This window comes from Colossoma macropomum, unplaced genomic scaffold, assembly GCF_904425465.1.
Source record: "Colossoma macropomum unplaced genomic scaffold, Colossoma_macropomum, whole genome shotgun sequence".
Lineage (NCBI taxonomy): Eukaryota > Metazoa > Chordata > Actinopteri > Characiformes > Serrasalmidae > Colossoma > Colossoma macropomum.
The window spans coordinates 12,960,607-13,083,774 of record NW_023494805.1 but is presented as its reverse complement, the minus strand read 5'-3'; the positions used below and the strand labels follow the sequence as shown (position 1 = coordinate 13,083,774).

General features: G+C 37.9%; 5 protein-coding genes and 1 non-coding gene across 6 annotated transcripts in view; 5 read left to right on the top strand and 1 right to left on the bottom strand.

Moving 5' to 3' along the window:
• Window positions 1-1,722: 1,722 nt before the first annotated feature.
• il13ra1 (interleukin 13 receptor, alpha 1) lies at window positions 1,723-11,112 on the top strand. Its single transcript, XM_036597427.1, has 10 exons — window positions 1,723-1,978; window positions 3,518-3,651; window positions 4,586-4,757; window positions 7,287-7,380; window positions 7,543-7,721; window positions 7,840-7,964; window positions 8,150-8,291; window positions 8,513-8,612; window positions 8,796-8,874; window positions 9,120-11,112. The coding sequence occupies exons 1-10, from the start codon at window positions 1,903-1,905 to the stop codon at window positions 9,216-9,218; spliced, it is 1,200 nt and encodes a 399-aa protein (XP_036453320.1). The 5' UTR covers window positions 1,723-1,902; the 3' UTR covers window positions 9,219-11,112.
• A 1,948-nt stretch (window positions 11,113-13,060) lies between these two features.
• On the top strand, window positions 13,061-13,134 carry trnar-ucu. Its single transcript has one exon. It is a non-coding gene; the product is annotated as a tRNA-Arg (tRNA).
• A 1,471-nt stretch (window positions 13,135-14,605) lies between these two features.
• On the top strand, window positions 14,606-65,822 carry kirrel1a (kirre like nephrin family adhesion molecule 1a). Its single transcript, XM_036596505.1, has 15 exons — window positions 14,606-14,891; window positions 39,307-39,456; window positions 42,465-42,614; window positions 44,039-44,196; window positions 45,044-45,194; window positions 46,645-46,750; window positions 48,300-48,448; window positions 49,604-49,731; window positions 50,137-50,263; window positions 51,786-51,886; window positions 54,386-54,602; window positions 57,434-57,541; window positions 57,840-57,967; window positions 60,841-60,915; window positions 61,854-65,822. Exons 1-15 carry the CDS (start codon window positions 14,843-14,845, stop codon window positions 62,469-62,471), a joined length of 2,415 nt encoding a protein of 804 aa, XP_036452398.1. The 5' UTR covers window positions 14,606-14,842; the 3' UTR covers window positions 62,472-65,822.
• A 4,193-nt stretch (window positions 65,823-70,015) lies between these two features.
• ndufs2 (NADH:ubiquinone oxidoreductase core subunit S2) lies at window positions 70,016-78,733 on the bottom strand. Its single transcript, XM_036597377.1, has 14 exons — window positions 78,568-78,733; window positions 77,677-77,780; window positions 77,303-77,493; window positions 76,874-76,994; window positions 76,553-76,665; window positions 74,497-74,571; window positions 74,306-74,383; window positions 74,007-74,092; window positions 73,627-73,746; window positions 73,310-73,439; window positions 72,050-72,145; window positions 71,696-71,779; window positions 70,742-70,799; window positions 70,016-70,181 (listed from the first exon to the last, which is right to left on the bottom strand). Exons 1-14 carry the CDS (start codon window positions 78,669-78,671, stop codon window positions 70,144-70,146), a joined length of 1,398 nt encoding a protein of 465 aa, XP_036453270.1. The 5' UTR covers window positions 78,672-78,733; the 3' UTR covers window positions 70,016-70,143.
• Window positions 78,734-87,097: 8,364 nt separating this feature from the next.
• Window positions 87,098-101,244, top strand: fcer1g (Fc fragment of IgE, high affinity I, receptor for; gamma polypeptide). The gene is made up of 5 exons (XM_036597469.1): window positions 87,098-87,264; window positions 91,935-92,026; window positions 92,399-92,437; window positions 95,895-95,921; window positions 99,452-101,244. Exons 1-5 carry the CDS (start codon window positions 87,201-87,203, stop codon window positions 99,512-99,514), a joined length of 285 nt encoding a protein of 94 aa, XP_036453362.1. The 5' UTR covers window positions 87,098-87,200; the 3' UTR covers window positions 99,515-101,244.
• Window positions 101,245-116,098: 14,854 nt separating this feature from the next.
• hacd4 (3-hydroxyacyl-CoA dehydratase 4) overlaps window positions 116,099-123,168 on the top strand; it is a 7,752-nt gene continuing 682 nt past the window's right edge. The window contains exons 1-5 of the mRNA XM_036596105.1: window positions 116,099-117,135; window positions 118,999-119,105; window positions 119,907-120,034; window positions 120,138-120,247; window positions 120,469-120,575. Of these exons, the coding sequence (XP_036451998.1) occupies window positions 117,092-117,135; window positions 118,999-119,105; window positions 119,907-120,034; window positions 120,138-120,247; window positions 120,469-120,575 (496 nt within the window). The 5' untranslated portion in view covers window positions 116,099-117,091. The remainder of the gene's footprint in view (window positions 117,136-118,998; window positions 119,106-119,906; window positions 120,035-120,137; window positions 120,248-120,468; window positions 120,576-123,168) is intronic.

Below are 123,168 nucleotides of genomic sequence, written 5' to 3'. Positions count from 1 at the left end.
TAATTTAGACAGTTGGAAATGTTACAGATGAGTTTTGTATGACCGCACAAGCAAAATAAAATGCCATGCAATAATGTAAAACATGAAAATGGATGAAAATCACAAGAAATTGCCACTGCTACTCTAGCTTCATATCACTCAACTCCTGTAATGCACTAGTTTTACAAGAAATAGCTGTTTTTAAGGATAAAGTGATAATACCATAAAAAATGTCTGTTAATTTCCAGCCAATTTCCTCAAATCGTTTTACAGTAAAGAGCTATTTTTTTGTGTATAACAAAATAATGCTGTCAAAAACTGGCTGTTAATTTACAGCAATTTTTTACAGTGTAGTACAGTATTTAAACACAAGTTTGAACACTCTTGGTCAGGTTACATGTTTTGTTGATTTTCTAAGTGAAAATAAGTTTTCATCCCCTACAGGGAACACACTTAAATATGGCCTTTTCTGCAATGCGTTGTGCACATTTTCTGCTTATTTGCTGAGTTTAACATACTGTAAAAAATATGACATAAAATATGAATTGTGCCATACCTTTTGCAAAGGACACATTTTATGTTCTTTTTTTCCTTTAGTGTGATAAATTCAACAAATAAACAGTGTATATTAAAATGTGCAGAAGTGTGTTCTCTGTAGAGGATGTGTTACCCGTTTTTCACTTAAAAAATCAACAAAACTTGTCATTTGACCAGGGGTGGCCAAACTTTTACATAGTGTGTGTCTAAGTATGATATAAGGCTGTGTGTGACATTTCTACGGAGCCCTGCTGGTGACATCCCATATAAATAAAAATAATCTGTGGCCATGATGGGATCGTGGGAACGAGATCCGAATGCGTGACCACGACTTAATAAGTTGTGGGAACGAGATCATGCCTTACTAAGTCGTGGCCACGCATTAGGGTCTAGCTCCCATGCCTTACTAAGTTGTGGCCATGACTTAATTATCTTGTTCCCATGCCTTACTAAGTCGTGGCCACGCATTTTTTTTTATTTATACTGGATGTCACCATCGGGGCTCCGCACATTTCCAAGGTTGTGATCTGAAAATGGCACCTTCAGTATAAATCAGCCTATACATGCGGCGTGTGTGAGATTTAGCCCTCTCTTAGTCTTCTTGCAAAATTCCTCCAGTCTGCAGAATTCCTAGAAAAGCAGATTTCAAATTACTGATGAAAAAGCTTATGGAGGCCTGTCATGCGAGGCGTGAGCCTTCGTGTGATTTGTCCTGAAATGCCTTTTCAGTGGTATAACTTCATTTTCGGTGGAAACGGATCATGACTGAACATTGTGGGCGGTCACTGGAGTAGACTCCAGATACACAGGAACGGCCAAGCGAACTATCTTTAGTTTAATGGAGAAGTTGTAGAAGAACATTTTTCACACGTGTTGTGGGTAAACAGCATACTTCACTGGCACGCGGAGCTCAGCCAGTATTCTTAGCTACATAGTTAAAGCTGGCAGGCAGATCCCTAATTTGATCAAATAATGTCACTTCCAGAAAAAACAAACGAGGCTTTCCAGCCTTTTGAACTACTTTTTAACTTAAGCTTTAACTTAAGCTTCGGCTTATACCGAGCACTAAAAGATCCTGTGAGTGAAGGTTTCCTGGAAGCCAGCGCATTCTCAGGCAGACAAGTCGTAGTTCCCCTCCCTCCCTTCTGTGGAACAAACCAGCAGCTGTGTATCAGACTACTTTCAGTTCTCAGCGACTCCCTGAAATGTGTGGATCTCTCCGCTTCTGACCGTGTTTAATAGCATTTTTGGGCTGGTTTCGACACGGTTTCTGTTGACTTCGCCTACTGTCGGTACTAAAACACCCTGTAGAGGCAAAACTTTGGATTTTCCCAGGAAGAAAGAACTTTTCTCGAGGATTTGAGGAGTTTTAACCAGAACTCTACGATGTTTTGCGGTTATCGGGGCATTTCTTTAATAACGTGCTTCTCTCTCATGTTCTTCGGAGTTGACGCCGTGTCAGGTAACATTTCATTTCACTTTATTTAACTGTTTTATACTGGTCTTAGTGTCGTTACGGACTCACTGCAGTAGGTTTTAACCGAACGGGTTAAAGGACACGATGCCGTGTTTTTGTTCCCATCCGTTTTTCTGATAAAGTCCCGCCTCCAGCGCGCGGACGGTCTCCGCTTCGCACTCATACACAGAACGCTTTTAGCAGCGGGGCTTTGTCAGAATACGAGTGGGGAAAAGCCCAGCGCGTGCTGGAGATCAGTTCTCTGGTTCCTGAAAATCTCTGACGTCAGTGCTTTGCCTTTTGATAAGTTTACATGGAAGCTGCCCCCGTATCTCCAAACCGGGAGTTTTACAGCATGTGGTGTAACTTACTGTCCCCTGTCTGTATATGATATGTTTTGTGTGGTTTTTAAACGTTAGACTTCCCAAAACGCATTTGTTTAGTTTTGCATTGCGCGTGGGGCTGTGCGCTCACAGGCAGCCTGACTGGACCAAAGATACTTCGTCGGCAGAAGTAAGCTGGCTGATAAAACCTCACAGTAACGGCCCTTATGTTGCCCAGCCACGAAAGAGGAAAGGAAGCTGCTTGTTCCAGCTAAGACAAGATTGTAGGCGCTTCGTATCAGATGTCTGAAACTTCCAGCTCAGTCCTACACTGTTAGAAATAAAGGTTCTGTACAGGTACATTTTTCGTTCATCAAGGTATAAACAACGTAAATTTACCCTCAAAGGTACAACGGTGGTTTTAAAGTCCAGTTGTGTACCTTAAATAAGTTTAGTCCAGTGGAAAAGTACATATTTGTACATTTTCATAACCAAATGTTTTAAACCAGAACAATAAGTCAGTACAATTTATAATTCAAATATAATTTCAATGGATTATGTTCCCTGACTAGGTACTGAGATGTACCCTTGATGGTACCACCCTAGTGATAAGAGGGGAACTGCCCCAGTGACAGTTTCACCTTTTTACCTTTTTTTTTTCTAAGAGTGTAGGTGTGTATGAAAACTAGCATTATCATACATTTTGATTCTAAAATGGTGGTAACAGGTTGTAACCCTGTTTCATCCATTTAAATGGGTCATTACAGCTTTTTAAAGAATTTATTCCCAAACATGGGTGTAGCAAAACTCAATACTTGTTGAAACAACAGGTTACAACAGTGGTGAAATGCAATCAGTGATCGGCCACCAAGACCAACAAAGACCAATAAAATTATCAAAACTTTAGAAAAGATATTGAGGCTTTTCGGCATTCCAAAACTCTTTACTTTAACAGTGTACTTCATTATTTTTAGGACTGTTTTAATGTCTATTATTATTATTATTATTATTATTATTATTATTATTATTATTAATGATTTTGTTCAACATTATTTATAACACTTGTCATTGTTTAATTAAATACACTCAATAAGGGCTACTATCAAAGAAAAGTATACTCTGATAACAAACTCTGTGTGCAGTTACTGAAGCACTTATCATACGTTTCTTCCTTCTATTGACGTTTTATGACTAATTGTTGTTTTTTCCTCCCGTTTTGAAGATGAACTGCCTCAACCAGGAAACCTGAGTCTGTCATGGAGCCCTGACTATTCGTCAGTGTGTGCACGGTGGAGTGAGCCAGCTGGTTTGGAAACAGATTGTAAAGTGAGCTACGAGATTCATTTTTATTCAAAGGTGAGACCTCAGTGTCTGCTTTTGAAATGGAGCCCACATTCACACAATAACATTATAGTCAATGTTTAAGGTAGTTATGATTTGTTGAATTAGTTAGCAAACCCTTTAAATGCATTAAAGATAATATGAAAAACAAGCCTACAAAAGAATCAACAGATGATTACTATTGTAGCTCATTTTAAAGACAGTCTATTGGAAAATCAAATTTTGACACCAAACATGACTTAGTTGATGAGCTATATTTCAGGAAACTGTGTTATACACACACACTTTCTAAGCCGCTTATCATCCTGGGTCATGGGGGTGCTGGAGCCTATCCCAGCGGTCATTGGGCAGACGGCAAGAAACACTTTGGGTTGGTCGGCAGTCCATCACAGGGTAGACACACACCTAGAGCCAATTTAGCATCTTCAGTTCACCTGGCTGCATGTTTTTGGGCTGTGGGAGGAAACCCACACAGACACAGCGAGAACATGCAAAGTCCACACAGATAGGAATCAAACCCAGGCCCTTCTTGCTGTGAGGCAACAGTGCTACTCACTGTGCCACAGTTCCATTCTATACATAGTTGAGAGTGGCCTTTACACATACAAGAAATATCAGAACTATATTATGATTAATTTGATCTTTTTTAGGGAAATGGAATTGTGTTTTCCATTGACATCAGCTGTTTTTCTTTTCGCAAAAACGTGTTATATCCAAATTTGTTGTATATGGATATATAGCATTTTGGAATGAAACTCTTCTTATGTAAAATATACAGTGGGATGATGTTGTTTCTTTATCTGCTGAAATAACCAGCACCTGTAAGCCATTTTTGTTGTGTTGAGTTTTTGGTTGCTAGTTAAAAACATGCGCATTGCAGATTGTACATTGGACTTTTGTTGCTTTGCATTGTCTCATATACTCAAATGTTTTCTAACTCTCCAAACAGAAATGTCCGCCCAGTGCAGAAGAGCCACGGAAATGGAGAGTAGAGAAGTTGACTCACACATGGAAAACTGAAGAGGATGAGATGTGTGTCAGCATAACAACAAACCCTAAGTGGAACTGTGGAAACAAGACTTCAAGTAAATCATTACTTCAAGGCCTCTCCCGACCTCCAGGTAATTAATATGAACAATATATGCTCAGAAGCCACTTCATGTTTGGTACACTTGCTCTTTAATGCAGTGTAGTCCCACAAACAGTGAGCCATTTAAGAGAGGTTAAAGGAAAAAGAATTACAGCTCCACTAACTACAGCTGCCTCAAGTTTGAGTCTTTGTATATTAAATTTTTGTCCGTGGAGCATTCGTTTGCTGGAAGCAGATGTGTTCTGGGGGATGCTAGCTTTTAGTTTGCTAGATAAGCTACTCCTAGCATCTAGTGCTCACTAGATTTGAATGCTATCTTAGGTAGCAGGTCAACACCTCCACACACTGCATTTGACAGCTTTATGGTTGGGCGATGTCTACCTAACTGGCATATGACACTCATCCTCCCCTACTCGCCCTATTCTTTCCTCACTTTTCCTCTGTATCCACCTTCTTTTTCACATGACCACAGTGTTTCCCGATTATGGCTTTGGTTGGGGAACAGAAGTGTTGTTCATTACCGTTTTTAGCAAAGTCAAAGAAAGTTTGTGAAATGTTTCTGGGGCAGTGTGCCATTTACTGCTGTCAGTACAGCCGAGTGAAGATGAAATTACGGCAAGAATAGCAATGCTACAAGCATACTGAAGAAGCTCAGAGCTCAGTAGACAGGAGACTGTGGCGTCATGAAGACTCAATAAAAAAGTCACTGTTTGCTTCTAAGACTCGCTACAACTTTTTTACATGTTATGTTCTCTTTATAACTGGCTATATTCTGCCCTCACTAGCAGACTGGTCAGGTAGCAGAAAGGTAGCTGGCTAACAGGCTAACACTACAATAATAATAGACTAGGGTGACCCGACCAGATGAATTAATTTAAGGGGAGATTTGCTTAGCACCTATACAGGCTTGAATATGACAGCTCTATTATACCATTTCTCATTTCTCATACCATTCTCCCTTCAAATTATTAATTTTGAATAAAGCGCATAGCCACATGCCGTGACTGGGTCAGTGGGCCATGGTTCTCTTTTTACTGCCAAAATATTTAATATGAATATGAATTAACCACTAAATCATCTGTGGTAAATCCCTGCCTCATCCTTGCCTATGCCGCAAGACTTATTGACTTCTAAGACCGTTTTTTCCTGGCAACTTCATTTCTAAAGCGCGTCTAGTGACAAATCTTGTGAGCAGAAATGCAAGAAGTGTGAATCTTTTATTGGTCTTTTGTAATTTATTTCCATGTATGTTGAATAACATCAACATCAGTCTCAGTCAGCAGCTTCTCTGGCAGCAGTGTCTTTCTCTCTCTCCTCGCATGTACGCGGGCAGGAGTGAGTTATTATGATTATGTGGAACAGCAGCAATGATGTGGGGTGGTGCTTAAATCTATTGAACCGTTGTAGTCTAATCATTTATTGAGTGTTCCATAGTTTACCATAGCTTCACTCAACATGGTAGGCTAATGTATGATTTTCTAACACGGTTTACAAATTTACTTAGCATCCAGTTTTATCATTCGGCCTTCACCATAGTTTATTACAGTACAACAGTTACCATGGTCAAAATACATGAGACTGGAACTGTCCCCACTAGTTCATAGATAAAAATATTGGTTATTTTAATAATGTATTAAGTGCTGAACTGGAAATGTCCCCGGTTTTAATTTCAGAAATCTGGTCACCTTATAATAGACAGACTTTAAGGTTAAGGTTACTTGAAATCGGAGACATACAAAGAAAAGAATGTTACTTAGTTACCTGTTATGAGCTAAAAATGTCCGTATTTAAACCAGAACTTGCATAAAAATATAAAATAGTGCTGAGCTAACCCTGCTAGCTTGACACTAATATAGCATGGTGAAAATACAAGGAGCATTATTGAAGCGGTGGTTTTAAAAACACCCCTGGAAGGCTGGTGTCCAGCACAGTTTGGTGATTGACCTGCCCAACTCATCTGTTAATTGCCAGGTTTAGTAGGTATGTTCGAGTAGGGAAACTACAAAACTGTGCTGGACATATTAGTTACATTATTATTACTATTTTTACTATTATGATTTATGTATTCTAGCTAAATGCTAGCTGCACTGTCCAAACCTCATGAACATTAAGTTAGCTATGTTAGCAACTTGCTGTGTAGCTAAAGGTTTCCTGTTACTACATCATAATGCTCTCATTAGCATTTGTTATTAGGCTATATTCTAAGATGATAGGTTCAAGTTCATTTGAGACTATAAAAGTAAGCTTCACAAATCATTTTTTATGGAAGTACAGAAAAGGGCTATAAATAGAATTTAGTCTGTTCAAGAGGCAAAATGCTGTCTTAGCTGGTATTACATAGGTGTACCTATGGAGTTATTTTACATATTTATTAGTAATTATTATTATTATTATTTTACTTATTTATTTAGTTTCTTATTTGATCTGCTACTGACTAGTTATTCACATTCCACAATTAATTGTTTCAATTCTTCCCAAAAACCATACCATTCCTGCCTCCACTTGTACACCACAAATCACACAAAACTGTATTTAACTCAGAATCTTTTTTTTTTTTCAGGTTTAGTGAAGAACTTCACTTGTCTTTATTACTCTCATATGAAGATGAACTGCACCTGGATCAGCAACACCACTGATCTCCAGCTCTTCTACAGGTAAGAGCTGATGACCAGACATGGCACTTTTTTAACTCTCTTCATCTTTCCTTTACATAGTTCTTTTGCTTATCCCACACATTTTTTATCATATTGCCAGTTGAAGCCAACTTTACAATGTCACACGCCCATTGGAGCTTAATCTTACCGTGTCTCTCTTAGGCCTCACAGTGAAAGCAGTCTAAAGCCGTGTGTCTCCTATATTGGTAAAGGACACATGAGGACAGGCTGCCACCTATACGGCAAAGAATTTGTGAATGATACATTCGTCTTTCTTGTCAACGGAACTCATGGAGGTTTCCCTGTACAGAGCAACTTCAATAGAGAAATAAGGAATTTTGGTAGGCTCTCTCTCTCTTTCTCTCTCTCTCTCTCTCTCTCTCTCTCTCTCTCTCTCTAGCCTTTGGAAGTTTGTAATGAAAACTAAACCTAGTCGTCTGTGTTCTCTCTCTCTTGCAGTGAAAGTACCACCCCCTAAACTTAGTATAAGCCTGGTTGGAAAGGATCTCCATGTTCGGGCAAGTCCACCTGATTTTAAATCATCATGTTGGAAGTACCAGTTTAACTTCAAAAAATGCAATGAGGTGAGATTACTCCGTCCATCCTTATTTATATTGTATTCTGTTTACAAAAATACAGTGGCTTGCAAAAAAATACTTTGGCTTGAGAAATGTAAAAAAAAAAGAACAAAACAAAATGAGAAACTGATGGTAGAATTCCAATTTCACTGTGTATTAGCACAAATATATGCCTGTGTGTTTGTGAATAGGATGAAAAATCAATTACTGGAAATCAACAGTGGGAATTTAGTTTGGAATATAATGAAGCCTGCCATTACACAGTACGAGTGCAGGCCATATACCAATACTGCGGAGAAGGAGGGAGTGACTGGAGCGCACCTGTGCACTATGGTACTGTACCTCCTTTTGGACTTCATTACATTGTTGGTTATTGCTAAAAATGTTTTAATTAAACTATAGCTATACTGATTTATTCAACAAGTCCAAAGTCTTTTAAACTCCAAAGTCTTATTTTTAACTAATACGTTATTTACAAATTAGCGACATGGTTCATTAATTTTGATTATTTATTAATTGCTTAATAATTTGTGCTCTGTTCACTTTTTCTGCAGGTGAGAATAGAGATCCAGTTGGGCCATTAAAGATGACTTCGATAGTCACCCCTATAATAGTGGCCTGCTGTCTCATTGTGGCTCTAGTGTTATGTCGAAGGTGAAGTTCAATATTCATATTTCATATGTATTTTTGGCTTGACTATTTGAGTCTTGAGTTTCTTAGTCAAAATGTGTGTTTACAAAACAAGAATACAGTATATATTTGATGAGAATTGTTTTTTTTTTCATAGACATGATTGTATATCAGTGCTTAAAATGACAAGCATATCTTTCTTCACAGACACAAGGATTACCTTTTTCCCAAGATTCCTGAACCATCGCTGTTAGTCAAGGATATGCTTAACAATAGTAAAGATAAGGTAATTTGTCATCACTACATTTTTTTATCACAGTCATTTCACTAGCAATGCACTGAGTGAGGTTTTCAAGTGCCTTATATTGTACAAGTACCAAAAAATCTACACAAGATTTTGATTCCATTTTTAAATTCCTGTGTACAATTTGTAAACTGCCTCTTACGCTACCTCATCACTTAGACTGAGCTTGGCTTTGGGTTGAGGGTGATGCCCTGGAATTGTAACCTTTGTCTTTTTCTGCACCATAGGGTCTAAATGTTGGAAAACTTTACATACCTTATGAAGATGTAGTGGAGAAGAAGATCAGCCTGGAGCCAGAGAGTACATTCCTGCATCCTGAACCATAAAAAAACCCACATTTGTGCACTATAAATACCATCATAGTTTCAGTGCACATGTCAGACTTCAGTCCCAGCAGTCCACAGCATTGCAGACTGTAGGATTCTGCCTTATGAAACACACTTGATTCAACTCATCAGTGACGAGGCTTTTACATTGAATTCAGAGCATTAGAAGAGGGAAAATGCTAATCACAGCAGAGCTGTGACTTGGAAGGAACCTGTGACCTTCAGATACCTCACTTTCGCCTGGTGTTGTGTGTGTGTGTCTGTTTTTCCTTTTCTGTTCACTTGCTTTATATGAAGGTCTACAGCTTAGTATGGCACAGATAATGTGGTGGGACTGCACAGATCCAAATCTATCACAAATGTATTTGATATAGTCACATAGATCTACTATCATCTTCCAATTCTCAGAGCTGAGCATGTAAGGACAGCAGAAGAATGTTTCATATCTGAAAACAGGGACAGTTCTGAGTGGCTGTCTGTAATTTCTTATAGTATTTCATATTAGCACAACAGAGAAATGGAACATATTCCTGCCATTTCTGCCATTGCTAAGTAGAGTAGTACTGTTCTACTGTGATACTACATGGTTAGCAGCTGGACTCTGTAGTTAATGAATACTTTATTTTTAATGTCTTTAAAGACCAGCAAAGTTTTATTACACACATCTGTAGCCTGTAAATAGTTCAGCCAGTTTGCATTAGACTCCCTGTAGTTACTGAAAAATAAGCCTTAGTATGCAATAAGCCTGGGATTTTAAGGGGTGAACTTATCAGTACATCGTCTCACTCATTTTGTGTAAGTTTACACTTTCGACTGGCCCTTTAAAGGGCCCATGTCTTATATTTATTTTTTTTTTATGAGGTCCACTTATGATGTTTGTATAGGTTAATGTACCAAAATGGTCATAATTCCTTATTTACATGACTAATTTTCTGTCTCTTTAACTGTTAGAATTAAACAGGCTGTTTGTTGTTGTACCCTTGAACTTATATATGTAAATAACCTCTGTTCTGAAGGCTGCCCTGTATTGTGCCTCACTTTAAAAGCAGTCTCCTTAAAACTTCAGTGTGAATTTTTCCGGGGCTTAGCTGCAGTTGGCTGAGTTTGTAGATGTATGTAAATGTGTTTGTTTTTGTAAAAAAAAGGAAAATCTGTTTTTCCACGATATGGGCCTTTTAAGAACGATTGGAGTTAGAATTCACATTCTTCATTTTAATGTGTTCTTGTACTCTTTGGTTGCTGTCTGTTTTTTGAAGACATGGGTGGTCCAAAATCTTCCCTTTTTAACTTGTGGGCCAAGAAAGCATAGATTATCATGGTTATTAGAACTGAACAGAGGAGAAGCAATATAGTGTGTTATACATAAACATATAGTATGAATATAATCAGGAGGAACACCACTGCATGTTAACCTCTCAGTGGTGATGGTGCTAGAAAGTTCTTCTGCCAGCAGTTTCTTGCTCTCCTCGTTCAATGAAGCTACCACACTATTGCATTTACAAAACATCCACACTATCGCTGATTATATTTGTATTTGTATTTTTGCAACAAACAGCACAACGCAGCTTTAAAAATGTGAGATGAGCATTATATCTCACAAAAAAACAAAACAAGTGAGTTTTGTTCTTGATGCTTGTCCACAGAAGTGCCTTGGCTGATTACTGTGGTCCCCTCAGCCCTTGAGAGTTTGCAGGAACACAGTTGAATTGTTATTTTTTCCCTTGTAAAGAAGCCTCCCTAGTAACAATTTTTGCTGAATAGACAGACTCGAAACAGCCAATACAGCTGTTTAAACAGCACAAAAGAGTGAGGGTCAGTTAAGAATTAGTCAAATGTGTTTTTGTTATTCCGTCCATCGAATGGTTCCTCTAAATAAATGCATGTATGTACATAATTATTGAGTTTTTTTGCATTATTAATAATAAAAGGTAATAAAAATACTGACTATTATTATTACAAACATGTTTTGTCTTGTAAGTGAAAAAGGTTAACATTCTCTACAGGGAACACACCTCTGCACATGTTTATGCACAGTTACTGTTTATTTGCTGAATTTAACATATTGGGAAAAAATAATAAAACAATGTGGCCTGTGTTATAGTTATGACACATTTTATATTTTATGTTTTTATTTTTCCAATTCATTACACTCAAATCAAAAATAAAAGGAAATATAGAAATACATTTGTTCTCTGTAGAGAATGTGTTAATTTATTGTCATTCTGACAGGGGGTTGACTACTATATATAGTGTTGCACTGGTCTGAGTGGATCAGACACAGCAGTGCTGCTGGAGTTTTTAAACACCTCAGTGTTACAGCTGGACCGAGAATAGTCCACCCACCAAAACTATCCAGCCAACTGTGTCTTGTGGGCAGCGTCCTGTGACCACTGATGAAGGACTAGATGATGACCAACACAAACTGTGCAGCCACAGATGAGCTATCGTCTCTGACTTTACAAGGTGGACCAAAAACACAGGTGCGTCTAATAGAGTGGACAGTGAGTGGACACAATGTTTAAAAACTCCAGCAGCACTGCTGTGTCTGATCCACTCATACCAGCACAACACACACTAACACACCACCACCACATCAGTGTTACTGCAGTGCTGAGAATGATCCACCACCCAAATAATATCTGTGGTGGCCCTGACCATTGAAGAACAGGGCAAAAGGGGGGTAATAAAGTATACAGAGAAACAGATGGACTACAGTCTGTAACTGTAGAATTACACCTAGTAGTGCACCTATATAGGTGGCGCTGATAAAAGTGAGTGTAGAAACAAAGAGGTGGTTTTAATATTACGGCTGATCAGTGTACATGGATCATTATTCTGAATTGGTTCATAGTCAGAGTTCAAAACACATTTTGGACTTTTTACTGACTTGGACTTTAGACTACAATCATTTTGCTTTTAATGACTCTGTACCTCAATTATGTTTATTTTATTAAAACAACTAATTGAACATTCCATTTTGCCACTACCAAAACAGTCATAACACTATTAACACTTTACGAAACATTTCTGTAGTGACTGTTTCAGTAATGACCATTTTAGCCAATGTTGAGCAAAACTCAAACACAGCTAGGAACAGTTGTACACAGATAAAATCATTATATTTTTCATTAAATTACAAAAAACGTTTGCTTAATTGCAGAAAATATGTGTCTAAAATGCAGGGATGTGGCTACAATAAGGCTCTGCCTATGGACTAAAACTCCTTGCGTTTCAATAGTTTCAAAGTTTTTAGGTTTAAAAGTTAAATTTATAGTAAATCTAAATCTTTCAGTTTCACTCAGAAAGACATCTCCCAGTAGAGCGTACCCTATAAACAATGATCTTGTATTTATTTATCTTAGTATTATCTCTATTAATACCTTGGGCTTAAATAGATCAGTGCACAACCCTTGTAAATATCTAAGGTTTGATTACTTCATATTCAAACAGTACTAATAATACTATTATAGTCTAGTCTATTGTTATTTATTGTTTGCTGCAAGAGAACATATCTGTTGGTGCATGACGTAATTCTAAATATGTTTATCGAGGAACTGAATAACAGGAGGAAAAGAGCACACAGGCCAACAACTCATCATCAGCAGCGGCTGATTTGTTTCCAGCTGTGCGGCTCTCAGAGCAGCACTCACAGGAAGCTGAAGTAAAGCAGGCGCATTTGCTCTCCGCCATGATGGTTGCGGCGGTGGACACGCTCAGAGCGCCCTCTGCTGGCCGAAACACAAACAGCGCCTCCAGTGTGGTGCTGATGCTGCAGGATGCTGGTGGAGGACACGGAGCGCTGTGTGGCTCTAAAGCCGCGCTGCTCGCGTCCTATTGGCTCAGTCTCTGTGGCGCAATGGAATAGCGCGCTGGACTTCTAATCCAGAGGCTCCGGGTTCGAGTCCCGGCAGAGATGCATCGCCACGGACAGCGCCTTCTACAAAGGCTTTGTTTTGGTCATCATCACGACCGAAACTGACCTCCATTTCAGATTAGCGGCTGTGTGTAGGATGCTGCGATGTGTACGGAGAAAGAACGAGAACAAAAAAGGTGACGTTTGTCCTCGTGTTGAGTGAGAACAGTTAGCTGAGGTGAAACATCCTGAAGAAAAAGGGAACGGTCAGTCTGTTAATGGGCGTCTGAACACTCCATCTACCTTTATCTGAGTAGCCATTACATAAAACAGTTCAATACTACTACTAATCCTAATAATTTAAATACACACAACCTCAAAATAATGTCACTGTTACATTCAACATCTTAAACAGGGATGAAAAAGTATAGAAATTATACTTGTGAAAGTGGGTACTTTGTCAAAATCTTGCTCAGTTTGAGGTGATATGTAAGTATAGTGGTAAGTATGGAGCCTAAAATAAGTCAAGAAAATCTACATTTAAAGACACTCAAGTATATAAAAGTACAAAGTGAGGAACCAATCAAAAAACAAAAAAAACAAAACAAAAAAAAAAACAATAGACCACTTTAGATGTTCTGTTTATCTTGTGTTTGACTTACATTCAACTACATATGTATCAAGTTAACCTTAATTTCCCCAAAACTTAACCCTGACCCTAACCTCAATCTAAAACCTAATCCTCAACCTGCTCCTAAACCTTATACTGGTACTAATCCTAATCCCAAACCTAATATTGTTCAGAATCAACTCAGTTTCACCAGACAGTTAATAATCTGATCATCTATAGCTCTGTGGTGGTCCTGACCATTGAACAGCAGAGTAAAAGGGGGCTAACAAAGTATGCAGAGAAACAGATGGCCTACAGTCTGTAATTGTAGATCTACAAAGTGCTCCTATATGGTAAGTGGAACTGATAAAATGGACAATGAGTGTAGAAACAAGGAGGTGGTTTTAACATTATTGCTGATCCGGTGTGTTTTTTGCTGATGGTTCTGCACTTCAGTTCCGCCAGAGGGCGCAGCTCACCCGCTTAACTGCAGGGACAGTTCAGAAACTGTTCAGCTGTAAGGAATGACATTAACACACAGTGTCCCTTTTAATGTTTTGGAGCACAAAGTGAAGCCCTGGCACACTTTACGGACCTGTGATGATAAGTGTATCGTTGCTTGCACTAGACTCTCCGGTGTGTTTTCCGTCGTGTCACTACAGTGATGAACCGCTGACTGCAGCTGGACGGAGAGAAGCGCAGAGGAGCGTTGATTTCCGTTTTTTATCTGCTAAAGGCTAGTTTTCTTCACGCCTGCTGTTTTTTCTGAGGAGTTGCAAAGCAAAGCGGGAGAAAAGGAGAGCGGGAGGGGGAGACTGGAGGTAAAAGAAACGACGGGGAGGGGGAGGGGGAGGAGGGGGGAGTCAAACGCTGACGCCAGAGAGAGAGAGAGAGAGAGAGAGAGAGAGAGAGAGAGAGAGAGAGAGAGAGCGCTGCGAGGAATGTGCTGCTAATGAGAAAACGGAGCGTCGCTGAACGAGCGGCACAGACAGAAGGGGAAGAAGAAGAAGGAGGAAAAAAAGGAACAGAATGCTGTAAAGCAGGGAAGAAGAGAGAGGGAGAGGTGGAGAGAAAAGAGGCACACGCATGGAAAGGATTATAGTGAAGCGTGCGGGGGTTTTCGACGCTACCCATGCGGAGATTTGAGCTAACGGCTGAACCATGCAGGGCTCGCTGCTTCTCCTGAGTTTGGCGCTGAGTTTTCCCGCAGGTAAGAATGAGAAGGAGCCGTTTGAGTTCAGCGCCGTGGTGGATTTATATATATATATTTGTATTTCGCTTTTGGTCAAAGAGGTAAAAGTTGGTTCGAGTATTTGGGGGAGTCGAAAGCTTCGCTTAATGAGAGAGAGAGAGAGAGAGAGACAGACTGCTCTGCTCGCCGTTATGTGGTGTTCGTATCTCCTGTGTGCTCAGTGATGAAGGAGCCGCATGACCTCCAGTGTAGGTGTGCAGAGCGTTTGGTGTGTATGTGTGTGTGTGTGTGTATGTATGTGTGTATGTGGATCAGATGCGCGGCGGAGGCCACTCGGCCGGTGCGGAACAGTGGTGCGCTTTTTCCTCGAACGTCCCTTCATCACGAGCATACCAATTGAGCGTGAGGGTTTAGGGGGTGAAACGGGGTGTGGGGGGTGCGCACACACACATACATGCATACACGCACATGCACATCGCTCCTTCATTGACGTGCATGCAGCAACTGCGCTGCTGGTAAACGAGCCCAAACTCTCGCGCAGATGAAGCCTGTAAATCAGCACTTTTCTAACAGTGCAGATAGAATCAGGTCCAGCTCAGTGAGCGAGTGTGTGTGTGTGAGAGAGAGTGTGTGTTTTCTCATGACAGTCCTTCAGCAGTGTGGAGAACGAGTTGCTAGGCGACATTACGGACCGAACAGCGCGACAGCGCGAGCTGCTGCGAAAAGAGAGAGAGAGAGAGAGACCTGTTAGAACACAGCGAGCTCGCGCCTCTGCGGACACCGTTGCTGACCATTGTCTGCTGTCGCGTGCAGAGAGAGTGAGAGACGGAGAGAAAAGAGGGCGGAAGAGAGAGGTATATGGAGAGAAAAGAGAGAGGTATATGGAGAGAAACAGAGACTAAGAGAGAGGGAGCAGGAGGTATATGGAGAAAAAGAGATAGAGAGAATGAGGGAGGAAGAGAGGTATATAGAGAGAAAGAGGTATGGAGAGGAAAAAGGGAGAGAAAGAGGGAGGACAAGGGAGGTATGTGGAGAGAGATAGAGTAAAAAAGAGGGAGGAGTAGAGAAGTAGAAGGAGAGATGAAGCGGAAGGGAGGGAGGAAGAGAGAGGTATATGCAGAAAAAGAGAGATGGAGAGAAAGACAGGGAGGAAGATAGGTATATGGAGAGAAAGAGAGGTTTTGAGAAAAAGATGGAAAGAAAGAAAGGGCTAGAGAGAGAGAGATGGAAAGAAAGAGATATGGAGAGAAAGAAAGGGATGGAGAGAAAAAGGGACCACTGGAGAGAGACATGATAGACAGAGATGAAGATAGATTGAGAGAGAAAAGTGGGAGAAATGGAGAAGCAGAGAATGAGACAGACATGGAGGAGAAGGAGGGAGAGAGAGAGAGAAAGAGAGAGAGTGTGTGGGTGAGCGCCAGAGCAGGTACAGACCACTCCATCATAGGTGAGGGGCGTGCTCTGCTTTGTCCCAGCTAAGGTATTACAGATGATGTAATCCATTCTTGCGGAGTAAAATCTGTTCAATTTCTTAAAGCTGTGAGCGCAGACCGAGCTCACCACAGACCAGTCAATATGGCTTCTTCACTGTTCATTCAGAAAGGGTCAGTAGCACTGTCTTGGTCCAAGTAGCACACAGAGATGCTCAAAGATGTCCATCGTTCATTCCCTGAGATTTCACTTCACAACAGTAGACATGTACAATGGCTGAACAGATACAGCACACAGTCTGAGGTCATTATCAAGGTGTTCCATGGCTGTGAGAAAAAAGACCTGAACAAATTCACATAAGATTACCTCAGCATTCCAGAGTTTACCTTCATATTGCCTTTTTTATTATTTGTCATGTATTAGTATTAAAATATGAATGACCTGAAAGAACATGCTTCTTGTAGTTCTAAAGTAAATCAAAAGTTGTACATATTTATGAATAGTAATTATATGCTTGTCATGTTTTAATCATCTTACAAGTCTTTATATTGCAACAGTTTATGTTCCTGGAATCCTGCTTTCTCCTGTCGTATGACGCAGTCACCAATTCAGCTTACCATGATTAGTGTTCTGCTGTCAGTGCACTGAGGCAGTTGCTAACATATTGTAACATGTACTATGCACTGCAGTAGATCAGAGATTACTGGTCCTCTGTCCATGTGTCAGTTAGTGGGTGTGAGTTTGGTTTTCGTACATTATGACGAGCTTACAAATTTCAAACAAAGATTTTATTTTGTTTGAAAAATATACCAGTGTAGTATGTTCAAAAAATATTTTGGCATGTTAGTTTTGGGATGTGTACTCTCTAGCACTTGGTTCATTTTGCTTGGACGCTTGTTGGAGTGGGCAGGGCAAGGAACCACTCTGGGTGTTGTGTATATGTGTGTCTGTGTATAAGTGTGTGTGGACACACAAGAGAGAGAGACATGAGCTGGGTAGAGAGCGAGCTGTTAGAGAAAGTCTTCGCTTATGTATGGCGTGGCTGTGACTGACAACAGCTGGAAAATAAACCACAACATGTATGAAAGTAGTGTCTTTTCAGTAGCAGTGAGCACTAAAGCTGGTGTCAGAAGTGGGATACTTTATTTCATGTAGTTTAACTATACCGAGTTGTTCATGATAATAAATCTTGTTCTTTCTTAGTCAGTTGGAATTATTTATTAAGCACATTACCATCTGTCCTAACATTTCCTTGGAAAAGTCTTTGGCTGTCATGATATAAACAGCTCTCAACTAATATACTGTCAAAATGATATTGTCAGCTGATTTTTACCCCTTATTCTAGTCTGTCAGTATCAGCATTTACTCCACTGATTTGGCCAAAATTTCAAGAGATGCTTTAACTTCTGCTTTTTTTATTTGTCTATATAGTCACATTTATACTGGTTTCAGCAATACAGCAAAACACTAGATATCCCATCAGTCTGAGTGAATGTAACATCATTTCAAGCATAAAAATAGAGAACTAAAGAAAAATGCTGTATATGTAAATAAATAAGGGGGTCAGTACTTTAACTGTTCTTTAATTAACTCAACAAAGACAAGCCATACAAAAAGAGGAATCTACTTCTATGGCACTACTTGTTATGCCTGCTACCTGGTGTTTAATGAGTGAGCTAGCTAACAGTCCGTCAACAGGACTAGCTGACAAGAAAAGGCAAATGTGATGATAAAGCAGGCCCTGCTGAAAGACTAGCCAACATCAGCAAACGTAAAAAATCCTGGTTGTTTTTCCTTAAGACAGCCACCACAAATAACTACCACAGATCAGCTACCTATAAAATTGACTCTTGCCAGAGTAAATCTGGCAATCTATTTTTCCACATGGCAAGTGAATTAGCCTAAGCTTCATGGCTAGCTGGTTAGTATCATTTGAAGCAAAGCAGGACGAGCATGTTTCAGTGTGAGGTGTCCCATGGCTAGTCTTTCTTTACCTAGCATAAATTTAGCTTGCTTGATGGCTATGATTGATTCTGAAGCTGACCAGTAGGCCTAACATTTGTACGAATATTTACAGTGACAGTGAGATGGTCTATTTAAAGTTTAGACATTGAGTTAGTGGGGCAGACAGATTAGTATGCAGACGCAGACAAGGAGAGAGAGGCAGTGAAGATTTCTTGGAATTTCTGTCATGATTCTGAACCTGCAAATGTTAGACTAGTGTCTAAGGCACAGTCATTTTACAGCCTCAGACTTGTCTTGGTGTGGTGAGCAAAGGGCTTTTTTAATCATTAATTGAAGTTGTCTTTAGTAGCCTACAATCTATTAGTTGTTAGTTTTATCTGAATTGTAATTTAAGCGTTTTTAGTGGTCTGTCACAGGTATGTACAGAGCTTTTTTAGACATAATAACTGAACATAACGTCTTATGTGTTTATGTTGCTAATGTTAGCAGTGAGTTCTTTCAGCTACCAGTTAAGGCTACTGTAACTTATCTGTTTTCTAGTTATGCTAAAGCTTCAGGCTTGAGATTCTCAAGGATGCTGTTTGTACAGGGGTGGAATATCTGGTCATGGCAATCTAACTGAATTTGTGTAACTGGATCATTGTCACTGAATTTTAATTTAATAACAAATAACTTTTTGACCAGATTCTGCAAGCATGACAAGCATATTTTATAGGCATTGACATGCATAAACAGAGTGAATGCACTTAAACAGACTGTGCAAATGTTTAGATCTTCTGTGTTCCAGAAAATATATCTATTGATTAAATCAATTATGTGCATTACTACAGGAGAATTCTGGTCTTTGAACTGTCCAGTGGTGGGTGATATATGAACACATCATCTGATTCCATCATCTGACATGTATTTCTTAGATGATAAACACGTGCCATACCCTGACTTTCTGTATGAAGTCTTTGTTAAGCGCATGCGCAAGTTTAGTCCTCTACATACGCGTAATTCTCATGATGCTTTTCACTTATCAGTCACACTTGTATTTTTTAGTTGTTTGGTGGCTGGTTTGGTGGTTGTTTCAAACTGAAGCAAACCCATGACTTTCGAGGAGTTAATGACCAAATAAGCCAGTTGTAAAAGAATTTCATTGTTAGTCTTTTTTGCGCATTTTTCTTCGAAAACAACTGAAACAGCAAAGTTACCTCTTTTTTCAATTTGATCTTTTTTCACTTACCGTTGTGCTTAACTTGCAGTGACTTGACTTGCAGTGCAGTTATAGAGGACATGTACTATTAGCAGTTAAAATGGATTGTGAATGGTAATAATTTTTGCTATTTTTTTATCACACAAATGGATCATTTTCCTTATTCACAAAAAATAGATGCAGTTAAAGCCATGAAGGTGTGTTAATGTAGTGGGAGATCCAAATTCTAGCATGCACAATGTTTCTGGATGTCCAGGAGTAATCAGTCCCAACCTCTTCCACCCCCCCCCCAACCCAAAAATGTATCATTACATCACGTTTGATTCATTGAAACAGACATTTTCAGTTCAGTAAACTGAATCAGACTTCCCATCACTATAACATGTTCTTTGTAAGTTAACCTTTTTAATCAGCTTACTAATTTTGAGTCTGTATTTTTGTGTTCTCATTTCTCAGACGTCCAGTTTGATTGTTCCTTGTTTGCACCAACTCAGCTACATTCAGAACATATTGAAGGAATTGTTTTGCAGTTTCATGCAGAACTTCCCTCACTCACAAACAAACAAGATGCAGATATTTTTCAGACCTGCAATCACAGAATTTGAACCTGGAGACTTTACAGTGAAGCTGAAGTCAACCTTACTTCAGTATAATTTGGCTGTAGGGAAGTAGCAATGAAAAGCACTGACACATTGCCTGATAATTTATCCCTACATTTAGACAGTACCATTAATGCACACAAACATATAGTTCATATGACCATCATGAGCAAATGAAAGTGTTATTCATATCATTATATCAAGACAGTGTGCATGTGTAGTAGAAAAAATAGGTAACATGAGATTTGCATTGAGATTGGCGGTGCATGTTGTGGTGACCATCAGAACATACAGGCACTTAACAGCTTTGCACTGGAATATAATTGTCTATAGCAAAAAGGGGCTCAATCTATAACCAAATACCAAAATTAAAGTAATATTTTTACACTTGTGCATTTTCATATCCTCATGCTAATGTTACTTATTATATTATGATTATACTGACAAAACGCATAAATCAGCAATCATTGGTCATCTGTGATCTTCCCCAGTCTGTCATTGGTAATGTTATTGTTTCCAGAAATCCCATTTGAGTTCTAAACTCTAAACTCAAAGCTCTGAAACTTTGCTGTCTCAACAACTCTGTTGATAAACATGGAAGTATTGAATGACTAACTCCCCTCATTCCTTCCTTCTACATTCCCTGTGAAGATGAACACATATTTCCAGATGTACAGCAGTTGCTCAACCATAATCTTTACTCAAATCCCAAAAAATATTTACATCAAGATAATATATGTATTATAACCTGATCACAGAATGTGTTCCTTTCTTTGTTCCACTAGTGCCTGAAGTAGTTTCATGCCACATCAAAGTTGCATTAGGTACATTTAAAAATAAAAGTGCCAAAAAGGGTTCTTTGGATTGATGCCGTAGAACAGTGTTCCTCAGCTTCAGCCCTATGAACTCTCTTTGCTCTACATAGTTTCATATACTCCCTTCCCCAGCATATCAGATCCAGCCTATGAGGAGATTCATAATTAGTTGATGAGCTGGATCAGGTATGTTGGGGCAGGAAATGGATAGAACTATGCAGAGCAGGGAGCCCGCAGGACTGGATTTGGGAAACATTGTCAATTTGTTTCCATAAAGAACCTTTTAATGAATGGTTCCAGGGGTCATTCTCTATTGCCCGGTGCCTCTGGCTACAAAGACTGTGGCCCAAGTGACTTAGCGTTTTTTCACTTTTAACCCCTTAAAATCCCAGGCTTAGGACATACTAAGACTTCTTATTCAGTGACTACAGGGACTTCAATACAAACTGGTTGAGCTATTGTTAGGTCATAGAGGTGTATAATAAAACTTGCCTGCCGGTGGGCCGTGGCCTTTTAGAGGGTTAACAAAAGACCAGGCTAGTTGAATTTTCACACATTCATAGATATCCACCATCAATAACGAATTAACTACTTTTCAGCCTCCTGTGTGAGATCTGATGCTTTTTAGGTCAGATACAGAACTAACTCCAGTTTTTTTCTTGGAAATCTCCCCTTAACATGACGGCATGGGACAAATTCCTTTTTGAACTCTGAGCATGCTGCGATGGCTTTGTTGTAAGAATGTGGCTGTAGTGCCAGTGGCATAGTTGACAATAGTCAAAAAGTTGGATAATGATGATGACTACAAAAATAAAAAACAAATGATAAAGTTTAGAAGACAGAATTTTTATGCTGGAGTATGATTTTTAGAAGTATGAATGTTCAGTCGAGCATAATGAACAAAATGGAGTGGACATGGGGGCCTCGTAGCAAAAGCAACACCTGACTAGTTGTTGGTACTGGAACGTACTTGTTTGTCGTAAGTACAATGAATATATAATGAATATATTTTTATAATTCATAATTTTGGCCACAGTGTTTACTGACTCTGTGGCTCGAGTAGCCAGTGCAAGTTTTATATTTGTCTACCCCTGGAAGGTTCTTTAAAAAAAGTTTAGGGATGGGAGAGAGTGTGAACCTGTTTAAAGTTTAAAGAACCTCTGCATAAAATAAAGGTTTTATAATAAAATGGAAGTTTTGTTCAGGGAAGCGTACATTAAAGTCAAGAGCCTTTAAGGAACCTTTATTTGTAAGAGTGTGCGTAGAACTTCTCCTAGTCATGCACAGACTGTGTTTGTGTGGAGGTATGGTTCCAAGAAAAGGGGGCCCTGGGGACAGGTGGGTGAAGTCGAGGGGCAGATTTGACAAAGATGAGTTTTTGTCAGGGAGTAGTGGGGGATGGGAATGAAAAGAGAGAATGTGGGAGCAAGAGACAGAGAGACAGAGGGGGTGAGAGAGAGAGAGAGACAGAGAGAGAGAGAGAGGAGGGGAGTGGTTTCGGCCATAGGGAAAGAAAGGCATTATTACTCATGCCTGACTGCTCTCATAGGGGGATGGTTTGCACCCTCACTCTTTCTCCCTCTCCCTCTTTTGCAATGAATGTCAGGGGGAGAGAAAAGTTCAAAAGCTAGGCGTCACTGAAAATCTTTGAACCCCTTCCCCCCTTTCAGTCACTTTTTTTTTTTCGGGTGGAGAAATCGTTTTGAACATGCCTGGCCCACTTCAGACGAACGGCCCTTCGTTCACTGTCCATCTTTTCCTCCCTCTCGGCCACGTTTCGTCCCCTTTTCCTCCTGCTTCTCCTACTCATCCCCCTCTGTTTCTGAAAAGGAGTTTGCTGTGGAGGCCTCTTGTTCTGGCTCTCTGTCTGCTTTTCATTCTTTCGCTTGCTCAGTCCTCTCATTTTTCCCTTCTCCCTCTTTCCATCCCCCTCAGTTCTTTTCCCCCTTCCCTCTCTCTCTAATAAGTTCCAGATGTGTTTCTTGCATTCCTTTAGTCAGAGCTGAGGGGGGAGGGGTCATGGAAGGAGAGAGAGAGAGAGACAGAAGACTGGAGGACGAGGGGCAAGAGAGGGAGAGAGAAAGAGAAAGAGAGAGAGAGAGAGATGGAGGACATGAATTAAAAGGGAGCACATGATGAAGAGGCACTCTGTACTGTAGACACTTTCTCGAGACTCTCATCTGTCTTGTATATGTGTGTGTGTGTGTGTGTCTGCATATATACACGCATATTATGGGTGAATTTTTTTTGGACGCCCTTCCCCGCTGGTTCCCCCTCTGCCCCTGCCGCAATGGAATGTGGCTGATGATGATGATGTCATTTCTCGCTCTCTGAAGTTTTCGAATCGGGGAGGGCTGATAGCCGGAGCCGTCCAATCAGCTAGCCTGCGGGGAAAAAAACATTACACAGTTCTGGAGCCAACTAGGCAGCCTACAATAAAGGCATTGTAACTGTTCGCCCAATGAGGCCATGGAGAGCCCAAATATCATGCACTTCGATGGCTCAACCAATCAAGCGCTAACAGAATAAACATTGCGCATTTTACAGTATTTGGCACGGTGTAGTGTCTCAGCCATACACTGTAAAAATGCTACGTTGTCTGGCTGTACCAGACATTAATGACTCTTGGCTAGTTACTCATGGTCAAACATCTTATTAGTCACCCCTGTTACTCACTTATCGATGCAGATGGTTGTTTAAGGTGAATTCCACAGATGTGTGTATAGGGTTTGCCTTCCATGAACTCGTCTTTTGGTACGTTAGACAAATAAACAAGAAGAAGGCTGAGTTTGCTCAAGTGAGTTATATTTAGTATGATGGATGGATTGCACACAATGGAATTCCTGGCCCCTTGATATTTATTTGGAGAACCTAATATTTAGTGTGTCCAGTGGACGTCTGTGAGCTATTAGCTAATACTTCATGTCTCGGGCCATTTGAAGTGGACATTCGACTTCAAGCAGTTGCATAGCTTTCTAGTGCTGACCCTTGAGGTTGCCATGGCCACTGTGTGTATTATTGTGTCAATGTTCCTGCAGTGGCCATGGCAACAATAGCCGCAACATTGATTCACGTGAATAAAAGGACGTTAAAAATCAGCCAAGAGAGAGACAGAGAGAGAGAGAGAGAGAGAGAGAGAGAGAGAGAGAGAGGGAGAGGAGAGAGAGAGGGAGAGAGAGAGAGAGAGAGGGAGAGAGAGAGAGGGAGCTGGCAAGGAAAAAAGAGAGAGAGCTAGAGAGAGAGAGCGAAAAACGGGGGAAGAGGGGAAATTGCTGAGAAATAATTTTCTTTCCCTCCCATTTCAAATAGATCTGTTTCTATAGCAACGGCAGGGCTGCACAGATAGAGGGACAAAGAAAGAGAAGGAGGGGATGAGGAAAGAGGGATAGAGGGAGTAGAGAGGAGGATGGAGGGAGAGAGGACAGAGACAAGAGCGTGTGTAATGGTGAGAGAGACAGGGAAAAGGGTTATGAGACAAATAAGTACAGAACGGTGAAGTGACATGGGGAAAGAGCTTTCTTTCGCTCTCTCTCTTTCTCAGGAATGGGAGGGAGGGAAAAGAGAGAGAAAGAGGAGAAATGATAGCCAAAACTGCAGACAAAAGGAGATAAGTTGAGGGAAACTGGTGTGGAGAGAGAGAGAGAGAGAGACATGAAAAAAGAATCATAAGTGCTCCTCTTTCTAGCAACCAGTTGCAGTGAGAGATGAACGTGAGTAAAGCACTTTTCTGAACGGGACAGGATCTGTTAGTGAATCTGTTCTTTATCTATCTGACCATGTCAGCAGTTAGCGTGGTCAGAGATTCATATCTCAACAGTAGTAAATGTATTAGCGCTGTCACAGTTACTCGGTTTAACTCTGTAAACTTGTTTATTTGAAAAAATTGGATTAAAATTTACCCTTACTGTGAATCAGCAGTGATGAGTTAAAATAATGCTAACCTTAGCTTTTATAGCTATTAGTTATTTTTAATTGAAGCACTTCACATTATATGAGCATCTAAAAGTAGGCTATCGTGCTCAAAGGGATACACGGCGTACAAGAAACAAGTACAAAATACGCAGCTGAGTCATATTTCACGACAGATTTGTTACAGGATTGGTTGAGATTCATTTTTTCCCCTCCAGTACCTGTTGCAGTATTTTCTGCTGACATCATCCTGAACTCCTGGTTTCCCTCTTTACTATGCGAGATTTGTTATTGTTTAGTTTGGGACCTGTTAAAAACTGTGATTACTTGAACAGTCATCACAATAATCAGTAGATTACTTGATTACCAATAGTAATCAAGTCAACAGTCGCAGGACTAGTTTTACGATAACAGAAAAGAATTTGTTTGACTTCCTCTTCATTCTTATCAGCTTGCTTTTTATTTATAGGCTATGGCTGTTATGATTATTCGATTATAGTTGATTGCTCAATTATAGTTGATTACTCAATTTGAAAAATAATCAGTTAAGATGTACATTCTCAGTGAATAAGCTAACATAATAAGAGTTATTAGCTTACAGTTTAAATAATAAACAAGGTCTCACCAGAACGTTATGAAGCTGTGTTTGGCCGGCTAATGATTCTTCACAAGGGGGCGCTATCAGCGCTTGCTTTTGTGAGCATCACTGAAAGAGGGGAAACCCACACCAGTAGGATCTCATGAATGCACGTATGTTTGTGGTTACATATTGCATGTATGTGATGCAAATTGTGTGTATATAAAGTGTAAGTGTGTACAAAGTAAAGGGGTTTGTTTAACTAGGTCTAGGCTAAACAGGCTGCCAGAGAGGTAACAGGTTATCAGGCTACTTCAAGAATATTCAGCATGTTTCATTACAAAGAGAGCAGAATTAGTTCTGTTTACTTTGCTTTAGTGCACTACAGTATGTGGAACACTGAATAATCATTGTTATTATGATCATAGTTTCTGATAGTGTTTTAGAAACGTGGCACCACTCGTTCTTTTTTGTCCATTCCAACTTCTCAGATGTCAGTAAACATAGATCTTGTGTATCATGAAAATTTCTTGAAGTATCGTGATATGTTTTGGTCATATCGCCCGCCCCTAGTTACAAGCTTCAAAAGTTTCAAATGTCCATGTTTAAGCAGAGCTGGCTTAAATAGTATTAAACGTTGTGAGGAAAGTGAACAGCAGTAGTTAGGCCTTTACAAAGATCCCAAAACAGACCTGGAGGAAAAAAAGGAAATGACAGACAGAAAGGTGCAAAGAGCAAGCGAAGGTGTTGAGGAAGCATAATTAGCATATTTTTTTTCCTGAACAACAGCAAAAGGAGAGGAGTGTGCACACACACACGCACACACACACACACACACTCTCTCTCACTTTCACACAGCAAACAAGCAAAAAAACTTTTTGGGTAGTTTTTCGCATACGTCAGCTGTTGCTATGGTGACGGAACACGGCGAGCAGTGCGAAGTGGCAGGATTGGCTAGTGAAGAGCAGGAGAGAGAAGGATGAGGGGAAGAAGGACGGGTAGAGGAAGTACAGCAGAGAGATAAATAAATGAGGGGGCAATAATTATTGACAAAATAATTATAACTGAGTGATGCGGCATTGATTATGACATTCAGTCATAAACGATAAAGTGTTGAAAACGGAAAAAAGATGACAAGCTGTAAATGTTACACGCTCGACACACTAGTCAAAGAAAATCATTAAGGAGATACAACTTCAGACCAGCATTCTTATAGATATTAGTATCAAGCCTTCATGTGAGTAGATGCAAATTTCTCCAGGCTATAGCGTGTAGCATCTTGACCGAAGCAGGTGACGTATTCCTTGACCAGACACACTCCTTTGTTGTCTGACTGTGGCTAGTGCATGAAGTCACACAGCTGTCTAGTCTTGAGCATTAGCCAGAGAGGGCAGCTGAAGAATTAGCACACTCCTTCATTAGTCATTGTAACAACAGGGCTACGTTAGTCATTTGCATTCATTTACATTAGTGTCTGTGTTTTTTTTCTTTCCTCCGCTGAAGTGCATTTCTTTAGACCTTGAAACCTTTTGTTAAGAACACTGCTTTTGCATTATTCCACTGCAGATGCAAGAACAACAACTTTCTCAAGGTTAGAACAGTTATAAATCAAGGATAGACATTATACAAGTGTTGCATGATTGGTTGGTGAGTTTTTCATGCCACTGAATAAAAATCTACATGGGAACTTGTTTTATTTTGGCTACTCAAGTCTGCGAGTCAGATTGCAGCTGATTCTCCCAATCAAGCTGCAGTTCTGCTGATAAGTCGTGTCTTAAGATATAAAACAAAGCGCTGTAGCCTTTTCCGAGGAAGTGGGCGGCGCCTAGCCAATTTTATCTCCTCCTCTGGGAGGGGGCTATTTCTGGATGACATCATCCTTTTTGCTCTCTGTGGCATTCCGATACATATTCATAGTCTGGCACATCAGCAGTGCGGGAGAGAGAGGTCTGAAAAACTGCTCAACTGGTACTTTACACAGAATCGAGTGAAACAGGACCAAAACACCATAACTAATCATATCACACAATGCACAGTTCGGATTCAGGCTGGTTTATTTAATAAAAAGCAAAAATGTACAATGCAATTGCTCTAAAAGTGAATGCACTGTTATTTTCCTCATTTATTATGAATTACTAATCCTGTAAAACAAAATATTTAAATAGTAGCCAAGGCTCCATCATGGGATGGCATAACAGTATCGATGGGTATCTGTATTGGGCTGATATCAGCAGGAAATACTTGATGTGATATCGCAAGGAAAAAGAATGGTATCAGATCCAACCATGTAACAAATCTTTTCTGAACTATCTGTCATGCTGTGTTATGTGACGTTGTTAGCTGTGTAGTTCTAGTAGTTCTAGTACTAGTTGTGGACTAGTAGAGCTTTTGAATGGTTGAAGCATGATAGCCCACTTTTAGATGATCACCTCAAAGGGCAATTCCACAAATTTTTCAAGATTTCTGCATAAATTAATGGTTGGTATATAAACAAAGTCATTCACTCTGGTTTGATGTGAAATGCTCTGTTTTGGAGAAACTTGCTGAGTCAGAATTGTTCACACTGGTGGTGATAGGAACTAGACATCTGAAGAGTTTATTGCCTTTTACATGGTTATGAATGCACTGCCTGATTCCTGATATGTTATTTTTTGTGATAGTCTTGCTTTTAGCCAAAAACATATTTTTCCAGTTTATTTGAAGAGGAACATGCAGGAGGCTGTAAAGCAAAATAGCCCCTAAAGAAAACTTTCTGGTTTTGCGTTTACCTGTATTTTACTATCATTAACATTACATATACTCACATTACGTCAACTCAGGAGACATGTGTAGGTTCATTGGTGGGTTTGGATAGTAAATAACTTGACCTGAAAAATCTGTGAAATTCCCTTCTAGGTGCTTTAATTACAAACAGCTCCTATTTAGAGCTGGGCGATATGGCCAAAATGTTATCACGATAAACAAATTTTATATTGTTCGATATCGATACATATCGCGATAAATGTCAAATCATTATTTCTTTCAAGTTCGAAGGCTGATTTTTGTTCCTGGGTGGTTAATTGCTGTTTTACTAGTCCACATATGGTCGGAACACAACAAACACTCACCAAACAGTGGAACGTTTCACAAATCTGTCATGGGAGAGTGGGAGAGAGTGTCTGCTGAGCTGTTTTTACCAGCTGGAAAAGCATGGCTATTTTGTAATAGTCATAATTTAAGAAAGAAAACAGATTATTTTTAGCTGGTGACGAGCGCTCGGCTACCCCGCTACAAATGACATCACAGTATTCAGACACCAGCCAGCGACGACTGGATATTCAATTGTAGTAGTTTAAGGGGTGAACCGCAAAATATCAACACCAGACAGAGTCCTCCTTTTAGGTATGTTTAAACTGAAAGCGGTGCTTTTGGGTCGTGTTTGATCTACAGTATCATTAATTCGCCGTGTCGTGCAGTGACGAAGCGCTGCTTTAAGTCAGTTTTTAACTGTTTTTAGCCAGTTGCTAAAAACAGCTAGCCTGGACAGATAGCGCTCTGCCAGCTTTCCAATGCCTCACAGGTTCCTCAGTTTACTTTTGTTTACATCAGGGCTGTAACTGCATGAACACACTTCTTTCTTTCACTTTCGTTGCTTGGGAATGCACTCATACTTAAATGTGACTGTCCGAGCGCTGTTACAGCGCTGTAGTTGTGAGGATAGTGATTTAACGCTGCTAAAGCTGGTTAGGATGTACAGAAACAGGTGAGTTCTCTGTAGGACAGTATAGTTACTCCACTGACCTCGTCACTCACACTCGGTCACAGGAGAACAGATCGCCGGTCGCTCCACTCAGACAGGGAATGTATAACTCCGCGTTTCAGCCGTTGCTAAAGACTCATCTTACTCGTGGCCCCCTCCCTCTCTAATCATGTAGAAAAACTCGGAAGTGCGCCCTCTCCTGGCGACAGCACAGTAGTGTCGCTTTCCTTGCAGCCACCAGGGCTTTCGCTAAAACGTGGAGGTGTGAGAGTGGTGTATTATATCGAACATTTATCGAACATGTCGTATCGCTCTATCGAGGAAAAGTTATATCGCGATAGTTATCGTTATCGTTTTATCGCCCAGCCCTACTCCTATTAAAGCTTATTTGTTTTTAAAAAAGAAAGATCAGTTTCGACTGATACTCAAAGTTTCAGTATTGGTATTGGAAAAGAAAAAGTGGCATCATGCCATCTCTACATGCTGCTCTAACCAACCATAGTTTGCCTCAAAAGTAACATAATACATTAATTTGCCCTCAGGTGAATGCACTGATATTTTCCTTGTGTACTGAGAGTTATACACCCTATAAAAGAGAACTATTGTGATAACAGTAGCCTAAACTACAGTCATGCGCAAACGTGTGTGGACCCCTGAACAGATGACACTTCTGTTCATTTTAAAGCACAATTACTTTTTATTTGCTGAATTTAACGCATTAAACAGAAAGTAGAACAGTATGCTTTAAAATTTGTCTACAAAGAGAGCTCCTTCAAATTGTGAGTTATGTGGTGACTGTGTAGAGTGGTGTTGAGGAAAGACGGGAACAGGCGTCAGTCAGCTATCCAAACAGGACATTTTTACTAGCTAATCAGAAGTAAACTGAGCGCAGTGTTCTTGGAATAATTCATCATGTGTAATTATAGTTAGCCTATATATCGAGTCAGTGGATGCTTTGAAACGCTGCTTGCTTGTCATCTCAGTCTGTGTGGTTCAGTTTATTTGGATTTTCTCCATAAATCAGCCTGGACCTGCTTCTCTTTGCGAGGTCTAGAACAGGAAAACACTGAGGCTGTTCTGATCGGTTCCAGACGCTGATAGGAATGCGTTAGTTGAAATTCTCTTTGATACTCTGGCTAATTAGAAACTGTCATATGCCTGAGGAACTGAATTTATAACACCCAGCATATTTGAGGTCAGATGACTTAGACAGTTTCAGATTGGATGTATGTAGCTTCTGATAGCAGCTGCATGGTCAGGTTAGATCTGGGTAACCAGGTCTCGATATACTTTACCCAGCCATTAAAGCAGTTAGAGATCTTCAGTCCTTGTACATAAGAGAACAAAGGACTGTCCTCACCGCATGCAATTTGTCTTTTATCGTTGTCTCATGTTTGTGGGAGGGGTTGCAAAATAGACAAATTAGTTTGCTTAATCTTTATGGCTTTATTGGGCTTCTTTAAAGTATATCTCAGAATTCTGCAATTTGCAGATCAGCTCTTCACAAATCACCAGATATTTAATAGTGTGTTATGAACATCCTGACCAACCTCAGATGTAGCATATGAGTGTTCTAGGGGAGTTTTAACGATTAGCTTGTTGCTAACATAACATTGGAAATCCCTTGAGACATTAATGGTAAATTAGCATTTTTGTAGCATTGGTAACCAGTTCAAGGGCTACTTATAAAGTGAATTACAAGGTAAATATTTGCCTATATAGGCTTAAAGCAGCACTATGTAATATTTTGTTTAAAATTTAAAGAAGTAGCTTTACTCAAAGCCTGAAATAATCATTTAAATGTCAGAGGTGCCAGGACAGATTTGGTGGGAGTTTTTTCAGACCACGTCATATGTCTTTACGTATTAACATCACACACACAGCCTCAAAAAGAAGGTCTGGCTCAATGTTAAGGTTTCAAATATTGAAGATATGATGACAAAAGTAGATAATTCACTCACATCCTTGGAAAACATGTTCTTCACCAAGGTTTTACCCCTTGTGGGGATCCGAAGCACAGCCGACAGTGTTCTTCTGCATGTTGCGTGCAATTACATATTTTCTCCAGAGAAGTCTCCAAATCTCCTAATCCTACACAATGTTGCTTTAACAGGCTATGAATATTTTTTCATTTGTTGAAGTTCAAAATGTTAGGAGTACTACCAGGTTGATCTAATCTGTGAGGCTGTAATATTAGTTTATCTAATCTACAAGATGTAGTGTTTTGCATGTTGTGTTTGTTCCCTTCAAGGAGTTCAAGCGGATATTGCAGGTTGTTTACTGCGGTGTACAGCCAAAATGTGAGACACTGCACAGGCGTCTTTGCCTGCTGTACTGGCAGCAGCCATTACTGTGAATAAAGAGATTCAATAAACCTACATCATTATGCTGTGACACTGAGAAGCACCGACACTGACACAGGGTGTCTGTGATTAGATTACATACTTGGTCTAATAAAACAGAAATAAAACAATGATCATAGTCACGTTAGTTAATAATACAATTTTTGTTTCAACATATTTTTTGTCATCAATAAGTTAATATTGTCAATTAGCGTCTTGTTATCTAAGACGTTTAAGGCATTTACACAAGCAATTTTGTTGATGAGATTAGCACTGCACCCGATAAAAATTGAAAACAGTTGTGGTCAAAATAATGTAAGCTGATTTTTAATGTTATCAAAAAAAGGATTCACTAGTGCAGTTTTATTACAAAGTAGGTAAACTTAAATATCATACTGTGATATTTCAATATTGTCCAGCCCTATTTATACAACAGTCACAATAACCAGCAATGTAATCACAATTTGATATTTTGTCCATCTTGTGCAACTGGATTGCATAGTTATGATTAACCTCATTCTTGTTTTATGAAGCTGCGTGGAATAGAACAGATTGTCATGAGACTGGATGGATTGTCTGAAATTTCTTAAAACAGGATATAGATAGAAGACTCAAAGCAGGCCTCACAAGCAACCTCAAAATGAGTTTTATGGTGATGTTTTACACTTTTCAAATTAATTTTCTCCCCTGAGTAGACATAGACTAGGCATGCGTATTGCTTAGGATCAACTGTATCATATCATGTATTGTGAGCAACTATGTTGCTAACTTTAGCAGTTTGAGTAATCCATTCTCTCTACTCTAGTGATGATGTTAAGACAGTAACTATGCAGCTGCATTAAGATATTCAGCTTCGTTCAGAAATCCACCCGAAGCAGTTGTAGCTTTTCAAAAGTTCCTTCCACTTTCAAGATATGTCATCAGAAGGGAGTTTTCCTGGTTTTAAACCAGACATTCTCACACTGGAGACTTTTACAACACCACTGCAGGATGTGAGTCTGTATGTTTACAGTCAAAAATGATAGTTACATTTCTCATTTTGGCCACAGTGCCCCCCTCCCTTAGGAAAGAAAAATCAAAAACAAGATGTTCTCGCTGTGGTGTCTCCTAGACAACAATGAGATCTGAAGGAAAGATAAAGGAGACTTTGGCTTATTTCTCCTGGTGTTCAGATGTTTCTCCTGAGAAAAAGACCTCAGCAATCTCAGATTGGTTTTCTCTTGAGTTTTAGTAGAGATCTCAATAAAGTCACACATTGTGTTCAGGTTTGCTAATATAATAGCACTCATCTTCGTCTGCAGCTCTCATCTCTCCTGTATCTCCACATCCTTTTTCTGTAATGCTGTTTCTAATATTTCTGTTTCTTCAAAGGAGTTTTAGGGGAATCACCATTAGGTCTTATTGAGCAATAACATTTTCCTCTGGGGCTTTAAGAGTGTTTATCATGTTTTATCATTAATTAAAGTGAGAGAAGAGCTTGTTGACACCTGATGTTCCTGATGTGACTTCTGGTTTTTGGAACATTTCTAATCAAGAGAAATGGGGCAGCAAACAAAATGCAGAAACTGCGCATACGCTTTAATGTAATTCACAGTAGTGTGTGACAACACTGTGCTGTATGGCTGTCAGGCCCAAGGTTTACAACTCTGGTTCACACCAGTGATTTTGGTGAACTGGATTAGACGTGGAGGGCAGCCTCAGTGATCACTGATGAGAGGTTGTTTTCTCAGATTGGTCAAGAGATGTGTGCTTCACGCTGGTGTGGTGTGTAAGTGTGGTCGGAGTGGCGTGTGTGAGTGCTGTTGGGGGTGTGTGTGTGTGTTGCGACCGTGGCTTTGTGCGGTCAGGGCACTGGCAGTGTGGAGCGGACTACTGCTGGTACCCAGGGATCAGTGACTCAAGAAAATCAGGACACTCTAAATTTGTCACTGCAGCATAACCCACATAATGAACACTATACAAGCCCTCTCTCTCTCTCTCTCTCTCTCTCTCTCTCTCTCCCTCTCTCTCTCTCTCCCTCTCTCTCTCTCTCTTTCTCTCTCTCTCTCTCTCTCTCTCTCTCTCTCTCTCTCTCTCACACTGTCTGTCTTCACCCATTTTTCTCTTGCTCTAGCTTCATGACTTGCTTTTACCTCTTTCTTGTTCATTTTTGAAAATATAATGCCCAGTGTATCTTTTTAGGGGCCCGTAAAACAAAATATATTTTTCTCATTTTGTGTAATCAAACAAATAAAATTTGCAACTATGTGAACAAGTGAATTTGATGTTTTAACAGGCCTGTAAAATATAGTGAATTTGCTCATTTTTTTAAGTAGATATTTATCTTACACTGTGCTGCTTTGGAACACAAGTGCAAACATGAAATCCATCTGAAATTGGCCATTTTTGAATAATGAAACATGATTTAAGTGTATTTCCGCGTACTGCTAAATTTTTGCACAACACCAGCGCAGTCACCTAAAACAGCAAGCCTACAGCCCTGTATTATTTCCAGCCAAATGCCTTTTTTCCTTCCCCACAGGTAACTGAATACCCTTATAGTTAACTCTTACAGATGTTTGAATATCAAAATTAGTCAGAATGCACATCAGTAATTCACAGATGACTTCAGTGCAACATGGCAAAACATGGCTAATTCACCCTGCCATTAATTATTGATATGCCAATTGATTTACTTCATTACAGTTCTCATCTCACTGTCACTGTAACCTGGCCTAGCTTAAGTTACAGTAGATTTGATTAATTTCTTTGGTTTGTATGACTGTTGTACACATTATTATGACAGTGCTGGTGACATAGTTAAAATATAACACCACAGTACTTGAAAGCATTTCCATTATATGTGGTATGTATCACATTTACTTTATCTGTTGTTTTATGTTTAGTTTAGTTTAGAACAGACAAAAAGCACCATCAAAACAATAGTGCCACACAAACCAGACTATGAGTTCAGTATTTTTTGTTCAACAGACAAAAGTACTGTATAAAAGAAGGAAAAACTAAGATAATGAAATCATGGGCTGATTTTCAATCAGCTACTTATTATTTGGGATGCACAATAGGAATCAGATGATTATTATTTTATAACATAAATAACACTAGTCAGGAAATTGTACTTGCACTGTATTTGAGTTGTGCTACTGCACCTATACCATAACCTTGTGACTGCTGCTAAATAGCCAGTAGTCACAAGATTATGGTATAGGTGCGGTAGCACAACTCTAGTTTCGATGTAGCACTTTCTTACTATACACTGGTTTGCTGATGTTTACAGGCTCTCTGTAATTGGTCTAAAATGTGTCTTTATGATACATGCAGTTGTTCAGTGTTCTGTACATCCTGACAATACCATTTATATGGTCAGAAAATAATATGGTGATGTAATTTATCACGATAAACATCATCATATTGCCCACCTTAGAACTGAAACTTTTTTGGTTTTAGAAGTGGTAAAGAGCAAATGTTCATTTTGAAATGTTTATGTTTACTGAACACTGTATTGCTCTGAAAATTGTATGGAACATTAAGTTAAAAAAAACTTTGGTTGTTTAAACGTGCACCATTTGAGATTCTTCAGCTAATGATGGAAGTTGTACTGTTTTTTATGGCATTCCAGGCATTTCAAAAGTATACACCACAAAGGCTAAGCAACCATCTGGGTTCTTCCAATGCTAACAAAACCGTAGGTTTTCATCTGTGACGACAGTGATAAATTAGCTGTGGTGCCTCATTCTTGAACGGATTTTATAAATTCATATATGCACATTTCCCATGAAGTGAGTTGGTGTATCTGAGCAGGATTTCATGACAAAAGATTTATGGTATCATTAGTACGGCACACATGAGGTAGAGATCCAGCAGCTCTGTTATTATACAGTTGTATACAGAAGTTTAGGTGCCCCTAGTGAAATGCATGAGTTTCATTGATTTTGTAAATGAAAATAAGTGAACACATCCTCTATAGGGAACACACTTCTGCACATTTTAATGCACAATTACTATTTATTTGCTGAATTTAACATATTGAGGATAAAGTGTGGCTTGTTATGGCACATTTTATATTTTTGTATTTTTTTCCAAGATGTTAAACTCAGCAAATAAAAAATTGTGCACTAAATTGCCATATTTAAGTGTGTTCACTGTGGAGGATGTGGTAATTTAATTTCACCTACAAAATCAGCAAAACATGTCATTTGACCAGGGGCGTTCCACCTCTTGCATACTGCTTTGACTCCAATTTTGACTTCCAGTTGATACTTCTTCCTCATGCTCCACAATTTTATTCTCTTGCCAGAACAAGTTTTTGTCTGCCATGTTAGTATTTGCTGGGAACGCTGTGTTGTGGTCATTAGCGTGTTTTTTTCCACTTATTTGGTTTCATTGTCTTTCATTCAAAGTGATTATAAATGTACCATCAGAAAGGATAGCATGAGAGAGAGAAAGAGATACAGAGAGAGAGAGAGAGAGAGAGAGAGAGAGAATGAGAGAGCCACATTAGGTCACTGGGGGATGAGTGGGCATATGCCGGTTGTTAAGAAAGTGAGAGAGACGGAGACCTACAGAGGAATGCTGGAGGGATGAGAAAAAAAGAGAGGGAGAGGAAGAGAGAGAGAGCGAGGGAGAGAGGGCTGGAGGGCTGCTATTTAATGTGATAAATGGGTTGTGACAGTGCGTCTCCAAACCCCCTCCAACCAGGGAGCAAGACACGGAAATAGAAAGCAGGATTGGGTTTAGGAAAATAATAAGGAAAAAAAGAAGAAGAATGCGAGCGATGCCACAGAAGCGCACGATAAGATGGACGGCACGGCTTTATTCTTTTTAACGTGGCCTCAGCGACAGTGCCTCTGTTTTCTAAGATAACAGATAACAGCAGGGAATCCTCTAGGTCATTTCATTGAAAGAAAGCGAGAGAGAAAGGAAGAAAGAAAGAAAGAGAAAGGAGTAAGAAAGAAAAGGAGAGGAAGAAAAAAGTAAGACAAAGAGGATGAGGAGTCAGGACAGCAGCGAGTCTGAAAAAGAGAGAAGCTTTGAGTGCAGAAGGGAAAAAATGCGAGGGGAAAATCTGAGTTGCCTTTACTTAATTTACAACATTCTTGATTTGAGTCCAATTAATGATACACAACACAGGCTTTGAAAGCTCGCATTGTGAGCTGATGCTCGGACTTCAGCCTGAAGTTTTATAGGGTGTCCAATGTCTTGTTGCTCGTTAGAAAGAGGGCGTAACCTAGGCGGATATCGTGTTTTGCGGGGTGAAGAAATGTGTCTGGAATTCGGTATCGAGGGACAAATTCCTCATACCAGCCCTTGAAAGAGCCATACTCAGTTTCATTCGCTCTTCACTGCTTGCGGTTATGCTTCAGTTATGGCACTTCAGTAATCTGTCATAGTTTATACTTCAGAAGTAATTGTTTATTGGTGCCCACAGATGACCTTTTGCAACCCAAGTAGCACTGCAAGCAGCGTTAGACTAGAGAATTCGGCCCTCACTGTAAAAATGGGTCAATTCAAAAAAGTTAGCAACCTGGTTGCCTTACAAATTGGAGTTCACTGAATTTCCAATAGTAACCCAACAGAACAATAATCTGTTTTACATTCTGTTAACTTTATTTGAAGTTCAATGAACTCAAATTTGCCCACTGATGGACCAGCAACCTGTCCAGGGTGTTTCTTGCCTTCCACCTAATGGCCGCTGGGTTACTAGCCAGGTTACTAACTAAGTTAATACACTGACACATTCATTAGCCTTGCCCACATCAAGTGTAGATGTGTTTTACAAGAAAGTATCATTATTATGTGGTGAATTTGAACTGTGCCTTCAGCGTACGATGGTGGTATGAGGGAGGGGAGAGAACTTTTGGACAGTGGTAGGACTGACATAGAACTGAGGAACAAGCAGGAGATGGTGTGGTAGTGAAGACTGCAAAAAACTTTGTCAAGGGAAACAAAGCAGACATGGCAATTTTTAGGGCGTTGGATTGGAAGGAGGAGGTTTCAGGCATGGTCCTTCCAAATTTTGGTTATTTCCAGTTCCATCATGTCAGTTCTGACTCCTGGCAACCATGTGGATAGTATTTCTCCAGAATATCCCATCTCCTGTTTGGATCTTCAGGTCTCTTAATGGCTTGTTCATGACTCCCCTGATTGTCTTCGTCCATCTTGTTGCAGGCTGTCCTCTTCCTCTTTTACCTCCAGCTTTCCAGGCATACTTGTCTTTTTGTTTTTCCCAATGAATTTTTGTCTTTTCCATCCAAAATAAGAGAGCTTCAGTTTGGATATCTGGGCTTTGAGTGCGAGGTGATGCTTAATTTGGTCAACGATCCAGTTGTTTTCTTTGCCCTCCGAGGTCTTCTCCAGCAGCAAAGTTCAAAGGCATCAGTTTTTTTCTGTCCTGCTTTTTTGTCCAGCTTTCACACCCATAATGACCAACAGAAAAAAAACACAGCCTGGACAATTCTGATCTGTTGGTAGAGACACATTATTTTTAAGCTACTTCATCCTTGTTCTGCTGAGTGCTGATCTGCATTGTGTTTCTCAACTGCTGGAACCTTTGTTGTTAATAATTGATCCAAGTAGGCACAGGCTGTCCACATCTTCAACATCAGTGGTAAAGTTAGTGGTCTTCCCTGATGTCGTAACCTTTGTTTTCTTCATATTGACCTCAAGTCCCATTTTTTTATATATATATATATATATATATACATATATATATATATGGATTTTCACCCAATTATCTCCCCAGTTTAGCAGTTTAGTCGTCGCCAGTCACCCGCTAGTTAGGACTCCCCTAATCACACGATACTATCAACGGCACAGGCTTCCTCCGAGACCTGTGAAGCACCACTGCATCTTTTCGAATTGCCGCTCACACAACGTCATTGGACAGCTGAACGCTAACAGACGCCTGCGCTGACTAGGGGAGAAGGAGGGGCCATCCTACCCACCCAGAGAGAGCGAGGCCAATTGTGCTCTCTCGGACTCCCGGCTACGGATGGCTGTAGCATCACCAGGGATCTGCGATCTCCTGATGATAGGGCCAACGCTTAGACGGTTGCACCACTCGGGAGCCCCCACTATGTTCTTTAACCCCTTAAGTGTCTAAGTTTTATTATATGCTTCTATAACGTAAAAATATCCCAGCCAGTTTGCATTGAATTTCCTCTAGTTACTGAATAATAAGCCATAGTAGGTAATAAACCTGGGATTTTTAGGGGTCAGCTTTTCTTTATAAGGACTTCCAGATTTCCTGATTAAATGTATACAAATTTTTCCTGACCTCAAATGTTGTTGATCATTTAAGGCATGTTTGGTGTCTCTACTTTGCTTCTTTAGTGTACAGTGCTTGTATCTTGCTTAAGTCTTGATTGATTTATGCAAACATTTTGAAATTGATAGAATTGTGTTTTAGGTTATGAGATTGTAGTTAACTACAGTGAACATTCTTATGTTTAATATTTCTATTACATCCATGTCTCCTCAAGATGTTTCTTACAGTGATTACTACAGTTACAGTATACACACCATTATCCAACACTGCTGTGCCCTAAAGTGTCAAAAATGGCATGAACTGTATCTCCATGGCATACGTCCAGATCAGCTTCCTTCCTTCACAGAACACACACACACACACACAAACAGCCACACACCCTTGGAGTCCTTGGAGTGAACACAGCATGAATGTTGATGAGATGTTAATGTAATGCTGGGTGTTGGATTATTCACATACTTAAAAATGTATGTTGTACTTTAAGTGTCTACATTTTAAGAATGCATACTGAAGTGTGTGTGTGTGTGTGTGTGTGTGTGTGTGTGTGTGTGTGTAATGTTAATAGGACATTAACGTTAAGGCTTTCTGTTGCAGTGTGGATGGCCCGGTTCTCTCAGGAGCCAGCAGACCAGTCAGTGGTTCTGGGCCAGAGAGTGGTCCTGTCCTGTGTGGTCTTCAACTACTCGGGCATTGTGCAGTGGACCAAGGATGGACTGGCCTTAGGCATTGGGGAAGACCTCCGGGGTTAGTCATAAAAGTACCTCTATCTCTGTCTCTCTCTCTCTCTCTCTCTCTCTCTCTCTCTCTCTCTCTCTTTTCTGTTGTCTTGCTTGGTGAATGCCATAAGGCAGGTCAGTGTACTTTTTTAATAATAGCTGTAACAATGTACAGGAATAGTGTACTTTCTCTCTTTTCTTCTCTGTCTCTCTCTCTCTCTCTCTCTCTCTCTCTCTCTCTCTCTCTCTTTTCTCTGTCTTTGTCTCTCTCTCTTTCTGTCTTTTTTTCCCTGTCTGTGTGTGTGTCTCTCTCTCTGTCTCTCTATTCTCTCTGTTTCTGTATGGGTTTCTCTCTAAATATATTCTTTCTCTCTCCCTTGCTTTCTCTCTCCTCTTTTTCTCTGTTTTTCTCTCTTTCTATTCTCTCTCGTCCTCTCTTTGTCTCTCTCTTCACTCTCTCTTACTCTCTCTTTTCCTTTCTCTCTCTTTCTTTCCCTCTCTCTTCTTCTCTACTATTATTCTCTGTCTTCCTTTCACTTGCTCTGTCTCTCTCTCTCTTTTCTCTTTTCCTCTCTATTCTGTCTTTGTCTTTCTTTCTGTCTCTCTTTCCTTCTTTCTTTCCCTTTCTCTCTCTCTATTTCTCTCCGTCTTTCCCACTTTATCTTTCTTTTTCCTCTTACTTTCTCTGTATTTCTCTCTTGCTTTCTCTCTCTTTCACTTGTCTTTTTCTTCTCTCTATTCTATCTCTTTCTTTACTTTCTCTCTCTCTTTCTGTTTTTCTCTCTCCTCTTACTCTCTCTGAATTTCTCACTCCGGCTCTCTCTCACACACACACACTTCTCTCTCTCTCTTCCTTTCCTTTCTCTCTCTGGCTCTTTCTCTCTCTCTCTCTCTCTCTCTCTCTCTCTCTCTCTCTCTCTCTCTCTCTCTCTCCCCCCCCTCTCTGGTTGTAATGTTGCATTGTTGTTGTAATGCTTCATTGCTCTGTCCCATGGCTTTTAAACAGAATCATGTGAATGAGCACCAGTGCGCACACACACACAAACACACACACACACACACACAGACACACACACACACACACACACACACACACACTCATCATGCTTCAGATAAAAATACACACAGTAAACATGGTGGATACAACACGCACACACAATAAACATAGCACGCAAACACTGCAAACGTACACAAATGCCCACAGATACACTAAACCAGCTAACTCATGCAGTTTCCAGAGAAAAAAGATAGAGAAGAAGACAGTGAGGGAGAAGGAGAGAGAGAATGATGTAATCCACAGCAGTATTTCTGTCATTTCTCTTGCAGCAGCAACTAGAAATGCCCATGTCATAACGCTGCTAGATTTTATACTGCCTCAGAGAACTCACTCTTCTGCCACCTAGTGGAGAGCAGAAACACACGGCTGGGTGTGTGCATGTGTGCAGTTCCGGGTGTCAGTCAGTGTGTGTGGCTTGTTATCTGATCAGAATGAGTCTGTCTTTAAATGACATCCTCCTTCAGTCCACAAATGTGCATTTAAGGTGCTCAAAACTAAACTGAGAATGAATCCCTGACCTCTGTGGATTAAAAGATTGATTATTATGTAGGACTGGGCAACGTGACATTATCATTATCATGTACATTATGTCACAATACTCTGTTCTGAATATCTGGTGGGTGGGTACTTGTAGAACAACTGTTTTTTAGACCAATAGAGAGCCTGTAAATAACAAGTGTATAGTAGGTCTGAGCGATATTAGGCATGGGCGATATCTAAAAATAATTGACATGATATTTTCTAGTTACGAAGTTGTGATTATTGATTATATTGCACATATAAACATTAACTGTTTTAATGAAAATCTTTAATAAAAGCACATATAAAATCATATTTTGAAAACTATTTTATATAATTAGCGTTACAGCAAACTTGTGCATTCACGAGTTCAGAAGAACTTACTTTCAGGTTAAAGCTATCTGCTCTACAGTCAAAGCCTGTCACTTTAGCTCAGTTTATTACTGCAGTGAGTTACATTGAAGCAAGCTAAAGTTCGAAGCATGTCAGCATTTATTTTCAGTTCCATGTACTCTTCTTTCTCTCTCTCTCTCTCTCTCTCTCTCTCTCTCTCTCTCTCTCTCTTAAACAGAAAATTATGGACTATTTGAGAACTGAAAACCTTTTGGTAGTAAAACATTTCACCTTTTGTTTTGAAAGTTGTTACTGTAAGCGTGCATTTGTGAGCTCTTACTAGTGGGTTCAAGGCTGTTTCTTCTTTTTAAATGATGCACACAAAGGTGACTTGTGTGCTGATATCACCCTCTGTTGGAGAAACTACAGACTGCCAAACATGCTTGAGTTAGCTTAACTCAGCTTGAGTGTGTTACACTGCCATGTCCTTGTCCTTTACATGGTTAAAAAAAGTGGGCTTTCCATCAAATAGGGAAGGCTTTTAAGCTATAGACGCCTGTGGGAAACAACAAAGTATTACATTTTTCAAACACATGTCAACCACTGGGACATTAAACTGTATGAAAATGCTGAGAGTTTTCCTGAGACTGTATACCTTACAGTAGGGGACACCCCAGCAGAGACAGTGGTAAACTGGCTGTACGATAGCATTACTTACACCATTGCTAATTGTTGCTGTGTAATAAATTGTTTTAACAGTAAAATGTAATAAAACATTATGTATACATATTATAAAAAATTATTTAGCACATTGTTTTATATTAAATTAGTCTTCTAAATTAGTCTATATATCCGTTATCTTTCCAAACGCACCTTTAAACCATCATCAGGTTAGTTGTCTGTTATTGCTGATATCCATCATCAAGCCGCATAGTGTAAATGGCAAAGTAACAAGTTACTGAATGAATTAGACAATTATGCCATTATACTTCTTATTCATGTCTCTGTGGTTATGATATTTGTTGAATATGTTATAACTTATATATTCACTGTCTGAAAAATACAGGTGTATATTGTAAATGGTGTGGTCAATAGGAGGTTTGAGCTGTGTTTGTCTTGTGTTTTAGCCTGGCCGCGATACCGTGTGTTACGGCTGGTCGACGTTGGGCAGTACAACTTGGAGATCTCCTCTGCTGAACTGTCAGATGACTCTCTGTATGAGTGTCAGGCTACAGAGGCTGCTCTTCGCTCACGCAGAGCCAAACTCACTGTCCTTAGTAAGTGTGCTTGTGCATATATGGTCTGCATGGGTTGTAGTGCTGAATAAACACCTCCTTGTTTTTGCCAATCCAAGAAGTCATATGATGTAGTTGATCAATCAAGTCATGTTTGGTGTTTCACGTTTACTTCTTTAGGTTTGTACAGCAGCTATGAGGCTAATGTAGCTAAGATGTAATGGAAATATATCCCCATCAATTACCAGTATGTAAATTACAGCCTAAATCATCACACACTAACCACAAATCAGCTTAAGTTTGAAGTAGTCTCAATTAGACTTGGGTATGTGGTTTCTGACACTGTATGACACACTGTTATCTATTAAATTGGGCACAGGAAAAAACAGGGCTCCCCAGTAGGGATGTGCATGGTTAGCCATTTGAGCCTTTAGGGGTTCTCGAATATCAAAATTAGTATACATCCCTACTCCCCAGTGGTGCCCTTTTGTTGGGCCGGGGGTCTTGAACATAGACTTGTGGTTTTTGTCTGACAACAACCGCAGCGAAAGACTGAAATAGTAAATGTGGATGGTACCCGGTCAGTGATCACTGGAGACACATTAGAGAAATATGGAAATGCCAGGTGTGAACGACTACACGTCTCGCTGTCCACTTATGATCAGATCACTCAAGACGTTAATTCCAAGTGTGAACAGAGCCTTGTCCCTGCAACATTTAGGGTAATGCTAGTCAGTGTGGCCGTCTGTAAACTGACATGACAGAATTGGCAGGTGGTGTTCTTCTCCAGTGGCATTGTGTTCAAGTGACTTAGAGGAGCCTTCACCTTCCCAGCTTGGTAGCATTGTGGGAGAGACCTAGCTAGCATGTGGGAATTGGGCATTACCAAATTTATGAATGAAAAAAAGTACGGCTGTTATAAATTGTTTTAGTTATGCAGCATACTTTTGCCCACTTTTGTAGAATGGTATACAGAAAAAAAACATAATGTTCTCCATTTTTATTGTTTTTAGCCGGCTGCTTTTCACATTGACTCAAAATTTTATGATGAATGGACCCAATACATATGGTTCAGAATGACCTTTTACATTAAGGTATACTTAAAGTGTGTTTTTTCCTTCTCCTGCCAAGTTACTATTTTGTAGATACAAGTTTTTCTTCTGACAGTGACGATAATCAAGTCTATTCATGACTACTTAACAGCTCAGCATGTTGCATCTGTGATAATTTAGGCATGCAGTTTATAAATATACCATAAATACATTCAGGACTGTCTTTGTGGTAAGGGGAAAATTGTGTAAATTCAATTTTTCACCAGAGTATTGTGTTAACACAGATTAGCACAAACGTTTTTTGCTGGTATTTTTAATGTGTCATCTGCACTGTTTCTTCTCTGTACTGAGCAGGCGGTGCAACACGTGTAGAATGTGTGTTCTCTGACTGTTCTCTGTGTATGTTTTGTGTAGTTCCTCCTGATGAGCCGGTGATTGAGGGCTCCCCGGAGCTCCTCCTCACGGCAGGGGTTCCCCACAACCTCAGCTGCGTGTCCCGCGGAGCCAAGCCCCCTGCTGCTATAGAATGGCAAAAAGACGGGCTGCCCATAGAGGGAGCATTCAGCACAACGGTAAGAGACTCACACTGACACAAACACGTACACTCTTTAACCCATTTTTCTTGTCATATGTGTTCTTAATTAGTTCAGACCTGCTAAAACATCTGCTATAAAATATTCAGATCCACCGTTAATGTTATAAAAATGAACATCTCTTTACTAAAAGTGAAAACATTCTTAACCCTTAACGTAACAAAATGGTCTTTTCTGCCATTTTATTTGCTCTCTTCCATTAATAATGCAATTTCTGAAGACTGTTGTTGTGCTTAGTTGATATGTAAAGAATATGATCTTGCATGGCTGATAATTCTGAGATCTTTTTGAGCAAGCAATCACATGAATAGGATTGTGACACATCAGTAACATTTTGCTATTACTCTGATTGAACAAATCAATAATAAGGCCTTATATGGAGTCCACATGCTGACATGGTGCAACTAGCAAGAAAGGAAGCATTGTGCATATTTTACACAGTGATAGTAAACACAGTAGCACACAGAATGCTCCGGTTCTACACACTGAAAAATACGCTAAAATGATTTTACTTTTGCTGTCAGGGATGTGCACCGGGCTCACTGGGTCTTGTGGTTAATTTGCCAGCTACAACTCAGAAGGTTTGCTTTTCAGAATTGCTGTTGGTCCATTCATGATGAAGTACTCATGCAAAGTAAAGGACAGCTGGCATTTTCAAATAGTATAAAAAACAAAACATTTACAAGGTCTTCTTAAGACAGTGATGAAACAGGCTTTGCTTATTCCAAATCACATAAAAAAGTATCTTTCTTACTCTGTTGAAACCTCAGCTCATTCACAGAACACAGATATACTGCTGAATGAGCCACGCGTTCTCTCTGTTCAGGAAGTGCTCCCGGACAGGAAGCGTGTGACCACGAGGAGCTTCCTGCCCGTACTCCCAGTGGACACAGACACAGGGAAAAACTTCACTTGCGTGGCCACCAACCCAGCTGTGCCCATGGGCAAACGCACCACCATCACACTCAACGTTCACCGTGAGTCTGTCCCTTCACAATCACCACACTGCTGTTCAGAGGTCTGGAATCACCGTTAGAACCAATACAGAACCAGTGTCGTTCAGATATATGAAACAATTGTAATATGGCACTACTGCTCTACACTGTCATAGGTTTCAAATAAACAGGAAGCTATGAAAATCAATCGATTTTACATAGATCAAGCATGTGCACAGCCCCTGCCCTTGCACTTTCTTTGCCCTTGAGCTCTTGTCCCCCAAAATGTCCGTGCATGGGCCGGTCTAGTACATAAGTGTTAAACTTGGTTCCTTCTGGGCTGCAAAAGAGTCTGAATTCAGTTAACAAAGACTTTTCTAATTAGCTGATAAGCTGATTCAGGTGTGTTTACTGAGGCAGAATGCTGAACTCTGAAGCTGTGGCCTATATGGAACCCAGTTTCACACCCCTGGTCCAGAATATAACAGTGCTATATAACAGTGAATATAACGGTAACTGACCATTTGCAACATAATGATTGACATGCCTCTAAGCCGATCACAGTCATCTCTAAGCATTACTTCCTCCACCAAGTAGAGGAAAAGCTCCACAGAGCTCCTCAGAGCAAACCTGCAGTGAGAACGGCGATGGCAGTAAGTGTGCCTGCATTATTAGGTGATTAGGTGAAGAGATTTACATAACATTTCCCTACATCCATTGTTCATTTAAACTGGCCTGCATTCATTTCATCAAGTTTCAAACAAATCCTTCAGTGAGCATCCTGGGGAACCAGTTTATTTTTTAATAATATTATTTTTCACATGTTCCTGTTTGTGCTTTGAGGTTTTCCTTCGAGCTTTTCTGTCTGTTAGTACAAGTGCTACGAATGCTACCAGCATCCTTAGCTGAAAGTTTGATGGGCATAGCAACAGTAACAAATGCAGGAGGGACTTGTCAGAATTCTGCAAGCAGTCAATTAAGAAAGCTTTATAACACAGAGAATAAAATTATAATGAAATGAATATCAGAATGCCTCATATCTGAAAAAGATAATCGTGTAACTTCTTGTTCTCATAAAAAACTTATTTTTCTAGTGTTTAGATTATAGTACTTGAATCTACACTGTACAAGCTATTATTGAATAAAATAACAATTATTATATATGAAAAGTGAGTACAAACTTTCAAACAGTGATGTACATTTAGGACTCTCACACTAAGAAGCTCTGTATTGTAATATCGCTGCCAGATGCACCAAGCATGACCACTATCCATCCATCAGTGTGGGTGGTCTCTTACAGTAGTAGAAGTTGTACATGGTTATGCACTTAGAGAGAGCTGCACCCCTCCAGTTCAAATGAAGTTCCTCATACTTCAAATGTTCACTCACAACTTCAGATCTTTTTTTGGCATTGTTGTCATTAAGAATGCAGAAGGTGACACCGTACTGGATTTGTAATGTACATTAATTATTATGATCCCTATCTGAACAGACCCTCCTGTGGTGGTGTTATCCATTGAACCACGCTCTGTGCTGGAAGGAGAGAGAGTGACCTTCACCTGCCAAGCCACTGCCAACCCACCGATTATGGGCTATAAGTGTGTTTTTCTGTACTTTGTTAAGGTTTTTTTTTTACAAGAAATGTTGCTGCTGAAAGAAACTTTGTTTCTTCAAATCAACATTTTTAAAAGTTTTTTAATTTAATGTAGTTCAGACCTATTACACTCTGTGTTTACCGTGTCAAACATATACAGTGTTTTACATGTTAGAGACATAAATAGCGAATGGAGGGCACTACTGAATCCCCTGCATCAGCAGCAGACACTCCTGAGGAATATGTTTCCCACAGCCCTCTGATGCTTTTGTTAATTTGTCTTTAGGATGCATGACAGTATTTAGTAAGAATTGACAGTAGGATTTTATGTCTTCTTCAGGAAACAGCATTTATTTTTATTGAATATAATGAATTTTTGCTTAAAAACTAAAATAAAAAAAAACAGAATCATACCGTCAGAAACCATAATGCACTGTGACCTTAAATAGTATTTTAACAGCATATAAGACACAGATTTTTGTTCTATTAACTTACACTGAAAAAAAGAAAATTGAACTTTACGTTGAGGTAACAAAGGCTGTGCTCTTCAAGTAACGCTTGACTATACATGTACAAGCTATCAGTTACTCTTGCAACTTTTAAAAACAATAAAATAAAACTTGTACATGCTTACACCTGAAATGTCTTGCAAAAAAGGTTAAATTGAGTGTCGTACAACATGTCCACAGACAAATGTTCATTTTAGTGTGGAGAGGGAGCACCAGTATGGCCACCAAGTATCCATAAAAGTAGATGTGCTCGGCTTTATAGATCTCTAAAATGCAAATCTGTGGTTGTTAGAACTCCTAAGAACCAATTACACAGCTAATGCAAGCAGGGCTGAAAGATTAGTTGTGTTTACATCAAAATCACAATTTCAGTGAGTGGAATTTTCAATCACAAAAGCTGCGGTTTTAATTATAGCCTGCATTATCAATATAACAACGTTGTAAGTGGGAACATTACACTCAGTAACACAGAACTGCCTGTAGATGAGTTAAACCAGTGATTCCCAACCTGGTCCTTAGGGCCCTCCAGACAGTCATTTTCACATTTTTCCTTCATTCTTCCTTTCTCTGGGTATATAAATTAGGATGGAGTGAAAATGTGGACCATCTGGGGGGCCCTGAGGATTGGGATGGGATTTTTGGCCAAAGCGACAGGCCTGTGGTTGCTTGCATAATACGTCTTAAGTAATTGTTTTAGGTTAAATGCTTAAGGGATCAATTTAAATCTGTACATTTAAATTTAAATTTTGCAACTATCAAAAACTAAAGTGAACTGAAACTTGTTTTACAGTCATGGATTCTTTTTTCACTTTCAACTTTTTTTTCTCGGCTCACTTAAGTTAAAGAGAGCAGTTAAGGCCAAAATTCACTACACAGCTGTTTTATACAACATTTTTTTTTGCAGTATATAAATGTGGCTATTTCTCTCTGAACATTAAATTCTTGTATGATGTGTAATAAAACTGTATGTACTTCATGCCTCATTATCCTTCTTATAGATTCCAGTGGTTGCCTTTATTAACTCACAAATTTTCTCTCTGTTAGATGGGCTAAGGGCGGTGTGGTCATCCAGGGTGCGAGAGAGAGTGTGTTTATCACTAAGGCTGACCACTCTTTCTTCACGGAGCCAGTCTCCTGCCAAGTGTTCAATGCCGTGGGGAGCACTAACGTCAGCATACTCGTGGATGTTCACTGTAAGGAGCAGCTTACTAAATCTAACCTTGTCTGCACAAACACTCTTAACATATTTGTAGTCATGTTAGACCTGTAAATATTCCACATATTCACCTCTCTGTTTTAACTGCCTTCATTAAATTGAATGGATGGGATACTGTTGAGTAAATGTAATTAGTATAGCTGCACAGCCAGATATAATTTTGAAGTTTACAGCTATTACTGTCGTTCTGCATTACTGTTTAAATGCACATTGATATGCAAAGGTTTGGGCACCCTGAGTTTCTAAGTGAAAATGAACTCAGCACATCCTCTACAGATTTACTCTACAACTGTCTACAATTTATTTGTATAAAAAAAGAACTATATTAGAGAAAAAAAGAACATAAAATGTGGCCTGTGCAAAAGTTATGGCACGTTTACTATTTTATATATATATATATATATTTTACTATTTATTTACATAATTGCATAATTAATGAATTACTGAATTATATAGCGAATAACTTATATAAATGATTAACGCTCTGATTCACAGTGTGTTTTGACAGTTTCGAGTCAAGGTTTTTAAGGATGCATGATATCAGAATGACTGGTATCAGCAGTTATTTGTTTATAAAAAAATAATATCAGACAGATGTTTAAGAGTCGACTGCTGTTTCAAACCAATATTTGGCAATGCTGGGCTGCTGTACTAAATATGGGACTAGTCACAATTTCTATATTTTTGAAAAAGGTAAATGTATCAGCATCGACAGATACGTAGATGAAAAAAATCTACATATATATTACTATATCTGTCCATCACTACTTTTTTTTTTGTGAAGTCAAACTTTTATAAACACGCTAAAAATGTAAAGGGTGGTTTTCCTTTCTGCAAGACAAGACTGTATGCATCAATAACATTTTGTCAATTTAAATAAAATGTAATGAAATATCTCTGCATCTACTTACAAACACAAATCTGCAATATACACTTGCAACAAAATTTCAAAAAGAATTTCTTGTTTCGAAAAGCTATGAGTAAGAAGTAACTAATGTTATGCTTTTGTTATCACTCAAGATAACTGACTTCTAAGGGTTAAACATCTGTTTAGTGTTCAGTTTATGAGAAGTGTTTACCCATTTATGATTCTGTACTGTACATTCTCTTTCTTTTCTTTCTTTCTTCGTAGTTGGTCCTATCCTGGTGGTTGAGCCGAAGCCAGTGACCGTGGACATTGACTCCGACGTCACTTTGAACTGCAAGTGGGCCGGGAATCCCCCTCTCACCCTCACTTGGACTAAAAAGGGCTCCAGCATGGTGAGCAATCCAAAATTCTCTGAAACATTCTTTGGTTTTCCACTCTGTCTTTCTTTCATCTGCCTTTTCTTTTATTCTATCACTTTTGCAAAGACTTTCTCTGAATTTCATTTCTCTTTCATTTCTAATTCTCCCACTACCTGTCTGCCTTGAACGCTCTCTCTGTTGATGACTCTGTGTCTTCCATCCATCTGACATAAATTGTGCCTCCCTGCCGTAGTGCAAAATAGAACGTACGCACTCCCACTCTTTCTCTCTGTGCTGTATGCCCTTGGTTTATTTGTTCAGTTACTTTGTCAAACGCTGCATGGTGTTGAGGTTGGGAAGGTACTACATCATAGTTGCTTTTTCCCTGATGGAATATATTTTACTTACAGTTTACCCCCTCCCTGTGTCTCGCTCTAGGTCCTGAGTAATAATAACCAGCTGTATTTGAAGTCGGTGAGCCAGGCCGATGCTGGCCAATACGTGTGTAAAGCCATAGTGCCCAGGATCGGTGTGGGAGAAACAGAGGTCACTCTCACTGTCAACGGTCAGTGTTACAGCCAAAAATCCTTTAAATGTAGATATTGTTTCCTATAGTCTTATGCAAAAGTTGTAACACCTTTGGTCAAATTACATGTTTTGTTGATTTTGTAAGTGAAAATAAGTAAACACATCCTTTACAGAGAACACACATAAGTAAGGCATTTTTTAGTGCACAATTTCTTTTTATTTTTAATATGATCAGATAATGATTAGATAAGTAAATAAGATTAACATATTGAAATAAAAAACATAAAATATAAAATGTGCCATAACTTTTGCACAGAGCACATTTTCTGTTTTGTTTTTTGTTTAATATGTTAAAGCTAATATGTTTAGCAAATAAACAGTAATTGTGCATTAAAATGTGCTGATTTTCTCTGAAAAAAAATTGCACTTATTTTTGCTTAGAAAATCAAAACAGTCTAATTATGAATATTATTCCATTTGCGGTTATTAATTGGTGTAGCTTGTGACTGTGCTATGCAGTTATGCAGGTAACCCTTTGCTTTATTTTTTCCCATTTATTTACTTGTTTATTTATTATTATTCATATTCTTATTCTTGTTTTAATTATAATTATTATTTCAGTCATTTTAATTAACTTTAGTTTCCTTTTTTGATCTTATCTTCCTTTCGTTTTATTTATCCTCTTGATTTTATTAACTTTTACATTTTAGTTACACTTTAATATTGTTTTATATTTTCTACTGTTTTTTATTACTAATATTTGATATGTTCTTACACACTATGAATCCCTTTTTCCTGTATCAACTCGGCAACATTGTAAATGAGGGTCACCCTCAATGTTCTCTGAAGTTAAATAAAGGTTGATTGATTGATTATAACTGAAGACAGTAGAGAGGGGCATTGCTGTTAAAATGTAAATATCTTAACTCATTTTAGTTTTTGTTTATTTAGTTTGGAATTAAAACAAATTGTACATTATCTTAAGTTTTGTAACATTTTTATTATCTTTACAAGTTATTGTATCAAAGAACCACTGAGAGTATGGAGACACAAGCAGTTGATACGGCATTTCAGCATCTAAGCTTTAAATGAAAATGTTCCAAACAAAAAACGACACATTTGTACAGTGTAAGTTATTTGAGTTATCATTGTGTACGTCAACAGGTGGTGTGCTAAATTACACACACCTAAAATACCAAATAAATCACTAAATCTACTGAGCAGGTACAGATCTCAGATCTCGTATTAATTTAGCCGCATGCTGTAAATATGTTAAAGCTTCAAAGTCTTCATTCTTTTTATTCATAACAGCAATAAATATTTTCTCATTTGGCTTTTTGAATATTACTTGTTTAAAAATGCAGATATTTAAAATAGCAAAAATGGTTTAAAACTGTAATATGGTACAGTATAAAATAATAACAGTAATGCAGTAATATGACAGTAAAATGTTATCATTAATTATACTACTTAGCATTATTCATGCATACAAGTGAAGTACTGTAATGTCTGACCCTTCAGCTGTGTATTTACGGAGGTTACATACTGTGTTTGTGCAGGTCCCCCCATCATCTCCAGTGAGCCAGTGCAGTATGCAGTCAGAGGAGAGAGAGGGGAGGTGAAATGTTACATCGCCAGCACTCCTCCACCAGACAAGATCGTAAGTCTGCGCATGAATGACAGGGAGAGACTTCATTTTGATGGTCTACTGTAGATGCTTTGTAGATGAAGATTTTCACCTAATCTATAAAAAATAATTCCACAGATTTTTCAAAATTTCTTCTTAACCTTCACTTAAGATGCAAACAGTCATTCAGAGTGGTTTGATGTGAAATGGTGCATTGTAGAGAGACTTGCCAACTCAGACACCAACTCAGATTTCTTCACCGTGAATGTGTTTTAAGAGATATGTATTAGACTAAAATCTTCTCTTAAAACTTTTGTACAACAGTGCGTTTTCACATTAGTCCCAAATATTTGAGTCTGCATGTGGGACAGATTCTGGGCTCATTTGTGGGTGGGTCTTATTATTGCTGGTTTACTTTCCCACATGACAATTGCATCAGAACTGTGGATTGATTGTGCAATTCCATACGTCACACGCACAGCAAAACACACCAGATTTGCTGTAGGTCACCTGACCACTGATTTTTGAAGGACCAGAGATGGGTTCTCTGGACCTCTCCTGGGCTCGAAAACAGCTTTCACGCTTGACCAAACGTACCAAACTCACAGAGCAAGCGGTCCTGGGTCCAGAAACTCTACTGTTAAAATGCCCTCTGGTATCAGGCAGCATATTCATAACCATTTCAAACAATAACTTTCTCTGAGGGAGCTTTTACAGGCAACTAAAACTCAGACGTCTGGTTCCTATCACCACCACTGTGAACAATTCTGACTTCTGATTTTTATTATGATGTACAAACGTTTAATAAGGAAATCACTTGGCATTTCTTTCTAGACTTTAATTGACTTAAACTCTGCCTGTAGCCTCGTTTGGGTGTTTTGTTGAAGATTACAAAAATAAAATTTTGTTAAAAATCAAAGATTGGATTACAATTCACTTTTGTCCATTTACTTGTATAAAACAGGACTGTCATTTAACCCATTAAAATCCCAGGCTTAGTACATACTAAGGCTCCTTATTCAGTAACTACAGGGAGTGGTTGAGCTATTCTTAGGTTAAAGAAGTGTGTAATAAAGCTTTGGGTCTGCTGTTGGGCTGTGGCCATTTAAAGGGTTAATGACATATTAAAACCTTATAGAAAATTTTTTGAAGTACAGATAACCATGAAATAAGTGCACTGAAATTTAATATGCACATTTCTGTATGGTGAGTTTGCATGAGGAGAGAGCTGAGAAGGCTGCTTCCAGTTTTAGAAGCAAAAAGTTCCAGAAGTCCACCTGAATCACATTAAAAATGTGTGAAATGAGTGAAACCTGCCTTCAGCCAGCAAACGAAACCTGCTCTCTCCACGGCTGAAGTTAACTGAAATGCCCTAGCTCAGCGCTATCTACATTTAGCCCTCCCTTCAGTCCGCGAATGACCGTAATGTGGAATGACTAGCAGCAGAGGCCCTAATGCAGCCTCAGAAGGTGATTTATGAAATATGAAATATGGCCCCCGTGTACTCCCCGTTAGCGCAGTAAATGGAGGCTTATCGTGAACATGCGGAGTTATGCATTTTTAAATATGCTCATAGTTCAGTATGAATAATACAGCGGTTTTTGGTGGAGTTTTAAAAGGGGAAAGTGTGATGCTTTCTCACCATTTTCACCCCCTTGTTGCAAAATAGAAAGGGCATTTATCTAGTTACTGGTGTGAAGTAAGTGTGTGTTTGGCAGGGGTGGGAGGTTAGGGGAGGCAGGTACCAGCTGAGAGGCAGAGCTTTATGTATCACTATGTAAGCACTAGAATGAGCTTTACGGCATATTATTAATACAGTAATATTAATTTTAGGAGAAATTTGTTTTTGTTTTTAAAACACTTATTAAGTTGTTATCAGTCTTGTGACAAAATGAAGTTCAGAGTATAATAAGTAAGCAAAATAAACATGTTCAGTGCAGCGATCTTGATGCATCACAAATAATTTATAGGGTTCAGATTGAAACTTGATGTCAGGACTGTCACAACAGATCAGTATGTTCTTCAGATAACGGTGGCAGTGTGGTTGGGTTGTAAACATATCACAGTGCATCGAACTGAAGATGGTGATACAGCTGCATTGATTTTGAAATGCAAAAGAAGGTCGCCCAAAGTACAAAATGCAGGGCTGCCAATCATTGTGACATGGTTTTGTTAATTTTTCGTGGGAGTTTTTGTTTTCTTCGACTAAATTGACTTCAGTTAAATGTTCTTGTCTCATATTTTCAGTGTTACATCCTTTTTTATCTGTCTTTACCAAGGGTGCCAGTAATAATGGAGCTGACCACATAAAAGGCTTGTTTAATATCTATATGTCTAAATACTATAATGTGAATATTTGTATATTAAATAATCTAATGGAATTGTGGTGCAATTTGAGATTTCTGGATCCCTTCTTAAAGAATCATAATCAGACTGGGGTGTTGTGAGGATTTACATTCCTGCAGTACAGTGTTTTATTATTGATCCATTCTGCTAAATCTGTATGTGTGTGTGTGTGTGTGTGTGTGTTAGGTATGGGCGTGGAAGGAGAACGTGTGGGAGAAGGAGAAAGGAACTCTACCAGAGCGCTACACAGTGGAGCAGAGTAAGCCTTCATCTGATGGAGGAGCGGTGCTGTCCACACTGACCATCAACAATGTCATGGAGTCTGACTTTCAGTCCACTTACAACTGTACGGCATGGAATGCTTTTGGCCCAGGAACCATGATCATCACTCTGGAGGAGACTGGTAAGAATAAGTGCACAGAAACACAAACACAGACGCTTATTTGTTTTGGTCAGACAAATATGGGGTGTGTGTATAAATATATTCCCAAAAAGCACTGTGCAGAAGTCAGAGACCACCCCTTGTTTATTTAATTTTTATTCAAATCAGCCTTAAATACAACTTATTCATTTTTCAGTGTCAGACAGAAAATATATGTTTAGCCTCAACAGCTAAAAATATTTGTAATGTTTCAGTATTTCGTGTGTCCACACTTTGCCTTTATTACAGCTTCTGTTCTTCTCAGGAGACTTGCTTAAAGGTTTTCAAAGAAATCTGCAGGGAGATTTTTTCACATCTTAGAACTGGTTGCATTTTCTGCTTTTCACAATCAAAGTATTTCGAATTACAAATTTAGACCTCAGTCCATAAAACCCCACTCCACATCTTTTTGTTTGTCTAGGTCTTTTCTCAGTAAGAGCTTCTTGACAGCTACACATCCTTTCAGACTCATAGTGCTGAGTTGTCTTCTCACAGTGGAAGGATGGACAGAAACACCTGTGGATTTTTTCAGATCTAAAGCAAGATTGGAGCTTGATTTTCTCCTTTCTTTCAAAGAAATCCTGAAATTGTTCTTCAGATTGATGAAGAAGATGTTTTTTTAACCTTTTTGAAAAAGGTTCTATACAGCACCAAAAGGGCTTCTTCTATTGTTACAAGCTTGACATTGTAACAATAGGCAAACCCTTCTTGTGCTGTGTAGAACCCTTTTCAGAAAGGTCTATAGATCCATATACAGGGCCAATCAATCGAAGAATCATTTCACCATGGTGAAATGGTTCTAAATAGAACAGATCCCTTGAAGAACCATCTTGAGTGTACTAATATGTAGTAATGATATGTTCTTTCACTGTTATATTACTGTTGTCAGAAGAAAACCTCATATCTCCAAAATGGTAACTTTACAGGAGAAGGAAAAAACCTACTTTACTTTTAATGTAAATCAATGGAACCAGACTTTTTTCCAAGTAATTTTGGGTCATTTCTTTTGGTCCATTTCTTCCGACAGCAGCGATATGTAAGCATCTATATGTAATAGGGGTGCTGGGAAAAAAATCGATTCTTAGATGCATCGCGATGCAGACGTGGACGATTTTGAATCGATTCATTCAACGTCAAAAATCGATTTTCTAAATATTCAATTTATACCGTAATGTTGACGGAACACAAAAGGCGGAACTTGGAAGTTCGGAAGTGCAGCGCCCGGACAGTCTGTGACGGCACATAACACAAACACAACTGGATGAGCGAGAAATCCGACCGGCTCCCTCTGCATTAAAGCCAGATTAGATCAGGAGTCACAACCCAAATGATAAGAAGAGACATTTTGTCCCTTCAACAAAATTCAAACCACCTTGGGAGCCACAACATTTAATGTCCAGTATGTCTCAGTATGTGATAATGTCCTAGTATAGACTAAACAATATAAACAAAAACGCAGACTTACTCTGCTCTGCTTTAAGCTTTAGCTATAGCTGCTTGTCTTCCATCTCTGCCAGAAAACATTTCCTCAGAAGTAAATCAGTTTCTTGTAAAATGTCTTTCAGCTTTCAGCTGTTTTACGAGGCTGAAGTTGCTTCTCATTCGCCAGCTTCTTGCTGAACTTTCCCGTTCCACCTTAAATTCTGACTGAGGCGCCAAAGCTAAATGCGGCACCCTTTAAGGTGGAACGGGAAAATTAGAAAGAGAAGCGACTTCATCTTCGCAACTTCTTAGTGTTTCACAGTCTCTTGTTGCAGATTTAACGTATCAGGAAACCAACTGCGCTGCTTATAAATGCGAATAAGTCCATTCATCTCCAAACGTTCGTCTGTCTTTCTCTTTTCCTTTTTCGTTTGCTACTAGCCAGGCAAAACCTCGTAGCTAGGTGACCTGCATGCCAATTCTCAGTCGTTGAGAAATCAGGGCTTTCGCGCTATGTTGCACACGTCCCGTCTTGAAGATATTTTACTGACACAGCGACCCTCCCCCCACAAGACCAAAACCGAAGTTATAAAATCACTAAAGAAAACGGGTAGAATAGCTGTAACATGTGCTGCGTGGTCATCCATTACCACTGAATCTTATTTCACCGTAACTGCGCATTTTATCACAGATGAGTAGCAGGAGCTTCTCCAAACAAGAGCAGTGAATGAGAGCCTTCTAGTTCACTTGCCACATCACTTCCATTTGATTTATTAATAAAAGATATTGGACATAAATGCATTATGGATCATTACAAATACTTAGCTTTCGCAGCCCTCTGAATCGTAATCGAATCGAATCGTGAGGTGCCTAGAGATTCCCACCCCTAATATGTAATAAGAATTTTCTTAATATAACCCTAAACCTGACCCTCATGTTAACCTCAGTAACCAGTATGAAATGGCTTTGCCCTCATTTGACTTTTTGTACAACAACTGAACAATTTGTTAATCCTGACATTGTGGGACATAAAGACATGGCATATTGACATGGTTTCCAAGGCCTTTGCTAAAAGTGCGCTGAGCCATATGGTCCAGATGAAGAGTTTTGATCAGTGGTGACTGTTCTCAGTGACTGTTCTCAGTAAATGTTCTCAGTGACTGTTCTCAGTAAATGTTCTCAGTGACTGTTCTCAGTAAATGTTCTCGGTGAATGTTTTTCAGTCAGAGGCAAAACGGTAAAATTACAGAAAGGACATATTAATATCACTTTTAGGAGACTTGTTTACTTGTTTGTTTATAATCAGTTCCTATAAATTAGCAGTATGTTTCAGAGCATACAGCTGCTGGACATTTTGCTGATGTTTTGACCTGATCCTTTCTCATACACAGAAATAGTCCCAGTTGGTATCATTGCTGGTGGCACTGTAGGCTGTTCCATTCTGCTATTGCTCTGCCTGTTGGCATTAGTGCTTTTCCTGTATCGTCAACGGAAAGGAAGTAAGTACCCACACGTACACGCTGAAATATTTACTACAGCTTTTACTGGCTTAATAAAATTAATATTCACTCTGCTGTCAGTTAAAGCATGTACTAAAGGGAAGAATTTTAGTGTAAACAGTGGCATAAATTCCACATCAGCCAGCACATTTTACATGTTATGACAACTTGGCACATAACCAAAGTGATGTGAACCCTCATCACAAATCATAATATTGATTTTGCACAAAAAGCTTATGAGCAGTGTTAAAAAATGATAGGAATAATAAATGCGTTTGTGTTTCTTCATTGTTACCAGGTCGTCGTGGGGTCACACTCGGTAAGCCAGACATCAAGGTGGAGACAATAAATAAAGAGACCCACAGCCTAGAGGAAGACACTGGCAGCGTCTCCACGGCAACCCGCATGGTCAAGGCCATGTACTCTGTGAGTATAACACAGTGTAGAGCCACAGTGGAAAGACGGTTTGAGAGGGATAGGAATTTAGTTACAACTCCAAAAACTCATCGTGTTAGGTAAAAGAATTAGTAGCAATATTCTAACTAGATACTGTAACAGGGTGGAAACGGTTTGGGTTTCTTAGTAATCTGTCAGCTGTGGTTTATAACATTAAAGTTGAAGTAGTAGAGTAGTACACTGGTCATTTTGCACCTATGCAACATTTCATGTTAGATAACGTAACAAGCAAAACTATGGCTGGCTGGAATAATGCTTGCCCAAGTGATCTAATCGCTCAAGCATTAGTTTTGGTTGGTATTTTCTTCTCTATTTAGAAGCTTTGTCTGTTTTTAAACTACATAAATTGTTGCCTAAAATACAATGAAATTCCATAAAATAAAATTCCATTAGCAAATACCTTTAGAAGAACTGTTATTGTTAATATGTGGAAAATGGTAGAAGAAAAATTATACTTGGTTTTATCCATGCGAACCACTGGTACATCCTAGTATTTACATAACCTTTTACCTTTTAATACAGTTTTAAAATATAATTACAATATTGTATTAACGAAAATACATAAAATACATAAAAATGTTTTAATGTCAGAAATATTCTTTAAATATACTAGCAGTAAAGGTATGCAATATTTACAATAAAATAATGATTAAAAATAAAAAGCTATCCACATGATGCTCATTGTGTGTCACTGTCATACAGGACTTTGCACTTAGCACTGGAGTTGAGGATCCTGCTATAGCGCACTTAGACTTTTTCTGCTCCAGTTTTACAGTGAATCATGAAGTAAATATTTCCACTTTAAACATAACTCACAATATTATGCCGAACTGCTTGTTAAAAAAACAAGCTTTTATGTAAATTTAAGTTCAGTATGCTTCATGACTTTTACTTCATACACACAACATTTGTGACTGTAAACATGCAGAGACTGATCATTTTTTCCCTTCTCTAATCTGAGTGGGATGTAAGTTTTCACCTTTTTTAGGGATAAAAAGTCTCTGTCTGCTCCTCTTTCTGCTGTGCTTTGGCTGCTATGATTGTTTACAGCTCCGCTCAGAGGAAGGACTGTATCAAGTGTTCAGACCCACACAGTGTAGTGGGAGTTGTGAAAGCTGAGCTGATCTGTGTCTCTGGAGAAACTGCAGCTTGTCCACAATAATATTACCATGTGTTTTTAATATCAGGGTATACCAAATTACTGAATACCTGCACATGTCTACCTCGGAGTTCACCGCTTTCCACATGACCATTAACCCCCTCAAATTCTCAGGCTTCTTACATACTAAGGCTTACTATTCAGTAACTACAGGGACTACAAGGCAAACTGACTGAGCTATTCTTAGGTTATAGAAGTGTGTATTAAAACTATGGGCTCTGACCATTTAAGGAGTTAAAGCTAAAAGAGTAAAGATGCCTCAGAAAGAAATCACATGTGGGAGGACTAAAATTATCACACAGCTTTAACAGGAAATACTTCTAAAAAGGAAATTTTGTGCAGACATTGAAAAAGAAAGTAAAACAAATCCCATAGGAGTAACAAACACACAAATTAGGGTTAATTACAGAAGTAAACATTATCGAGTGATTTTGAGTGTTCAGATATTCATTCGGAAACACCAGCGAGTACTGTAAAATGCTTTTCGGGGCAGACCTAAATAATATCCCATATTCTTGCTCTAATAGGTCTTTAGATAATGTGCAGATCTCCACTATGATTTTTTATAATGTTGCATAAGCTAGAGAAGCTAGAGGAGTCCACATAGAGAATCTAGAGGACAGAGGGCAACCTTGTGTGGATACTAGAAGACATTTACAGAACAAAAAGGAATACAACTGTCAGAGTCCCTTGTGCAGCCTGTGTAATTTGTGTATGGGTCAGCTATGCTAATAATAGGCTAAGATGCTGGCATGCAGTCTCCAATGCAGCATTTGTTTTTCAGATTTAAATTGTTCCTCGGTTGATTTCAGGAGCACATTTTTGTTGCAGTGCTGTTACTGGAGAAAGAAAAGATTTATTAGGCCCTAGTTTAAGCCACTTTAGGGTTCTTTGGTTTTTCCTTGACCTTTATGGGGTGACGTAGAATCCTTTCATAGCAGTTCTGCAAAAAACATCTCAGAACTGTAGTCCAGTGGGAACCTGAGTGTCGCACCATATTTCATCACACGAGTGCAGTGGCAGAGTACCTCAGAAAGCCAAGGATATTTCAACCCGCGGGAATTATTATTAATTCTTACATCTTTAATGTACCATGAAGGGATTAGAGTTGTTGACTTTCTAGTTATGGAGATCTTAGCTCTTACCACAGCTTCAAAAACAAGCAAAAAAAGCTTTGCATATTAAAAATAACTGTATGCAGACGCCCTCCGGACACAATCCTTAAAGAGTGCTACAATCCTATGCTTGTAATTCATAAGTTCAAATGTACACTAAATGTGTCTTGCTAGAATGTTGTTTGTAACAATGATTACAATGATTTTTTAACACTAACTACAGATGCCATAAACCCTCTGTTTCTAATGCTGCTCATGAACTTCAGCCATTGAACACAGCTTTTCTTAACCATTTAACAGAACATCCTCAACCCCTCCTGATCACTAAGCTGCAGTCAAAATGTAGTTTTACTCCCTGTATTTCATTTACAATACTCCATGTGAAGCTGAATTTAATCCTCTCTTCTTTCTCAACCTCCCTCTCCTCCTTTTTTTATCTTCGTCCTTCTCTTTCTCTTAACCTATTGGTTTTCCTCCCCTTTGCGTTGCTTCTCTCCCCCCCCTTGGTTGGTTTCTTGTCGTTTATGGTTTAGTTTTTGCCCTCTGTGACCCTCTCTCCCTCCTCCCAGCCCTTTAAAGATGACGATCTCAAGCAGGAGCTGCGCAGTGACACTCTGGACACACGCCAGGACTATGAGCTCAAGGTGAGTGACATCATTCATATATACACCCACACACATACACATGTACACACACAGGCAAAGAGTCAGTGCTGTTTGTCCGATGGCACTGCATCTGTGAGAACATACATATTACATAGGTCATTTTTGGGACATATTCAATTTATAATACATAGTAATGATTCTGCATTTACATAATTAATTACATACGCTACTACATATAATACTGCTCACAAGTTTGGAATTGCTGTTCCAAAGTTTGGAATCAGTGTTTTCAATAACATAGAAACAATCTGAATGCTGATAAGTGTATAAAATTATTTTTAAATATCAGTCCAGTACAACTTCACATATTTTAGATAATAAGCAGGACACTGTAGGAAGCTGTAAATAAAAATGAAGAAACATTAAATGCGTCCAGAATAATGAAGAGAGATGGAGAAGATTCTAAAATGAGTAAGAAAGCTTTGTAGCATTGAGAATTCAAGTTTAATAAAACTCAATACATTGTGTTTCAAATCTAAAGGCAGATATTATTTTTATTCACTTCTTCACAGAATTCTTGAAATATTAAATAAAACATCTAAAACTCCCTTATGGTGAATAGTCTGTAATATTCGCATCCACATTGTATGAACTGTTAATACAGTCAGTGATTTCTCTTCAGTAGTTACATTAGTGAATTACATTTGTTTGATGTACATTCAGTATTAACAGGTTAGAGTTGAGTATATATTAAGTATTTATTATTTGTTTGCTGACAAAAAAATCACAAAAATGTGCATTTCTTTACACAAGTAGACAAGCCAATAGTTTTTTTTTTTTATTAAATTCAAATCATAATAAAATATCCACCCAAGCACAAATGTGGTATTGATTGAAACAACAGGATTTCTCTGCTTCATTGAGCTGCAGTTGCTGTTATTTTTTTGCACATGTATGTTTTTTCTCGCTTTGTACAGGACCCAACAAACGGCTATTACAATGTGCGAGCCTCCACCCACGATGAAGGCCGCCCTGCCTCGCGTTCCATGCACTATTCTGAGTATCGTTCCTCCAACCAGCCAGGCGGCGCTGCAGCGGTCAGTGCTAGCTCGGGCGCTCCCGGAGCCACGGCAGGTCCCGGAACTCCCAGCAGTTTGGCGCCCGGGTCACGAGCCGGCTGCTACGACCCTCGACCTCCGTCCAGACTCTCGCACAACAGCTACGCCCAGTTCAACACCTTCAGCCGGCCTGGCCAGTCACAGCAGCCTCCGCCCAGCTCCGGCCCGCAGACGGGCGATTTCCCGCCTGACTGCAGCCTGCTGGACTCCACCCCTCAGCTGGCATACGACAACTACAGCTACCACTCACACTACTCTACATATCGCATGGGCTTTGCTCCCCCCAGCCTGGCTCCTTTAGAAGGTGGTCCGGCGTACGAAATGTACAGTGTGGGGCCGAGTGTAGGAGCCGGAGGCACTACTGGAACGCCAGAGACTGGACTGGGAAAGTACGGCAGTTCCACTCGTTTTTCCTACACCTCCCAGCATTCCGATTACTCCCACCGACACACACAGAGGATGCAGACACACGTGTGAGCAACAAGCGCCAGTGTACTCATCACTTCTGTCTACATACATTTAGCAACATGCACATACACTTAAATAGGAGGAGGTTCTGATAGAAGGGAAGAAAGATGGACAAAAAGAACCAGTTCAGAAAGAACAGAGGCCAAGAGATGAGAGAGTAGGTGGAGATGACAAGAGGGGGAATTCTCTTTCTGTCTTTTCTTTGCTTGTTTCTCAGCTCAAGAAGCTGACAGCGAAAGTCACAATCAGGATGAAAACAGCGTAGCACCAGTGAAAGATCTAAAAATCTTCATGATGCTGAGAATAGCTCAGTCTGTGAATTAGCAGGGCCGCAGAATGGATCTTGAGCAATGAAGGAAGCCTCTGTGTTTGTCAGTGAGACAAAATACTTAGCTGGGGTGGTCATGGAAGACTTTTTGTATGGCTTTTTGGTGAATGGCTTCTTCAACTTGTCTCCGCACCTTTACCGCGCTAACCTGAAAGAAGAAATGGTCGGAAAGCAATATGGCAGAGGTTGCACCTGGTGCAGTGGTAATTCCTAAAGCATTCTAGTGGGCGTTGATATGTTTCCTTCATAAAGGGGGGTTCCACTGATTTGTCTGCGTAATTCTGTCATTTAGTTGTACACAAAGTCATTCCGAGTGGTTTGATATGAAATGGTACATAGTAGAGAAACTTAGCAGCTCAGGTTTCTTTACAGTGGTGGTGATGGGAACCAGAGCGTAGAGTCTATTTTAGAGCCATTTTATTTACCATCCAAAACAACCTAGCTTTCTGTAATGTAGGCATTCAGACGTCTGGTTCCTATCATGAAGGTTGTGAAAAATCCTCTGTAAGGTTTTAGGAACAGTACGTTTCACAGCAAACCACACTGAATGACTTTGTTTACATGTTAATAATTGAATTCTGGAGATTTTCTTGGAAAAAATGGTGGAATTCCTCTTTAAATTCTTCACATCCAGCACTGAGCAAAGGCTGCCAAATTAGCAAACAAAGAGCACAACTCTATCACAATAGACTTGGTTACCAAAGCATGTTATTATTTGGAAACCTGGTGATGAATTTTTCATACTCTTAACTGCTTTACCTGTTAAATAATATCTAACCAGCTGTCCAGCTTGCTAAGCTACCTCATTCAGTAGGCTATTAGCCTTATCGTTCAGCGGCTAATGTAGACACAATCAATATGCGGTACAGTTACCTTGTATTATTGTATAGCTCAGTTGTCTCTGGCAGGATGGTGTATAATTCCTATTAATCAAGTTACAGTCTGGATGGACTAATTAGAGCACTTTTTTCCATTTCTAACAAAAAATAGCAACTTAGCATCCAGCGGTTAAGGAGACCAGTTCAGGAAGCCATCAGACATGGCCACTGACAGCCATTTTTCTCTCTTTTTTTATTGCTATGGAGCATACCATTGGGTCAGAACCTCAGTTGGTGGAGTATACACTATAACGGGATGGGGGGACATCATAGTAGACCATATATATTTTTTCATAGTGTTTTTACATGGTGATTGGTTAATCTTAGAGCACATACAGTATATTTGCATATATATATATGTCTGAATTCCCCACTCTTTTTCCATGGTGCTTTTGTAGTGGGGTCATTGTTTGCACTGCATTCCAGTATTCTGTCATAGATTACTCTTATAATCTACCTGTAATCTCTCATTTGCACACGTAGGCTAGAGTGTTTTGAATATTCCCAAAATACAGAATTATTTTTCCTCATATTTCTGTAAGGAATTGTGGACCAAAGGTTCATCGTTAGAGTATCAGTCTTTATTTGGGTGATATTCACCTCAACAAACAAGGAAATATGCAGATTTGTTTGTTTTTGTTGACTCTGGACTCAATAATGATGAGAATGGCGAAAAGGTCTCTTGAAGGGTAGAGGATTGCAAAGGTCTTAAACCTTATGATCCAGCCTTAGGTACACATACTGATCTGAGATCAGGCTGCTATGCCATCACGTTAGTACACACGAGATCATAAAGAACAAAGGCGAACTGAGATTCAGTCAGTTGCTGGTTCCTGGGCTCATGGCCCAGAGAACGGAATGTTCATATTCACACATATATATATATATATGTGTATATATATATATATATATATATATATATATATATATATATATATATATATATATATATCATGATATGAAGTTTATCAATATCTAATAGATTGGAGACTCTTCTGCACACGTTTTCACAAAGACACACCTGCTATATGTGCCAACACAGACATCTACGTTGGTGGAAGCATTTGTGACCAATAAGAAAATAAACAGAAAATTGGATACGAAATGCTTCTGACAGACGTTGAAGGAAACGATTATGATGATGATGATGGTGGTGGTGAAGATGAAGACAATCCATCTCAAATGGTTCTCCATCAAGGAGCAATGAGGTACTGTCTACCGCTAGTTTTTCGTCTTTGTCTGAGTTTCAATACCTTTGAAGTGAAGGAGTCTTGTAAATACTTTCCCATGTGTAACTCCTATTTCAAGTATTATTTTACATCATCCAATGTGATGCACTCTTTAAATGCAGTATTGTTACATTTCAATGGCGCGAGGGAAAAAATTGGCAGAAGGACTGTGTGTTGGCAACTGAATTTTATGACCCGAGGATAATGAACTGCGTTCAACTTGGCTGAAGTCCAGCCTGGTGCCAAAGAGCATTGAGAAGAACAAGATGCTCATCATTATCAGAAAACACCTTTATACCTGCCTGAGCTGCCAATCAGTTGGTCTTAATGGTACATTCGGTTACTTTGAGTGATTGACAGAAGGAGACACGTCCAGGAGACGTGACCTTACCTACTGGACGGGACATGCACTTCCGCCCAACACCCTCCTTGAAGGACAGAAGCTCCATCAAGAGGAAAAGAGGGAAATATGAAGGTGTATGTTGGTTAAAAAACAGAGTGGCCTTAGGAAAAACATGACTTTTATAATCCCTCACTTTATAAGCCAGTTTGAGGCCAGAGGTGTACAATGACAGTTTCAATGATGGTATGAGAAGTGTGTATGCGTGTGTGTGCGCGAGTGCGTGCGTGTCTCTCTTTGTGTATGAATATCTTTATGTAATCATTTACTTCCCTCAAGTTCCTGCTCCAATACTTTTATTCTCCTGGTAGGACTGTATCCTGTATAATTGTGTCTTAGAAAACAAGCGTTGACCTTACTGTACTGTTCTTCGTAGCTGAAAACGTTCCACAGATGTACAACAGAAGTTATTGAAAAATTTTCATTTTTTTATTTCATTTTCATTTTTTTCAATATTTTTAAAAAAATGTTATGTAATTATTTTTTCACAGTATATCAGAAATAAAAGCACTGTTTTTATAAGAATGGATGCTGTGGGAGTAATTTTAAATGCCAGTTTTGGCTTCATCTTCATAACTGTTATTGGGTCATAAAATATTGTGTGCACCAGTATAGACTTCTTTCCTGGCTGTGGTTTGTCAGATCTAGCCATTTTCAGTTCCTGTTTTCTAAGGCTTTTTGCTTTCAGTCTTGCTTAACGCATGTTCATTGGGGTTTGGGTTGGGTGACTGACTTGAACAGGCAAGCAGTTTATACTTTTTGCCACTGAAGAACTCCATAGTTGCCCTCCTGCTACTAGGTGGAGCCCGCCCACTACGTTTTGAGGCATTTGGTTGCATTTAAGCAGTTCTAATGCCTCTGTTCATCTCAAGTGAGTCATTTCCTCCAGCAGCCATACATGCTCACGCCACCATGTCTCACATATAGATATGCTCTGTTTACCAGTTTGTTTATCCACGGTGCATCTTTAATGAATCTGAAAAAAGCTAATGAATTCATATAAAGGTAGAGAGTTTACGATCATTGTTTACTTTGGTGGACTTAATTGTAACACCATGTTAAGTCTAACACTACCATGTGGAGACTAAACTTAAGCCTGGGTAGCTCTTGCTGTGAGTTGCTTATACGAGTTGTTGTCTACGGCCACCAAGAGGACGACTGAATTAATATAGGTGTGAAATCTGTAACTTATATGCACAATTCAGTAATCACTTACATTTATGATGAAAAAAAGTTACTTTTATGGTATAAAAGCAGTTTTCAGGGTGAATCTGGAGATAGATCTGTCCGATAGCTGTCAGAATTCATATAACATGTTGCTCTTTGAATACTAGACGATGACCAGAAGCATGTTATATTTAAACCTGTTTAAGCATATTTAAAAAATCTGTTAGTTTACCCCACATTAGGTTGTCCCCCACTCTCCCCTATGTTTTAGCAGACTGTAACTTGGCATTTCTGCCCTGGAAGGTTACTCTGTGGTTTACATCTTGTGGTGAGTCCTCTGAGCTCATGCTATTGTAATCTCTTTATGGTAGCCTATGATACATCCATTCCTGTAGCCTGAGGAATTTTCTTAATCTGTTCCATCTGTTTTCATAACTAAACACATTCTTCATCATTCAGTGCTGTGGTCTTTCACGTCATTTAAGTGGTTGCTGTGCTCTCCACTGGATTCTTTCTTCTTAACAAAGGACCTAATAATTCTGACATACCTAATATTTCGGTTGTGCCTCTAATTACTTTATTTTTCCATCATTATAGCCTGGGGTTGACTTTTATTTGTTCATCTTGTAGATGGACAACAGCAGATACTCCAGATCCAAACATCACATCTAGAATTGACTCTAGCCCTTCTGTTACCTCTCTTGTGTATGAACTACTGGCGCAGAGACACACAGCTGGCCATGAAATGACTGAGCAGCCAATTGTATAAAAAGGAGCTGTGATGCCTATATGGTTCACCCAGTACAGATATAAATAGCTTCAGGCTAAAGCTGACTCTCTGCATTTTCACCTCATAGTCAGTAATCACAATCGGTTTAATTTACATCCAGTATGCCAAAACAACAAAAACTCAGCATTCAGTCACTTATGGGCTGCACTATTGAATTTGGTTCCAGTGAAAGATACACTGTATTTTACAATGACCCCAATCATAATGTAATACTATATGCGACTGTCAGTATGTTCAAACAGTCAAGACTATCAAACACATTGCAAGATAAATGATAAACTTCCAATTTCTAGGATTTGAAGTCATAAGTGATAAGTATCTTGGTGGGGGTAAAAATGGGACTGATTTTGATTTAAACTAAAAAGGAGACGCATGCAAATTATGTCAAAAATAGGCAATATATATGGGAAGAATTTACTCAATGACAAATTACAATCAATTATATCAAATACTGGATATGTATTCAGTCACTTTGAATAATCTGAAACGAAAGGAGTTCATTAATAAAATAATAAAATAAGAAAAATTGAAGAATAAATAGTGATTGGTATGAATGGAAAATATTCTCACTTCAGGAATCAGTTAATGAATACATATGTCTTGTTAGATGGGAAATATTACCAGGACCTGACTTGTAACTCACTCACTCACAGTTAGCAGGTTGTAGATTCTTCACAAGGGGGTGCTATTGGCACTCAAATAGCTTTTGGTGCTTTGCATCAATGACACTTTGTCTTTGTTTTATTGAGCTGAGGAATATTGAGTTATTTCAAGAATGTACAGGCAGGGTTTTAGCTAATCATGCCAAGAAAATGTAAATAATAAAGTAATTTTCCTTAGAAATCTACACCACTTCAATAGCACTAAATAATAGTAATAATATTGTGAAAATAACATTTGTTTTTTGAGTGTGGAAAAGAAGAAATTACTGCAGGCAAATAGGAATAAAATATGATAGAACTGGTCAGCATGAAGTATTAGTATAGTGTCATTAGTGCAGCCTTCAATTATAGCATATCAGATTAAAGAAACACCATAAAGAACTGTAAGAATGCAGCATTAGAGTTCTAGTATATCTTTAAATAGAAACATAGAACATCACCTTAAATACTGGATTTCGTATTAATGGAAATGAGAAATGACGAGAGGAGATGACTGAGGAAGATGTCATTTTAGGGGTCTCAAATATGAAACAATTCTTATATTTATTGTGTATCTTTTATACACAATTACTAAATAAAATATAACTTGTGCTACTTTAATACAGTATGATTTTGATTATGTGTATTTGATGCAAATTGTGACAATAATGTGCAAAGCTACATTGTTTGACTTAGTAAGTCACAGAAGCTTCCATTCGTGAATATCTGACAGACGGTAAACGGTCCCTCAGATGGTCAGGGTGGCCAGTTTTGTTTGCGCAAATGCTGCTTTCTAGTGGTAAAGACATAACATTGCATCTATATTCCTGCCCTTAAAATTACTAAAGCAGTATTTCCCCCCCACCACATATGATTCATCCTACATATATTTGCCTGTGCAGGCACAGACACACACACAAACCAAATCTACTGCACTTCCTTAGTCAGCAGCAGTTCAACTGAGACAGCAGTACTGAGAGCAGTAGTATATTAAACACTTCCAGCTGTACTTGATTTGGCCTGCACACGTGTCAGACCACCCAGGAGGTCACAGGAAGTGACTCAGGCAGTGTGTTGGAGAAAAAGGTGTTTTGCCAGGACAGTTGGAGGTGGAAGACTTAGTGAGAGACAGAGTAGCTATATTTACACGTGTTAATATTCCACTCTTCTGATACAGTGCTATTGGGAGCAGAATTAGGGCACATCACTCAACAAAATGATAATTGTTCTATTATATTAGTTTTGTGATTTAAAAAAGACTGCAGGATTCAATACACTTAACCCCAGTGACTCATCAGGTTTTTCAATCCACTAAACAGCAACATGTGAATCTAGTTATTGGCCTCAGAACCTATGGCACCAGAACTTACTCGGAGTAAGGTTCATAGACAGGATGTTTTGGTTGAACTACAGAATAACTAGCATAAAACTACTTGATTAACTGATTAACACAGCAGCCCCAAAAACTATTTGGAAATTTGGGCCATACTTCACAGGGACACACTCAGTGTCGCTGATGCAAGAAGGACCAAAAGCTACTAGAGTGCTAATGGTGCCCCCTTGTGTAGAATTTGCAGTTTGCTAAATGTGATGTGCGTCCAGCTCCATGAAGTGCTACACGACTAAAAACATTAAGTTCATTGCGTTGGGAAACAAAATATTCAACCAAGTGGCCTTCATTAAACGGACCATTCCAAGCCTGTAATTTTCTCTTGGGCAAAGTATTCTTTTAAGAGGTGGCTGGAGCATTTCAGACTTTGGCATTTCTATCTCTGTACCTTACAGTACTCTTACTGCAGTCTGGTTTTGCAGACTGTAAAAGCAGAGGCTCTGTGAATGTGGCTATTTTTCATGTCAAACTAGCAACAAACAAGCCAGAGGCTTAAGAAACTATAAATAAAACCTACTAACTTAATGACAAACCATAAGCAATTATAATTATCCTTCAAATAAGCATGAATTCTACAAATTGTGACTCAGTAAGTAAAGAAAATCCCTCCTAAATTATTCAGGCATTTATATAATTAAAATCAGGGGCTAATTAATGTACTATTACATTATGACCCTATATTTCACAGCTTTATGATGAAAATCATAAGAAAAAAAAACAATACTGAGCATCACAGACTTAAAATATTTATTGAGTTTAATAAGCGTTTGTACATGAAGAGGCTTGATTGAATGATCACCAGAGTGAATCCAAAGGACAGAACTAAACAGGTGTACACAAATCGGCCATTACAGTTCTTTAACGGTCCACCTCACCAAACACAATGTCCTGAGTGCCTGCAAGGAGAGCAGACATTCTGATGTAAGACAACGTTTAATTATATAAGTTTTTTAAAACAGAATTAGCAGTAGTTTCTAATGTTTATATTGTGTGGATGATAAATGTTAGTCTGGGTTCTAGCCAGATAGCCTGCCAAGTCCTAGTCAGAGCCTTCAACATGACTCTGCTCCCGACCCAACAGTCTAAAACTATTCCCTTCAAACTGTTAGTGCGCAACACAAAAATGACAAGGATTACAGTGGTGGGTGCTGACTGGATACCCTCTCTTAGGGATTAAGCTGTCTGAATATATTTGAATCATTAGTCACTTAGTACCCTCACTGCACAAACAAACCTTATGCAACACAAGCTTAGTGTTGAAATGCCTATGAATCTAAATAATATTAAATATAAGAATTACATTTAAAATATTAAATATAGTAATACTACTACTACTACTACTAAAAATAATAATAATAATAATAATTACAACAACAACAACAACAACAACAACAACTATAATATTAATAATACTACTACTAATATAAATATTAATAGCAATAATAACATCTCTTACCAATAATGGCCACAACATCAGCAAGCATGTGTCCTTGAGACATTTTATCCAAACCAGCCTATGAGAAAACACAATGCATTATATGAAAATGCATATACAGAAATACAGTTTATATTTTTTAGCCTATACTAGGACATCAGCACATACTGAGACATACTGGACATCAAATGTTGTGGCTTCCAAGGTGGTTTGACTTTTGTTGAAAGGACAAAATGGCTCTTCTTAACATTTGGGTTGTGACTCCTGACCTAACCTAGCTTTTAATACAGAGGGTGCCGGTCGGATTTCTCACTCATCCACTTGTATTTTTGTTATGTGCTGCCACAGACTGTCCGGGCGCTGCACTTCCGTACTTCCAGGTCCCACCTTTTGTGTTCCATCAACATTACGTTATAAATTAAATATTTAGAAAATTCCGAATCGTCCACGTCGTGATGCATCTAAGAATCGATTTTTCCCCCGCACCCCTATTGCAAGTAGTAAAATGATATATAAAAAAAAATATATAAAAAAAAAATGTAAGGTTTCTTAAAAGGCATGTAAAGCTAAATTCCAAAGCGCCTCTAGAATAAGGATGGAACCAGCTATTTTTTGATTTATTAAGCAAGCATTAAAGAATTTAATTAAATCAGTTAATTTAAAAAAAAAAAAGCATGTACGTTGAAGACCATACAGATTGCTGCTGCATAGGACCTTGCTTGTATGTATGTTTCACTGTTGATCTGATACTCAAACTGTTTAAATGTGTCTGTGCTGACCAGTGCAGGAAAGCGAAGGGAACAAAGAGCATCTTTAATCAATATTTCTCATTTTTATCACCACTCAAATTATTTGTTAAGTGTTGCATTTTGACACTTCATTGTATAGTTCTTTTATCTTCTGCTTTTTTGGGCAATATTTTAGAAAATTCCACTTTTGGCCAAACATTCAGTTTCAATAACAGTGTCTTCTTACCAAATGAGCAAAGCCAGGGGCTTTGATCTTGCAGCGGTAGGGCCGGCTGGAACCATCAGAGACGAGGTACACTCCAAACTCACCCTGTGGAAAGAAAATCGTAATTTGGTGACACCAATTACATTAAAAACATGAATTTAGGGACAAATAGAACTAAGAATGTGAGGACATCAGATGGGTCAATAACAATATACCTCCATAAAAAAAAGGCAAAAATGAACTGTGTGTGAGCCCAGTATACGGGCCCTTAAGGTGTAAAAAGGGAGCCTTTGTAATTTTTCTCCCACCTAAGATGCAGTACATTTTTAAGCTTTGAAGATAAAACTTTTTTTTTTCTTGAGTATGTGAACTCACCTTTGGTGCTTCAACAGCTGTGTATGTGGATCCTGGGGGTACCTGGTAACCCTCTGTGTACAGTTTGAAATGATGGATCAGCGACTCCATTGACATCTACAGAAATACAACAAGGACGAAAACTATTTAATGTCAACGTCAGACATTTACAAAACACTGTAGTTGTGCATGTACACTGGCTTAAAAAAAAAAAAATCTCCAAATAGACCGTGAAAGTTGCTAAAAGAAAGTGTCTTATCTTGCTATATTCTGTCATTTTCCGAATGTTCTCAAGGTGTCTACAGGCATCATCTACTTTTATATAAGACATTTTAATGCCACTTCAAATGTAATTTAAGACCAGATTTGCTGTGATAACATTCCAAAAGTACAAACACTGTTCACAGAAACATCCACATCGACAGGTCTCCATGTATGCTAGATAAACACCAGGTAACATTACAATAGCGCTTCTGCATTATTCAGTTTGTGACATGACACCAAATTGCCCACAATGAGCAAATTCATATTTAAGACAATGAAATTAGTAATGCATACTGGATCGTTATTGGCACCAATACTTATATTGGACAGATCAGGTATTGGCCAGACGTAATCCACTAAAGAAACGGGTTTTAGACAAAGTCACATAACAGAAGAGTTGCATTCTTGATAACATGATACACATCAAACTCTCCCTATGTTTCCAATAACAGGACTGAACACTCTACAAAAATCTTATACTTATGAATGATCACATTACAGGCAAACTTGTTTGTTTAAGGAGATGAAACGTGAAGGCACTATCAAAAGCTCCTCTTGAGGTGTGACATATCGCAACAGAGTAAAAGCTTTGTGCAGGCTTTTCTGATTCTGTTGTCAGCTTAATTCAGCAAATATCTAATTCAGACTTTTACATCTTAATGACTTTTATGGCGTTTGAGATAAGGTGATAGTTAAGATGTCTACATTGATCAAGAAAACTCTGTAGGCACATAATCTACAAGAATATGGTTGAATATGAAATACTTGTCCAGTGTGCCATTTCAGTGACAGATATATTAAGTTTTGGAATGAACTCTAAATTATATGAAGTGCACAGATTTTAAGATGAAGAGGAAAAAAATAATCAATACTTTGTATTGGCCAGTATCCTGGTACTGGAACTGGCAGGAAAAAAGTTGGACTGGTGCTTCCCTAAAAACAATACTTAAAATTTTAGACACATTTAACAAAGAATGCACACACACACACACACACACACACACACACACACACTACCTTCATCTCAGATCTCTTGGGTGGTGCGACTTTAGCATCATCCACCTTGATCTCTCCTTCAGGCATCTTGTTGAGACACTGGTGCATGATTCTTAAAGACTGCCTCATCTCCTCCACTCGGCACAGGTACCTGTGAGTGGCAAATATGATCATCTAGATAGTCTGATTATCCTGAGTTACACTGTTAAATTTGTATATTTGAGAGGAACATAGCTATTTGTGACCCGTTTTCAAATGTAAAGCTCAAGCAGAAATTTCAAACATTATGGCTTTTGAAAGCTTCTTTATTCCTTTTTTCATGTGTCAAAAGGGCTCACCTGTCATAGCAGTCACCGTTGCTTCCGACAGGTACATCAAACTCCACCTCATCATATTTATCATAAGGCTGAGATTTCCTCAGATCCCACTTAATACCAGAACCCCTCAGCATCACCCCACTAAAAGAAAAAAAGAGAAACAGTGTTTTTTTCCTTTTCTTCTTCAGTATTATTTTCATTACTGAGAATTATATTAATTGCTTTGGTAATAGTTGTTAATTACATTTCATGCCAATAAAGCCATTTGAATATGAATTTGAGAGACAGAGAGAGCAAGAGAGCGATGTTTACATCTATTATAATGAAATCACAAAAGCATGACTAGATAAACAAAACTATAATAGCAGAAAACCCCCACCCCCCACCAGTGTGTACAGTACCTGAAGCCATAGTTGAGTGCATCTTCTGCTCCAATAACCCCAATATCAACAGTTCTGTTCCTCCAGATGCGATTGTTGGTCAGCATCTACAAACATATAATTTATATAATTAGCAAGCTCTGCTAAAACCTTAAAAATCTACAGTGTTCATGGTTAGACAGCCCTACAAAAAGAGAACCCAAAGGAGTCAGAAAAACATTTCAGATGAAAATGTCAGCCTACTAGTGATTTTGCACAATTCATCACTTTCACAGCAACTGTCTGTAGAGCACATCAGTATTTAATACAAGTACTCATACCTCCTCCACCTCATCGATGCGTATGGAGAAGTTCTTGCACCACTCGTAAATATCATCCATAAGACCCAGGGGCATGTCCTACAACAAACACATGAAACAGTTAGGCTGGCTTTATATTATGTAGATTCAGTTTGGTGTTAGCCTGAAAACGTAATTCCCAATGCAAGACCTCCTAATTCCAGAGTGCTGACCTGATGAACTCCTCCTGGTCTGACATAAGCTGCGTGCATTCTGGCCCCGGACACGCGCTCATAGAACTCAAACATCTGCAAGAAAGATGTAAACAAACAGGAATGCACAGACGTTAGGACTGTATCCAAATCTCTCTCAAGATATCTCTGCATTCTTCATATTCCCATTAACAGGCCCAGATCACGGAAAACTGAATTTCCCTTGATTTTTATTTTACATAAAGGAGCTTGAAGTAAACAATACTAAGGTTTTAAAATGCATCACTCCTCAGTCCATATATGGAAACTAAGCTGCAAAAAACTAATTTACATATACCCATTTATCTAAACCTAGCACAGTTTAGCCCCACCCAGTCAGCCTACAGAAGTTCAGTCCTGCCCATTCATATTGAAGTAATAAGCAGTGTTTCTGCTCTTAGTGCTTGAATACAGGGCTGCCGATCAGAACAGATCTCATTTACATACATTAGTCCTAAAGGCATAGTAACAAAAAGAGCCTGTTTAATTCAAAAGGCTAAAGAGACTGAAAAATTATGTGTAAAAATGTGTTATGACCATTTTGGTTATATAAAATTACACAAATGTAAGTAGTCCTAAAAGGGGTAGGAATACAAGACAAATGTAGAATATAGCCCCTTTAACATTTAGGTCACTATATTTCAGTGCAGCGTTTCAAGTGATGGATTGAATTCTTTACCTGAGTCAAGGCTGACCTAAAATGATTTTATTGTTACACTATAGCACAGCGCTACTACATTATGATTTAAGTGATTTAGCAACAAGATTTGCGACCTAAACCAATACGAATATGTAACATCTGTAGCTTTTAGAAGTCTGACAGAAATAATTCCAGAGTTTAAAACCCACTGCATTCAAATCTCCTTAAGTAGAAGTGGTCCTGTTCCAACTGACCTCACATTAATATAATAACAAAACCTGATAACAGACAACACCACCTCCGTTTAGTGTCTGAAAAACAAGGTGTATGACATGCTGTCATATGCAAAAGTTTGGGCACCCCTGGTCAAATGACATGCTTTGTGGATTTTGTGAGTGAAATAAGTTACATATCATCTATAAAGAACACACTTCTGCACATTTTATGCACACTTACGATTAATTTGTTGAATTTAAAACTTTAAAAAAAACAAAAAAAAAAAACAATGTGGCCTGTGCAAAAGTTAAAAGTACATTTTATATTTTCCACCAATATGTCAAACTTAAAATAGAATGTGCTACAAATTGCAGAAAAAAAGCCAAATTTACATCTGTTCTCTGTAGAGAATGTATTAACTTATTTTCACTTTGAAAATAAACAAAATTTCATCTGACCGAGTGTTAAACTTTTGCATACCACTGCAAATATTTTATCTACAGTACAGAACTACAGTAAGTTACAACATTTCAGTGTCTTTTTTGCTGTCAATGCTTGTTGTGTGCCACGCTGTTGTTGTTATTGATAGAAAATGCTGTGATAATTTGGTATAATTTTAAAATAAAGTGGAATCACCTGCCATATTAATGTTTTTTTTTTATTTTTAATACAATAATACTTCATTCTTAGAATTAGAAATGAAAATTATTTACCAAAAAGTATTTTTAAAAATTGTTTAAAAAATTAAATACTACAATGTAATTATCTATTTACATTTTGATGTCAAGTTATCTGCCTTATCTCCACTTCAATTTAATTCTCAATGTTGCACAATTTTTTCAGTCATTTTACAGTCTTCTACAGCTTCGTGCCTCATCCTACCATTTCTTCATTTACAGCTTTTTAGTTTTTCACTGCAAATATTTGAAATCTGTTTTGCACAGGGTAAGATTATCAGAATCTTATACACTTGTCAAAAAAAAAATTGTTTTTATTTTATTGAACAAATCAATTCTAAACCTTTGTTTGGAATGGTTTGTTTTTGATTGATAGTGTAAATAAATGTTATTGAATTCACTTAATAAAACTACTCCAGCTAGAACAGTGCTTAGGTCTGTGCTTGCTTGCTCTTAGTGACCAAGAAATTCATCATTCATTTCCATATTCTCCACTTCTACTCACCTTCTCTCTTTCCTCAAACATCCAGAAGAAGGGGGTCATGGCTCCAATGTCCAGTGCGTGCGTGGTGATGCCCATGATGTGGTTCATAATACGGGTCAACTCTCCATACAGCACTGTGGGCATAGATAAACAGAATAAACAAGACAGAGATAAACAGCTGGTCCAGTTGTGGATTCTTTAATACAGAACAAAGAAATTAGTAACCTAAATTAAATATGAACACATGCTCCAAAAAAGGTCAACTGACTTTAAATAGAGCATCTCAGGATCAGATGAATTAATGTGTTAAGCAGATTAAGAGTGGCATTAGTTGCCTCTGACCTCTGATCCACTGGGCGCGGGGTGGAGCCTGGATGTTCAGCAGCTTTTCCACTGCCAGGGAGTAGGCCTGTTCATTACACATCATGGACACATAGTCCAGCCTGTCGAAGTACGGGAGGGCCTGCAGTCACAGAAAAACAGAGTAGTGGAGCAAGACGCTATCTTTCTCTCCATTATTTAAACATTAGAAAATCTGGACAGTCTAATCCTGAGCGCTATAACTTCATAAGGAAAAAAATCTAGTTATCTCAAATAATCACGAAAAAACTGTAAGAGATACAGTGTTTTTATCTTATTAGATACACTCCCCCAGTCCATCTATGGAAAGTGATCACCAGCGGACCACTCTTAGGGATGAACAGTTCTCAGAAGAACAAACTAATCACATTTTGGGGGGAAAAAGCCAAACAGGTGCTCTGGCAGGTGTACCTGTAGGTAGGTCTTGTACTCTATGAGCTTCTCAGTACCGCGGTGAAGCAGACCAACATGAGGGTCACACTTCCTCACAGACTCTCCACTCAGCTCCATCACCAGGCGAAGCACGCCGTGGGCAGCAGGGTGCTGTGGGCCAAAGTTTATGGTGAGGTTGGACACCTCCTTCTCCACCGGGGGGTCTTTGTCTGTGGAGAGATACAGAAGCTTTTGTTACTTTTGTTATTAAAGCTATAGCTGGCAAAACTTTGTTGAATCTCATGTCAAATTGAAGCTCCATTATTTGTGAATACAATGAATGAAAATCAGAAGCAAACATGACGAGCAAAAGAGTGAAGGAGGAAAAAGCCCAAAGGCCAATAGATACAAACCATTCCATGGTGGTGGGTTCCATTTGTCAGTGATGGCACTGGGGTACATCACTGCCCCACCATACTGCTCTGCCCACTCCACATCTGGCTGCCATTGCTTCTGCCTGCAGGGAAGACAAGTTAATTTAGTCAGTGTATCTGGAATGGCATTAGGAATTTATACACAGTATAAATGAACTGCCTTTTCATTTATTTTTACTGCTGTGTTATTTCATCAACTGGCCCGTGTGGCCAGATTCTCACTCACAAGAACACCACAAGGTTTTTAACCAAGTCTGCACAGACATATTCCTAGTATTTGTTATGCCCACATACCGACTGCTTATAGTACAAATGAGGACAAAGTAATGCTGAGTTTTAGCCTTAATTAACCAACAAAGCTCAAGTGCGGTTACAATCACTTCAGCCAGCGAAGACAAACTTTTATTTCAGATGTCAGGGTCGGGGTGAGGCAATGCTTTATAACCTATTGTTTTTATTTTCCACTCCAGTCCTCTGCAGCTATATCGTCAAACTGCACTGACGCCAAGTAACCTATATGCCGTACCGGGATTACCGACTCACAGATTTAATCAGATTAATCAATTATTCTTACGTTACAGAGAGACTGAATTAGCTAGCCGGCTTGCTAACATACGAGCTAACCGGACTGCACCATGACACTAAAATGACTAAGCTACATATGAGGACCTACAACGTTTCTACCAACACCAAAACCACTATATGTTTCCTCCAAACATCGCAGAGGTGACATTAAGCCTGACCAGCGGTGTGGCGATAAAGCTGCTGTCCTGGAGTTTTGATCTCATTACACAAACGTTCACCTCCAGATAAACAGCCTGAACGAGTGAAGCTGCTTATTTCAGACTCGAACTGCGCTATGAGATTTACCTCTTTTGAAGCAAAGCACACCCAGGAGTCAAAACACTGCTGTTTAAAATCGCTGCTGAAGGACGTCCGAGTTTGGAGAGCGACCTCAGCATAGTCGCCGCCATGTTTGCTGGCCGGGCTGAGTGGCACGGTGTGTTTTTCTTTCTGCAGTTTAATCTCGACCTGCTGCTACTGCCACCAAGCGGAGCGGGAGATGCGCTTCTGCCTCTCACCACCAGGGGTCAGCAGAGACAGGGGGGAAATCACATACATTTAAACCAACAATCAAACCAACCAGACTACTGACCCATTCATGATGGGGAGAAAATGGCACAGAATGAGTTCTGAATATATTAAAGTATTGAAATTGTGTAGTTAGGTGCAGCAATATAAACTTTCTTTACTTGAAGTTACCTTTTTTTTTACATTGCTAATAAATGTATCTCGTCATATTCATTATATCATACCATTTAAAAGACATAAAGTGTACTGACTTTTGCCTGCCTCTAAATTTTTGTATTAATGATGTCGTTACATACCAGTGGATGGGAAAAAATAGTATTAACCAATAACATTGTTTTACCTCTGCTTCTCAATACGAGCACTCAGTTAGCTCAGAGGCCCTGCCTCATACCATGTTTCATTTGGAAATACGTCACAGTGCAGAAGAAAAATATGTCGTGATGTCTGATTTATATTGACTTTGAAATAATGAGAAGTGATGGATGAACATAACAGTACTCACCTGATTTCTTTTTATCTTACTTTGTGACAAAGTGATAAAAACGCACCGTGTCATATTAGTATTAGTTAATTATTGGACTACTAAAAATTTCCTGGCTACACTTTGATAATGTAAATGCTGACAGTCTATCTTTTGAGATTTGGTTTATTAGGTCTATTTCTTCAGGTTGAAAGTGTCCTATTCCGTCTTACTTCTGATCTATTAGATGTTTTATTTTAATCGCTCTGTGGCATGTAAGTTTTGGTAACACATTTCTTCATCTTATATCTGGTACAAGATAAGATAATTTTACATGAGGAGCTTCTAACTGTAAGACTGGTCTGTGCAGAAGTGAATGGTAAAAAAAAGAAAAAAGAAGAACATATCAATTTCCTTAGAAGTTGAGCGGATGTGGAGATATTAAGTGGGACCCCACAAAGACCAATCACAGACATGAAGATATGAAATATGTGTTCAGATATGAATTTGAAAGAGAAATAGAAAAGTACTGGACATTTGCTTTTTATTTGAGTTTTTTTGTGTGTGTGTGTTTTACACACATATCTATTCTATTTGGCTAAGTCTATGAGAATATGCATTTACATTTACAGCATTTAGCAGACGCTCTTATCCAGAGCGACTTACAAAAAGTGCTTTGTCTATCTAGAGAAAGTATCTTTGCTGGTTACCAATAGGTTAGAGAGAAAGCCAGTCCTGAGCTCAGATACTGCTAGAAACAAAAAGTCCCTATTGATACACAGAGAAAAAGGAGTTAAACACAGTGCAGTGCAATACATTTCAATAAGTGCAGTACAGTACATTACAATGAATACTTAACTCAGCGCTCATTTAAGTGCTGTATAAAGAGATGTGTCTTCAGTCAGACACTGATGTTGGACGAGACTCACAATCGACATTCCAATTCATCCCAAAGGTGTTCAGTCAGGTTGAGGTCAGAGCTCTGTGCCACTGGAGTTCCTCCACACCAAACTAAACAAACCATGTCTTCTTAGAGCTCACTTTGTACACAGGGGCACAGACATGCTGGAACAGTTGGAAGCATAAGCATAACTGTGTAAAATGTCTTTGTATGTTGTATCATTAACATTACTTTTCAGTGGAACTAAAGGGCCGAGCACAAACCCTGAAATACAGCACAGACGATTATTCCTCCTCCACCAAATTTTACTGTTGGAATCATGCATTGCAGTAGATAGTGTTCTAATCCGGTTTTGTCTATCAGACTGCCAGACAGTGAAGTGTGATTCATCACTCCAGAGAACATGTTTCTACACTCCAGGAGCGGTGATCTTAGGCTTTTGTGCAGCTGCTCGGCCATGAAAGCCCATTTCATGAAGCTCCTGACGCACAGTTATTGTGCCGATGTTGCTTCCAGGGGCAGTTTGGAACTCTGTAGTGAGCAGTGCAACAGAGGATAGGTGATTTTTTATTTTTTTTGCACTGTGTGCTTTAGCTCTCGGTGGCCCCACTCTGTGAGTTTGTGTCGTCTGCCGTTTTATAGCTGAGCTGTTTTTGCTCCTGAATGCTTCCAGTTCACAATAAACCACTTACAGTTGACTGGGGTAGATCTAGCAGAATTCCCACAACATTTTTTTTTAAATTAAATATAAAAACAGATTAGATGTGACACAAAAGTCCACTAGTACAGTACAGTACAGTCATAAACAACATTTTTTTAAATATTACTAAAAATAAACAGTGACTTTCAAAAACTGTTTTAGTAAATAATTTAGCATAGATACAGTCATCAATTAAAACACAATATTATTAATAAAAATCAACAAAGTAACTTTTCAACACTCTTCAGGTTGTAGTAGGTACCTAGAAGGATGAATGACTTACTACAGATGATACATTGAACATTAGTCATATAGCATGGATGCAGTAACACATTTAAAATTTCAAATTATTCCTGAAAAATCATAAAACTAACACTGAAAATTGTCAAGGCTTGTTCTACTTGGTCTTAAAACAAAAGTTTATTTGAAGCCACCATCTCCAGGATATTGACCACTGGCTCTTGCTTGTAGCAAACAAACTGCCCATTTTAATACTCTACACTTACAACAGTATATTGCAAACTCTGATTAATGTGTGCATAATGCACTGAAGATATGTACTGAAGATATGAAGATATTTTTTTTTCCATATTATTTGTTTTTAGATGTCTTGAAGAAAATGAAAAACTGAAATAAGCCGATAACATATTCACAGAATGCAAGGAGATGCTGCAAGAGAATGTGTTTCACACTGCTAAGAAACTGAAACTTCAGTGAAAGTTCACCAGGATAATGATCCCAAGCATTGAGAAGCAACATACAAATGGAAAACAACAACAACAACAAAAAAAGATAAATGTCAGTTGCCCAGTCAGGTCCTGACCCTAAACCCATGGAGAATCTGTGGCACTATTTCAAAAGTCTGTAGGCGTCATCAAATCGCCTCATTAATATCAGTGAGGTTTGGAAACTTGCAATACACATATTCTATTTTTCAATTAATAAACATCTGCAGACAGCTAATTAACTTTGGCTTTGAAAATTGTTGTTACAACATAAGTGAACAATACAAAAAATGTTTGGAAAGGTATGAAATATAAATGTCATCTGTAAATCAGAAAAATGTTGATATCCTTAAAGGGGGTTGAATACTTTCACAAGGCACTGAATGCCAACCACAGTTTCCCTCTCTAGCTCTCTTCACAGCAGACTGCTGAAAAAACCCTGCATTTGATGATCACTGCAGTCTGCAGTTCAGTTTATCTGTAAGGTCTGTGTTTCAACGATGAAAACAAATGTGCTCTGTGTCTTTTCTCTTTTTCCTCTCTGGATGATGCTTGGTCATGCTGGCAGGTCCTGTGGAGGTCCTGACCATTAAAAAACAGGGTAAAAGGGGGCTAACAAAGTATGCAGAGAAACAGATGGACTAGTCTGTAACTGCAGCACTACAAAGCGTACCAATAAGCTATATATATATATATATATATATATATATATATATATATATATATAAATATATATATATATATATATATATATATATATGGACAAAAGGGTATACTTACAAGGTGGGGTCCAAATGTCTGAGACCACCCATGTCAATGCTTATATTTTTATACCATTTTTTCTATTTTTTATGCATTCCTGTCTAATTTAAAACAAAGTTTTTCTTTACAGATGATATTATCAGCACAACTATTTGAGTGAAAAGTAGAATATTGGAATGCTTACATGGATTTCTGGATTTCATAGTATTTTTATTATGCCTCACTTTTGCTTTAATGACAGTGTGCACTCAAGCTGGCATGGACTCCATAGGTTTGTGCAAAAGCCTATAATGAGTACATCAAATCTACTGGAGAGTCATCTGAAAATGTGTTTCAACAGAAGGATTTTTTTTTACATCTGACCTTTCTGTACAAAGACCTTAACATGATCCATTAAAGGTCCATGAAATAGCTATGAAAAGACAAAAAGACTCCTATTTGAGAACTATAGTAATAGAAACCTTTATGTTTTTACATGCAAATGAACTGCAACTAGAAAACCTTACTCTGTCATGGAACCCTGACCATTTCTCAGTAATTGCTAAGTGGAGTGAGTCCACAGGTTTGGGTGACGACTGTAAAGTGAACTACACAGTTCAATTATTCTTAGAGGTAAGTCACCTCTCCGTTGTCTGATAAACCAAATTTGGGACTAGAGGTATTTTCCATGTTTTCCATGATGCCAGCAACACGTTCCAAAAAAGTTGGAACGGGGGCATGTTTACCACTGTGTTTCACTACCTCTACTTTTATCAACACTCTGTAAGCGTTTGGGAACTGAGGAGACCACTGAGGAGACTCTCAGTGGTCTTTTTTCCGAGTGTTTAAAAAAAAGAACTTGCCAAATATTACGAATTTCCCATATAAGTAATTCCTGAGTGTACAATCAGCTTACACTGTATGAGTGATTGAAATATTTCCCATGTTGGTAATGTTGTTTTACAGAGAGAAGATGTCACTGAAGCAGAAAAGAGTCCATCATTACTTTTGGAATATGACGCAGCCTGCAAGTACAGAACTCAAGTGCAGACCATTTTCACTCACTATTGTGGGAAAGAGACAGAGTGAGACGAGTGAACCTGTGTATTATGGCACATTCTGCATGTTTTAAAAAATAAAAGTCTGATGTTGTTTATAAACACTGTTTCTGATCTCTGTATTGATGTGGAGACTAAGAAACACAGCTTGTTTTGAATTCATAATGGTTGTGATGTCATAACCATGGACACACTGCAGTTGTAACAGGCAAGAAAAGCTTTTTTAAAGAGGTCTTTCACTGTCATTCATTTATGTCTGTTTCAACTCTAGTAAAGGGTTTTAGCACTTCTGCTAATGTTCATGACAATAAAAAAAGAAACCCCATAAATTAAAACATAAAAAATCATATGCACTGAAAAATAAATTGTTAAACATTTTTATGTATTATTATGCCCAAGAATGTATTACAATGGCATATGAATGTGAAGATCTATGAATATGCAGTATTAAGCATAGTGTAAATGCCCTCTTTTCTAAACTACACCCCCACAGCCCTGCACACTTTCTCTACATTTGAACAGATGGCCTAGAGCAGGAAAAAATTCCCACTGTAACGTTAATAATCAGAACGGTTCTGTCTGTATGTTGCTTTGGCATCAGTCACAGTCTTTATCTTCTAATCTTGCCTCAGTGTAGCGTCAGAGATCTGGAATTGCTGGTTGTTTCCCAATAGAGTCAAACTGCAATGAAAGGTGTTTCTGTAAAACAAGACTGCCCACATCATAAACGCCCCCTAATCTTTCATTGGCTGATACTGTCGGCAAAATGGTAAAAATATGCCAGTATTTTTAATGGTGGTTCGGCTATCCAAGCTACGTTAAGGTGACCAGACTTCTGAAATGAAACCGGGGACATTTCCAGTTCAGTGGTCAATACATTATTAAATTATCGAATGTTTTTATCTACGAACTAAAAAAGGGGGGGCAGTTCCAGTTTCATGTACTTTGACCAGACAGTTCTAGTTTCCAGTACTTTGACCAGACAGTTCCAGTTTCAAGTACTTTGACCAGACAGTTCCAGTTTCATGTACTTTGACCACAGTAACTGCTGTACTGTAATAAACTATGGTGAAGACTGACTGATAAAACTGGGTACTAACTAAGTAACTTCGTAAATTGTGTCAGAAAATCATACAGTAGCCAACCATATGCCATATCTCATGTATGGATGACTGAAAAAGTGATGCGACATTTGTAGATGACATGATAGCCTACATTCAAGTAGACTGTATGCCTATACAAATCAGATTCCTGTAACCTCACACCTGCTTTTAATCCCTGGGTTACTGTGTGTCTTGAAAAGACGTTTGTGGTGATGTTGTGGACTCATTTGACACTTGCTAGCTTCTGGTCAAGTTTTACACAGCAGTGATGTCTAAAATTAGGTGAGCAAGTGGTAGAATAAATCAATAAGCTTATCACTTTTCTAAAACTGAGGCAAACATAAAGGTGGCAGCCATTATAAAATACACAATTTTTCAGGACATAATGTAAGTTATTAATGATCATAATGGACACAAACGAGTATTCTGCCAAGAAATGTAGTTCCTTTAGAGTATGGCATTGTTGTCAAGCAACCATTGACTGTTGAATGAGTAGAAGAACATTTGACACTATATATGGCATAATTTAGTTTTTTGTCGTATAATAATGAACATATCATAACACAGCAGGTTAATGCAGTAATCTTTGCTTAATAAGCACATTTTGGTCACCAAATTATCACTGCGAGTCTTATATAGCACCAATAGAATGGCACCCCTCGTCCCACACTGGGGCGGGATCTCAAATAACTCTGCTCCCTGCACGTAGAAGCTAGAATTTCAAAACTTCCCTAGCACACTATTTAGGCAGTACGAGGTTGTTTGGGATTTAACCTGGGTTTATGCTACTTCTGCCTGAAACATGGACATTCAAAGTGTGTAAGCCTTTCAAGTGGCACTCTTTAGTCTTTTATATTGTTTTACAGTAAATCATATTGTAGGTACTTTAATTCAAGTCTGTGATATTAATGATGATGTTGATCTTTTAGCCTGTTAGCTAATGGACCAGGCTAGTTAGGAAAATAAGCTGTCAGCGCCTCAGTTTAGGCAAAAGAAAGGGTTTTTACTTCATTTGCACACCCAGTGGGCCATGAAAGCAGCATAAGAGTCAAAGTGGCACAGTAATACAGAGTTGTGATGCCGTCATAGGGGCGCGTACATTGTGTATTATACAGCAGCTTCGATAATAGCTCAGCCAATCAGATTTTAGGACCGGCATCTGTTTTATAAGTGGTTACTAGACAGCAGCAGCAGCCCCCTCTGTTGGACAAAACAAGCACAACACAAAACGTCTGTCTGTCTGCTCTGCTGCAAGTCCTCCTTGGTGACCTTATTTAGCAATGAACAGCATTGTTTCATAAATGAATCTACAATCAAGTTTGTCAACAGCTTAGCCTACTGCTCAACTATCGTAACATTAAACATAGGTTAAATTTGATGCTTGCCTGAGAGTTCTGGCTTTCATGTTACTGCAGTAAACACAGACATAGCTGACAGGTTTATTTAGGCTAAGTGGAGAAGTAATGGGGATGTTTTCATTATTATTATATAAGTAATGTATTTCACATGACAAATATCAACTTACTATGAACGCTGATAACCTCTTTCGTGGAGTACTCTGCTCAACTCTGTTCGGATCAGCTGATTGTGATTTGTGGCGTTCCAAACGTGTGTGTTGCCAGTGGGGAATTTCCCCTTTGAAGGACAAACAACGCAACAATAACACTCATAACATGGTTGAAGGATCTGTCTTCCAACTCTCTGGTAGTTATAAACGGTGATAACAATTTATCTGCAGCTAGCTCATATTGCCCAATAATATCAACACGCCGATGAATGTATATTTTAAGGGGAACGCTAACCATTATAACAAACACCATCTAAAACATTACATTTGATTTTTTGAAATGATAGAAAAGATAATTACAGTTGTATGCAAAGGTTTCGCTGCACGTTCTTTTGATTTACTAAGAGAAAATAAGCTTATGTGCTCTACAGAGAAAAAAACACTTCTGCAAATTTAAATGCACAATTACTGTTTATTGGCAGAATTTAACATATTGAAAAAAATAAAACATACATCATAAAATGTGGTCTGCGCAGAAGTTATGGCACATTTTATGTTTATCTTTTCCAAAATGTTTTAAAATAAAAAATTATGCACTAAAATTAACATAAAATGTTTAATGTTTAAGTTTGTTTGCTGTAGACGTTGTGTTATATTATTTTCGCTTAGAAAATCAACAAAATATGTCATTTGACCCGCGGTGTTCAAACGTTTGCATATGAGTGTGAACATTCATAACACTAAAGATAAAAATACAGATCACAAACTTAAAGGGCCTGAGAACAGATCACTTTTCTTCATTAATTTTATTTATTTAGTCATTTGCACATATTCAAGGGCTATTCACTTAACTAATGTTTATATCTGCAGTAGATTTGAGCCCATCTTGAGCTTTGTGGTCTGAGGCCCCTGGCAGTCAGGGCTCCCTGGGCAATGGCTCTAGTGTTCAGTAATTTGGCCATGGCCGACATTGCGGGGTAAGAAGTTGGCATCGTCACTTCAGAGAAACTGTGATCTGTAGAGCTTAAAGGACTTTTTTGACTTTGTTACTACGGGGAGGGGTTGGCTTGAACTTCAAAACGGACATATGCCGACCACAACTTCCCCTTGTATACCTCACACGCTTTCTTCGCGTCAGTTTCCTGAAAGCTCCTGAGTTAGCCGTCCATCGCTGCAGTCTGCGGTTCTGTTTCTCTGTAAGGCCTAAGTTTCCATTATGAAAAAGGCCAGATTCTCCATCTTTTCTCTTCTCCCGCTCTGGATGAGTTTTGGCAGCGTTGGTAAGTTAAAATCCCTTTAGCGTTCTGTTTAGTTGTGTATTGTTTAACACCTGTCTGGAGGTAGATGTTGTGTTATGGTGTGTGAGTGAAGTGACACGAACTCAAACTGAAACATATTATAATTATTCAGTGATGACTGACAATTCAGTGCCACTTTTCAATATCTGGTTTATAAATGTTGAAAACATTTAAAGATTGAATTGATTAATAGTAAAGTATTCTCCCTGTGTACACATGAATGATCATTAACATTCATGTATAGCCACATGTATAAACACACAGAGAATCTATTATTATTAGTCTATATCTTGTATCTTAAACTCACAGTGTTGTATTATTGTGGTAAGGTTTACACTCACTTAAGTCATCTTGTGACTAAATATCTGTCAACTTGAAGCCTTTTCAATAAACAGACCAAAAGGTGTGCGAACAAAGATAAAAAAAAAGACCTTCACAAATCAACAAAATTTTTTTCTCATGGTGCTGTCTTTGCAGGGCATTTTGAGACCTCTCAACCTCACAGATATACTAAAACACATACATTTACAGATATAGTTACAGATTACTGAAGTGAGCTTAAAAGCAGTGGAAAAAGCTTCTGTCCCAGTAAGAGTCAGTAGAATTTAAGAGACAGGTAAAACCCCATGACATGAGCACATCTTATGAACAGCTGAAAACGTTTAACTTTACAGTATGTTTCCACAGTTTAGTTCAGGTCTTGAATTTAACACACCTAGTACTAAATCTAGTCATTAACAGATAAATGTAATGTGATCACCAAAGTCACGCTAGACTGCGGGCGGCCCTCTAGGACCAGAGTTTGGTAACCCTGGTATATCACCTATTACTCACAATGAAAGTTTTCCAGGCTGTCATTTACATATTAACTGTAACAAGCCACATAAGCTATTCAAATCGGGAATTAATATTTAATGCGCCATATCTTCTGTTTGAAAGTATCTGCATTTAATCATAAACTGTTTATTTGCAGCAAATTGGCTAAATCTGGATCTGTGATAGGGTCCAGAGGATCTTTTAAAAAGTCTCATAAAGTCTTGAACAATTTAAAATGAGATGATGAAATGTCTGAAAATGTCTTAATTTTACTATCAGAGACATAGCATTGCAAGATGATACCTGGAGAATCGACTAAGAGATTTTTTTTTTTTCAAAATTTGTCAAAATTTAGTCATTCAGAGTGGTTTAATGTGAAACACTTCATTCTAAAAAATGTACAGACTCAGAACTGTCCACAGTGGTGGTGATAGGAACCAGACGTCTGATGAGCTAAATGCTTCCAAAAGCGCCCTTGAGGAAATTTATTACATGAAATGGTTCTGAAAACACTACCTGGTGTCTGAGACATTGTTTTATAATGTGAGGCAAAATAGTACCCAAAGAAATGGTTTCATTTTCAGATTTACCACTATTTCACTATCAACATTATATATAAAAACTCGTATAGGTTCACTGGTTGTTTTGGACAGTAAATAAAGCAGCTACATATGCGTTGTGGACATCATGATCTCTGGTTCCTATTACCTCCACTGAAAATGAATCACTCTGAATGACTGTTTACATCTCAGTGACTGAACATTTTAAAATTAGTGAAACTCCCCTCTAAACACTTTAGAATCGTTAGCTAATCAAAAACATCCAGTCATCAACAGTTCTGTGGTCAGAAACTGACCACTGATGAACTGCTAAAGGATGGCAAAACTGATATCAAAGTTAAACACACTGAAAAGGCTGTGTAATCATATTCACGATTTGATTTTCAACCAATTTGGGCCCAATTTCCTAAAAGCATCTTAGAGTTAAGATCATCTTAACTGGTAGAGAGAGTGTTCAGTGTGATGCTCGCTCTACAATTTAACAATCATTTTTGCCTTAAGAGGCTTTTGTTTGAGTAAAATAGACATCATAACATGCCAGACAAGACTGTGTGAATTGGAAATGGTTTACTTTTTCATTTGTTGATCTTAAAAAGGTATTAAAAGTATTAAATTTGATTTTCAAATTTGCACAGCATAAAATGTGGTTTGTGCGGCATCTCATATTGAGTCCAGTGAGGAAATGTAACTTTATTATAGATTTCCTGTACGCAACAATTATAAAACAAACACCAACATGCCCTTACAATATGTTTTCATCTCCATATATGAAATTATTTCTTTATTTTTTAAGAACAGCTGTTTGAAATTAATCAAACCTCAGTGACAACTTCGTTTGCATATTTTGGCATGTGAGCTGCCAATAATAAATTAGATAAAGTAAACTTTGGTAGAATATATACAGTTGTATGCAAAAGTCTGAGCGCCCTTGGTCAAAAGACGTTTTGTTGATTTTCTAAGTGAAAATAAATTAACACACCCTCTACAGAGAACACACTTCTGTACATTTCATTACATAATTACTGTAAATCTGCTGAATTTAACTTATTGGGAAAAAATAATAAACAATCAAATGGCCTGTGCAGAAGTTACGGCACATTTTATATTTTATGTTAAATGTTAAATTCAGCAAATAAATAAAAATTGTGCACTAAAATTAATTGGAACATTGCCATATTTAAGGATATTAAATATCTTTTAACTTATTTTCACTTAGAAAAAACAATAAATTGCATCATTGGACCAGAGGTGTTCAAACTTTTTTTAAACTTTTCTTCTTGTTCTTTGCCATTTATTCAAACAATAGTTGCATTCAGAAGTATTATATTTCTAATATTATATGTTTTTTTTTATTTTCTAAGTGAAAATAAGTTGATACATGCTCTACAGAGAACACACTTAAATATGGCATTTTCTGCACACTTTCTTTAATGTACTGGAAGAAACATATTGGAAAAAAATAAAATATAAGATGTGCCATAACTTTTGCACAGGCTACATTTTTTATTTTGTTATTTATTTTTCCCAGTGTGTTAAATTGAGCAAATAAACAGTAATTGTGCATTAAAATGTGCAGACGTGCTCCCTGTAGAGGTTGGTTTACTTATTTATATGTAGAAAATCAAGAACACGTGTAATTGGACCAAAGGTGCCCAAACTTTTGCATACGTCTCTATGAAATATGAACGGTGACGTCGCATGTAATGCAGACTTTGGCCATTCTTTAACATAAACGCCTGCTGCTCCTTCAAAGCTGACACAGGAGTCTCTGTTTGGTTAAACCCGCTTCCAATTCCAACCAGACTGGAGGAGTGACCCGATGGCCTCTGCTTCTTAATGAATAGCATATGCACCACTGTTGGTCTGTTTTGACAGTTAAAAACAGCATGTTGACTTACTTAATCTTTTTTTTTGAATTTCAGAAAGAGTCCTGTTGCTTTTATTCAAATGCAGTTATTCACCAATCTGATGAAATAATTAATGGCTGCTGCAGAAGACAATAGCACCGTTTAAGGGCTATGCACACTTCCCTTAAAGACTATATATATATATATATATATATATATATATGAAGCCTACAGTCAGCACTTTAGAAGTCACATGCTGCCTGGCTCAAGTGGTTAGCTCTGCTCTGCAAAACATGAAGTGACCCATGTGTTTTTAGCCTGTGGTTTAACACCATAACTCAGAGAAGTGCATTTGTCTTTTACAGGTCTTAAACATTAAAGTGGTGACAGCAACTATGTGAAAATATTCTGATTATTCTGAGTATCTGACACACACTAAAAACATATGCGCTCCTTTTCAGCTTGTGGTGTCACTGATGCTGCAGTGACACTGTTTAATTATCTGTACTAAATTTAACAAACAGGAAGAAACTGTCTCACATCTCAAGACCCGAATGGTTTGCACTTCTATATATCAGCTTATTACACTTCCACACGCAAATGGAAGCATTCCTTAAGAGTAATTCATATCCATAACTCGTTATTTTTGGGGCTGGCTGAAGGTGCTCAGGACAGCCACGTTTAAGACAAAGTGATGAATAAAGTGATGGAACCAACTTCAATTAACCTATTACTGATTGTGCATTTCTACAGTTTAAAGACAATTTTGAAAGAATATGTTGTGAAAATGAAATGTAGAGCATTCTAAACTCTTAATACTTTGTGACTGTGATAGCTTGGACAGGAAAGTATCCCAGCTATAACCACAAGGGTCAACCTCAGATTATTAGAGAGATGAGATAGGACTCGCTCATGGTAGGAAACATAATTATCGCACAGTGATTATATCTTCCATGCAAACAAGCTTCATTTCTGCGAACAGCCTTTCAGTGTTACTGCAGCAGAAGAGCTACACAGTACAACACACATACACCACACACTCATTTACATGATTTTTACACTTATTTAGCATTGGCATCGTCTCAATGTCATATTATTATTATTATTATTATTAAGATATATGTTGTTAAATGTGGGCTTTACACATACAAGAAATATTAATACTAGGTCATGATTAATACCACCTTAATTAGAGAAATAATTATTTTATTTGTTTTATTTTATAAATGGATATACATTTTGGAATGAAACTCTTCAATTAATATTATTATTATTATTATTATTATTTTTAGTAGTAGTAGTAGTAGTAGTAGTAGTAGTATTAGTATTAGTATTAATATTAGTATTAGCATTTTAAATAATCATATTTGAGGATAAGGACAAGGCAAGACATTCTTTAACATGGTTGCCTCTTTTTTCCTTTGGAAAGCTGCTTTTGATGAGTCCAAAATCTGCTACATCTTGGATGCCATTCTGTTCATCTATGGAGTCGTTCTAACTGTCCTTTACTGCAGAATGAAGGTGAACACTTTTATTCACTCTCTTTATGCCTTAGTGGTTTAGTATATCATGAGTCTGTTTAGAATATTTTTGGTTCATATTTCATGTCTTTTGTCTTCATTACTTTTTCTCGTTATCCATCATTGAGCACCTATATACCCCTTTTTACTTATCAGAGTGTGAAGAACTGTAGTTAGGTCTATAGGTTAGACATGGAGATCGGCCATGAATATAGATGCTTTATAATAAAAGTTTTATAGGCAAAAACAGTTTCTTCATCTTTAAATAGGCACTTGATATTAACCTTATATTAGACATTGAATATGAACCTCATTCACAGATATTGACTCATTTATACTGATTCAACAACAAAGACTGTTTTCACATTTACAGTTACTGAATGAAAATAAAAAGAGCTCCTCTCACACAAAGGTAAGAGTGTTTTTTTGGCTCAAAGATATTATCTGGGTTCTTCTATTGCTACATGTTTGACATTGTAACAATAGTAGAACCCTTTTGGTGATATTTAGAATGATTTTCAAAAAGGTTCTGTGTAGAACCATATACGACACATTCACCATCAATCTGAAGAACCATTTTACTATGCAAAGAACACTTTAAGCATGCAAATGGCTCCTTGAGTGTTCATAGTTCTATATAGAACCCTTGAAGAACCATCTTTTCTACAGTACTTGTCTTCAGCTCGTGCCTGCGAGCGTATCACGTTTCCTTGTTTTAATAACATTTAGAGTGATGTGTATGAATTATGTTAGAGAAAGACTGAGTGGTGATTTAAGGGCGACATTAAGGATTTACCTCTGTAAAAGTTTCACAACTAGCAGGATGCAATAGTTAAGAAATGGGAAGAACGTACCAGTTAAAATAGGAAATATGCACTGCTCACAGCGAACAAAAGGCACAGCTTTTTCTCGCCTGAGTTTCTGAAGAATTCACTTTCTTACTTTCTTACTTAAATTGAACTTCCTCTTTAGCCTTCAGTTTCTTTTACTGATAAGAAAAGGCACAAGCACTTCAGTCTAGTACTGAGAATTACTGATAAAATTTAATTCCATTTCCTAACATATCACTTCATCATGATATTGATGATATTTCTTCACATTACTAAAGTTAATGAGCCCATTCTTCCTGGTACTCTCCACACTGAACACACTGGTTCTTCAAGGGTTCTTTAGTAAAGGCAATGGTTCTATTTAGAACCATGAGTCCTATAGAACCATTTCATGCTTAAATGGTTCTTTGCATGGTGAAATGTTCTTCAGATTGATGAACAATATGTTTTAAATGGTTTTATGTATAGCACCAAAAAGGGATCTTCTACTGATACAAGCTTGACATGGTAACTATATAACAACCCTTTTTGGTGTTATATAGAACCATTTTCAAAAGATTTCTATACAGAACCACATACAACACATCATCCATCAATCTAGCAAACAATTTCACCATGCATTGAACCATTTAAGCATGAAATGGCTCTATATAGAAGAATTGCCTTTACTGAAGAACCCTTGAAGAATCATCTTTTTTAAGTTTGTACACTAAAAGAACATTTCACAAACCCCACAGACTTTGTTTTGATTTGACTGTTCTGTTCCTCTTCTCTTAAAATAACACCACAGGGAATTACACATATTTGTAAACCGAAGCCAGACAGAAGCCAAATGTACAGAATGGAAAGAAGCTGAAAATAGTTGACACTGTTCAAACCTGGTATCTAAGTCAGTAATGAGAGCTACAAGATAGGTGTGCCTAATAAGATGGCAGCTCAGTGTCTTCTCGCTCAGTGTAGTGTCTTACTACTGTAGATTACTTTACTTTGCTAACATTACTGAGGAACACAAACGCCTTAATGTGTCATAGACACGATCGAGAAGTCCTCCTGTTACCTCCACAAGCCAACATGTTTCCACATCATCCACTGAGCAGATGATAACACATCTTATTTAGAAGACGGCAACCACTTATCTAATGTTAAACTGTTCTGGTCTAGCATTTGCTCATGTACTGATTTAGCCCGCAGTGGATAAAAGAGTTCCCTTTACTTCTGAATGACCAGGGCAGTTTGTTTAATTAAAAAGCCATGTTTATAAATGTATTCTGTCGTCTTTTTTTAAACATTCTTTGCAACATTTATGTATTAAAAAACAGCTGACAGTAAACACCCAGCTCAATTTGAAATTAAAAAATAAAGCATGTCTTGCTGTCAGAGTTTTATCACTCAGCATGATTCGTAGAAAATAGAAAATCAATAAAAACATGGTTGCCTTATGCCAATCATTTATTTTAACTCAATAATAAGCAACAGAATGAACCACCATTAAAGCTCACGGACACTATAGACAAACAATGTATGAAAAGATAGAGAAGGAGAGAAACGGAAATTAATGGAGCATGTGTGTTTAGTTATGTTTAATGTTTAGAGTATGTACATTTATTGTAGCATCTCTACTACTGCTAGTACTAGTACTGCTGCTACTACTCCTGGTACTACTACTACTGTTTCTACAACTACTAACACTAATACTACTACTAATACTAATATTAATGCTAATACTAATACTACTACTATTACTGCTACTCTTCCTCTACTACTACTACTAATACTAATACTACTAATAATAATACTAATAATAATTGTGCATGGAATATGAGCTGTGAAAAGGCCCAAAATCTGTTAAAAAAAACCAGTGCACTGCTGGTGGCAGTAACCAGTGTCCGCCAACTTTGTGGTCAGCGGGCCAACAGTGGCCCCCTGTCCTCTTGCCGTATGGGAGGTTTCATTTGATAATTTTAGTCCGGTTGTTAATTATGAGTTAGTTTGGCTACCTACAGAGAGCCTTGTTCAAAAGTTAATATGATGAGATGGAGCTAAGCATTCTTGCCTAATATCAGCAGCTCAAAAGCAAGTTTTTTGTGGTTTTGAATGAGGTCTATGAAGCAACTGTTGGGTGTGTGAAACGTCAGTTTCAGTTTTTTATCTTTTAACATCTTTTTTAGTATCACATCACCTCTCCACTCCTCTCTTGCTCTTTACACTGCACTTTTCCACACATCTTGTTTTCTGTGTGCCGGAAACACTTTAGAAGAGACACATATAGATTATATCTTCAAGTGTAGTCAAGACTGACTTACAAATTACCTTTAATATCATTAAACATTCATCACATTGATGTCATTAAACATGCCACTGATTGTAATGTGATATGCCGGTAAAACATATTTTCGTTATGCTATATATGAATTAGGTTCAAGTTCACCGCAAGTTTTTTGTCATATCAATGTTGTCAGAACAAAATATTGTCTTTCCATTTTTTTTATTTTGTTTTGTTACATAACTTGAAAACTGCAGCTGCCATTTATACTGTTGTAAAATTTGATGATGAACAGACTAATAGAAATAATCCAAAATAGCTCAATAAAGTCTAGTTACATTAACATACATTGAAAGTTGAGAAGTTGAGTTACTTTTGTGGCAATACAAGGTTGTGTTATGACAGCAATGATACATGAATGTACAGTATAACAAAACATGTTTGGGGAATTTTTGACTGTATAACACAAACAAAATATTTGCAGTATACAAAATGTTTGCCTTTCAGTACAAAAGTTTACCAACTTTAGCATTACAGTACAAAAAGTGTAAAAAAGTAGTATTGCAGTACAAACATTAGCATTAGAGTACAAAAAAGTGCACAAACTTTAGCCTAACAGTGCACAAAGTCAGCTTTACAGTATTCTCTAGTAACAGTGTAGACTGTACAAATGATTGTTGGCAGTTAATGTAAATATTAATTGTACTGTGTAAATTGTTTGTGAGTGATTGCACTGTTCATTCTGAAACAAATTTTTGTTCTATTATATTTTACAGAAAGATGGAGCTGAAGGTGTTTATGAAGTAAGTGTTTCTCTCTTTTACAGTTGCTACTATAGATAGCCTGGCTCAGCAGGCCACTGTCAGCTGGGTTATGGGCTTGAGACTAATCTGACCAGTTGATATGCGTGTGTTAAATCCAGGACACCAGTAACCTGAACACCAGATTCGTTTGTGCTAGACCTATTCAGACTGTGTTCCTAAGAACAGGGCCATTTCTGAACATCTGGGGACTTTTTAAAAATTGACATTTTAAAAATTATGATGAGGGAAAAAAAATTAATAAACACTAAGCTAAACACAATAAAACACTAATTAACTGTATACATATATTTACATACATTTGTGTATTTATATACATACATATTTATATATGTAAATAATACTTGTGGCTCGGGGGCTTTAAGCTACTGCTTAAACTGCTGATAGCAGGAAATGGCTCTGCTCATAGGAGTGACGAGTTATTCTACAGACGTTGTCATGATTTTCATCTGTAGAATTAGCCAGATGTCAGGAACTGGGGTGAACAAAATCTATTTATCTGAATAAAAATGTGCTAGGTGGTTAAAATGCTATTGTGAAAAGCACAAACAATGTCGATTAGATCACATGAACTGAGGTTCTTTGGCTTCTACTTTGCCCTGGTATGAAGCTTCTGACTGAAGAAAACATCTTTATATGGTTCTGCTTAAATGGGTTTCCTAATATGAAATGTGTAATAATAACACTTCTAAGATGACTTATATAAATATTGTATATAGTTACTGCTTACAATCTTGAACACACTGGGGTGTCAATAAATGTTCATATCCCTGAGGAATGCAACTGAGCATATATGTGTGATCACAGTGATACAGATCACGCACATGTGTGGAAATAAACTAAACTGATCATTTCTTATTTTCTTGTATTTCCAAATGTAGATTTGTTTTAGCACATATTTTATTAGAAATAGTTTCATTGAATAGAGACATTCATGGTCATGCAATAAGGCTGCTTTTGCCCTCTGGTCACTCAAGCCTGTTGTTTTCCTTTTATGCTTATCTGGTTGCGTCTGTTTCTTCCACAAGGCCTGTTGTAAATTTCACATTTCCGTCATTTATTCTGCTGCATGGATGGCAGTGTTTTGTTTCAAACTGCTCAAAGCCTTTAAAAGTGAATAAAAGGGTTTGCTAATCTGTGCTGCCAACATCCTGCACAATCACGCCTTGTTAGATGTAGATTTTTTTTGCTAATTTGCTGTTATAGCTTTGCTGCTGCTTGAGGATTTCCTTCTTGTCTTAACAATAAATTAGACCAACAGACTGGCTCTGCATTTCCCTAACTACCAGTAAGGCAAGGTTCACTGCTGTTAAAGCGCCAGCTAACATTTTAACCCTTTCATTTTAACCCTGTCTCCACACTTGTGGACAGTTCTGTGACTTTTTATTAAAAGTGATATTTAGAAAACAAAATCATATTTTCTATGCATTAGTGAAAATTATTCTATTTTCATTCCTTTCTAATTCAGTTCAAGGTTTTTCATTACATATTTTGTTGTCAGCATAAGGATTTGCTTGAAAATGTTTGGAATTTCAACATGAACACTTTTAGTATTTTTTATGTCCCCAATATACTTTAATGGCAGCATGCAGTTGAGCTGGCACAGACTCCACAAGTTTGTGCAAAAATCTTAAACCTGCTTTTAAGATCAGAAAGAGTGGTGTGAGCACGAGCTTCAGTGGAAGAGATAAGTAAAAAAAAAGTAAAAGTAAAAAATCAGACCTTTTTGTACAAAGGCCTCAACATGGTCAATGTCACAAATGTGTCACCTAGAAAAAATGCAATATATAAATGATATAATGTATACAAAATATATAAATAATGAAATATTCATCCATTTATACAGTGAATATTTATGAGTGTGTAAGTGTAATATAGGAGGCATGCAGGTTGATTGCAAGTGCAAAATGGCTTTATTTGGGGCAGTCCAACACTCAAAGTCTATACAGGCAGGGGTCAAACACAGGCAGGCAACATCTGAGGCATGTCCTTAGTCAAAAAAAGGCGAGAGTCAAAACACAGGCACAAACAAAGAAAAAACAGCTCGGCACTCAGTAGATACATCTGAGACTTCCCAAACTAACCTGCAAAACAGAGGCAGTATATGATGGTCTATGTCCATGAAATGTGCATGTGTATGTAGAGGAAGAAAATGGGTGGAGCCAGAGAGAGTCCAAGTAGAGTCTTCCCACAGGGGGAAGACGTTAGGTTAACCCCATAGTTTCTCACATTAACCAAGTGTTCATTTTGTGTGAAGATGGATCTCTGACACAGTTGTGCATGCTTATAGAATCACTCTGAGATTGCAAGACTGTGATTAGTTGCAGCCTATGAGCATTCTGCTTTTAAAGGGCCCACAACATGCAAATCGGAACGGAACTTTCATAAAAGTCTTTGATATAGTATATAAACACTGCTGAATTTTCAAACTATACCGTTCACTCTACACAGTCCAAATATGGAAACTTTGCTGCAAAGATAGCCTGTTTCTATGATGAAAACCAATATTTTTACATATATCCACATGTTCACTCTACACTGTTAGAACTAAAGGTTCTGTGCAGGTACTTTTGTTATTCAACAAGGTACAAACAATGTCAATATTCCCTCAAAGGTACAACCAGGAGAAAAGTACATATTTGTACCTTTCCACAACCTAATGTTCTAAACCAGAACAAAAAAAAAGAGAAAAAAGACAGGGCAGGGTGTGTGGCATCGATACAACTTGAAAAATTTAAATTTTGTGGATTATGATACATTTATGTTCCCTGACTAAAGGTACTGAAATGTACCCTTGAGGGTTCTACCCAAGTGACAAGGTAGGTACTGCCCCAGTGACAGTTTCATACCTTTATTTCTGAGAGAGTACAGCAGTTTAGCCCCGCCCATTCACGCTAAAGTTATAAGGAGCGTTTCAGCCTGGACTGCTTTTTGAGATCGAGACACAATACAGGGCAACCATTTAGAATACAACTCATTTACATATACCAGTCTTAAAGGCGCAGTAACAAAAACAGCATGTTTAATTCTAAGGGATAAACAGAGATTAAAAAAACTGTCATGTAAAAATGAATTATGACTGTTATGACACTTTAAATGAACCTCAGAGATAAAAAAAAAATAATTGCAATAAAAACATAGGATATGGGTTCCTTAACCCACATTAACCACACAATAGACTGAAACATCACCAAAAAACTAAAATCTTTCTAAGTTGGTGAATATATTATTTATTTTTGGAATCACATTAAGCCACTGAGTTTCCACACACATTAAACCTTCACTACCCTGGTTTCCATCATCAGTACAAGTAAATAAAGTAGGGCAAAACAAAAAAAAAGCAGTTAGAACAAAAGCTTACCACTTACAGTTTCATTTCTTTTCTTTTCTGTAGGCACATAGTCTTAACTTGCTTGGAGTCATTTTTTCAGGCACAATGTACGGCCTGTTTGGCCTCTTTGGAAATGTCACTGACACACGCCACAACCTCCATCTCTCTGTCTCTTTCTCAGGGTCTTGCACCACGTACTGAAGACACCTACGAGACCATCCAAATGAACAAGACCAAAGCATAAGGAAATCAGACTTAACCCGTGTGAGATGTGATGCTGTATAATTTTTCTTAGCATGTACTTATATATTAATGTTGTATAGATTCATATAACAATCATTCTCTATCAAAGAGTGCTTTGTAATGATTTATATGTAATATATGTAATGGCCTAATGCTTTGCTTCAGGTTCTTTTTGTGGAAGGTAGTTGTAGTTTGATACTAGATACTTACCTGTGTAAATAGAAGAGAGCAGGACTGGTTGGCACATGAATTGGTTGGTACTATGAGACACTAGGGAGAAAAATGTAGCATAAAAACGATTACCCATTTGACCAACATTTACTCATGTTGTCAAGAGTTCAGAATATTACTATTTGTTCAGGTGGGGATGACGTTTTTGATTTTTCCGTGTTAAAAATTGTTTTAAAGAGAGAAATTGAAAATTTTAAATATTAATTTTAGTTAGTATGTTTAGTTAGTGTGTTAGTAGATGCCTGTTGTCCTTTACTTTATGGGTGAAGTTCATGTTAACTGGACCAAAAGAAATGGTCTAAAATTCCTCTGAAAAAAGTCTGGTTCCATTGACTTACATTAAAAGTAAAGTGTGTTTTTCCTTCTCCTGTAAAGTTCTCATTTTGAAGATACGAGGTTTTGTTCCAACAGTGGCGATATATTACTTTATTTTATTTGCAGCACATATACTGCACTGCTTTTATTACATTTACAAAAAAATAACATAACTTTGAACAAAGCAATTTACGTATTAAATTTTTTTTTATTAAAAACTTTTTTTTTATTAAAAACATTTTTCCTATTTGAAAAAAATATTTTGCTTTTCTTTTGTTTGAACTTAAATTCAATTTAGACAACACATATAATGTCTACAATAAACTGATATATTTTAACACAGGCTAATGGCTTACCTGGAAATGAAAAAGATTTATCAGTTGGTAAAGTGGCCCATTTTTTCCCTTTTTAAAGTTCTTCAAGTTATTCTTCAATACAAATCAATGAAAAAATATGTTTATGTTTTATTGATTCGAAGAGATTATTTGGCTGCCGTTCAATGTTTATATATTTTTGTGGTTTGGAGTTTTGGTTCTCTGATTATTTCTTTTTGTTCCTTCATTCTTTGAAAGTATAGCCTTTTAAACCCTTAAAGTCCCAGGCTTATTAGATACAAAGACTTATTATTCAGTAATGACAGGGACTTCAGTGCAAACTGGTTGAGCTATTCTTAGATTATAGAAGTGTGTAAAAAAACTTCGGGCCCGCTGGAAGGCAGATGGCCTATTAGGGGTTATTGTTGTGCTACCCATCTCCATAACACGTGCCATGTTGAGGCTGGTTGGCATGAGTGCACAACACAAATTCACTAATTCCAGGAAATATGTTTTCATTTTTTAAATGTCTATTATTTAGCTAAGATATTAAGCTTTCATCTGCTGCTAGTTGGGTTATCCTAATGTACGGCATTCCTGGGATATACATCAGAGATTGAAGACCAATCAAGCCTGCTCTCCCCTAATTACCAAGCAAAGAGCTATTGGGCCATCATTTTAAATACATGATAAGCTTTATCCTTAAGTAAGTAAAGTTACACTGATCTGTTTAATATTTCTCACTATTGCTTCTTCTGTCCTGATTATATTCTGTGTATATGTAACTTTCAAGACGTGTATCATGACCTTGTATAGTTCTTTCTTTAAATTAACTATTCACTTTGTTGTATTAAATGTCTTAACCACAAAAGTTGGCAGGCGCTGTCAATTTTATTGAGGTTGCGTTTCCGCCTTTGGCTGCCATGACAACTCACCCCGTCCTCCGACCACACGAGTGTCCGAGTCAGTTCCTGTTCTGTGACCATGTGGGCTGTCTGACAGATATAGCCTAGAGAATTCTACAACCGAAAACACGTACAAATTTCCACCACTCTCATGTGTGCCAATCTGTGTGTGAAAGTGAAAGTATGCGGGGGATGAAATGTGCGAGTCCGTCTTGCTCGGTGGAAGTTGTTTTGGTGCAGTTTGAAAACCAACACCAGAGAGAAGTATTTCTGTAAAAAGGACAAAAAAACAAAAAAAATCTAGGCCTGTTCCTAACGCTGGTAACAGTCGGTAACAGTGTCTGCTCCACAGGAGGAGCAAGCATAATAGAGATGAAGTACATTGGTGGACACTAAATGAAAGAATTAAAACGACAAAAATAAGAACTACTAGCTGAGCAAGAGTGAATAAGTGAAGTAGAAAAGGAAGAGGACTGCAGTAGTGGACCCTGTAAAGAGGCACAGGGTAGGAAGAAGACAATGAGGAAGAGCTCAGAGAAAACAGAAAGAGCCGATCTGTGCTCTGCTTTAAATCCTCCATCAGGCTTGACTTAGCATTGGAATGTTTAAAGGCCTCAGCTGCAAGTTAGCTGAGTGGATGTTGCTAATGGTGAGTGTGAGGAAACTGGCAACTTGGCCATTCAACACTCATTCTTAATAAAGTACGTATACAAGTATATATATATATATATATATATATATATATATATATATATATATATATATTTCTGATCATTTACTTAACAAGGCTTAGTTTCTCCAGAAAGGAGGTCCTTTCACTAATCATCACCAATGTATAACAGGATCCACATCAGTAATGAATAAATAATAATTGACCAGGTGTCACTGGAAAGCTAGAAACTGTAAACTGTAACAGTGATTCAAGTGCAGCTAATGCAGTGTGGTAAACATGTAGTAGATGGTACACTTACAGGACCTTATCTGATCATACTTAACGTCATGTTTGACAACTCTCCGCCCCCATAAGGTAGCAGAATCGTGGGAAAACTGTTTACAGGGTAAACAGGTTAATTTTTTAAAATCACTTCCATCATAAGATATATCTAAATCCTAAATAGAAGTAATAGATATGTACATATGCGTAGTTATTTCTTTCAAAATGCATATGCAATATAAGTAATATTTTTATGTATGTGCTAAATATATTTATGTGCCATTTTAAAATATTTAAATATATGTAAATATATGCACAGATATGCACATATGTAGATATGCAATAGTGTCTTTTTTTTAATATTTATATACGTCTAAATATATGGAAATTTACTACAAACTTGACACATTTTGAAAAAGAAATATGTAAATAAATATATTTCTACTGCTTATGGGAATTATTTTTAAGTAGACAGAAAGATAAATGCAAAAAAATGCAAAAAAAAAAAATCTGTGGTTCATTAGCTCTATTTCTATTTCTTTTTTAAAACACAAAATTCTGATTATTGGCAACCCTAGAAATTCTTATGAACAAACTGTATGTGCTTATTTATATTTCACTTTTCTTTCCATTACATATAGATAACGGGAACTTTGACTGGAAGGAGGCTTTATAGCCAGATGAGCAAAAATAAAGTTTTTTGGCAACAAACATTCCAGATATGTTTGGAATAAAAAGGCATGGTTCTGCAGAAAAAAGAACCTCATCCTCTCTGATAAGTACGGAGCCCCTGAAGGGACGTGGTGTATTTTTTTTTTTTTGGTAACGGGATTTGGTGTTTTTTTTATTATGTGGTGAGCACCCAATACTATTAAGTGAGCACCTGATACTATGTGGTGAGCACCCAATACTATTAAGTGAGCACCCGATACTACGTGGTGAGCACCCAATACTATCAGGTGAGCACCCGATACTATGTGGTGAGCACCCAATAGTTTCAGGTGAGCACCCAATACTATCAGGTGAGCACCCGATACTATTTGGTGCACACCAGAAACTATCAAGTGAGCACCAGATACCATCAGATGAGCACTTGTGTGCGCCATGTTGCAGTTATGCTCTAGCTGAATGGATATTGGCAAATGTATTGAAGTGTACTTTCAGCTACGTCTCAAATATAAAGACATAACATTTATTCTTGCCAGTCGTCATGGATACATTATCACTGAGAGACATTTAAAACGTATTTTAAAGACTAAGGGTCTATTTCGTCGAAAGAACTACAGCAACATAGACGACGTTGTTGTGTTTATTCAACAACAATTGCGCAGTTCAGGACAGCTCCATGGTTACAGGTGGTTGCATGCCAAATGTCAAGAAAATGGATTGCATGTGAAGAGGGAAGACATTCAGCTAATCCTAAAGGCCCTGGATCCAAGAGGAGTTCAGCTTGGAAAAGCCTGGAGACTCCATCGTCGTAACTACTTTGCAAGAGGACCAAACTACATTTGGCATTTTGATTCCTATGACAAACTAAAGCCCTTTGGTATTTGTATCAATGGGTGCATTGATGGATTTTCTAGAAATATCATTTGGTTGAATGCATTCACTACCAGCAGCAATCCAAAAATTGTGGGAGGCTACTACATGGAAGCTGTAGAGAGACTCAGAGGTTGTCCTAGAATAGCTAGAGAAGATCGGGGTACAGAAAATGTACACATCAGGGATTTTCAAAGGTTTCTCTGCCACAACAGAAATGATGGAAACGCTATAGACAGCTACTTGGATGGGGCGAGCACGGCCAATCAAAGAATAGAGACTTGGTGAGGAATCCTAAGAAGAGAATCGATGGAATTCTTTATCTCTTTGTTCACTGATCTGAAGGACAATGGCATGTTTGATGGATGTTTCCTGGATAGAAGTGTTCTTCAGTTTTGTTTCATGAGAATTATCCAGGTAATAATCATGATTTACATATTCATTTGTTCAAAAGCTCATTGCTAACAAGATAATATAATGCCCTAGCAAATTAAATGGCTCTCATCTTACTTGTCATAAATACTATCTACCTATCTATCTACTATATAAAGAAGAACATGTAATAGAAAAACACTGAATGGAGTTTTGTGATAAACATTGCAATGATCTGTAATCAGCAAATCTGAACAACCTTACTGGTTAAGCACCGTCTACTACCACAAAGATAATCTTGTAATTTTAGAATAAAGCACGATTAACACCAATTTTAAGAAAACACACACATGAAACACATGTTGTTTAAGAGTTTTAATGGAGAGGAAAAAGAGCTTAATTTTTAAAACATTACTTAGTCTAGATTAGTTTTGTTCTTTTGGTATATGTAATGTGGAAGGAAAAAAATAGTGATCCAAGGTCATTTTTTTAGCATATTATGCAATTTGGTGCATTTTAGAATATCCCTTCCAAATATTCAAATATCTATATGTTTAGCCATAGGTTTTCTTCTCATAGGCCAGTGTTTCGGACAGCTTTTCAGAAAGAAAGAAAAAATATGACTACATTTATGGTATGTAATTAGTCTGCGTAAAGATCAATCTCTCAATGTCCAAGAGGTGTTCTTTTTTGTTAATTATTTTGCTTTTATATCTATTGCAGGATGAACTAGATGAGACCATGAGAGTATGGAATTCATATGTTATCAGACCATGCAAAAATGACAACGTTCCCAGTGGGCGCCCAAATGTCATGTACTTGATGCCTGAGCTGTACAGCACAGAAAACTTCTTGTCTCTGGCAGACGAAGCAGACCTTCAGCTGTGCAAGAGTGCGTGTGCATTTCGATCAACGGTACCATGTGACCCTGATATGAGCTCTGCAACATTACCATGGCAGAATTGCAGATCACTTTCCCAAATGACTCCTTCCAAGCGCTGGATTTATACATACATTTGAGAAACGAAATAAGAGCCTCCCTGTGACTTTGGTTACAACATTGACATTGAACATGGACAATGATTGCAAAACACGAGTCTTTAATATCATGTAAATAAAACCGACATGTAAACATTACATAGTCATACGATTTTCCAAAAATAAACTGAATCTGTTTTTGAATTCAATTAAATGTTTTAAAACATGAAACAGAAAAGCAACACTTCAAACAGTATGTGCTTATTCTTGAGTATGTGATGAAATAAAATATAGCGGGCCTATCAAAACTCATTTGACTTGACATCCAATGCTCTGCACACTTTAAAATACAATTAAAACCTTGTGCAAAAACTGCAAATATATATAATTGCAAATGAACAATTAACTTCATTTTAAGCTTTGCCATGAGCAGCTCACAGATATACACTGCCTGTAAAACATAACAACCACTAAATTCAACAATGTTCAGAACTTCATTTTTAAGAAAACAAATAGAAAGTGCTAAATAGTAAACCTTTCCTTGAACTTGTAAATACAACCCAAGTATAACCAAATTAAAAGAAGCATTCTGTATAAGAATTTTTAAAACCCTTCTTGGATGAGAGTTTCAAATACATTAAGAAATGATAAAGATATGACCCATTAAAACAATTGCTTGTGTTTCACACTTTCAAAAATCAAGATTACTTTCAGAACAACTTCACATATTTACAGGTAGGGTGGATTAAGTTATGGGATTTCAAGTAGAAGGGTTTAAATTTAATTCAAAAGTCATTTATTCCAATTTCAACTGGTGCTTTGCAGTATATATTTCTAAACAGACATAGTCATGTTTTGCAAGAATTGTGTGCAGTGTGTATATCTACAAAATATCCATTGCAAAGTAATTAGCAGAGAGAATGTTGTCAAATTCCATACGGAATTCAGGATATGAATTATAAGTCCTCTTTGTCAATTTCATTCATATTGCCCTGCAATGCCTTCTCAACACATGCTCGCTCTGCAGACGACAAGTATTTTACAAATGATGACATCAGCAGGCTTTCATCCACTGAATCAATTCCCTGAGTACATGCTAGGACAAACACTGGTGACAGTCTGACTGGAATAATGCCATGGTCCACATATCCTTTAGTCCAAAGTCTACCAATAGCTTGCCATTCTTTCTCTGAATAGTCTGATCGGAGTCTAGACACTCGTTCCTCCTCTCCTTCACAGTGCTCCAGAAACTCCTCCCAAAAGGCTGTGTAGGCCTCCCTTGACACGCCATCATCATCTAATGCCTTCTCACAGACAAACTCAAATCGTAGGGTTACATCAAGAACTTTAGGGTCCATAAAAATTTCTAACATATCCTGAATTACATTTACTCGTCTTATCTTAACTTTCCGGACCTCTTTCACACTTGCAGGTTCATCTGTGGCTGCCACTGGATGTGCTGATGGTGCTACAGCAAGAGGTTGATCATTCAGGACTGCCTACTGCAAGACAAATATTATATTACACTTTATGAAATATTACAAACACATCAGTGCACATACACTGCAAAACAAAACAAAGATACCCATGTAAATTTTTGCCAACAGTGTTACTTTTCAACCATTTGTTATTCCTATTTACTCATAATATGTTGCCCTCTTCCTCTCCTTAAAAAGAGAAAAGAACCTAGCCCTACTTAGGACTCCTTTATATAACGCTTAAAAAATAAATTGTTTAACAAAATATGTTAATGTTGCTTACAAAATATGTAATCTGGTAGTCACCAGTTAGTATGCTAATTGGTGAGTCTTCACTTTCATCAACTGAAAATCAGCATTACTGTCTGAACCATTCCTTTAAAGCTACAATATTTTCCACTTTCTGATGGAAATATGTAATTGCACGCAACATGCAGAAGAATCTTATTATTGAAAGAATATTCATAGAGAACTCAGTCAATACTCAGTGAAGGATGTGTTTTCTGACGATGTAAGTGAATGATCTACTACTGTCATCATATATTCATCAGTATATTGCTGATTTCACATTTGAGACCTAAACATCGAGCTGGACCTTCTTTTGAAATGGGTAGTGTTACTGCTGACACTGTCATGCTGATAAAGGTCCACCACCAAAATAATATCTGGTTAAAAAGATCTGACCAGTGACGAATGGTGTAGAGGGAGCAGACAAATTGTGCATAATAATATATGGAAGCTGATACAAGTATGGTACATAATAAAGTACAAATAGTATATAATGGCGAGTCAAGTGTTTATGCAAAATCATTGAAATATACAATCACAATTATCCTGGCTAAACTGTTGGCAAGTTAGCAAGAGAAGAAATCAAAATTAAACACAAGAATGCTTTAACACCAACATTATAAATGTAAACACTGCAAAGAATTTGTCTAAAATACAAGATGGCAACATACATACCTCATTTTGGGAATGCCATGAGATGGTAGAAGGAAGATCACTACTGTTGTCATCATGTACATTGCCAAACTGAATCTCTGGGTCTTCAAATGTTGTGTGAATAGCCAGGGTTACTGTGTCAGTATTCCCAACAGGTGAGCTAGTTAAAAATTGCACAGATAGACAGGGAAAAAGGAAAAAGGGAAAAGAAAAACACAACTTACAATAAGCTAATCCTAGACAAGTCTTAAAATGACATAAAACTAACCTCAGCTGCCAAATTCTGATTTTGCGACACCTGGTTTGTTCATGTGACTTTAACTACATTTTATCCTGATATGAGCAAACTGATATTTGACATTATATGAAAAAAACTAATTTATTTTGTGTGGTGTCTTTAATATTTTTAGCTACTGGAAGTATTAATGTAAATGTAATGAAACAGCTGATGAGAATGTTAATACTGCAATGACCCTGGTTGCAGTCATAGTAAAAGCTACTACTGAACAAGTTATTGTACACACTGTACAAAACAGTGTAATTTTTGTAAATATTCTGAATTTTGTTTTGAACAGAAATATCTGCCCATTTTGTTATAGTAAATATTCTGAATAGCTATGTCACAAAACATGCACTGCACTGAAGTAGCTTTTGCATGCAACATTGTAAAAGAAGCAAACCACACCAACAAGTCCTCACAAATACATGCATGTTCGCAGCTCCAAATTGTGTATATGAAGTGAAAAAACAAAACAAAACAAATGTGAATGCCGAGTCCTGTCAACGCAAAGTCCTTTCAATGCTCTTGTAATATGACAACAACTCTTGCGGAAATATTCACTCAGCGTAAAAATTACAGCAAGCATATGGAAATTATCGCAAGCAAAAATGCACCAGAGGTGCTATGGAAGAGTGCTGCTTTGCAAAAGTGACACCTGTGATTTGGATATAATTCAGATGCTTAAAATACATTAACTACATGAAACCAGGTGTACACAGGCTCTTTATCACTGAAATTCTTTATAAACCTTTTTAATCTGTGCATATTTTGTTCATAAATCAAAAATATTTTAAAAACAAAATGTTTACAAATGCCATGCTTGTGCAATCTAATTACATCTCAAATAATGTTGATGACTACCTTAATTTCCTGACAAAATGTATTTAAGTAGAGGTAAAAACAGTACAAGTTAAAATACCCAGGGAGTATAAATCCATGAAATTCTCAGATCTTAAAGAAAATTAGTTTATGTCACTAGTTCCTACACACCTCTGCCTGGTAGTGATTGTACTGTACTTGTTAATTGTTAATTACCAGATAGTTAGGTCATTCAGTCCACATCTTACCATACTCACCTGTTCAAGTGCGAATTCACAAGTCTCAGGATCTGAAGATATACTTCCGTTACTGCTGCCATCATGATTTTCTTGCATCTGATTATCTGTCCTCTTTTTCCTTCTTGATTTTCGCTGTGTTGTAGAAAGCTATTCAAAATGCACATATCTAAGCCTCTAAATGAATCATTTCCACAACGTATAGTCACAAAACAAATGGTGAAAACCAAAAATAGTCAGACAGCCCTTCTAATTAGTGAATTCAGATTCTTTAAGGTGCACCCACTGCTGACATTTAATGGTGCACACTAAGCTTAGATAATTTCCATAGGAAAGCATTTAGCAATAGAATGGGATGATCTGGAGCAACCGCACAAGAGTCTAAAGGCCACAATGCCCAATGCCAAGCGTGGGCTAGAGGGGTATAAAGCCTCACTAATCACTAATACTAATGTGGCTGAATTCACTCAAATCCTCAAAGCAATGTTCCAACATCTAGTGTAAAGCCTTCCCAGTAGGGAATAGGCTGTTACTGTAGAAAAGGGGGAAAAACTCTCTATGAATACCCCTGAAGAAACACCAGAGAAGCAGGTAAATACAAACTTTTAGATATATAGTGTACAAGTCAAAATACAAAACTAACTCATGATGTCCTGTATCCGTGACAAGAAATGGAGCCTTGTAGACCTTAAGATTTCGTTAAAAAATTGGAGTAATTACCTCATTCTGCTCCTCGTGTTGTAATTCATCTACTTCAGGATCTGAAGATAAGCTTACATGTCCATCAAGCTTTTTATTTTCTTGAACACAACTCTCCCTCCCTGGTTTTGATTTCCTTTTGACTGGATAGGCCTTTTTTGAAAATTATATAAATTCTAAGTATTTAGCCGTTTCAAAACATTTTAAAATATGTACTACAACAGTGTCTTGTTATTTTCCACAAACGATTTTAAGATAATCTGTGCCTTGATTTGTACAAAGGACAACCTGCATACCTTTCTCTTCTTCTTCTCTGTAGACTCATCAGGCTGAAAGTCAGAATCTGTATCTGAAGAAATGACAAGGGATGGCCCCCCCCTCAGCATTTACTTCTTTATAGGCGGACCATTCGAAGTTTGCTTTCTTCATATATCTGACACAGTGTGGTTTCCGGTGGTATGACTAAAATCGCGAATTTCAAATACAAATTTATCTTCAGGGCCTTTTGATGAGACACCTTTGGGGAAAAACAACTGTTTGCCAACACCAAGCAATTCTTCAACCGTAATTTTTTTCTGGCAGCTTAGGTGTCTTGTTCCTCCTCCGTTTTTTGTCCGTACCTGCCGATACTGTCCATCCTGGAAATGCAGCCACCCCATTTCCAGACGCCTGTTATCCTTAGATGCATACTTGTTGCCAAAGGCAGATAATCTATCTGTTACACACTGGTCACACCCCTTTCCACCTTTCTTAAGCTTCGCTTTTAATCTTTGCAGAATTGATGATTTGGAACTTGATCCTCCCCCAGTGGAACTGCAAGCAGCCATTTTTTGACGACAAAATGCTCTCACTGCAATACGATCTGCATATTTAGGGGAGTATACTCCAAGCTCTTCATCTGTCATGACGGAAATCACATTCATGTCAATCTGAAATGAAGAATATATAAGATATTTTAAAAAAAACATTCTGTTAAAGTCTCAAGATCAGTTTTAAGAAGACAATTCTGTGTCAGTTCTTAAAGCAATCCTAATGGTAAAATAATGTAAAATGCAACATACAAATGACAAGGAAAAAGCATCAAAACGTAAAAGCAAACCGTTACTTGTTCTGACGTGTGATTTCTTTACTGCAAATTCTCTCGAACAGGAACCCACAAGAACTATACTGCATTTCACTGCATAGTGTTTTCAATGTAAAGTAAAAAGTAAAATGTAAAGTCAATGTAAAGTCAAAAGTAAATGCTAAGTATCTCATTTTATATGCATTTCTTTATAGCTGAGATACAGTCAAGCTATAAAAGTCCCAGCTGCTGAATAAAGTGGTGAAACTGTCCATGCTCCTTTCACTTTTCCAAAATGTAAAGTAACCCACCCAATGTATTCATTTATCCATTTTACGAGGAGCAAAAGCTAGCTTTGTCACTTTCACTTGAAATCATTTTGCCTGCTTGCTCATTTCTGTCGTGAGTGTGTATAGTTTTAATGCAAAATATCCCGGTGTGGGCAAGTTAACTAGGTTAGTTATGTAGCTTAAGCAACCGGTCACGTAGACAATGTTCTTGATTAGTTAGCTAACCTAGCTCGCTAGCTAGCTAACAAACTAATAGCAAAATGCTACTGTTAGCAAACTTTAGGGACTTTCATGGCTAGCTAAATAGCCTAAACTGAAAGGTAGCTATGAATGTGTCGTAATATGAACAAAAAGTTTTAAATTAGCGACTTACTGTAATTTATCATGCTGAGAAGCTAGTTACTACAGATTTACTTGTTATAACTAACGTTAGCTAGCTATCAGCCCAGAGCTAACGTTAGCTAGCGTTAGCGTTAGCTAGTTAACTATGAAGAGAAGTGCATAAAGTAGGAGGCTTTTTTTGCAGCAAAAAACTTCAGAGCACTAACATGTGGGCTACTTTCACCAAGCCTAACATGTTTTGTGCGGAGAGCAACGCAAGCCTCATCACTAGCTAAGTTAACCTAGCTAGCTAACCGTATCTAGCAAAGGCAGCCTTCATATAGTTATATCTCTTTGAATGGGTAATTGGTAATGTTTAAAGTTTTTATGGCTGTCTAAACAATAGAACTTACCTTATCATCTTTAAGTCGCTGTATTTGCCACCTGTCGCGACTCTAAAAAGTCATAAATGTCTTCTTCCATGACGGAATGATGAAGGATTACAAGATTTTTTTTTTTTTGCTGATACTATCGGGTGCTCACCACATAGTATCAGGTGCTCACCACATAGAATCAGGTGCTCACCACATAGTATCGGGTGCTCACTTGATAGTATCTGGTGCGCACCAGATTTTTACATAAAAAAAAAAAAAAATTAAGTTTCTTTACCGGAAAAAAAATACACCACGTCCCTTCAGGGGCTCCGTAGATAAGAACAGTGGAGGATTTATGATGTTTGAGAGCTGATAGGATACAGGGCATCATGGACTCCATGAAGTTATAATAGATTTTCAGGGAATAATCATTTTCAATGCAGAACGACGATCCACAACAAATGTCCAAATCTACAAAAAAAGATGACTACATCAAGATTTTGATATGACCATCTGTCCTAGTGTCCTGACCTAAGCTCCACTGAAAAACCTAGGTGAGCTGTAGAGGAGAGTCCAAAAGAGTGGACCTAGGACCCAGAAGAATCTGAAGAGATTCTCTATTGAGGAGTGGCCTCAGATTCCCTGCTCTGTTGTCCCACTTTCACAAGCATCATAGGAGAGGCCACATTGCTGTTATGTTGGCAGAGAGATATTGCACAAAGTACTAAATGAAGGAGGGCCAATAATTGTGACAGGCATTTTTATTTGAAAAATTATTTTAATAATGGTATTTGTTCGCTTAGACTAAATGTACTTGAATTAAAGATTAGATATCTTTAATATTTTGAAATGTGAGAAATAGCTAATTAAAGATGCAGTATGTAGGATTTAGTGCCATCTAGTGGTGAGGTCGCAGATTGCAACCAACTGAATACCCCTCCCTTACCCCTCCCTTACCAAGCGTGTAGCAGAATAGTTGTTTTGTTTCATGTTTTTGCTTCTTTGATGCCAAGGATTTACTCTCCCATGCTTCTTCGTCTGCTTAATAATGAGTTCTCAAACGTCTTACAACATAAAATGGTTGACCAGCAATGGCAGCAACCAACGATTCTTCTTTCAACTGGTGCTATAGCGCCACCGAATTAAAGCTGCCACTTTCTACACAAAAAGGTGAAAGGCACACAGTGTTTGGGTTGTCCTTTCTGGGCTACTGTAGAAAGATGGTGGCGCAACATGGCGGCCTCTGTTGGAAGAGGACCTGCTCCTTATGTCGGTATGAAGGGCTCCTTCTAAGCTAATGAAAACACAATGATTTATAATTACAAGTGATTATACACTAATGAAAACATGATTTTGTATATACTATACTCCATTTCTGCCAATAGAGCCCCTACATTTTACACACTGCACCTTTAACCACAAAGACATTTTTTTTTACTTTTTTAGGAAAGCAGATCTAATGCCTTTTTTAGAGCTTTTTTTGTAAATCACAATTTACTTCCTTTTTGAATATCTCCTTCCGTCATGAGGTGCTCAGGAGGTAAGGCCATAGTTAGGCAGTAGTAGAGGTCTTTACAGGTTCTTTATCTTCTTTATGCTGCATGCTGTATAGATCATGACAAAGGACATGTATAGAAATGGAGCAGTTTTGGAAAAAGAGTAAAGTTTGAACTGGTTTTGTCTCAATTGTCTGATAATGCTGCCAAGAAAGGAACTCGGAGAACATGGTTGTAGTGGCACAGGCCTGTAGGGAGCAGTATTTTCATTATACATGCATTACGTGTATAATAATGTGATTCAAACTGCCATTTTTACCATAAACACCTCTGCTTAATCCATAACACCAAGAGCAAAAGATGAACAAACATATGACCAACATATGAATATCAGTAATATGGGCTTCAGAATGTAAGTTACAGTGAAATGAAAAGTCTAGAGAATGGTTTGGAGATTACTTAACTGCCAAAACCTGCACTGTAGTTTATCATAACACGCCTTGGCATGTTGGGTGTGTCCAAAACATTTTCAGGAGGAAAACACAGAGAGTTTGTGCACAGAAGTACACCACTGATCTACGGCTGAAGAGTGAATTCTCACATCATTTTAAAACAACAGTGAGGAAACTGTGATACGGCGTAAAGAGCAGCGAGAAGGTTGTGAAAGAAAATTTCACAAAACTTCAGTTCAACCCAGAGGGGAAGGAGTGTGCTGGCTGCAGGAACAGGCACGCTCCCAGAAAGTGCTCAGCCTCGGGGAAGAACAAACAACAAGGGTTCCTGCAAATATTTCAGCTGCTTAAAGTAGAAAGTGCACAAGAAGTGACGCCAGCGAGGATGATTAATTTCTCTTGACGAGCTCTCTGGACAAATAGATGGTAATGGGCCGTGTGGCATGCATGCTGTATCTGTGGAATTTCACACATTCCTAAAAAATTCAGATTTCAAACGTTCTTAGGTCAAATCTGTTCACACCAAAAGAGATATACATGTGTTTCCTGTATGTGGAAATATACTTGCTGTTTATTGAAAGCAATGGCAAAAAGAGTCACGGCAATCTGTGTGTGGAAAGGGAAATTGGGAATGCAATCCACAAATCGTCGCTGTCCAAAAAAACAAACAACAACAAAAACAAAAAAATCCATCTCCATTTTTATTTTTCTACATCATTAGAACATGGCAGCTGGCATTTACATAGTGTGAAAATTTTATCATAAATGAACCAATAAAAATGCTCCAAAATCACCTGAAATAAATCTCTTCACATTAACTTACAGGTAAAGAGATTGTTTATAAAGTCACTGTGCAAGAAAATAAACGAGATACATCAGGGGCTGGTGTCATGCACAGTTTGATGGTGTCCTAACACAGCCTTTATTTAGACTCACACTGCAATCAGAAGGACACTCAGTTACAGTGTAGCTGAGAAAGACAATGAGATTTATGTGCAAAATGACATATAATCAACTAAAACAAAAAAGACTATCAAAACTGAATGATCAATTATTTAGTGAAATATAAGAACAAATAGGGAGTATAGTAAAAAAAAAAAATACAAATAAAGACAAATAAGAAATATGGTAACAATAAAACTAAAAATAAGCTAGAGTTAGTTAAACCTAAGTAAAACAAAACCATAAAATCTAAACAATCGATTAAAATAATGTACTAAAATAATTAGATACGTACAATAAGATTATACACTCTTAAAATTAAGACGGTTCTTCAAGGGTTCCTTAGTAAATAAAATGGTTGTATGTAGAACCATGAACATGAACTCTGCATGAATAAAGTGTTCTTTCCATCATATAAGTGTTCTTCAGATTGGTGGACAGTCGTTTGTATATGGTTCTATATAGAACCTTTTTGAAAAGGGTTCTTCTATTGTTATAATGTCAAGCTTGTAACAATAGAAGAAGCCTTTTTAGTGCCATAAAGAACCCTTGGTTCTGTATAGAACCATATGCAAAAAATTCTCCACCAATCTGAAGAACCATTTAATGATGTAAATGGTTCTTTAGTAAAGACAGTGGTTTTATATTGAACCAAGGGTTCTTTATGGCACTAAAAAGGCTTCTTCTATTGTTACAAGCTTGACATTATAACAATAGAAGAACCCTTTTCAAAAAGGTTCTATATGGAACCATATGCAAACGACTTTCCACCAATCTGAAGAACACTTATGGGGAATGTGTACATGATTCCATACAGAACATTTTTGAAAATGGTTCTATATAGCACCAACAAGTGTTCTTCGATTGACATAAGCTTGGCATTGTAACAGAAAGGAAATCATAATCATATACAATACATTCCCCATCAGTCTGAAGAACCATTTCACCACGCAAAGAACCATTTAAGCATGCAAATTGTTCTATATAGAACTCATGGAACCCTTAAGTGTGTGCAAAACTGAACTCCACTTATTGACAGGGCTTCAGAAACCAACCCAGACAGCTCTTACAATGTCCACTCCACTTCAACTTTATCCTCTCAAGGCAGCCACCACACCCTGTGTGATGTTTGGTCCTGGTCCATCCTCTACAAAAGCAGGCTGAGGAGTGAATGTTTCAATGATGTAATTGTAGGCACGCATAAGGAGAAGCGCTAGAGCTCCTACTGTGTTCAAAAAGTGCCACAACAAAAGTCCCCCATTCCACATGAAACAGACCACCAGAACATTGTCTTATTGTATAGATTTGAAATCTCATCAAACCCAAGAAGGTTACCTGTAGAGCTTGACCTATGAACTCATGCTTTTACACAACAGTTTCTAACACTATAAGAAAAAAGTCTTGCACATAAAAATAAAAAAAAAACAAAAAAAGTAAATTCTCAGTTTCAGGTCACATACAAAAGCAGGTGTTACTCTGCTATAGGTAAAAACACCTGATCAGAAGCAAGAGACCACAGATATGGTAAAAAAAAAAAATAGGTGGAATTTTAGTAGAATTAACCGACTGCTTAGATATTCCTACACTTTAAAATGATTTGGTGCTTTAACTTAGAAATGTTAATGATCTGCACCGTAAATGCAAGTTTTAACATTGTTGAACAAATTGATATTTTACTCAAACAACTGAATGCATTATGTAGCTAAATAGCACATTTGTAGTAAATGTTGCTTCTAAATATTATCTTCCCTGCTGAAAAAAACAGCATAGACCAGGCTGCCTTCCCAGCTGGTCTGACTATGCACAACTGTATAAATGTTTATTTTACGTTCATATCATTCTGTAATATTCTGCATATATTAGTTATTGTATCATCTTTATTCAGACCTGCATATGTATAGATATTCATATCTGTACAAATATTCACACATCTCTGTAGCTCCTTTCACATCAGCTCCTTATTATGATTATATTATTTCATATTTTCATTTTATTTGTCCCTTAGAGGAATATTTGTCAGTAGTCTGTGTGCTTCTCTGGTCTGTTCAGTGTGTTACATGTCATACATGTGTGCACTCACCAAGACTAATACCTTGTATGTGTAACTTATTTGGTGAAATAAAGTGATTCTGATTCTTAAGTTAAAATCAATTTGTAACCTTAACATAAAATTAATTAGTTAATTTACTCCAAAAAAAAAACAGCTATCTAAAAAAAAAAAAGTAAACTCAGTGTTGTAAATGTAGTGTGGCTGCCTTAACACTTTAATTTTACTGAACTTCCCATTGCAGGTTAACAGGATTATTGTTGTGTTAACATACTATTTAATGCTCAATAAAACAACAAATCAATTCTAACAGTGTTTTACTACTAAACGCCATATTAAACAAACCTGCACAGTGACCCCTCTGTTCATCCACATCTCCTCGACTAAAATCCAGAGAGAAACGCTCTCCCTGCTGGACATCCAAACTCTCACTCAGTCTCCAGCCCTTTGGTGAATTTTTGGGAAAGCCCACCGCCGGCCCTGCCCTTCTGACGTCAGCGGGAGAATCTGAGGGGAGAAGTCAGACTCGCTGTTTTCCACAGAAAAGCGGGATGGACACCGAACACAGTCTCCACAAAGCAGCGAAGGACATGAGGTAAGCGGCACGGACAGACACACGGCCAGCGCTCTCACACTCCGCTGTTAAGGCCTTTTGGGGTTTGTTTTGGGTGAAGCTCAGCGGTGGGTTTACCCTCATCCACAACCGAGCAGCAGCGACGGTGGGCGTAACTTCACTCTTCACACTTTCCACTCCACTGCCGTCCTGCTGGCAGCAGTTAGGGCTGCACTCATCTACACACACGATCAACTGTCATGTAAAACGGCGCTCTTCGCGACCAGAGCCCAGTTTCCTACCTATTGTACGGTTATGCAACTTAACACTGAAAGGGGAAGTCCACCGTTTTTTTTTTCAAATTCTACACAACTAAATGAGTGGGATGTACACAGGGTCATTCAGAGTGGTTTGATGTGAAATACTCCGTTCTAGAGGAACTTGTGTCAGAATTGTTCTCAGTGGTGATGATAAGAACCAGACGTCCACCTCTAAAATCACCCTCACAGAAAGTTACTACATGAAATGATTAGATATACGCTGTCTGATGCCGGACACATTGGTTTATTATAGTTTTGGCTTAAAATGTATTTTAATCCACGTATTTTAATCCGTTCATGGGCGTTGCAAGGCAAAATAGTCCCCAAAGAAAACTTATTATTTTTAGATTTATGACTATTTTATAATTAGCAACATTACATATAAAAAACTGATAAGACACTGGTGGTTTTGGATGATAAATAAAATGGCTATATTTGTGTAGTGGACACTGGTTCCTATCACCACCATTGTAAAGAAAAAAAGAAAGTAAAGAGTCTCTCTACAAAATTTCTCTACAATTAATCATTTCACATCAAACCACTCTGAGTGACTCTGTTTACATCTCAAAGACAGAATTATTGAGAAATTTTCAAATGTTGGTGGAATTCCCCTTTAATATCCAATAACTACTATGAGGCTAATATGTAAGTTATGCAGTTATGAGAGGGAGGAACTGAAGTGTGGGCTCACATACGAGTCCTTACGGTTTAAAGGGTTACACAGGGTCCAAACAGCACAACTCTGACAAGTAAAGAGCATCTCAGAGTAAAAGTAAACTGAGTTGTACAAGAAATGTGTTTTATGTCAACTGGCCAGTCCAATGTTTTTTTTCCCCTCCCCATGTTTTTTGATGCCTTTTCTCAGGCATTTTAAAACGGCACTGGTGCTCTTGTGAAATCTGCGCTTCTACAGTAAGAAGAACAAACCTCCCATAAGGTTCCATGGTTTATAGAACTGCTTCCCTTTTCAGGTTCAAAATGGACTGCAAGCATCAAAACCATCACATCTTCATGTTTATAATGTTTATAAAAGTTTAAAAAAGTTTTAGCATAAATTTGGCAATTAAGTTATGCATGGTGGCTAGCACTCTGGCTGCACTAGCATTAGTTATCTATGTTCCTGTGCATGAAAAGGAGGAAGATGGAAAGCAATGACTTGTACTGTAGAAACATATCACTAACTGCAACATTTAAATGAGCAAAGAGCAGTAAAATAGTTCCAGAGAAGCTGACAAGCATTACAACATCACAAGCATCCTGTTCTTTACTATAGGACAAAAGGTGGAGGTTGTTGCTGCATTGGCAGTACATTCAAGCTCCTAAAAGCAATTTGCTGTATTGTTCTTTGCCCTGTGGAAAGTAATTGTTTGCACTGTATCATAATTTTGAAGACACAATTCAAATCTGGACTGTAATCTGGACTATAATCCACTTGATGATTTACTTAAGCACAAAAAGCAGAGCCTCAGTGGTGTTCAGGAAGAAGGCCTTGCAAATGTATATAATGATGTAATTAACATGGTAAATAAACAGATTTACCATGTCAGTAAGTGCTCCTGTAATGCCCCTGTCTTTTTTTAACCAGGTGCAGCATCGGGCTTGCCTACCTGTTCTTGTACTACTTGCTACAGTTTTGTGGACACTCATGGATCTTTGCAAACATGTCTGCCAGATTTCTCTCATTTGGCTGCGGTGAGTAACAGCTTTAAGCTCTCCACCCCTAAATAAATACTGTGAAGGAGGAGGACAAGAGCTGTTTAGCTTTCTGCAGCCTGTGCTTAGGTTTTATGCTAAATCAGCTGAAAGTGGTGGCTCATGCTTGTGTAAACACATGCAGGAGGGAAATGAGAGAATAACAATAAATGGGAAGAAAAACATGTTTTCTAAGGTAGGAATGTGTTTTGTATTGAAACTTGCTGAAGAGACCGCTATACATTAGACTTTATTACCCATTGACCACTTTTGTTTTAATACCGTTAGCAGCTTGTTGACATTGCTATTTAACCACTGGTGCAAACTCAGGGGCAGACATGAACCCTCCACTTGAAATTATGCAATACAATTTTGGGGTTTGCCAGATTGTTGCTGCAAAAGTGCTGTCAGATTTCAGTTATTACATGATGATCATATGTTGAATTATGCCATAAGTTATTAATAATCCTTTTTCACTTCTTATCACCATATTTTTTATTATGGGGTATACTGCTATAATATTTACATACAGATCAGAAGGAGAGTTTTAGTGATGCAATGGAAAGAAAAAAAGAAACAAATTTGAATGTCTATACTGACATTAGCATTCCTGTTATTAAATTATTTGTTTTGTGTAAATATAGGCATACTTGATTTAAAGTTTTACATTTGAATTGCTGTTTGTAAGCTATAGCCTCCTGATGTTGGTCCCCTGCTCTGGTCAGACCAAATTTGCACCCCTGCATTTAATACAGTACATTAAAAAATCCGACTTGTTTGCTCTTTACTGTCTGTTTTTAGATGCTTTAGCTGGCACATTCTATTTTGTGGGAGTGATGATGTGTCTGTGCCAGCTTCTGTCAGTACTGGAGCTTTTTCACATAGCAGATGGACTTGAAGAAAGCAGACTCCTCCCTCGCTTGGTCCAGGTAATGCTGAAGTATGATACCAGCGTTAAAACATTAACACATTGTACTACACATTCATTCATCCCTGTTAAGAGCTCATTTTTTCCCTCAATTTCCTTGGCAGGTGATGGAGAGAAATTTCCTTTTATACTTGATCATCAGCCAAGAGGAGTTTCAGAGTAAAACAATAGTGTGTGTGCTGTTTTATCTGTGGAATATTTCAGATCTGTTAAGGTGTGTATCTTCCACTTGCATACACTATGATATGATTCATAGTACAATAGTTCAATGCCCTGTAAATTACTGTACATTTCAGTATATTTTAAGCTTTCTTTATTCGTGCTACAAAGCCTCGCACACGGTACCTTTCACAAGCAGCAAACTCTGCTTTTTTAGATAGCTGTTGGTTCAAGCAGTAACAACATAGCTGTGCAAGACTATGTTCTGTATTGTAGGTATCCATACGAGCTCCTGTGTCTCATCAGCACCCCATCGTTCAATATGCTGTGGGCACGCCACACCGTCTCCATTCCGGTCTATATACTATCTGTGATCGCAGAAGGTATGATATGGGCCACACTATCCCATTCATATTTCAACCATTGAACGTTTCTGATGTAACCAGCGATGTTTGTGCTGGTTGTACATGCCGCCATGCATATCATCATTCAGGAAGGGAAAACGTTGCCAATATATGCATCAACCATTGTCAACCGGTTAAACCATAAGCCAAAACATTACAAAACCATCAGAACCCTACAGAAACACTTAATGGTTTCTATGTTTTTTCCAGCAGGGATACGTTCAAAAACTAAAGTTTGTTTTAGCCTAAAGCTTAATATTATGCTCAATTTAAGATGCTCAAGGTAAAGTTTTATTCCTGCACATGTAAGTGTACACATAAAGCCCCAGTTTTAAGGGCAAGTTCACTGAGCTATATGTCTACATAACTCATTAGTTTACCCAGGCCACAGAAGCTGTAGTTTGTGTAATATTTACCCTGTGAATCTCTATATGGTATAAAGTTTGTTTTAGCCTAAAGCTTAAAATATAGCATTAGCCCAACACAAATTTATTGGAAACCCACATAAAATGACTAAAATTTGATTAGCCTAAAACTCACTAAGAAAAACCAAAACAAGTGTCGGTGCACTGAATGCCACTGGCTTGAACCTGCTAGAGTAAAACTGCTGGTGTGAAACTGTGGATCTGCGGCTCTGCAGACAGATATTATTGACCCATCCACTAAATTTTGTGGAAAAAAATCAAGACCACTTGTCGTTGTTTAGTCACTACATAATAATGTTTAGATTTCACACCGATGTTTGATGGTATATCTATTATACTCCAAAAAGAGCACAACATTTAGGCGATTTTGGGCTTCTGAACTAAAATATCTCTGCAAATATGCTAAAATACCTCTGCAAAAAACATTACATTTCTCTCTAATGCTAATCCGGGTGGATCTAGTCCTAATATCTACGTTTTATAAGTGTATCACCAACAGGATCAGCCTTTGCCCACAATTCCCCACATCAGTGCATCTTTAGTAGCTAAACAAATCTAGACATGTTGGAAATGACAACATGTTATGCTAACAGTATGATCTGCTACATGCACACAAAATAATCAATAAATCAATATCATTAGATCAAATTAATAGTGCAGTCTAAACTTAGCCTAGATACTTTGACAAAAAGTTGTGTGCTGTTGTTCCTCACTAGATTAAATAAGATTTTAGTAAAATTTGTCCAACAATTTTCCATATCATATGGTATTTGTACTGTAACTCAAAATTAAACTGTATAAGTAGGACAGAGGAATGTTTCAGAATGAGGTAGTCGGCATTTGGAGTTCAGAACAAACATTTGCACAGTCTTGAATAATAACTTTACAGAGGTATAAACAAAAAGCAGGTCACTGTTTAAGCGTAGTTAAAAGGGTCATAAGGGCTACGAATTGGCCACATGGTTAGGAAATACATATTTGAACAAGCAGGAAGTGAGACAGTACATAGGCCTGAGTTAGAGATTGTGTTGGCTGGGACGGCGGTTGGATGGAGGGGGGGGGTCAGGAAATGTGTTGATAAAAGAGCGTTGCAATTGTACCACAGCCAATGGCCTGATAGCTTCAGCTGTGGTTTTTCTAAAACGTCTGAAGTAGAAAGGAGACTGAAAAGGCACAACTCAACCGACATTGTTTTTTTTTTGTACAAAATAATTTTAAAAGTATTTAAGCAAGACTGGTATGTTTTCATACAAGCAACCTGCACATCTCTGCTACAAAAATGAAAACTCAAATTTCCAGCACATACTTTTTATGATACTAAACCAGGAGAAGAATGCGTGCAAACATTACAGATAACCCCACAGATGGGATTGACTGCAACAGGCTTGTCTTAACACTCTCTAAAAGGTTTGATAATTGATAAACAATTCAATTCAGTGTTGTGTTGTTTGAACCAGGCCCACCTAAGAACATAAAAATATATTGCTCAAAATGAATATGAGAATAATTGTAAAGAAGAGGCTGTGTCAAAATTATTTTTGACCACAAAATAGAACAGAGAACAACACAATGAAAGCGTTATTTGAAAATAACACAATTAATCGCTTTTATTTCTATTTCTAAACACTATTTACATGATAGCTGTCGCATGTTTTTAATGAATCTGTGCATACTGGAGCATTCTCTCACTGTTTACTTTAGGATGCTTTGCTGGAACACTGTGTTAAAACTAACCCTGCCATGTGGAGGCTATACTTTAGCCTGGCTAGCTCTCACTGTGAATACTTACATCTTGTTTTCAAAGGCAAAATAGGTTTTTTTTGCATTCAAAGATAAGTTTTTAATTAAAACTTTTTTTTTTTCACATTTACCACTACTTCACCATTATCAACACATATCAACATATCAAGACATTCCTGTTACCACCACTGTAAAGAAATCTAACTCTCAACAATTAACCATTTCACATTAAATCACTCTGAAGGCACCACTGGATTTCGCAAAATAGGAGGAATTCCCCTTTAACTCTCTAACCTGCTGAAAAAATAGTTACTTTTACGGTATAAAGTAGTCTTCAGGAGAATCTGGAGAAATAACTGTCTGCCTGCTGTCAAAATTCACAGATGAATGCTACGAGAATACAAGAA

Bases quoted from the DNA above. Each gene is read 5' to 3' on its own strand.
- il13ra1 (XM_036597427.1), top strand. From the start codon at position 1,903: ATGTTTTGCGGTTATCGGGGCATTTCTTTAATAACGTGCTTCTCTCTC. The intron at 3,652-4,585 runs GTGAGACCTCAG...CTCTCCAAACAG, and splicing joins AGATTCATTTTTATTCAAAG to AAATGTCCGCCCAGTGCAGA. The intron at 8,875-9,119 runs GTAATTTGTCAT...TCTGCACCATAG, and splicing joins TTAACAATAGTAAAGATAAG to GGTCTAAATGTTGGAAAACT.
- kirrel1a (XM_036596505.1), top strand. From the start codon at position 14,843: ATGCAGGGCTCGCTGCTTCTCCTGAGTTTGGCGCTGAGTTTTCCCGCA. The intron at 44,197-45,043 runs GTAAGAGACTCA...CTCTCTGTTCAG, and splicing joins AGGGAGCATTCAGCACAACG to GAAGTGCTCCCGGACAGGAA. The intron at 54,603-57,433 runs GTAAGAATAAGT...TCTCATACACAG, and splicing joins CATCACTCTGGAGGAGACTG to AAATAGTCCCAGTTGGTATC.
- ndufs2 (XM_036597377.1), bottom strand. From the start codon at position 78,671: ATGGCGGCGACTATGCTGAGGTCGCTCTCCAAACTCGGACGTCCTTCA. The intron at 76,666-76,873 runs GTCAGAGGCAAC...CTATGCCCACAG, and splicing joins CCGCGCCCAGTGGATCAGAG to TGCTGTATGGAGAGTTGACC. The intron at 73,747-74,006 runs GTACTGTACACA...TTTTTCTTTTAG, and splicing joins GCACTCAACTATGGCTTCAG to TGGGGTGATGCTGAGGGGTT.
- fcer1g (XM_036597469.1), top strand. From the start codon at position 87,201: ATGAAAAAGGCCAGATTCTCCATCTTTTCTCTTCTCCCGCTCTGGATG. The intron at 92,027-92,398 runs GTGAACACTTTT...TCACATTTACAG, and splicing joins TCCTTTACTGCAGAATGAAG to TTACTGAATGAAAATAAAAA. The intron at 92,438-95,894 runs GTAAGAGTGTTT...TATATTTTACAG, and splicing joins AGAGCTCCTCTCACACAAAG to AAAGATGGAGCTGAAGGTGT.